Here is a 132535-nt window from a genome sequence, read left to right as displayed (position 1 = left end):
CAGAACAGCTCCAGCTCCGATCTCTGAGGCGTCTATCAGGTTGCTGCAGGACTGGCGCAGAAGTGAATCGCCTTTTAAGCTCCTGGAAGGCCACAATCGCCTCTGGGGTCCAATGCTCAGCATCAGCTCCCTTCTTGGTCAAATCTGTCAGAGGTTTGATAATGGCAGAAAAATTGGCTATAAATTTACGGTAAAATTAGCAAACCCCAAAAACTGCTGCAGGGATTGTAGAGAAGTCGGTTGCACCCAGTCGTAAATAGCCTGAACCTTAACCGGGTCCATTTCGATAGCGGAGGGAGACAAGATGAAGTCCAAAAAGGAAATCCTTTGCACCCCAAAGAGGCACTTTGACCCCTTAACGTACAATGCATGATCCTTAAGTATCTGAAAAACAGCCCGTACTTGCCCAACATGAGAGTCCCAATCATCAGAAAAAATCAAGATGTCATCCAAATACACAATCAAAAATTTACCAATAAGGTCCCGAAAAATGTCATTCATGAAGGCCTTGAAGACGGAGAGTGCATTAGTGAGCCCAAAAGGCATCACTAGGTACTCAAAATGCCCCTCAGGAGTATTAAAAGCAGTCTTCCATTCATCACCCTCCTTAATACGGATGAGATTATACGCACCCTTGAGATCCAGTTTCATAAACCATTTGGCGCTCTTCACTCTAGAGAAAAGATCAGACATCAGAGGCAAAGGGTACTGATATTTGACCGTAATGTTATTAAGAAGATGGTAATCAATACAAGGCCTCAACGACCCATCTTTCTTAGCAACAAAGAAAAAGCCAGCACCCAAAGGAGAAGAGGAGGGCCGAATGTGCCCCTTCTCCAATGATTCCCTGATGTATGACCGCATGGCATCATGTTCGGGCACAGACAAGTTGAAAATCCGCCCCTTGGGAAATATACAACCCGGCACCAGCTCAATGGCACAGTCACAGTCCCGGTGTGGGGGCAGAGAATCAGATTCCTGATCATTAAATACATCACGGAAATCAGACAAGAAGGCCGGAACATCAACCGCCTGAGCAGACGTGGATGACACGGAAAGGTCCTGATGCAAACCTTGACAACCCCAACTAGCCACCGACAAGGATCTCCAGTCAAGAACTGGATTATGGGTCTGCAACCACGGAAATCCCAGTACCAAGGTATCCTGTAGATTATGCAATACTAAAAATGTACAAGTTTCCTGATGCGCTGGTGCAACTCTCATAGGCACCTGGGTCCAAAATTGGGGTTTATTTTCTGCCAAAGGGGTAGCATCAATGCCCCTTAAAGGAATAGGAGTTTGCAAAGGAACCATGGGGAAACCACAATGCCTAGCAAACCCAAATCCATAAAATTGAGCGCTGCCCCTGAGTCCACAAAGGCCAATGCAGAAAAGGAAGACAATGAGCAAATCAATGTGACAGACAAAAGAAACTTTGATTGCAAAGAACCCACAGTACCAGAAGTAGCCAATCTCTTTTCACGTTTAGGGCAGACAGAGATGTTATGAGAAGCGTCTCCACAATAGAAGCACAGTCCGTTCTTCCGTCTGAACCCCTGCCGACTAGCATTAAAGAGGACCCTATCACACTCCATAGGCTCCAAAGGCTGTTCCACAGGCACAAAACCAGCAGGTATCTTCCTGCACTCACGTAACAGAATATCAATCTGAATGGCCAAGGTCATAGAGGCATCAAGACCAGAAGGGACGGGAAATCCTACCATTACATCCTTCACAGTATCAGCAATACCCTTCCGAAAAAGAGCCGCAAGCGCATCATCATTCCATTTGGTAAGGACCGCCCACTTTCAAAATTTCTAACAAAACGTTTCTGCAGAATCCAAACCCTGAGTTAAGGACAACAAGACCTTTTCTGCTTGGCCCACAATATTGGGTTCGTCATATAAACCCAAGGCCTGAAAAAAGGAGTCCACATCACTGAGAATCGGATCATCAGACGCTAAAGAGAAGGCCCAGTCCTGAGGGTCACCACGCAGAAGGGAGATGACAATCTTAACCTGCTGTACGAAAGTCCCTGAGGACTTAGGGCACAGGTCAAAAAATAATTTACAATTATTTTTGAAGCTCAAAAATCTCGACCTATCTCCCGAAAAAAATTCAGGATCGGGAATCTTAGGCTCTGCAAGGGGAGTCAGTGCAAGATAAGACTCTATACGACAAACCTTAGCATCAAGATGAGCAACACGCTCACCCAATTCATCCATGCTAGAAAAAAAGAAATCTTCCACGGAACCCAAAGAAGAAGGGGAAAAAAAACACCAAAAAAAAGAAAAAAATTTCAGCAGCCTTTTTTTTTCTCCCCCTCTTAAGAGTACCCTTTAAATTTGTTGTCTGGATGTACTGTTATGATCCGGAACCATGGAAGACCACCATAAATCATTGGTAAAAGGGAACAAGAGCATTGGCAACTAATCTGGCCGCCATCCCCTTACTAACCATCACAACTAGATGTAGCCGAGGGGTGAACTAACATCCTGTGCAGCGCGAACCCAGCCGGAGAACTAGCTATCCTAAAGGAAGGAAAGATGAATAACTCTCTGCCTCAGAAATAGATAAAGAATAGCAAGCCCCCCACATTCAAAGACTGCGGTGATATAGGAAAACACAATACACAGATAGATGATAGTATTAGCAAAAGGTGAGGCCCCCACTGACTAAAATAGGAAAGGACAGGATAGGGGCTGATGGTGGCCAGAGAAAAACCCTGCAAAATTCCAAATTCCTGATAGCACAAAAATTCCCTCAGATCGCACGATCTGCAGTCCGTCCTATACCAGGCACTCTTGTCATACCAATGAACAGAAAACAGGAATCATAACAAATTCAAAAAGCCACAAACACATGGACTTATAGGAGCAATACTCCAAACAAAACTGCAGGGAGTTTCCCAGCTAAGCAACTGAGAGGGAAGATCCCTGAATGCAAATAAACTGAAAACAACCACAGCAAATGACAAACTCAGATAAGAGTAAAAGAACCAAACAACAAATAAAGAGCAAAGCACTTATCTGGGGAAGATGTGGTGTGAAGCAGAGTGAAGCAGGCTGGGGAACAAAGAACAACTGACTTCCGGCATAGCCTGCTATCAGACCAGGATTTAAATAAACAGAGAGTTAGCAATGGAAATGCCTATAGCTCAACACACCTGGTCTATGTCCAAACCATTCCTGGCCACAAGAAGGAGCCTCCCAGCAGCCAAAGCATAACTGACATTCACAACACCTTGGTGTGATGGCAATCTGGTAATATAAGGTTTAATGACAGCTCACAGCTACCACTAAGCTCAGGATTAGTGATGGGAGTTGTCTATGAGACCCCCCATTACTAATCTATAAGTGAAAATAAATAAATCCAAACACTGAAAAAATATTTTATTTGAAATAAAATACAAAAAACCCTCACTCTCTCACCCCTTTATTAAACCATAAAACACCCAGGTCTGACATAATCCACATGAGGTTCCATGATGATCCCGGCTCTGCTACATCCTGCAGTCACAGTATGCAGGTACAAAACTGCCCAGTGTGGCTGCTGGCAGAGTCTGACTGAGCTGCAGCTGTGATCGGTGATGTCACTGAGTTTATGTGTGGTCACACCTTGAGGTTCCCACGATACCCCACCCCACCTGTGACTGCAGAAAAACTCACCTCAGGTGACCTGATTGAACTTAGTGACCTCACCACAGGTGAACTGAGTACAATTAGGCCTGCATCTCCTGGCAGAAAACTGTGTTTTATTTTGCCAAGAAAAAGACTTATGGCACACCTATCTTTTTGATGTGTACAGGTGGAAAATGAACATGAAATATAGTAACAAAAAAGATACAGTTGCACTCTGTAGTGCTAAGATATGTGAAGCAATGAATATATGAATAGAGACAAGCATTATTGCTATGAAAAACATGTAAAAATTGAGATACTTAGCATACAAAAATAGCCATTTTTATGCGGGCCCAACAGCCAATGGCAAGGCAACCTCTTTTTGTTGGATTCTTATCAAATTAATGCCTCTCTTTGGGTTAAAAGACCTACAATTTATGTGTGGACAGGAACCTGCAAATGAAAATTAAAATATCCTAAGCCTGAAGAGCAGGAGTGCTCAATCACAAGGTATGACCCTGTGATGTAACAAAAAGACTGATGGCACATCCTACCTTTCTAATGTGAAAAGTTTCAAATTGAACATGAACCATGGTAACAGAAAAGAGACAGTTGCACTCTGCAGTGCTAAGATTTTTGGAACAATGAATCTGGGAATGTAGACATGCATTGCTGTTATGAAAAACATGTTTGATGCTGTATTGATGTAATCTTTTTTTGCCAAGAGATGCAGATTTGGTGCAGGAATATAGTGAATAAATTTCAGCACCATATTTGCATCTCTTGGCAAAAAAATTCAGTTTTCTGCCAAGAGATGTATGTCTCATTGATCTGAATGAGTTTACCTGAGGTGAGGCCACTGAGTTCAATGAGGTCATCTGAGGTCAGTTTACCTGCGGTCACAGGTGGGATGCTATGGGAACCTCCAGCTGTGACTGCAGCTCTGTCAGTCTCTTTTTGAAGCCACAGCATTCAGTCATGTTCTTGCGGTCGCGCACTGTGACTTAAGTATGTAGCAGAGCCAGGATCATTGTGGGACCTCATGTGGATTAAGTTGGAACTGGGTGTTTAGGGTTGAGGAATTAGTGAAAGAGGGTGTTCTTTTTTTTATTTCAAATAAAGGATTATTTTGGTGTCTGTTTATTTTCACTTACAGTATTGGTAATGAGGGTGACTACCATTATTAATCTAAAGTTTAGTGGCAGCTTTGAGCTGTCTTTAGCCCCTTATATTACCCCGATTGCCACCACACCAGGGCAACTGGGATGAGCTGGGCAAAGTGCTGGGATTGTCACATCTGATGGATGCAACAATTCTGTGCGACTGTAGATCCTAGCGGCATAATAGTAGATCCCAGATTCAACATGAACCAACACTGCGGTGCTAATAGCTAAAAAGTCCAACAAAATTATGGAGTGTATCAAGACAAGCATTGAATCTATATCAAGAGAAGTCATTATTCCACTATACAATGCCCTGGTCATACCCCACCTGGAATACTGTGTACAGTTCTGGGCGCCTCAATTCAAGAAAGACATCAGTATAGACCAGAGAAGAGCAACCAAGATGGTAGATGAAACTATGTGATATAAAGACCGGCTAAAAGAACTAAGAATATTTAGTTTCCAAAAGAGAAGGCTGAGAGGAGACTTAATAACGGACTACAAATATCTGAAAGGTAGTCACAGTGCAGAGGGAATGACACTATTCTCATTAGCACAAGAAAGTACAAGAAACTAAATGAAGCCTACAAGAAACGGGATGATTCAACACAGGAGAACAAGATGTAATAGTACCAATGAAAATGAATAAAAAAAAACAAAAAAAAACAGATTTTAAGAAAATATGAAGAAAAAAAAATATTATTACAAATGGAGTGCACAGAAAATACATAGAATAAGTAAGAAATCATACTTCATTATTGTGGTATATTATTTTATGGTATATTCATTATTACACGTCCCAGATTAACCCCTAGTAGGTATCAGTGAAATTGTGCAGGGCCACCATCTTACATACTCTCTGGAGGCAGGGGTGGATGCACAGTTTCTGCTTAATCCTTGCTACGTAGTTACTATGTACTCCTACACTGTTGTACCTATCCTTTCCCTCCACTTTTTGTTTTGATGTATGATTTGTTATTTATTCTAGGCATTTTCTGTGTTCTCTATTGGTAATACATTTTTTTTTCATATTTTGTTAAAATCTCTTTTTTTTATTCATTTTCATTGGTACTATTACTTCTTGTTCTCCTATGTTGAATTATTACTTTGAAGTTTGTACCTGACCTGAGGAACATAATTTTATGTATCTCCGGCTCATAATACTATGTAATGGCCGATTTGAATTTTTCAACCTTTTCCTACATTTCAGGCTTCAAACGTAAAGATAAAAATGTTAATGTTATGGTGAAGAATCAACAACAAGTGGGACACAATTAAGAAGTTGAACAAAATGTATTGCTTATTTTAAACTTTTATAAAAAAAACCTCTGAAAAGTGGGGCATGCAATATTATTTGTCCCCTTTAAGTTAATACTTTATAGCTCCACCTTTTGCTGCGATTACAGCTGCAAGTCACTTGGGATATGTCTCTATCAGTTTTGCACATTGAGAGACTGAAATTCTTGCCCATTCTTTCTTTGCAAACAGCTGGAGCTGAGTGAGGTTGGATGGAGAGCGTTTGTGAACAGCAGTTTTCAGCTCTTTCCACAGATTCTTGATTGGATTCAGGTCTGGACTGTGACTTGGCCATTCTAACACCTGGATACGTTTATTTGTGAACCATTCCATTGTAGATTGTGCTTTATGTTTGGGATCATTGTCTTGTTGGAAGACAAATCTCTGTCCCAGTCTCAGGTCTTTTGCAGCTCCAACAGGTTTTCATCAAGAATGGTCCTGTATTTGGCTCCATCCATCTTCTCATCAATTTTAACCATCTTCCCTGTCCCTGCTGAAGAAAAGCAAGCCCAAACCATGATGCTGCCACCACCATGTTTGACAGTAGGGCTGGTGTGCTCAGGGTGATGAGATGTGTTGCTTTTACTCCAAACATATCGTTTGGCATTGTGCCCAAAAAGTTCAATTTGGTTTAATCTGACCAGAGCACTTTCTTCCACATGTTTGGTGTGTCTCCCAGGTGGCTTGTGGCAAACTTTAAACAACACTATTTATGGATATCTTTAAGAAATGGCTTTCTTCTTACCACTATTCCGTAAAGGCCAGATTTGTGCAGTGTACGACTGATTGTTGTCCTATGGACAGACTCTCCCACCTCTGCAGCTGTAGATCTCTGCAGTTCATCCAGAGTGATCATGGGTCTCTTGGCTGCATCTCTGATCAGTCTTCTCCTTGTTTGAGATGAAATTTTTGAGGGATGGCCGGGTCTTGGTAGATTTGCTGTGGTATAATACTCCTTCCATTTCAATATAATCACTTGCTCACTGCTTCTTGGGATGTTTAAAGTTGTGGATATCTTTTTGTAACCAAATCTGGCTTTAAACTTCTCCACAAGAGTATCAGGGATTTGCTTGTTGTGTTCCTTGGTCTTTATGATGCTCTCTGTGCTTTAAACAGAACACTGAGACTATCACAGAGCGGGTGCATTTATACGGAGACTTCATTACACACAGATGGGTTATATTTATCATCATCAGTCATTTAGGACAACATTGGATCATTCAGAGATCCTCAATGAACTTCTGGAGTGAGTTTGCTGCACTGAAAGTAAAGTGGCTGAATAATATTGCACGCCACAATTTTCAGTTTATTATTTTTTTATAAACGTTTAAAATAAGCAATACATTTCATTCAACTTCACAATTGTGTCCCACTTGTTGTTGATTCTTGACCATAACATTAAATTTTTTATCTTTATGTTTGAAGCCTGAAATATGGGAGAAGGTTGAAAAATACAAGGGGGCCGAATACTTTTGCAAGGCACTGTATCTTTTTTGTTCATAACAAATGGGATGAAGCTAAAAGTAAGGAGTTTCAGATTATACATTAGGAAAACTCTTTGACAGAGAGGGCAGTCAGAGAACAGACTACTATGGGAGGTAGTGAGTTCGCCATCAACGGCAATCTTCAAGCAGATGCAGGATAAATATAAAGCCGGGATGATTTAGGAAATTGCACTCGCAGGGGGTTGGACGTGTTGAGTCTTGAGGCCCCTTCCAATTCTACCATTCTATGATTCTATGGTTCTATGCTATTTTTATTAGGCTGGGGGGCCAAAAACCATGGCCCAGCTGTCATCTTTATCATGGCTGGGTATCAAAAGTGGGGGGGGGACTGCATGCCATTTTTTAAAATTATTTATTTAAATATTTTTTTAAAAAAAAAGCCTCATAGGGTCCGTCTTATCTTGATGCACAGCCAAGATAAACACATGGCTGGGGGCTGCAGCCTGTAGCCTTAGGCTTTATTTGCTCAGGGTATCATAATATGGGGAACCCTACGCTAATTTCTTTTATTTATTTTTAATTTTAGTTTCATTTTTAGGCACTCAGACAGCGTGTGTGATTCCAACCAAACACAGATGCTGTCACACAGGATGAGGGAGCAGTCTAACTGCAACCAATCATAGGTGTTGGGACTTCCGGTGGGCCTGGGAAACAGTAAATATGTATGAGGGTTAAAGAGCAGAAGAAGTGTTACAGCTCAGCAGAAAATGGTAATTATGTCCTGCATTAACCATGTTGCTTCCTTTTTTTTTTTTTACAGTGATTTCCATTGCCAATCACAGCCATGCCAATACTTGACATGGCTGTGATGGGGCTAGAAGTGGATGGTTTCTGTAGTAGTATAAAAGCGAACACTTACTAAAGAAAGCCGAACTTTGTCATTTTTTTGAGAAATGTGTTTGAGAATCCTATCCCTACCCAAAATTCAGGATGAGGAGTTTCTCTGTATGTTGCAGAGCAAGGAAAAGGTTGCATGGGTAGCATTCGCAATAGTGGTAACTAATTTTTGGGGAAACTCATGAGCAGATAACTATGAAGAGTTGTTGGAAAATCTCACCAAAGCATATAAGGATCCTGGCTGTAACATGTCCTTAAAGATTAATTTCTTACATTTGCATCTAGACTTATTTCTACCAAATAATGGAGCAGTGAGTGATGAGCACGGTAAGAGATTTCACCAAGTTATTGCAGCTATGGAGAAAAGATATCAAGGAAAATAAAATCCATCAATGCTTGCAAATTACTGTTGGACATTTCAAATTATCTCTCCAGGACAGGAGACAAACTCTAGCGCAGCACCACCTATTGGAAGTAGCGATCCTAAAAGTCAAATGTGGATTTTTAACAATCCTTTGCATATGACCTAGGATATATAAGCCAGATCAGAATCCCAATTTGCAGACACGGTGTTTCGGGGTGCTTGCCCCTCGTCAGTGCAAAGTATGGGGTATCTGATCTGGCTCATGAGAAGCTTTGTGGGGACCACGGGGGAACACTATTCTCCTTAAGGAGATTTTGCAAGCCAGTCTGGCTGCCAGTAAAGTAAGGGGACTTATAGCTGCCATGCCCCTCTGGGGAATATTCAAATTATCTCTCCAGGAATGGAGACAAACTCTAGCGCAGCGCCACCTATTGGAAGTAGCGATCCTGTTGGACATTTGTAAGAGATGATCCGATGCAGGAGGACAAGAGACAAGCAAAAAGAGTTGTCACTGAATAAGGACCACATTTTGTACAAGTTCTGTAACTGTTTAAAATTTGCAATAGCATTTACAGGTTTTAGTTATTTGAATTGTTGCTAAGTTTTCTCTAAATAAATATTAGAAAGTTGGCATAACAAAATATTCTGCATCTTTATATTTGCAAAAATAATAATGTTTCAAAGTACTGAAACTTTTATGCATATATTATATGTAGGTGTAAAAAGAAAACTCTTTGATATCATAAAAACAAGCATCATCTAAAAATGCTGTGTCAGATTTGAATTCATGAAGTCAAAATGATTAAGAAATGGCTCATTTCCTAACTGAACCTGAAAACTTTTGACATTATGTAGAACAGTGTAATCAACCTTGCATAATGGGTTCAGGTGCCATTAAACAATGAAATAGTCTAAGGTCCACTGTAAAAATTAATGATTCACCCAGATAAACATTTTTGGAACATATTCATTAAGGCTATTGCTCTATTCCTATTGTGTTTTACTGTAATGTAGAAACCAAATCTTACCAAAATACAAAACAGTGTGCCAAGTAAGAGTGTGACCTTTGCAGTCAGGTATCAAAGGTCGTTAAAGGGAACCTGCCCATTGAACAATCTGTCTAAACTACGTACATTATGAATCAGAGATCAACTTCTGTTTTACATATATAAACTTTTTAGGCTATGTGCACACGCTGAGTATTTGGTTGCAGAAATTTCTGCACCAAATCTGCATCTCTTGCCAAAAAAATGTGCATTTTTGCCGCGATATTGCCTAGTTTTTGCAACTGCAAAAAGTTGAAAGAATGGACATACTGCAGATTTATTTCTGCACCAAATCAGTAACTTCAGGATTCTCATTGACTTTGCTGGCATAAGGATTTCCATGCAGTTTTAGGACAAAACTGCACCAAAAACCCATCAAAAAACAACGGGCCAATTACATTGTAGCGTGAGCAGGGTTTTGTCCGCGGAATACCAGAATTTTATGCCCAGTGAGATCCATTAAGAGAATTTAGTGTCTTTCACTGGGGTGCCGACTCTCGTCGTTCACAGCAGGGAGCTGGCTCTTTGTGTCAATTCAGCCGACACATCACTAGTAGATAGTGAGTTCAGCAGACAAGAGAAGAAGTGTCTGATAAGTGAGTAAGGAAGCTAATTTGTTTGATAACATATATTACAAAGTTTCTTAGAATTACCTGAACTATTGAATTATACAAAATTTTATGACGTTGCAGTTCCATTTTTAACATCGGTGTCTTCCTTTTCTTTTTCAAACAACCATCAAACTAATCCTGAAGAAGCCATCCCTTGACACAAACTTTGTCCAACTATCAACCCATACCAATTCCCCATTTGACACAAAGCTCCTTTAACAGCATTTTCATACTGTATAATCTCATCTCTCATCCAACAAACTCTTTGATCACAATTTGGCTTCCATCCTCATCACTCCACTGAAACTGTCCTAAACACAGTGTCAAAAACCCTACTAACTGCCAAAGCCAACAGACCATACTCTATATTCCTGATCTTATACCCGTCCTCTCCCTTCGACACAGTTGACCACTATCTGCCCTTCCATTGTCATCAAGGACCTTGCCCTCTCCTAGAAACACTCATACCTCACAAGCCACACATTTACATCCCACATTCCCATAATACCTCCTCTTCCAACCCTCTCTCTTTTGGTGTCCCTCAAGGTTCTGCCCTGGGACCCCTATAATTTTTCATTTATAACTTAAACAAGAGAAATCAGTTCTTTGTGAGGAAAATAGGTGGATTGACAGAGGCCTCAGAGCTACATATACCAGAGATGAAACCCCCCAAAATTGGCCGGAGCATACGTTGGTTCATGTTCAATAGGAGCACAATCACACTGTGATCGTTACACTCCTATCGACAGCATTGGAGTTAGTAATGGAGCTCAGCAGCTTTAGGCCTAAGCCACACGGTATGAAAATTGGACCGAGTGGAATGTGATAAAACATCGCAATCCACTCGGCCAATATTAATATGTCCCAGCACCCATAGGTGATTATTTTCTCGGCCCCAATCGGACTGAGAAAACAATCGCAGCATGCTGCGATTGTAATGTGAGACTCTTTCTCTCGCACCCATTCAAGTCTATGGGGCAAGAGAAAGATCGCACTGCACTTGCGGTACACCGGCGAGTGCAGGGAGAGAATGGCAATAGCCGGCTACGAAGGAGAGAGGGAGATAAATCCCTCCCTCTCCTCCTCCATGCCAGCCCACCCCTCCTCAGCGCTGGCCTGTCCCCCGCAGCTAAGGTCCGATCACATGATCGGACCTCTGTCGCAGTGACACTCGCATGACACTTGGCTCCTGCTGTGCAGCCATCGTGAGCAGAGTGTCATGCGAGGATTGCATTAGTCCCTGTGTGGCCCCGGCTTTACCTGCATTGATGGCGCAAGTCCCTCAGAGCCACTGAGCTCAGTGACTTGCTGCAGCACTGTAGATGTGACATCACCACTTCAGACAATAGCAAGCCTCAGGAACGGCTACAAAGAAGCAACGCTAGTCACAAGAGGGTGAGTAAAAAACTTTTTTTTTTAAATCTAACTGCAGCTAGGGAGAAGGGTTTTCTGAAATTGGAAAACCTCTTTGATTGAAGGGGTATTCCCATCTCCAAGATATAATCCCAATATGTAGTAGGTGTAGTAATAATAATATAAGCAAATATCTCTAATTAGAAATGTAGTATGGTTCTCCTGCTTTAGCCATGTCTATTACCTCATGTGTAGGGCATTGCAGCTGAAGTATTCAAGGTTATGACCACGAGCAACTAACTGTCACTATATGAGCTATCGTAGCCATATCCACAACAGTTATAGTTTCTTATGTGGCCTCTTGGAAAAATGAAATGCCCACCCCTATGTTAATGTAAAGTTGACATTTGCTATACCTGTGTGTTTATAGATGACTATATAAAACATAATATACAGTATATGAATACAATACATAACACAATACCAAATCACTTTCTTTGTTAAAATGCCTTAATAAAGCAAACCATTTTCTTCTTCTGAATAGTTCTCATTAGTGATGAGCGAGCGTGCTCACCACTGCTTGATACTCAATGGAGCATCACCGGTGCTGGAATGCCATGCTAGATTCCCCACTTAGCAAGTTTTTCAACTGTTAGACAGCCAATCAACATGTTGGGATCTTATATGAGACTTGGGGGTGCGATGCTCGGCACGCCCTCCTCTGGAAACAGTTCAGGGAGAGTTGATCTAGGAGGGAGAGCTTAGATTACAGCAGGCATATAGGCAGTGTTTAATTGCTATTGCAGTATACTTTCCCTCTTTAGTGCCTTTTATGTAGCCTTTTTAAACCTAATAAATAAATTAATTTAAAAAAATGTCGTCAGATCTCCCCAATTTTTGATAATTAGCCAAGGAAAAGCAGACAGCTAGGGAGGCTGATATTATCATGCAGGAAAAACCCATGGTTATTTGCCCCTTCCCAGCCTAAAAATATCAGATGCGGAAATTCTTTTCCCAATTGACCTGGTGTAGCGGTAATTGGGAAAAAAGTGTTGGGAGTCTTAATTCAAATAAACTTTTTTCGTGTGTGTGTGTTTTTTTCCTGATTACTGGATTTGTAATTGAGGGGTGTCATAGACGCCAACCATTATTAACACCTGGGTTTGATACCAGCTGACTTTACATGGCTGACATCAACCCCCCAAAAATATTACCCCAATTACCGCTGCACAGGGGCAATTGGGAAGAGTCAGGCAAAGTGCCAGAACTGATGCATCTAATGTGATGCGGCAATTCTGGGGCAGCTGTGGGCTGATGTTTTTAGTCTGGGCAGGACCAAATAACCATGGGCCTTCCAAGCCTGATAACCCCAGCTCCCAGCTGTCTGTTTTAACTTGACTATTAGGGACCCTACATCATTTTTATAAATTATTTATGTATTTACTTCCCAGCAGCAACCTGGGAGCCAGTTATGTCATCAGGTGTCTTCACCTTGCTGTTCCCATTCTATTATTATTATTATTATTATTTATTTATAGAGCACCATTAATTCCATGGTGCTGTACATGAGAAGGGGGTTACATACAAAATACGTATACAAGTTACAGTAGACAGACTAGTACAGAGGGAAGAGGGCCCTACCCTTGCGGGCTTACATTCTATAGGATTATGGGGAGGAGACAATAGGTGGGGTGTAGGTCAGGCGGCAGCTCCGCACGGTGGTCGGGCGGCAGCTCCGCACGGTGGTCGGGCGGCAGCTGCGCACGGTGGTCGGGCGGCAGCTGCGCACGGTGGTCGGGCGGCAGCTGCGCACGGTGGTCGGGCGGCAGCGAGTTCATTGTAGATTGTAGGCATTTCTGAACAGGTGCGTTTTCAGGTTCCGTTTCAAGTTTGCAAGAGTAGGGGATAGTCTGACGTGTTGAGGCAGCGAGTTCCAGGAGACTGGGGATGCTCGGGAGAAGTCTTGGAGTCGGTTGTGTGAGGAGCGAATGAGAGAGGAGGAGAGGAGGAGATCTTGGGAGGACCGGAGGTGACGTGTTGGAGTGTAGTGGGAGAGTAGTTCGGAGATGTACGGAGGGGAAAGATTATGCACAGCTTTGTAGGTCAGTGTTAGAAGTTTGAATTGGATACGGTGGAAGATTGGAAGCCAGTGGAGGGACATGCAGAGAGGAGAAGCGGGGTGGTATTGAGGAGAGAGGTGGATAAGTCGGGCAGCAGAGTTAAGGATGGACTGGAGAGGGGCAAGCATGTTGGCAGGGAGGCCACAGAGGAGGATGTTACAGTAGTCGAGGCGGGAGATTATGAGGGCATGCACTAGCTATTCTATTTGAGGACTGTTTCCATCCATTTCAGTAATTTTCCTGCTCCCCACACAGCCCTCCTGTTAGGGTCTTTCAGAAAAATGCAACAGTTTCTCATTGACTTCCATTACACTTGGTACTTGAGTAAAGCCTGTCCAAGACTCTGACCAGCTCCATTCAAGTACCAAACACAAGAACATTTTAGTGCTCAATCATCACTAGCTCTATATGCTGATTAGTCTGAACTATTTTTCTCATCACTTACTATAACTAAACATTGACCAAGCTTTAGCAATGCCAACTGTTTGTGTGATCAATTTAATTCAAATCGCAGCCCATGCTAGTCTCATGTTGAAACAAGCTGCAGACTGAAGATATGAAGCTCCCTAGACCTCTGTATCAACTTACAAAAGCTGTATCACACGTACTTCAGTCAGGCAATCATATGTGATGACATAAACGTCTTTCTCTCTAAGCACAATGGATGATATCTCCATTATCATTAGCTTCATCCCCTGTAATGTTTGTTTTTCAGTTCAGCCTTGTCAGTCTCGGTTAATTGTTATAAAGCTGCCAGAATGACAGAGGAGGGGTATGAAGCTGAAGATCTCCTTTTCCAGCCAAAGATAGGTTAAAATATTTCTTCTCACATCACATTTAGCAACTGACTGTTACGGAGGGGACGATTAAAATAAAAAATAATATAATATCAATCGTCGCCCAGCATCCGCCGGGCAGGTGTTAATGCCACTAAGGACAGAAGGACAAAATACAGAAACTCAGAAAACCACAAACGAAACTAAGTGTGTCCCTGTGAACCTCACAGGTTCACATGCAGTGGTCACGTGTGTAAAGACACGTCGAAACCAAAGGAAACGCAACTGAAAATTGTCACGTGTGTGGAGACACGACAACCGAATGGTAACCCAGTTAGCGTCACTGGAAAACCTGGAACGTAACCACTGAGCCGGTCACGTGCGTACGGGGGCACATCAGATCATGAAGGCTACCCAGTTAGCATCACTGGCAACCTTGAACGTAACCACTGAGCCAGTCACGTGCGTACAGGGGCACGTCAGACCGTGAAGGCTACCCAGTTAGCGTCACTGCAACCTGGAATGTAACCACTGAGCCGGTCACGTGCGTACAGGGGCACGTCAGACCGTGAAGGCCACCCAGTTAGCATCACTGGGCACCCAAAGCTGGCACACACATACACACAAGTCTGCCACTGCAGACGGGGCGTGTGCATAAGTGGCACGTCTTGTCCAGAAGGACCTTAATCCCTCACCGTGCCGAGACACAGTTTGTACCTAGATACGAATACCTGGTACCGGCGCCTGCCCTAAATTCAGAATCACTAGCCACGTCGGTACATGTAACACACACACACACACACACACACACACACACACACACACACCCTTGTTGCTTCCCTCCAGGGTCTGATGTCCACACCAGGTGGGGCGGAGCCAGGCGGTTGGCCCCACCCACCGAGGAGTTCACAGGGCTGGAGGCAGGAAAAGTAGCAGTTGAGTTTAGGAGTTCGGTTCAGGAGGTGACAGAGAGGTCACGTACTGCAGGTGTCTGGGTCATAGCCCAGGCACTGACAGCAAGGCTGGCAGACGGTGGTGGCCGTCAGCAGGAGTTGGTGGAACTCCACAGAGCCATAAGGACCGGGGCTGGGTGGTGGCTCACTGGTACCGGACCGAGGAACGTAGTGAAGCCAAGCACACACAGGCAGGGCCATCGGACCCCGACCAGGTTTGGAGCCACCGTCAATAGTCAAATCCGAATGTGACAGGAACCCCCCGGGGTTCCCTAACAACCAAGTGCCGATTGAAGGCAAACGCTCACACCGTGAGGACATACAGCCACCGCCACCGGCTAGAGGTCCAAGGGCCAGTGCCTGTGGGCAAAACGGGCTCCTTCGGTATGTATACACCGGGGAGCAGACTACCGTTGGGAAGCCATTGGAGTCAACACAGTACACAAAGGTGCAGGGAGAGACAGCCACCATCACCTGTCCGGGGAGAGAGACACTGCAGCTGGCTGCGGGACCCGTCCATCCAGCCGTTTGGTTTACCAGAGACTTTGTGCATCTCTTGCTGAGTGAGTACACCCGTGCCATCTGGCACCGCGCCGCGCTGTCCCTGCAACCCTGCACCTCACCGACCCTGCCTCCCCGTCTCACCACCGGGCCCAGGGACCACCAACCCCTACCCACGGAGGGGGAAAACAACATCCCAGCTGCTCCCTACCATCGCTCCCGGGATCCCCGTCACCAGCAGCGGTGGTGCCCATCTTCACCACAACCCGTGGGTGGCGTCACGGACTAAATCCCCAACCAAATCACCACCTTTTCACTCACAGGCGAGGAGCACCGCTCGGGTCTCTGGATCCAGCCCACCACTCGAGCCACTGAGCAGCAGCAGCAGCGCCGGACCCGAGCGTTAGCGAGCACAGCGCCCCACCGCCCGCGACAACTTGGCGTCATGAACAGGATCTTACCCATCTACTTACCAGTAGAAGTGCGCCTTGTAGTCTCCGCCGGCGGTGTCCGGCCGAAAAATTTGAAGCGCCGCCACCTTTGGCGCGAAGATTTCCCATTCGAGCGTCTTACCCGAGCAGGGAAGGCGCGAAAGTGAAGTCCCGCCCCCAACAAGCGGAAGTGCTAGAAAGAACCAAGGGGGGACAGGAAAAAGATGTCTGAGCCCGACGGAGCAGTTGGAGGAGTGGCGGTCGCAGCCGCCGCACCCGTAGATGGAAACGGGATGGCCCATGCTCCGGTCGCAAGAGCGGGGGAGGTCGCGGGTCCAGCGGTCGCTCATGTGATGCCGTTCTCCCTGCCCTATGTGCCTGGTGCTACCTGGTTACCGCAGTATGATGGGAAGCCTGATGCTCTGCAGGTGTTCCTGAAAAAGATTTGCCCGGTCCTCGATTTATATCCCTCGACTGATAGGCAACGGGCAGCGGTAGTGCTAGGGCAGCTAACCGGCGCGGCTGAGCAGGAGACGAAGACCTGGACCGACGCGGACTGGGCCTCAGTGACTACAGTTTTTGAGAAACTTCAGATCGCCTTTGAGACCCGCACAGAAGCGGAATTGCGGATGCAGTTTTATCAGTGCTGATAACGGCCTGCAGACAATATAAGATTCTATGCCCTGCGCCTGCAAACAGCCCTCCGTACACTGAAGCGGGTGGACACTATTAATGATGCGGACAGTAATAAGATGCTAGTGGAACAATTCCTGCAAGGGCTGGGGTCCGCGGAAGACCGCAAGCAGCTAAGGCTGTGGGCCCTAAAACACATCAATCTGGACTTTGCAGTGTTGAAGGAGTGGGCTATCAAGGCCCTGCAGTATCCAACACCAGACGCTCCTGAGGCGGCCCAATGGCCGGTTGAAACCGCTCCCATCATGGTGGTGTGGCACCCTGGACAAGCCAGGTCATCAAAGGCACTACACCAACACACCCCCCACCCTGGTTAGGCACACCGAAACAAAACACAAAATCCTTGTTGCCTTCCTCCAGGGGCTGATGTCCACACAAGGGGGTGGGCCAGGCGGTTGGTCCCGCCCACCGAGGAGTTCACAGTCCTGGAGGCGGGAAAAGGAGTCAGATCAGTTTTAGCGTGTGGTAAAGGAGGAGACTGACTGTGTCCGGGTGTGTGGCCCAGGGACAAACAGCAAGGTTGGCAGACGGTGGTGACCGTCTGCAGGAGAGGCTAATTGGAGCAAACCGTAAGGACCGTGGACGGGCGGTGGCCCAGCGGTACCGGATCGGAGAGCAAAGAGAAGCCAGCACCATTTGGCAGGGCCTACGGACCCCGACCAGGCTTGGAGTCGCCGTAAAACCAGTCAAATCCGTTAGCAGAGGGAACCTCCGGGGTTTCCCAGCAGCCAAGACCCGGTTGAAGGCAACAGCTCAAACCGTAGAGGGAAACACAGTCACCGCTAAGGCTACAGTTCCCAGGGCCAGAGCCTGCGGGCAAAAGGGGCTCCTTCAGCACCCATCCAAGCTGGGGAGCGGGTTACCGGTGGGAAGCCATTGGAACCGTATACACTACACAGGTGAAGGGAAAGGCAGTCACCATCAACCTGCCGGGAGGAGAAACACCGCAGCCGTCTGTGGGACCCGTCCATCCAGCCGTTTGTTTTACCGGAGACTTTGTATTCATCATTGGCTGAGTGAGTACCACCGTGCCGTGTGGCACAGCACTGCCCCCACGACCCTGCACCTCGCCAGGCCCCGTAACCCGCCTGCCAACCATCCCAACCCCATCACAGGGCCCCGGGACAACCAACCCCCTACCCACGGAGGGGAGAACCAACATCCAAGCTGCTCCCTGTCACCGCTCCCGGGATCCCCGTCCAGAACAGCGGAGGTGTCACCAACCTCACCACAACCGTGGGTGGCGTCACGGACAATATCCCTAAACCAAACCACCCCCTTTCACTCACAGGCGAGGAATGCCGCTCGAGTCCCCGGGATCCGGCACACCGCTCGAGCCACCACCGAGCAGCAGCAGCAGCTGGACCAGAGCAGTGGGTGAGCGCAGCGTCCCCTTCTCCGCCCGCGACAGTGGCACCTCCTCTCCTGGCTCTACTGGCTCCTGCAGCGCCAGTCGGGATGATGGAGGAGCTAGCTGCCAAGGTCCGCCGCATGGATGGAGACCTAGCCAAGATCCTCGCCGCACTCCAGCTTCCGACGAGAGTCAAGCCCCCAGGGAGGATCCAGCTCGCCGACAGTCCGGAGGACGTCCCCTGGATGCAGTGGAGAAGGACCAATGACTCACGGTATGGGCCTCCTATTTGTTATTGGTGCAGCAAGCCTGGCCACTACTCTAGGCGGTGCCCGTTAAACGAGCAACCCCTGGGGCCAAGGGCCAATCCTCAGGAGTAGACACCAACAGCCCCCCCCGATTGGCGAGACCGGTACATCGGAGCTCGCCCCATCATCCCTCTGGCAGTGGATGGCATCCTGCTCATGGCCCTCTTGGACACAGGATAACAGGTAACCACTATACCATATACACTGTACCAGCAGTATTTGGGTACTGACGAACTTGCCCCCTCTGATGATAGCCTGACCCTTGTCGCAGCTAATGGACTCCCTCTAACCCAAGTGGAATACAAGCAAGTGACCCTGACCGTGGGACGTGCAGAGTTAAAGAGCCAAGGGATGATTGTGGTGATGAATGAACCCAGTGACCATTACCCAAAAGTAATCCTACTGACCAATGTGATGGAGCATTGTATGAGTGAGGTGCTGAGTCTGTTGCAGCAGTTGGCCGTCACAGCAGGAGGAGGCAGACAGAGGGCTGTGCAGCGTGAGATCCGGGCCCTTCTGTATTGGCAGCAAGTGAACTCAACTGGTGGAGAGATTGGTGGAGTAAGGGTGATGGATGTGGCCCCCTTGGTAGTGCCACCCCGAAGTGAGATGATGATTCGGTGCAGGGCAGCAGTAGGCCCCCAGGGGCGCGACTACCCGGCGATGGTGGAACCCACGCCTTCTGAACATTGGCCCACGGTGATGGCAGCCAGAGGGGTGGTTGACGTTAAAAAAGGGAGATGCCTGTAAGAGTGCTGAATTGTGGAGAGGAGGAAGTCAGGCTCCCCCGTTATGCTACCCTTGCCAAGTTGCTCACCCTAGACCCTCACACCATTCACGAAGCTGTCCCTCCTACCTCAGCATCCCCTGCCAGTAACCATACACCCCCTGAACAGTTAGAGGAGTGGTGCCAGGAACTACACGTAGGCACTGACGCCACACCCACGCGTCATAAAGAGGGGGTATACAGGGAGGTGCAGGAGTATGAACAGGTTTTCAGCAAACACCCATTAGATTTCGGGAGGATTAAGGGGGTTAAACACCATATCCCTACAGGCCTACACCCACCCATCAAAGAGAGGTACAGGCCCATTCCGCCAGCACACTATCAATGCGCCAAAGACATGTTGAGGAACATGGAGGCAGGGGTCATTCGGGATAGCTGTAGTCCCTGGGCAGCCCCACTGGTGTTGGTAAAGAAGAAGGACGGCACCATGAGAATGTGTGTGGATTACCGGAAGATCAACCAGATCACACATAAAGATGCCTACCCTCTTCCCCCGTATCGAAGAGTCGCTGGCTGCGCTGAGAACTGCTAACTTCTTCTCTACCCTTGACCTTACTAGCGGGACTGGCAGGTAGCGGTCGCACCAGAGGACCGTGAGAAGACTGCATTCGCCACTCCCATGGGACTCTGCAAGTTTAACAGCATGCCGTTTGGGCTGTCTAATGCCCCTGGAACCTTCCAACGGCTCATGGAGTGTTGCCTAGGACATCTCAATTTGAAATGGTTCTACTGTACCTGGACGATGTGATCGTATATTCCCAGACGTACGAGGCTCACCTGGAACATCTGGCTGAAGTGTTTGCGTCCCTAGCCAAATATGGGATGAAACTGAAGCCCTCTAAGTGCCACCTACTGAAGCCCCGGGTGCAGTACCTCGGACATGTGGTGGGCGCGGAAGGCGTCGCCTCGGATCCCGAAAAGATCACTGCCATTCAGGACTGGCCGAGGCCGACCACGGTGAGAGGTGAGACAGTTCCTGGGCCTGGTGGGCTACTATCGCCGCTTCATTAAGGGATACACGAAGATGGCTGCACCTATGCAAGACCTCCTCGTGGGACAGGCCAAGGGCGGCAGAGCCCCAGGACCCCCCATTGGTGTGGGAAGAGAAGCATGAAGAATCCTTCCACCAGCTGAAGACGGCCTTGACCGGGGAGGAAATCCGACTACAGTCTCCCATTCATCCTCTACACCGATGCCAGTAATGTGGGCTTGGGAGCAGTCCTGTCCCAGGTCCAGAATGGAAGCCAAAAAGTGATCGTCTATCCCAGCAGATAACTCCGGCCCACAGAAAGGAACCCTGAGAATTACAGCTCCGTCAAGCTTGAGTTCCTGGCGCTGGTGTGGGCCATTACTGAGCAGTTCCGCCATTACCTCGCAGCAGCAAAGTTCACCGCCTATACGGACAATAATCCGTTAACCCATCTGGACACGGCTAAGCTGGGCAAGTTGGAGCAACGGTGGGTGGCCAGGCTGTCTAACTATGACTTCACTATCAAGTACAGAGCCGGCTGCAAGAACACCAACGCGGATGCGCTATCCCGTATGCCCCACCTGCCGGATGCGGGATCAGAAGACGATGACCTTGAGGAAATCGAGTTGCCTGCATTCCACCGACCACCAGTCAAGAAGTTGCGATGTCACGCAGCAACAGGTGAACTTGGACCCGCTACCCAGTCAGGGATGGCGAGAAGCCCAGGACCAAGCGCCGGCCGTCCAATTGGTCAAGACCATGATTGAACCATGATTGAACAAGGCTCTGCTGGACTGGACCCTGCCGCTCCTCCTGAGGCCCAACGGCTGTGGAAGGAACGAGCCCGGCTGCACCTGTCCCAGGGGAAGCTGTATCGGGAACTGATCAACCCGAAGACTAGAGATGAGCGAACCAGTCCCGGTTCGGCTCGAGGTCCGTTCGCCGAACGGGGGTCCCGTTCGAGTTCGGTTCGTCGAACGTTCGACGAACCGAACTCGAACGTATAGGCTATAATGGGAGGCAATCACAAACACATAAAAATGCATTATAAATGTACACAAACAGTTAATAAACATTGCCATAACACTTACCGGTCCCCGCGATCCCTTCTGCACTCTGTCTCCTGCCGCTATTCCATCCGATGATCGCTGAATCCTCCCGGTGACCAGCACTGCCAACAGCGATGCAGGACCTATCGTGACGTCAAAATAGCCATGTGACCAGTCACATGGCTATTATCTCATTGGCTACAGACTGGTCACATGACTATGACACGTCATGTAGGACCTGCGAGTGCATCTCTCCGGTACACGGTGCACATATGTGTATCGCCGTGTACCGGCGACATGTTCTAGCACACGGTCGACTCCCCGTTCCGTTAGGGACCGGCTGACACAGCCGGTCATTAACGGAGATCACCGTTGCCATAGCAACGAAGTTAGCGGTGACGTCACCGCTAACCGCGGCTCCGAGAGCACCATTGCTATGGTAACGCGTCTGTCAGCGTTACCGCTGTTACCGCTAGCAGCACTGATCACTCACGGAGTGAAGGCTGCACGCTGCTTCCCGATTGTAGTGAGGATTGTAGTGAGGATGAGGTTCCCCAGCCCCAAGTGATGAGCTGGTGAACCTCATCCTCACTACAATCGTCACTACTACTACACTAGAAAGAAAGAAGACAGAAGAGCAGGATCGTGGAGGGCTGACAGGGGGTAATAAAGATGGAGTCTCTAATGTGTCTGTGTATTTATTTCTATTAAAGTATTTTTTCTCTGTGTGGTGTTTTTTTTTTAACCCTTTATTGGAGATTCTTAATGGCCGGGTCAAACGTGCCTGACATTAAGAATCTCTGGCTTAATACTGGCTAGTAAAACAAAGCCAGTATTAACTCATGATTACCCAACAAGCCACCCGGCTCCAGGGCTGTTGGAAGAGTTGGATACAGCGCCAGATGATGGCGCTTCTATGAGAGCGCCATTTTCTGGGACGGCTGCGGACTGAAATCCGCAGCAAAAGCGCCCAGAAACCTCGGGCTAACCTGTGCTGCGGATTCCAATCCCCAGCTGCCTAGTTGTACCCGGCTGGACACAAAAATGGGGCGAAGCCCACGTCATTTGTTTTTTAATTATTTCATGAAATAAGTGAAATAATTAAAAAAAACGGGCTTCCCTATATTTTTGGTTCCCAGCCGGGTACAAATAGGCAACTGGGGGTTGGAGGCAGCCCGTGGCTGCCTGCTGTACCTGGCTAGCATACAAAAATATGGCGAAGCCCACGTCATTTTTTTGGTGGGCAAAAAAATTCTGCATACAGTCCTGGATGGAGTATGCTGAGCCTTGTAGTTCTGCAGCTGCTGTCTGCTCTTCTCCATACAGACAGACAGCAGCTGCAGAACTACAAGGCTCAGCATACTCCATCCAGGACTGTATGCAGAAGTTTTTTGCCCCCTGAAAAAATTATGTGGGCTTCGCCATATTTTTGTATGCTAGCCAGGTACAGCAGGCAGGTACGGCTGCCCCCAACCCCCAGTTGCCTATTTGTACCCGGCTGGGAACCAAAAATAAAGGGAAGCCCTTTTTTTATTATTTCATGAATTTCATGAAATAATTAGAAAACAAATGACGTAGGCTTCGCCTCATTTTTGTGTCCAGCCAGGTACAACTAGGCAGCTGGGGATTGGAATCCGCAGCACAGGTTGGCCTGAGCTTTCTGGGCCCCACTGCTGCGAATTGCAGTCTGCAGCCGCCTCAGAAAATGGCATTTTCATAGAAGTGCCATATTCTGGCGCTGTATCCAACTCTTCCAGCACCTGCCTGCTATACCTGGCTAGCATACAAAAATATGGCGAAGCTCACGTCCTTTTTTTGCAGTTTTTTGGCAAAAAAAATAAAAAATGCTTCCCTGGATTTTCCATTGCCAGTGAAGGTAACACCAAGCAGTGGGGGTTAGCAGCCAGTAGCTGCTTGGATTACCCTTAGCTAGCAATACAAAAAATGCAGCGGGAGCCCATATATATTTTTTTTAATTATTTATTTAAATAACTAAAAATAAAATGGGCTTCCCTGTATTTTGATTGCTGGACATCACAGTGCTGTAAAAATAAATCTTTAAAAAAATGACGTAGCGCTCCGCGGTATTTTTGATTCTCAGCGCAGATAAAGCAGACAGCTATGGGTTGCCACCCCCATCTGCCTGCCGTTACCTTGGTTGGCAATCAAAATACAGGGAAGCCCATTAATTTTTTCTATTTAAAAAATAGTTAAAAAAAAAAATGACGTTGGGTCCCCCCATTTTTGATAGCCAGCTAGGGTAAAGCAGACGGCTGTAGCCTGAAAACCACAGCTGGCAGCTTTACCGTGGTTGGGGATCCAATGTGGAGGTCCCCTCAGGCTCTTTTTTATAATTATTTTATAAATATTAATAATTACACAATAAAAGTAGGGTCCCCCCCAAATTGGATCACCAGCCAAGGTAAAGCGGACAGCTGTGGTCTGGTATTCTCAGGGTGGGAAGGTCCATAGTTATTGGGCCTTCACATCCTAAAAATAGCAGGCCGCAGGCACCCCAGACGTGGCGCATCCACTAGATGAGCCAATCCTGGCGCTTCACCCCAGCTCATCCCGTGCCCTGGTGCAGTGGCAAACGGGGTAATAAATCGGGTTGATACTAGCTGTAAAGTAACCTGAGATCAAGCCCAGCAGTTTGTGATGTCATGGCGTCTATTAGATACTCAACATCATAAACTGTCAGTACTAACAAAAAAAAAAAAAAAAAAATCGACAAAAGAAATTTGAAAAAACAGTCCCCAAAACATTTCCTCTTTCACCAATTTATTGTAAGAAAAAAAATAAAGGGGTCCCACGACGACTCTGGACCATCTAGAATATGGGGGGGAGACACTCAGGGAACATATCCCCCATTTTCTAGGAGTGCGGACCCTTCATGTGAGGAGTGTGGGTGCAATGAATCTGCACTCACTCTCCCCGGGTCCACAGCAGCAGAGTCCATGTCGTAATGGTTGCTACCAAAGCTGCAATGCCCTGCTCATGAGGTAAGGGCATGCCTAATCAGGAGAACTACTGTAGAGGAAGCTCTGCTCACTGGTATATAGGTGCTCAGAGGTAATAATAGATAAAATTAGTGAGTAACCTCGGCACTCTAAATCTCCCAGACTAAGTTAGTAAGTCACAACGGATAGTAATGCAAAATCACTCTTTATTGGTCCGTATTAAGAAAATTTTTTTTTTCATAAGCATATATGTTTTTGTCCAAAACAAGTTACAAATGACGTTTCGGCCTGAGCCTTCGTCAGATTGGACTTATCTGCATGTAATCATGAAAAATGACAATAATCAGTATCACATAAGAGTGAGAGAACAATAACAAACTCGAACAATGTAGAGGTACAATTGGGATGCAGCAAAAAAATTGCAACACAGCAAGAAATGAAACACATGATACAAATGTCATAATATAGTACAAGGACAATATAGTAATGACAAATATGGGGTCAGAGTAGGCTTAGACAGCTCTGGTACGAAAGAGATGTCAATCATAAAGTAACATGTGCAGTAGGTGTAGAGCTACAGTATGCATGGCAGAGCTAATGGGTAGACCGACCATAGAAAAAGAACGGAGAAAAAGTGGAGAAAAAGTGGAGAAAAAGTGGAGAAAAAGTGGAGAAAAAGTGGAGAAAAAGTGGAGAAAAAATGGAGAAAAAATGGAGAAAAAATGGAGAAAAAATGGAGAAAAAAATGGAGAAAAAGTGGAGTACCCTTTGGTGCCTTTCATGTGGCACTAAGGGGTGCTTAGCTTTGTATTTAGCCAAAAAAATGAAAAAAAAATGACGTAGGGTTCCCCCTAGTTTTGTAGCCAGCTAGGGTAAAGCAGACGGCTGCAGCCTGCAGACCACAGCTGGCAACCTCACCTTGGCTGGTAATCCAAAACTGAGGGCACCCCACGCTGTTATTTTAAATTAAATAAATAATTTAAAAAAAAAAAACACGTAGGGGTCCCCCAAAATTGGATCACCAGCCAAGGTAATGCAGACAGCTGAGGCCTGATATTCTCAGACTAGGGAGCTCCATGGTTATTGGACTCTCCCCAGCCTAAAAATAGCAGGCCGCAGCCGCCCCAGAAGTGGCGCATCCATTAGATGCGCCAATCCTGGTGCTTCGCCCCAGCTCATCCCGCGCCCTGGTGCGGTGGCAAACGGGGTAATATATGGGGTTAATACCAGATGTGTAATGTCACCTGGCATCAAGCCCTGGGGTTGGTGAGGTCACGCGTCTATCAAATACACGACATCACCAACCCAGTCAGTAATAAAAAAAAATAAACGACAAACACATTTTTATTTGAAAAAACTCCCCAAAACATTCCCTCTTTAACCAATTTATTAGAATGAAAAACAAATCCAGGTCTGGTGTAATCCAAGGGGTTGCCATGACGATCCACACTGTCCCAGTCAATGAAGAGCAGGATGTTCCCCATTGGCTGGGAGAGCAGTGCAGTGACCTGAGCTAACATCAATGGGTCAGCCCAAGTCACTGCAGGGCATGACAAGTGCTGCTGTCAGCGAGGTACATTACCTGCGCTGATCTCCAGCACACTGACAGCCCCTGTCACTGAGTTCAATGACCGGCGCCTTCACACCAAGTATCGCGAGAGGTCCGTGATGTCACCGCTAGTCAGTCTCGGGTCGGAAGCGAGAGGTGATGTGACAAGCGGCGGCCATGGAGGACAGTGACAGCGCTGAGGTCGGGATGGCGGGACTTCATCACCGCAGGTAAGCCGAGCGGGACCATGTGTGTGTGTGTGTGTGTGTGTGTGTGTGTGTGTGTGTGTGTGTGTGTGTGTGTGTGTGTGTGTGTGTGTGTGTGTGTGTGTGTGTGTGTGTGTGTGTGTGTGTGTGTGCCGCGGGCAGGAGGGGGCGGAGCGAGCTGAGCGGGGAAGTGTGGGCTTCCTGCACGTAACTAAGATAAACATCGGGTTACTAACCAAAGCGCTGTGCTTGGATACCCGATGTTTATCTTGGTTACCAGCTTGTGGCAGGCTGCCAGCGATGGCTCCTGCACACTGTAGTTGTAAGAAGCCCTGCTTTTTGCTGCTAGAACCGTTCTCGAACGTTTCTAGAACTATCGAGCTTTTGCAAAAAGCTCGAGTTCTAGTTCGATCTCGAACAGCCCCCAAAATCACTCGAGCTTAGAACTGGAGAACCACGAACCGCGAACCGCGCTCAACTCTACCGAAGACTCATGAGAAGGTTCGCCAGCTGGTGGTTCCTCAGGCTAACGTGCCCACAGTTCTACAAGCTTACCATGACGGTGCCGGGCACTTTGGGTGGAAGAAGCTGGAGATGCTGTTGAGAGAGCGGTTCTATTGGAGTGGGATGCGGGAGTCTGTGGAGGCTTGGTGCCGAGAGTGTGGTCCCTGTGCACTGAGAAGACGGGACGAAGCCAGCCAGAAGGCCCCTCTACGACCAATCATTACCCACTGGAGTTGGTCGCTCTGGACCACGTCAAGCTCACCACTAGCCGAAGTGGGTACACCTACACCCTGACCATCGTGGACCACTATTGGAGATTCATGGTGGTTGTCCCAGTCAAAGATCTGACCGGACATACCGCAGCTAGAGCATTCCAGGCCTACTTTTGCCGACCGCACGGATACCCGGAGACTGCTTACGGACCAGGGTTCAGCCTTTGAAGCAGAGGTGTTTCAAGAATTCTGCCAATTGTATGGTTGTAAGAAGATCAGGACCACCCCATATCATGCCCAGACTAATGGGATGTGTGAGAAAACGGTTGGAAGAGCGGAACCTGTGGCCAGAAAAGCTGCCTGATCTCAGACATCTACAACAACATTCCCTGTAGCGCTACCAAATGCACACCCGCGTATCTGATGAGAGCCCGACCGGGCCGGCTGCCGGTGGACCTGGAAATGGACTTGGACGCTCCAGAGGCCCTTCCTTCGACTGCTGACTGGGACACCCGGCGGAGAGCGCAGTACCGACAGGTCCAGGAGTACGTGGAAAGAAACCTGTGTCGGAGCCGGGAACAGCAAAAACAGTGCTTCAACAGGCGGGCTCCAGCTGGTCCCTTTAAGCCTGGGGATGTAGTGCTAAAACGGAAAAGAAGAACCCATAAGCTTGATGACCAGTGGGAGAAAACCCCGTATGTCATACAACCCACTGAATGGGAGAATGAGAAGGCCTACCAGATTAGTTGTGGCCAGGGGAAGACTTCGGCCACAGTTTCCAGGGACCACCTGAAGAGGTGTCCACCTCCATTGAGGTTGGAAGCTGAAGTCCCGGCCCCCAGACCAACCGGGGAGAAAGAAAAAGAGGTGATTCACACAGTGATGGGTGATTTCCCAGCGGACTGGCCTACGCAGAACGGCGCGGTGATTATTCCGGTAATAATGTTCCCACAACACGTGGAAGAAACGGAGACAGAAACGCCCGCCAGTGAGTCACTCGAACAGGCACCCAGGGACGCACCTCTACCCCCTCCCCTTGGGTCTCCACTTGCCATACCTGCAATCAGGGAAGAGGAACTGACTGTCTCCTCTGTCCCCTTGCCCTCCACTGATAACATTGGGCCCAGAAGGTCCACACGCCCCAACCTAGGTCGACCCCTACTTAGGTACAGGGAAACTATCATTTAGGGGTGTCGTATGTTAATTGTGTAAATATGTGAGTGAATGAAAATGAATCAAACCGAAAAATCATCTGATTGCCATCCGAGAAGAGAACCGTCCCCGTTGGGACTGGAGTTGCCCTGTTATTAAGTTCACCCCCCCATACTTACATGAGAAACTCCTCATGAACATGGCCGAGAACTAGCAGGCCACCCACGAACTGGTGGGTTTGTAAATAGCGTTGTGGGGTGGATACCGTTGCCACCTCTGGAGAGGCTAATTTGGAGGATGGGCCTGGAGGAAAGAGATGGCCCAGGCCCGCCACTACCGTAACCGGTGGCAATCCTCCGGGGGTCAGGGGCCCCCCCTGGACGTGGGGTCCACTGAAGTGACAGTCGGGTGCGAGTTACCGTACCCGTTCGGGCAACTTGGACTGGGGTCAAGGGGTGCTGCCCACTTCTTAGGGGCAGCATCAGGGCTAGGTTGCTTGGGTGGGAGAGCGGAAGACATCCGTCCATCCGTCTGATTAAAAATGTTTATATGTGCAACGTTAAAGTGACCAAAAGAATGCTTATGTTTTAAACGTTTACCGTTACCATGTTATTTATATTTTACAGTTTTGAACAAAAATAAAACCGGTGATGGACGGGCAGCCCGTGGACGGTCTGCGTTTTACCAAGAGGGAATGTGGCACCCTGGACTAGCCAGGTCGTCACAGGTAACACACACACACACACACCCCACCCCCGGACAGTTACATTAGCCAGACACAAAAACCCTTGTTGCTTCCCTCCAGGGTCTGATGTCCACACCAGGTGGGGCGGAGCCAGGCAGTTGGCCCCACCCACCGAATAGTTCACAGGGCTGGAGGCAGGAAAAGTAGCAGTTGAGTTGAGGAGTTTGGTTCAGGATGTGACAGAGAGAGGTCACGTACTGCAGGTGTCTGGGTCATAGCCCAGGCACTGACAGCAAGGCTGGCAGACGGTGGTGGCCATCTGCAGAAGTTGGTGGAACTCCGCAGAGTCGTAAGGACCGGGGCTGGGCGGTGGCCCACCGGTACCGGACCGAGGAACGGAGTGAAGCCAAGCACACACAGGCAGGGCCATCGGACCCCGACAAGGCTTGGAGCCGCCGTCAATAGTCAAATCCGAATGTGACAGGAACCCCCGGGGTTCCCTAACAACCAAGTCCCGATTGAAGGCAACCGGTCACACCGTGAGGACATACAGCCACCGCCACCGGTTAGAGATCCAAGGGCCAGCGCCTGCGGGCAAAACGGGCTCCTCCGGTATGTATACACCGGGGAGCAGACTACCGTGGGGAAGCCATTGGAGTCAACACAGTACACAAAAGGTGCAGGGAGAGACAGCCACCATCACCTGTCCGGGGAGAGAGACACTGCAGCCAGCTGCGGGACCCGTCCATTGAGACATTTGGTTTACCGGAGACTTTGTGCATCTTTTGCTGAGTGATTACACCCATGGCATCTGCGCTGTCCCTGCAACCCTGCACCTCACCAACCCTGCCTCCCCGTCTCACCACCGGGCCCAGGGACCACCAACCCCTACCCATGGGAGGGGGAAAACAACATCCCAGCTGCTCCCTACCATCGCTCCCGGGATCCCCGTCACCCGCAGCGGTGGTGCCCATCTTCACCACAACCCATGGGTGGCGTCACGGACTAAATCCCCAACCAAATCACCCCCTTTTCACTCACGGGCGAGGAGCGCCGCTCGGGTCCCCGGATCCGGCCCACCGCTCGAGCCACCGAGCAGCAGCAGCAGCGCCCCGCCGCCCGCGACACACATATACACGGGTCTGCCACAAGCACTGCATACTTACAATGGTGTTGGAACCCACTCACTCCTGACAGCAGGGAAAGCAACCTTCGCTGTCAGCATACAAAATGATGCTCGTGCCCCTATGGGCGGAGCTACAGACCTTTTATAGCCGCCACCCTGGCCCAGGCCACATGGCATGTGGTAATGGTGTCGGCTGCAGCCATACAGGGGCTGCCACGTCATTGCTGAAGTCTTTATGACCAATCAGCGGCTGCCACTTCATCGTTGATGTCACTGATGACCAATCAGTGGCCACCGTGTTATCAATGATATCACGCACATGCTCAGTGTGGCTGCATGAGCACTTAGGCTCAGGATGGTACAAAACTCTAGCCACCTGATGCCTCAAGCGACGGCCAGGTGGCGCTGCAGAGTTAAATAACCCCAATGTGGGAATCAATGACGGGACTAGACCGGTTCGAGGCACAACAGAACCCCGAACTGTAACACTGACTGAGGTGTATGATACAGGTCTTGTGAGCTGAAACACAGATCTTGGGAGCTGTATATACTCAGTCTGCAGCCCCTACTGACACGTAACTAGGAAGAGCTGCAGTTTGTATTATATGCCATTTTATCTCATTCTCAGAGAACCTCTTTAATGTGAAGTTTCCTTTTATTGCAGCATTAATAGTTTAAATAAGAAACACAATGAAATAAAACTTTTACTTCTGAAGTATCAGTGGTTTGAATTTCACACAATAGAATCCTATGAAAATTGCTGTTGTCAATCCACACAGAATAAAAATGTGTTGAATAATTGTCCTAGAGTCCGTAGATTTCTGAACGACACGAGTCCTGGCTGGGTTTATGGTTCGGCTCCATTGAGTCAGGATTGCATTCCTAGCACCAGTCCATTTGCCCGGACCTGTTAGACGATACTGGTACGGTGTGCATGGACCAAAGAAAACCTGCAAAGCCAGTTTAGGGTCTGTAATTAACAGACGCATAATGTTGGGGCGAATGCCAATTTCCGCAGCTACTTCATCCATGCATTCTATAAAGTACATTTGTAAAGTCTGACTTCTGCTATCGCCAAAACTGTGGAAATAGAAATTGAATTACATTAGTTATACTGCTAGTGAAAAATTGTGGCCTCAACAGAATACAATAACTCACCAAAGGACATACTACAGAAAAAACACATACAAAAATCACTCACCAGATATAAAGCCACCAGCCAAAAAAATGGTCAAAAAATGGCAAATGCACACACAGGATGCAGACAGCCCCCATGATAAAGGTTGGAGTTACACAGGTGCAGAATACCGATGCAACAACCACCCACAGCCTAACATATCAGGAGGGGGCATTAAAACTTCACACTAATGAGATTTAACATAGGGCGCCAGTCACACAGGTATGTGCAATACACAGTGTCTAGGCCACAGCCTATTGATAACGCCCTTCTGTTAGATCAGACGGGTTGCCCAGCACCAAATGAGTGCACCAACACAAATGACAGACATCCCAAGGGGCCGGCTGCATTCTGCGGAAATTGTGCGATAAAATATGATAAAAAAATTATATCAAATGTGAGGTATTGGTCATATTTTGGCCAAAATACATAAGCTCATAACCCAAACGTCAAGGGTCCCCACGCTTACGAGTCCCTAACTGCATTAAAATTACTCACCAAAGAGCATACTTCGGAAAAACGTGTACAAAAATCATTCACCAGAAATAAAGCCACCAGCCAAAAAAATGGTCAAAATATGGCAAATGCACATGCAGGATGCATACGGCCTCCAATGATAAAGGTTGGAGTTAGGCTGTGGGTGGTTGTTTTTTTTGGTATTCTGCACCTGTGTAACTCCAACCTTTATCATGGGGGGCCGTCTACATCCTGCGTGTGCATTTGCCATTTTTTGACCATTTTTTTGGCTACTGGCTTTATTTCTGGTGATTTTTGCATACGCCACAACAGAATACAATTCATCATCTTTGGGGCCCTGGTCTTTTTATTAGGATGTAGAAGGTTTGGTAGGTGAGGTATACCTTTTTGGCATTTATAATATGAAATTATTGAGCTTGACTACTTAAAATGAGTGCAACTTTGAATGCCCAAATGGACAATCTTTACCATGGTTTTTCAAGTATTAGATCCTTCAGGAAACATTGTTTTTTTTCCTGAAATGTTTTTTTGTAAACTTTGCTTGACCATGTTTTGTATTACATAAACTATTGAGCGACATCTAAGTGGCAGCACCTGAAGAAGTGTCGGGTCACATCTTTTTACCGATTTGCCTCTTTGGAAACCTGAAGCGTTTAAAAGAAGCTCAAAGGATTAAATGTGGACATCGGGTCATTTTCCCATCGCTATACCTATGGTCTTTCTTTTTAATGTTTACTTAGCAATTTTTCATGCAGTACATGGACTGCACTCGCCTGAAAAGAGATATCATGTGCACAAATCCTAATGTGCCTCCTCTAGGACAATGAATGTGTAATTTTAAGTTAATTATTTTTATTAAAATTTGAATAATAAACCTAGTTAATACTATTGAAATAACTACTGTATTTAATAAAATCTTTGTATAGGAAACATATGTTGTATCTGGAGCTCATAAATAAACTCTATTTGTATAGAGTTGACTGCATAAATTTACAGAACATTCTTCCATGAGAAATAAACCATCTGTGCCAAAAAACTCTTTTCTCCCATTTCCTGTTTTCCTGCTAGACTCTAATTTGAAAAAAATGCCTTTTCGTTAATACAAACTTTACCTTTTCCCATAAAACAAGATAAATAACAAGTTTTATTTCTGTAAAGGGCAACGAAAAGGGGCTAACTAGATAAGCACTGCAGATTCCTCCCCAGCTTAAGGGGGGAGCAAATTATAGCACCACCAATTTTATTAAAGGGAACCTGTCAGCAAATTAGTACCACTTAAGCTGCGGCCACCACCAGTAAGCTCTTATATACAGCATTTCTAGAATATTGTATATAAGTGCCCAGGCCGATATGTATAATAGAAAAAACAACTTTTATTATACCTGTGTCGCCCCTGCAGCGGTCGAACGGCTTGGATCCGGATGTTACTGCACGTGGCTCGAGGGTCTTCGGACCCGGGAGCTAAGGGTCACACCCGAATGAAAAAGGGGGGTATTTACAGGGTAGATATATAGTTCATGACGCCACACGTGGTGTGCGGTAATAGGGAGTACCGACACTGCTGTTGAGAGTACCCAGGGTGATGGAGTGGGGCAGCTAGATGACGTTACCCTCCACGGGTAGGGAAAGGCCCCGGTACCCCGAATGGTTGTGTACTGTCCCCATGTCAGCTGCCGAGCCGCTCGGATCCGGAACTGTGGTGGCTTGAGGGGTCTCCGGACCCGGGGGTTCATGCGGACACTCGAATTTAAGAGGGTATGTACAGGGGATTTTGGAAGTTCGTGATGCCACCCACGGTGCGTGGTAAGGTAGAGTACCACCGCTGGTGTTGGGGAGCCCGGTGGCGGTGGTGCGGCAGCCAGGTGTTTAACCCCTCCGTGGATAGGGGGTTGCTGCCCCGGGGCCCGGTGATGCTGTTAAGGGGCTATTAGGAAAGGGAAGGTTTCTGCGTACTCACTCAGTCCAAGAATACTGACACCGACAACTCGCAAACCAGAATTCTGAGCACCGCTGCAGCATGGAGGGAGTACGCTTGGATCCGTGCCCTTGGTGTTGCTTGTTAGCCTGTGACCTTCTCCGTGGCACCTTCTTCTCTGTTTGGACCCTATGGTATGGAACTAACTGTATTGTGGGAAAGTCCTATCCCATCGTTGCGCTAGTACCCCGATTTTGGAGCGGGTGAGGGATGAATCTTGAAGACTTCACTCCCGTCGGGTAAATTACCAGGAAGCGTGAAGCTACTTCCCGGCCTAGGGTCCACGTATCCCGCTGTGCCCTGGCCCTTGACCGAAGATGGCTCAAGGCCGCCGGCTGCCCTCCTCAGCAGTCCGTGCCCCTTGACACGATCCAGGTTGACCGGGGTTCCAGCAACTAACAGGCCCAGACCAACGTCTGCCACCTAGTACACAAGGAGCCCTGCTCCTGACCTCCTCTCTCCTTCACCTCCAACACAACACTCCTTGACCTCTCCTCTCGAGAGTCACCACTCAACTCCTTTTCACTTTTTCACTTTCCCTACCAACCCCCCCAAGTGGGTGGCCCTATTCTCTTCAGGTCCCCCAATGGTGTGTCTGGTGGGTGTGGTGCAAAGTGTTCCTAGGGTTTTGATTAGCTTTGATCTTAGCAACACCAAAGAACAAGGATCCGTAACCAAGGAGGATTGGATACTGTGCAGAAGGGCAGATTGCACAATACCCTGTGACGACCTGATAGGCCAGGGCGTCACAGTGGTATGGGGTACAGGGGGAGTGCAGGCTCGCTGATTGCAGGGGTTAATCAGGTACTCACTCAGCAAGAAAGCAGACACTGACAACGTAGTAAACCAAGTCTCTGCGTGCCACTGCCCTCTTGGGGAGCTCGTCCGGGTCCCATTCCCTGCAGTACTGCCTGGTGGTCTGTGGCCTGCCTCCTGGCACCGTATTTTAGAGTGTTCAGTTGGCCCGTCAGCTTGGAGCTAAGAGTAGCAGAAGAGCTTTCTCTCAGGAGCTCACGCTTGGGATTTCAGTGGGCTGCTTTGCTTGGAAAGCCCTATCCCCCTCATTGCACTAGTGCCCCTAATCTCTCAGCTTCGTGGGAACAGTCCATATAGGCCCTGTCCTCCACAGGTTAATTGCCGGTTTGCTTGAAGCTTCTCCCCGACCTAGGGTCCATGTACCCCGACGTGCCTTCGGTCCCAGCCCGGCTATTGAACTGTGGCTGCTGGCTATCCTCCAAGAGTAGCCAAGCACCCAGTCCCAATCTCCCGCGACTGGGTCTCTAACTCCTCCGGGTCCAGAACATCGTCTGCGACCTAGTCTGCCTTTCCCCTGGGAGCTCCCAACTCCCAGCTTCCTCGAGCTCCTCACCGCTCAAGGGCTACCACTGAACTGACTTGTCACCTCCCACCTCCCTGCCTGACCCCTAGGTGGGCGGCCTTATTCCAGCTTAGCAGCCCACCGGTGTGCATGACTGCAAGGTGTAACTAGGATTTGTGGATGCCGGTGGAGGCAGTACAGCAAGGTGGGGACCCAGAACCATGGGGGGTTGAGTGCTGCACGGGGAGAGAAAGATTGTGCAGAACCCTGTGATGACCTGACTAGTCCAGGGCGTCACATACTCACTTGTGATCAGTCGGGTCTAATGGGCGTCGCTGATCTTGATCCGCCGCCTCCTATCTTCTTACGATCACAGTCCTCTTTCTCAACTCTGTGTGGATGATGTGTCCTATGTCATCCACATGGGAGGCCTCCATTACACTTCTGTGCACAGACACTTCTCTCTGCCTTTCTGAGGGCAGATGAAAGTATTGTAGTGCGCATGCACGGATGGTCTTTGACCTTTCCACACCTGCACATTACAGTACTTTGCTCTGCCCTCAGTAGAGAAGAGAGAAGTGTGCTTGCTCAGGAACACAATGGAGGACTACAGTGGAACCTCGCTTAACGAGTATCCCACTTAATGAGAATTTTGCTTAACAATCACAGCTTTCTGTAAATTTGTAACTCGATTTACGAGAAAGCTTTGCTGTACGAGCAAAATCCTCACCGCACACACTTCCGGTTCCGTACATCCACCGCGCTCTGACCCGCACTTGCAGTCCACACAAACACACACATGTAAGCACAAAACACACACAAACACACATGCACGCACGCACATACAATATTATGCTCACCGTACCTTTCGTTCCACCGCCGGTCTCATGGTTCTTGTACTTCCCAGGTACATCACGACGTCCTCGCGGCGAACTATAAGACCCAGGAGGCCGGCGATGGAACGGAAAGTAAGGTGAGCCTATAATATAGTGTACCTTTCGTTTCATCGCCGGCCTCCTGGGTCCTGTAGTTCGTCGCTCCGCTCCAGTCCAGGCTGTGCATTGACATCCATAGCGACGAGGCAGGAACTTCCTGTCACCGCTACTGAAAGGCAGCGCGCTGGCCAATCAGAGGCAAGTGGCTCTGCCTTTGACGTCAGCGCTCTGGCCGCCGAAGTTCCTCCCTCGTCGTTATGGTAACCCGATACACAGCCCGGCCCCGTACCAGAGAACAGCAAGTCCCAGGAGACCGGCGATGGAACGAAAGGTAAGGTGAGTATATATGTGCGTGTGCGTGCGTGCTTGTGTGCTTGTGTGTTTGTGTGTGTTTGTGTGAGTTTGTACGTGTTTGTGTGAATTTGTGCATGTGTGGAATGACAGAATAGGGGACCAGGATGGGACATTTAACAAGTTGTGGAACGAATTGTCTGAGCTTGCATTGTTTCCTATGGGAAACCTTGCTTTGCTGAACGAGTAACTTGGTTACAAAGCACACTCCCAGAACGGATTGTTCTCGTTAAGCAAGGTTCCACTGTACTCATCATCCACCCAAAGCAAAGGAGGAGGATGGCAATTGCAAGAAGATAAGAAGCGAGACCAAGATTAGCGACGCCCATCAGAACTGGATCACCCTGCAGGTAAGTCTAAGAAAAGTTGCTTTTTATTGTTACACAAATTGGTCTGGGCCTTTCCCTGTGCATGCGCACTACAATAATCTGATCTGTCCTCATCAGGGCAGAGAGAAGTGTGAATGCACAGGCGTGCAATGGAGGACACTGTGTGGATGACATAGGACGCATCATTTACATGAAGCAGAGAAGGAGGACAGCAATAAAAGGAAGACAGGAGATGCCGGACTGAGACCAGAGATGCCCATCATTTCAGACCGCCCCACAAGTGAGTAAAATAAAAGGTCTTTTTTATGTTATACAGATCGGCTTGGGCACTTATATACAGTATTCTGGAATGCTGTATATAACAGCGCACTGGTGTTGGCAGCAGCTTATAGGGGTCAAATCTGGTGACAGGTTCTGTTTAGCAATTCGACACTCAATCAGTTCTGCTGCTGGACATAAACCATCGGCACGGTGCATTAGTGACAGCATTCAATCTTAACTTCTTCATTGACTTGAGAAGTTCCGTGCACATAACCTACAGTTAGGTCCAGAAATATTTGGACAGTGACACAAGTTTTGTTATTTTAGCTGTTTACAAAAACATGTTCAGAAATACAATTATATATATAATATGGGCTGAAAGTGCACACTCCCAGCTGCAATATGAGAGTTTTCACATCCAAATCGGAGAAAGGATTTAGGAATCATAGCTCTGTAATGCATAGCCTCCTCTTTTTCAAGGGACCAAAAGTAATTGGACAAGTGACTCTAAGGGCTGCAATTAACTCTGAAGGCGTCTCCCTCGTTAACCTGTAATCAATGAAGTAGTTAAAAGGTCTGGTAGTTGAAAGGTCTGGGGTTGATTACAGGTGTGTGGTTTTGCATTTGGAAGCTGTTGCTGTGACCAGACAACATGCGGTCTAAGGAACTCTCATTTGAGGTGAAGCAGAACATCCTGAGGCTGAAAAAAAAGAAAAAATCCATCAGAGAGATAGCAGACATGCTTGGAGTAGCAAAATCAACAGTCGGGTACATTCTGAGAAAAAAGGAATTGACTGGTGAGCTTGGGAACTCAAAAAAGCCTGGGCGTCCACGAAAGGCCTGGGCGTCCACGGATGACAACAGTGGTGGATGATCGCCGCATACTTTCTTTGGTGAAGAAGAACCCGTTCACAACATCAACTGAAGTCCAGAACACTCTCAGTGAAGTAGGTGTATCTGTCTTTAAGTCAACAGTAAAGAGAAGACTCCATGAAAGTAAATACAAAGGGTTCACATCTAGATGCAAACCATTCATCAATTCCAAAAATAGACAGGCCAGAGTTAAATTTGCTGAAAAACACCTCATGAAGCCAGCTCAGTTCTGGAAAAGTATTCTATGGACAGATGAGACAAAGATCAACCTGTACCAGAATTATGGGAAGAAAAAAGTTTGGAGAAGAAAGGGAACGGCACATGATCCAAGGCACACCACATCCTCTGTAAAACATGGTGGAGGCAACGTGATGGCATGGCCATGCATGACTTTCAATGGCACTGGGTCACTTGTGTTTATTGATGACATAACAGCAGACAAGAGCAGCCGGATGAATTCTGAAGTGTACCGGGATATACTTTCAGCCCAGATTCAGCCAAATGCCGGAAAGTTGATCGGACGGCGCTTCATAGTACAGATGGACAATGACCCCAAGCATACAGCCAAAGCTACCCAGGAGTTCATGAGTGCAAAAAAGTAGAACATTCTGCAATGACCAAGTCAATCACCAGATCTTAACCCACTTGAGCATGCATTTCCCTTGCTCAAATCCAGACTTAAGACGGAAAGACCCACAAACAAGCAAGACCTGAAGGCTGTGGCTGTAAAGGCCTGGAAAAGCATTAAGAAGGAGGAAACCCAGCATTTGGTGATGTCCATGGATTCCAGACTTAAGGCAGTGATTGCCTCCAAAGGATTCGCAACAAAATATTGAAAATAAAAATATTTTGTTTGGGTTTGGTTTATTTGTCCAATTACTTTTGACCTCCTAAAATGTGGAGTGTTTGTAAAGAAATGTGTACAATTCCTACAATTTCTATCAGATATTTTTGTTCAAACCTTCAAATTAAACGTTACAATCTGCACTTGAATTCTGTTGTAGAGGTTTCATTTCAAATCCAATGTGGTGGCATGCAGAGCCCAACTCGCGAAAATTGTGTCACTGTCCAAATATTTCTGGACCTAACTGTATGTTGTTTTACATAATGACATAACAAGAAACTCACCGCTTCTTTCTGCTTTCTATCATTTTCTTGAAGTAGGCCTCCATTGTTTCTGCAGGGGGTAACCGTGCAGCTCCTGTAACAAAGAAGGATGCCACAAATTGAAGAGCACTTTTATTACATTTATTGATCTTTTTTTGTGTAATAATGTGTAGTTTTTCACTCTGCAATTGATGTGGATTTGTCATTTTTGTCATGTTCTTGATACAGCTTAATATATAAGCGGACATATGATTAGAATAGAAAAAAATTGTAATAAAATCAAACTTACTATGCTCCAAATACTCTACATATATTTTTATTTTAAGCAAATAACCATTGCATAAGTGAAAACATAGTAAACAATATTTCACAAAAAAAGACATGGGGATTCAAATCATTAAAGCCCCTTTTACACTGCGTTTTGCCTTACGTTCAGTGGCCCCATCGGAGCATCTGTCCGAACCGCCCCTCCCCCACCCTGCAAAACCTGTTTCGGACGCATGCACCGACAGGCCCATTGACTGTAATGGAGCACACTACGTTAGCCTGTGCTCTGTTTTGTACCATTTTTGCACATATACGTTTTCTGCTGATGGACACCCGAACGTACAGTAGTCGACTACATTCGGGTGTCCGCCTGCAGAAAACGTATATGTGCAAAAATGGTACAAAACAGAGCACACGCTAGCGTAGTGTGCTCCATTACAGTCAATGGGCCTGTCGGTGCATGCGTCCGAAACACGTTTTGCAGGGTAGGGGAGGGGATGTTCGTACGGATGCCCAAACGGGACCACTAACCGTAAGGCAAAACGCAGTGTGAAAGTAGCCCAAGACTGACATTTACACGCCAGTCTTAATGAAGTTAAAGAGTAAGCATCGTTTTAATTTTTATGTCATAAAGCAATAGTGCACATGAAAATAAGCAACTTTGTAATGCTTCTTATCAGAGAAATTTTCTTCTTTCTCTGCCAGAATTGATCAGTCATAAAAATTCTCAAGTCTGAGGTAAAATGTATGTATTGAGTGAAAACTTTCCCATTACTGGGATAGGAGATTGCTGCTGTTACTGATGAGATTCTATGATGACAAGAGGAGGGAGGAGCTGGAGGGAGGCACTGGAGGCAGAGGGAGGCACTAGAGGCAGAGGGAGGAGCTAGGGGTAGAGGGAGGACCTAGAGGTAGAGGGAGGAGCTAGAGGCAGAGGGAAGAGCTAGAGACAGAGGGAGGGACTAAAGGTAGAAGGAAGAGCTAGAGGCAGAGGGAGAAGCTAGGGGCAGAGGGAAGAGCTAGAGGCAGAGGGAGGGACTAGAGGGAGGAGCTAGAGGCAGAGGGAGGAGCCAAAGGCAGATGGAGGAGCTAGAGACAGAGGGAAGAGCTAGAGGCAGAGAGAGGAGCTAAAGGTAGAGGGAGTAGCTAGAGGCAGAAAGAGGGAGGAGCTAGAGGCAGAGGGAGAAGCTGGTGGCTGAAGATATAGACATAGGGAGGAGCTAGAGACAGAGGGAGGAGCTAGACAGAGGGAGAAGCTATAGGCAGAGGGAGCAATAGGAAGAGGGAGGGGCTTAGAGTCAGAGGGAGGAGCTAGAGGCAGAAACTATAGAGGGATGAGCTAGACGCAGAGGAAGAAGCTAGATGCAGAGGGAGGAGAAAAAGGCAGAGGGAGGAGCTAGAGGCAGAGGGAGGGGCTGGAGGCAGAGGGAAGAGCTGCCCCCTCCTCCCTTTTCTATCTATGTAGAATCTCATCAGTAATAGTGTCATCTCTTATCTCAGATTTTAAAGCAGTCACCAAGTTTCACAATACAAACTGCATGCACTATTACATTGTGTAGACCCAATGAGATCTGTGTACTTAGTTTAAAAATCTGCATCAAAATAGCTGTAAAATCCTATTTGAAAGAATCCTAGTTTCACTTCCTCAATTCTTCTAATGAGAACTCACCTTGCTCAGTACAAGCTGCAGTTGACAGTCAGGCTGGATAGGCAGAAATTAAATAGCTTTGGATTCCTGCTCCCTATCTTTTAGTTGGACTCATAAAATACTCATTTTAATATCAGGATCATGCAAAGTAAGTATATCAGCCTCATCAGATCTAAGAAACCAGTATTGTAAAATCTGGTAACAGACCTACTCTATGTACAGTTCTTTCATGGCTCCCTTTCACAAAATTGATACTAAGTTTGAATTTTTACTCAGTGTTTCAATCTACTAAGAAGGCTGTTACTGTGACATTCTGATTTTCATGAATATATAGCCGTATTAAGACTATTACAATTATATGGAATGAACAGTTATTAACCCCCCCACACACAAACCTTTAAATATTCTGGTGGCCCAGCGGACCTGAAGCTCAGATACTGGAAGGAGGGATCCAAGAGGTTGGACAAGCCCTATAAATGCCAGAGTAGGTTTTTCGTGGTGAGGAGGGAACACATTCTTGTACAGGGGAACATTATTATCATTCACTCTGACAATGGAGTCATCAAGAAATGGAAAGGAAATGTTATATCCTGTTGCAAATATGACTTCATCCAAACCATCCACTATAGATCCGTCCTCAAACACCGCAGATGATTGGGTGAACATTTTGATTTGTGGCTTTATCCTTATTGCTCCACATAGGATTAGGCTGGGGAAATGGTCATTGAACAGTGGTTCTTTTGACAATGATCTGTTAATTAAAAAAAATAAAAAATTGAAGCCCCCAAAAGACAACATGTATATGAGTCCAACTGAAAAAATACTTCTCCCCCATATAAGGTCTGATGGATGTTACATGAATCTTTATAACACAGAGATAATGCTGCAGCATCTACTTTCCATGCAAGCGTCTATACACCTGTGAGAATGCAAAACACTCGATTAGGACAGTAGGCTGAAGAGTGTGTAATGGCAGTCTGGGACCACAGACACAAAATGGTTAACCCGAATCGACTACGGCTATCCACCCACTAAGCAGGATCCAGAGGTACCTTGAAACCCTTTAAACCCCATACAGGGATCTGGATTTACAGCAAGGTCCAGAAGTTCACTCCTTATGGAAAGGCTGCAGTCCAAAGTCTGGGATAGTCACAAGACAGGGTTAAAACCAAGAAGTCAGCAAGGTACAAAATCAGAACGCAAGAGGAACGTCAGGAAACAGTCAGGGGTCAAAACCTAGAAGTCAGGCAAGGTGCAGAATCAGCAGGCAAGAGGAATGTCAGGAAAACAGGCCGAGGTCAAACAGGGGACAAAACAGTAAGGTGTGCATGGAATCAGGCAAGTGTGTAGCTCAAGCAAAAAAAACAAAAACAAGGCTATAACTGGCAAAGAACAGCAGACCACTGAAGGAATCAAAAGGGTGTGGTGCCTTCTAATTGGCTGGAGTGAAGTTGATAACTTCAGCTGGAAGGCACACATCACCACAGTCAGCCAGTGGTACTGCAAGTCCCAGCCATACCCACCTGAGCTACTGGCACTGACTCCTCCCCTATCACCAGCACGACCTACAGTGGCAGTGGTAATACAGAGGCTCCTGGTGACAGGAGCAGAAGTCACAGGAGCAGACTCTAATGGAGATGTGATAGAGAGTAGGTCTGGACTAGTGATGAGCGAGCACTATGATGCTCAGGTGCTCGGTACTTGTAACGAGCAGGTTGGATACTCGGATGGGCTTAACTAAAGTACCAAGTATTATGGGAAGTCAATGGGAGCATCTTCCAGAAAAATGCTCAAGTTTCCCATTGACTTCCATTATACTCAGTACTCGTCTTGAGTCCGAGCATCCAACCTGCTTTTTTTGAGTGCCGAGCCCCCAAGCATGGTAGTGCTCGTTCCTCTCTACTCTGGACTAGAAATAAGTGCATTGAGTTGCTCCTGTGTAGCCACATGTGTATAGAGCGCAGTATGTGCGTGCTGGGGAGAGGTGTGCAAATGAATGGCTCAAATGAGGCCTGTAAATAAAATCAGCAAGGGGATATTTACGGTATCGCTGAAGTCCTTGTGGAACAGTAGAGCAACTTTCAGAATTCATGACAACCTGGAAAGCCAGTTCTGGTAATGGAGAAACAAGAGCCACAGTTTATAGACCAAAAGGGCACAAAGAGGCTTAATACAGAGAGACGTAGTGGAGACACCCCCAGACATTATTGAAATCATAGTTATTTAATACCCTACATTTTGGGGGGAGTTGTGCTGTTTTTTTCTGACTTTGTTCTGAGAGCCGTAATGCCAGTCATATGATTTGTTGAAGAACTAGTTGTAGCTTTGATGGACAGTATTCATGTTACCATGCAATGTGCAGGAAAATATAAAAAGTGTGGTGTAATGGGAAAAAAAATGCAATTGTACCACAGGTTATTTTACAGCATTCATTATGTGGTAAAAATATATTTGTACATTTTACAGGTCAATATGATTATGGAAATACCAGACTTTACTAGTTTTTTATATATTTTAGTGGTGATAAAAAAGTTTGGAAATTTGCTAAAAAAATTGTGTTGCTAAATCCTGAGACCTATTCTTCTTGTCATTCATGGAGCCGTATGAAGGCTTGTTTTGAGATAACATTTTTATTGGTTCAGTTTTGGGTATGTGCCGCCCCTGCAGTGGATCGAACCGCTCGGATCCGGGGGTGGTGATTGCTCGTGGCTTGAGGGTCTCCGGACCCGGGGGCTAAGGGCCACACTCACATAAAAAAGAGGGACTATTTACAGGGGACAGATATAGTTCGTGACGCCACCCATGGTGTACGGTAATTGGGAGTACCGTCGCTGCCGTTGGGAGTACCGTTGCCATTGGGGTGATGGAGTGGGGCAGCAAGATGACGTTACCCTCAACGGATAGGGGTAGGCCCCGGGACTCTGGATGGTGATGCGGGGGTGCAGTGCAGGGGTCAGTCGGGTACTCACTCAGCAATGAGGCAGACGCTGACAACAGGGTAAACCAAGTCTCTGACTGCCGCTGTCTCCTGAGGGGAGCTCGTCCGGGTCCCGTCCCCTGCAGCACTGCTGGTGGTCTACAACCTGCCTCCTGGCACACAATTTAGATTGTCCGTTGTGGCCCAGTAGCTTGGAGGTTTCCGGGCCTCGCTCCCCACTGTGGCTAAGTGAAGGAGCCTGCTCTCAGACGCTCACGCTTGGGATTTCAGTGGGCCGCTTGTTAGGAAAGCCCTATCGCCCTCGTTGCGCTAGTGTCCCCGATCTCTGAGCTTCATGGGAACAGTCCATAAAGGCCCTGTCCTCCGCAGGTTAATTGCCGGGTCGCCTGAAGCTTCTCCCCGACCTAGGGTCCGTGTACCCCGACGTGCCTTCGGTCCCAGACCGGTGATAGGACCAGGCTGCTGACCGTCCTCCTTGACGAGTTCCAAGCACCTAGCCTCAATCCTCTGTGACACGGGGGTCCGACTCCTCTAGATCCAGACCACAGTCTGTGACCTAGTCTGCTTCTCCCCTGAGAGCTACAACTCCCAGCTTCCTCAGAGCTCCTCACAGCTCGAGGGTTCCTACTCAACTCTCCTAACACCTCCCACCTCCCTGTCTAACCCCTGGGTGGGCGGTCCTATTCCTGCTTAAGCAGCCCACTGGTGTGCCTGACAGGTGTGGTGCAAAGTGTATCTAAGATTTGTGAATGCTGGTGGAGGCTGTACTGCAGGTTAGGTTCCCAGAACCATGGGGGTTTGAGCCCTGCACAGGAAGGGCAGATTGTGCAGAACCCTGTGACGACCCAAATAGTCACATTCCCCATTGGTTAAACGTAGCTCGTTCTCGAGCTACAGGACATCCAGAGGTTTATTTTGTAACTGAAAGAGCAAAAAAAATAACATTTTTTTTAGCATTCTCTTTTTCATCCCTCACAGGGGAGGCATATTTACTTAATTGTTTCAACTATAGCAAACTCTTAGGCGGGCTTTGCACACTACGACATCGCAGGCCGATGCTGCGATGCCGAGTGCGATAGTGCCCGCCCCCGTCGCAGCAGCGATATGTGGTGATAGCTGGCGTAGCGAAAGTTATCGCTACGCCAGCTTCACACACACACTCACCTGCCGTGCGACGTCCCTGTGGCCGGCGACCCGCCTCCTTGTTAAGGGGGCGGGTCGTGCGGCGTCACTGCGACGTCACACGGCAGGCGGCCAATCAGAGTGGAGGGGCGGAGATGAGCAGGATGTAAACATCCTGCCCACCTCCTTCCTTCCGCATATCCTACGGAAGCCGCAGTGAGGCCGGTAGGAGACGTTCCTCGCTCCTGCGACTTCACACACAGCGATGTGTGCGGCCGCAGGAGCGAGGAACAACATCGGACCATTGCGTCAGCGTAATTATGAATTACGCCGACGCTGTACCGATGATACGATTACGACGCTTTTGCGCTCGTTAATCGTATCATCCAGCCTTTACACACTGCGATGTCGCATGCGATGCCGGAAGTGCGTCATTTTCAATTTGACCCCACCGACATCGCACCTGCGATGTCGCAGTGTGCAAAGTGCCCCTTAGAGTTCATCTTTTATAAAAACCTGTGGAACGCTACTGGTTCAGTAGCCAAAGTCTGGCAATTCTGGCAATTTGTTTTTATACCTTTATTTCCTTCTTTTATAAGGTTTTTAAACCTTGTATATTGTTTCTTTGGAGCTTTTCACACATGACAAATCTGATACCAAATATTTATTATTTTTAATTTCTTCATTGCTAAAAGAAAAAATGGGGTTATTTAAACTTTTATATATTTTTTTTTTATATTTTTAAACCACTTTTGTAATTGTCGTGCCCCTGAGGCTTCAGGCTCCACAGAATACTGCACCTCACTTAAGGTGCAGTATTCGTCTTGGATGCGGAGAAGGTCGTCCCCGGTAACAACCACAACCACAAACAACACATAACACGGGTGTTCTGTCACTGGGACCGGGCTAGGGTAGGAGCTAGGGTAACCATCACGAGGTATGGGACCTCATGCTCAGTAGTCAGTTACCCAGGAGGTTGGGCTTCCACAAGGATCCATCCGTGACACATCCGTGTGAGGTCGCACTTGGGAAGAGCAGCAGACAACAAACAGTTCAAGGCCCGTGGTCTGGAGCTGAAGGCTCAACCCAGGATCTTAGGAAAAGAATGGGAATCCCAGGGTTCGCGGGGAGTGCAGCAGGCACCCATAACCCATTCCACAACCCAGGAGCTGGGGTGGAGGGAGACCATTGAAAGGAGACTAACAGAAGGGACTGCCAGCCACGACCTCCGAAGTATCCGGGATCTGCTGGAGCCCATCACAGCGGAGATCAGCACTTTCCGATGGCTGCATGTGTGAGCAGTGAGTAAAGAAACCTTGAACTGCAGCGCTTGTGTCGACCTGTTATTGCTGGCACCCACGCCATCGTGCACCCAGCACTATCAGCGTCTGAGAGACTACCACCACCATCATGTTCCCTGGGGCCACAGCTCTGTCTGCGGAGAGCTGAACCATCTGAGCTGCATAGTCATCCGCCTCAGCAAAGAAGTCCCTGCAGCTGCGGTTGATATTAGCCATGCACCACAGGTGACATCACGAACAACTACCCCCTGCATTCCCATCCCCAACCTTTAGTTGACACTAAGGGTCACAAAACTGGGCCTGGTGACGAGCCACCCCCGACCCTGTGGGCGCATCATAATCATAGTTAACTGAAGTATCTTGTTGCCAGGTCATTTTAGTGGATGCTGAACACTGTAAAAACAACCCTCCCCCAAATATTGGGTAAAGTATTTTTTTTACCATTTCACATGGAATTTTGTTTCTCCATTTTTAAGTATATTGCATTGCAAAATGATTGATGTGATTTAAAACCTCACTCCATATAAAAATGTGCTGATATGACTGTCTGCAGAGAAAATAAAACAAAAGATGCGACTCTTGGGCCTCAGTCACGTATATATTCCATTCGATTTTCATCAGTGTTTAGTTAGTTTTTACCACCAGGGTTTCATCAGTGATTTTCACAGACGGAAAATAAATAAAAAAGGTAGAAGTCACGGGGCACTCAGCCTTCAGTCCAAGATTTATTGTTCAAAATTAAATAACATGAACAAATAACAGCAAGGGGGGGGGAGCGGTGAGGGAGAGCTCAATGGACAATAACAGCAAGGGAGGGGGAGCGGTGAGGGAGAACTCAATGGACAATAACAGCAAGGGAGGGGGAGCGGTGAGGGAGAGTTCAATGGACAATAACAGCAAGGGAGGGGGAGCGGTGAGGGAGAACTCAATGGACAATAACAGCAAGGGAGGGGGAGTGGTGAGGGAGAGTTCAATGGACAATAACAGCAAGGGAGGGGGAGCGGTGAGGGAGAGCTCAATGGACAATAACAGCAAGGGAGGGGGAGCGGTGAGGGAGAACTCAATGGACAATAACAGCAAGGGAGGGGGAGTGGTGAGGGAGAGTTCAATGGACAATAACAGCAAGGGAGGGGGAGCGGTGAGGGAGAGCTCAATGGACAATAACAGCAAGGGAGGGGGAGCGGTGAGGGAGAGCTCAATGGACAATAACAACAAGGGAGGGGGAGCGGTGAGGGAGAGCTCAATGGACAATAATAGAAAGGGAGGGGGAGTGGTGAGGGAGAGCTCAATGGACAATAATAGCAAGGGAGGGGGAGTGGTGAGGGAAAGCTCAATGGATAATAATAGCAAGGGAGGGGGAGCGGTCAGGGAGAGCTCAATGGACAATAACAGCAAGGGAGGGGGAGCGGTGAGGGAGAGCTCAATGGACAATAACAACAAGGGAGGGGGAGCGGTGAGGGAGAACTCAATGGACAATAACAGCAAGGGAGGGGGAGTGGTGAGGGAGAGTTCAATGGACAATAACAGGAAGGGAGGGGGAGCGGTGAGGGAGAGCTCAATGGACAATAACAGCAAGGGAGGGGGAGCGGTGAGGGAGAGCTCAATGGACAATAACAACAAGGGAGGGGGAGCGGTGAGGGAGAGCTCAATGGACAATAATAGCAAGGGAGAGGGAGTGGTGAGGGAGAGCTCAATGGATAATAATAGCAAGGGAGGGGGAGTGGTGAGGGAGAGCTCAATGGACAATAACAGCAAGGGAGGGGGAGCGGTGAGGGAGAACTCAATGGACAATAACAGCAAGGGAGGGGGAGCGGTGAGGGAGAGCTCAATGGACAATAACAGCAAGGGAGGGGGAGTGGTGAGGGAGAGTTCAATGGACAATAACAGCAAGGGAGGGGGAGCGGTGAGGGAGAGCTCAACAGACAAATAACAGCAAGGGAGGAGGAGCGGTGAGGGAGTGCTCAACAGGGCACATACCTGGTGACTGGAGTCCCTTTAAAGTGAACCTGTCAGGTGCAATATGCACCCAGAATCACAAGCAGTTCTGGGTGCATATTGCTAATCCCTGCCTAACTGTCCCTGTATCTAGTAGCATATGACTTGCTTACCCCAGGGCCTTAGGTGACTTGGTGTCAAGTCGGACTAGTCCAGGGTAGTCAGCGGTGGCGGGGCCCAATTCTGTGACTCTTGTGGAGTCAGTTAATGTGGCGGCGATATTGGGGAGACGATACTAAAGTTTATATATGATTCGTGACGCCACCTGTGGTAATTTGCAGCTATGGAGCCGCAGCTGCTGGAAGGGACCTCCGGGGCTGATGTTATGGCAGCTGAGGTGTTTCTTTCTCTCCACAGGTAGAGAGGGTACCCCGGGGCAACCTTTGGGTGCTTGATAAAGTCTATGGTGTTTGTGGACGAGGTGCAGGATAAACCAGACGACACAGGGCTTGCAGTTAAGATGTTTACTCACTGTTCAGTCTTAGTACTGCAGTTGACCGGTTACCCACGGAATGCCAGGATCCGCTGTCAGGGGCTGCCGCCGATCCCAGATAGGTCAAGGGTCAGTCCTGGTGTACCCCTTTTGTGTGTGTCCTTTTCTGACTGGCTTCCTAGCCTTCGACTGTTTTTTGCTGGTCTTGGCCTCCACCACAGGGCCTGTACAAAGGGGGCTGACCGCAGTCGTCTCTTGCCCTCTTCACCGGGGGTCTGTGGCGGGAAGTGGCCCTGGGCGCTTGCAATGATCTCCCAGGCCTTCAGTTTTACTTTTGAGGAATTGTCTTTCTTCCCTCTGTCTAGGGACCATCACTGAATGCAGCCAGATCCCTCCACCTGATGTTGTCAGTGGAACAGGTCACGGGACAATTGCCCTTCCGTGCCCCTGGAATCCCTTCTTTCTTTCTTTTGGTGTCACCTGGGCCTAGCAAGACCCCAGGATCTCCACCAGGAACTTCCTTCTGTTTCTGTCCTTTCTGCCGCTGTCCTCTCCTGACAGCCCACCTCCTCACTCCTCTACTCCTTCTGACAGACTGCCTCTACTCCTCAACTTGAACTTCCTAGTTTCCTTGTCTGTTCTCACTCTCTGACTCCTCCCACACACCCACTGACTAGGCCCCACCCACACCATTGGGACCAGTGATGGGACTTACGGCCCCATGAGCTAAACATCTATGGGGGTTGCTGCCACTATCCCTGACCCGGTGTATGTCTACCAATTGGTGTGTGCAAGTTTTGTCTGTACACCGACAGTTGACCCCATTCTTACCCAGGATGGGATACCACACCTCTGGCTGAGGTGCAATATTTCTGTGGCGACGGAAGCCTCAGGGGCGCCACACATACACAAAGAGATCTTTAGAAAAAGTATTTCTAAAGAGCTTTAATCATATGCTAATGAGGCCAGGGACTAGTCGCAAGGGCATTAGTTCCCTTGGCTAGTTGGCCCCTGTAGCATGTTTGTACACCCACAGGGGCATGCTAACATGCTAATGAATGCACAGCATCACACGCATAGTCACTTTCACCTCGATGAACGTTCGACGAACCGTTCGACGAACCACTCGAACCCCATTGAAAACAATGGGAGGCAAACACAAACACATAAAAAGACATTATACATGTACACTGTGAGGTATCAACCGGCTGTATTACAAAGGGCCGGTATGTTTTGCAGAAGCGTGGATGCTCTGCAATGTGAAGCTGGTTGGGACCTGTGGTTCCACAGGATTGCATTACATGCAGAGCCATGGAAGGGTGTGTAATGCTGATTACACACTCCTTACCACCTGTGGGTGTGGCTCCAGGGGTTAAAACAATCCTGTCTCTGAACCTGGGAGAAGTGTGTCTAGGGCAGTCTAGAGAGAGACTGGCTCTAGATGTCCAGTGTGTGGACTGGAAACAAGTGAGAGCAGAGCCGAGAGCTTTGGGTGTATCAGCCTGCATGGAGGCTGATCACAAGGCTCTGATATTGAGTCTGAGGTGAGTGCAGCCAGGCCAGGGCTGTAGGGCCGAATCTCTCCAGGAGGAGAGACAGACAGGGGTCTGCAGAGGGCCCTGGGTGCTGGAAGGAACCTTGGCTAGAGTTGTACGCTGGCAGGAGCCAGAGAGTGGGGAAGTTGCTAAACTTCCATTATGCACTTATTGTTTATGTTTGAGGGCAGTTTATGCTGAGTGTTTTTAATAAACTGCCAGAATTTCTATGAAGAGACTGTGTACGTGTGTTGCTGAAGCTACCTCACACCGCTGCAAGCGAGTGAAACCCCCACATTGCAGGGCGCAACGTTACAACACATACAGTTAATAAACATTGCTATAACACTTACAGGTCCCCGCGACGTGTCCTGCACTCTGTCTCCCGCCACTTTTCCTTCCGATAATCGCTGCATCCTTCCAGTAACCAGCACTGATGATAGGACCTATCGTGACGTCAAAATAGCATGTGACCAGTCACGTGTCTATTATCTCATTGGCTACAGACTGGTCACATGGCTAGACGTCATTGCTAGGTCCTGTCAGTGCATTTTTCCGGTACGCGGTGATCGTTCAAGTATCTCCGTGTACTGGCGAAATGCTCTGGCACATGATCGAATCCCCGTTCCTGCATGTGGGCGCTCTTTACAGAGTCAGCCCACATGCAGGGACTATCCATCACAGCCGGTAAATAGCGGCACCAAAAATCACGTCATCAAAGCACCGTTGCTATGGTAACCCGCCTGTCAGCGGTGACGTCACCGCTTACAGCCCGCAGCCTCTGGAGAAAGAAGACAGAAGACCAGGATCGTGGAGGGATGAGAGGGAGTAATAAACATGGAGTCTCTAAGTGTGTCTGTGTATTTATTTCTGTTAAAGTATTTTTTCTCTGTGTGGTGTCTTTTTTTAACCCTTTATTGGAGATTCTTAATAGCCGGGTCAAACTTGCCTGACATTAAGAATTTCTGGCTTAATACTAGCTAGAAAAACAAAGCTAGTATTAACTCATTATTACCCAGCAAGCCACCCGGCTTCAGGGCTGCTGAAGAGTTGGATACAGCGCCAGATGATGGCGCTTCTATGAAAGCGCCATTTTCTGGGGTAGCTGTGGACTGCAATTCACAGCAGAGGGGCCCAGAAACCTCGGGCTAACCTGATTCCAAGATTCCAATCCCCAGCTGCCTAGTTGTACCTGGCTGGACACAAAAATGGAGCGAAGCCCACGTCGTTTTTTTTATTTAATTATTTCAGGAAGTTCATTAAATAGTTAAAAAAAGGGCTTCCCTATATTTTTAGTTCCCAGACGGGTACAAATAGGCAGCTGGAGGTTGGGGGCAGCCGTACCTGCCTGCTGTACCTGGCTAGCATACAAAAATATGGCTAAGTTCATGTAATTTTGTTATTTTTTATTTTTTTTGGCAAAAAAAAATAAAAAATGCTTCCCTGGATTTTCCATTGCCAGTGAAGGTAACACCAAGCAGTTGGGGGTTAGCAGCCAGTAGCTGCTTGGATTACCCTTAGCTAGCAATACAAAAAATGCAGCGTAAGCCCATATATATATATATATATATATATATATATATATTTTAATTATTTATTTAAATAACTAAAAAAAAATGGGCTTCCCTGTATTTTGATTGCCTGACATCACAGTACTGTAAAAATAAATCATTAAAAAAAAATTTAGTATTGCTCTCCTGATCAACTATGTTCCTTACCTCATGAGCAGGGTATTGCAGTAGCTTACAGATGCATGGTTACCGCCACTCACTGTGTTTGAACACAGGAAGCTGAGCTGACAGCCGCTCTGAGCATAAATTTTTTTATTTAAAAAAAATAGTTTAAAAAAAAAAAATGACGTGGAGTCCCCCCCTTTTTGATAGCCAGCTAGGGTAAAGCAGAAAACCACAGCTGGCAGCTTTACCGTGGTTGGTGATTCAATGTGGAGGTCACGCCAGGCTCTTTTTATAATTATTTTATAAATAATAATAATTACAAAAAAAAAAAGTAGGGTCCTCCCCAAATTGGATCACCAGCCAAGGTAAAGCGGACAGCTGTGGTCTGGTATTCTCAGGGTGGGAAGGTCCATAGTTATTGGCCCTTCACAGCTTAAAAATAGCAGGCCGCAGGCGCCCCAGAAGTGGCGCATCCACTAGATGCGCCAATCCTGGTGCTTCACCCCAGCTCATCCCATTCCCTGGTGCAGTGGCAAACGGGGTAATAAATGGGGTTGATACTAGCTATAAGGTCACATGACATCAAGCCCAGCAGATGGTGATGTCATGGCGTCTATCAGATACCCGACATCACATACTGTCAGTACTAACAAAAAAAAGACAAAAAAAATGCATTTGAAAAAACAGCGGCAGTGTCTATTGTGAAGGATGGGGCCACGGGGGATCAATGCTACACAGGTACCGTAGGACACCGGGGAACACCAGTGGGGTTATAGAGGATGACCTGGCAGGGCCTGGGGAGGAGTTTTCTGCCACATGTGTCATGGCACATGCGACAGAAATCAGAAGAGTAGGGTGAATGCGGCCGGCACGCTGCTGTGCGCGCGGCCATCTTGGATTTCCGGGAGGTGGTCAGGGGGGGACACTTTGGCGACACCGGGGGACCGGAGGGGACCGGCGAGGAGATTTATCTCCCATCTGACATGTTTTTTCATGCCAGATGAGAGATAAATAATTTTTTACGGGCGCTGTCATTTACTGTAACGTGATCATCGGTATACTGGTGATCAAGTGAGCGGGGACCGGAAAAAACGGCCTGAATCATGATCTCCAGGGTCTCAGCTATCCCCTGAAACCACGGAGATTTTTTGACGCTGGAGGGCGCTATTCACTTATTATTCACCGTTTCTGCCTGCTGTTTATAAACAGCAGATCAGAATATGGCTACATTCACACGACCGATCCGTTTTTGCGGTTTGCAAAAAACGGTCTGTTTTTTTCACGGATGCATCCATGTGGCATCTGTTTCCGTTCCGTATACCGTATGTCATCCGTTTGTCATCCGTGTGCCATCCGTTTTTTTGCGTACTACAAAAAAACTGAAGGAGGGAAAATACATAAATTTACCCAGGATCCATAGCTTCAATCTACATGAGGCGGTCACATGTTCACTCCAGTGCCATTTTCTACTGCTTTTCACAGCGTAGCGCACTCTGATGATTTCCTTGTGCTTGTGCACTTTATATCAGCCTTTTCTGTCATTATAATGGCAGAAAGACACATAATGTCCCACTCTCCTGCATTTTGTAATTTTGCACCCTTTGGTGTCTTTCATGTGGTACTAAGGAGTGCTTAGCCTTGTATTTAGCCAAAAAAGTAAATACATTTAAAAAAAAAATGTTATTTTTGAAACCCAGCTAGGGTAAAGCAGACGGCTGCAGCCTGCAGAAAACAGCTGGCAGCTTCACCTTGGCTGGTAATCCAAAACTGAGGGCACCCCACGCTGTTATTTTAAATTAAATAAATAATTTAAAAAAAAAAAACACGTGGGGTTCCCCCCAAAATTGGATCACCAGCCAAGGTAAAGCGGACAGCTGGGGTCTGATATTCTCAGACTAGGGAGGTCCATGGTTATTGGACTCTCCTCAGCCTAAAGATAGCAGGCCGCAGCCGCCCCAGAAGTGGCGCATCCATTAGATGCGCCAATCCTGGTGCTTCACTTCAGCTCATCCCGTTGCCCTGGTGCGGTGACAAACGGGGTAATATATGGGGTTAATACCAGATGTGTAATGTCACCTGGCATCAAGCCCTGGGGTTCGTGATGTCAGGCGTCTATCAGATACCCGACATCACCAACCCAGTCAGTAATAAAAAAAAAATAGACGACAAACACATTTTTATTTGAAAAAACACTCCCCAAAACATTCCCTCTTTCGCGAATTTATTAGAAAGAACAACAAATCCAGGTCTGGTGTAATCCGAGAGGGTCCCATGATGATCCATACCATAGTCAATGTCCCAGTCAATGAAGAACAGAATGTTCCATATTGGCTGGAAGAGCAATGCAGTGACCTGAGCTAACATCAATAGGTCAGCCGAGGTCACTGCAGGGCATGACAAGTGCTGCTGTCAGGATGATAGCGAGGTAGAGTACCTGCGGTGATCGCTGCACTCCTGACAGCAGAGCTGTCACTGCAGGGAATGACAAGTGCTGCTGTCAGGAGGATAGCGAGGTACATTACCTGCGGTGATCGCTGCACTCCTGATAGCAGAGCTGTCACTGAGTTCAATGACTGCCGCCTTCACAACAAAGTATCGCGGGTGCCTGTGACGTCACCGCTAGTCACAGTCTCGGGTCGGCAGCGAGAGGAGATGTGACAAGCGGCGGCCATGGAGGACAGTGACAGCGATGACGTCGGGAGGGCAGGACTTCATCACCGCAGGTAAGGAACTTTACTAACCTCCTGACGGCAGCGCTTTTCATCCCCGTGGCTGCTGTCACTGCAGTGTTGGCAGCTGCGGACACCGTACAGTGCGGGCAGCTGCAGACACTGGAGAGTCGGCAGCTGCGGACACCGTACAGTGCGGGCATATGCTGACACTGCAGTGTGGGCAGCTACAGACACCGTACAGTGCGGACAGCTGCAGACACTGCTGAGCTGGCAGCCGCGGGACTGGAGCGGGACACAGACTGCAGCGGCATCTGACGGAAGTCACACGGAAGTGCTTCTGTGTGGCTCTCGGGGATTTTTGCACACACAGCTAGGATAAACATCGGGTTACTAAGAAAGCGCTTTGCTTGGATACTCGATATTTACCCTGGTTACCAGCTTACCGCAGGCTGCCAGCGACGGCTCCCTGCACACGTAGCTGTAAAAAGCCATGCTTTTAGTGATCGAACCGTTTTCGACTGTAACTCGAACTGCCCAACTTTTAGCAAATTGTTCGAGTTCGTCAAACGACTTGAACACCCCCCAAAATCACTCAAACATGAAATTGGCGAACCTCGAACCTCAAACATCGCTCATCTCTACTTACGTGTCTTTAGGTAGTAAACCATAATTTGCATGGTCAAACCAGCTGTTCATTTGCTTTCCAATCATATTGTTCAAAAGTCGAGCAGGCAAACAAGTACTGATCCAGTAATGCCAACGAGACGACTGGTGCATATCTACGGGCAGCCCATCGTGGGAAATGCGGCTTAGTACCCACGTCCCCTGTCTGGTGCTGACGTATACCTGAAACAAAATAAAATACAGAATCTAAAACTTATTTTAGCTTCAGCTTATATATGTTTCATCATTCCTCTACATTCAGAAGAAAACAAAAACTAAAATCTAAGACAAGTATGTACGTACATTGCTATCTAACACAATAAAATATTGTTTGTAATTCTGCATAAACTGGGTGTTTTATTTTTTGCCTTTTAAACAAGGTATAGGACTTTACAGAAACATTTCTCAATGGTATTACACCAAACTTGGTTATTCAATTATTTTTATTTACATTTGCGATTTAATTGGGCGCTTCGCAACAAAAATAATTTGCCGGTAGCATTTCCCAGACTGATGTAGCATTAGAGAGCTAACATCATTTTGCAACACCACACAGGACTCCCCATAATGCCTTGCAGCTATGGCGTCTAACAAATTATCATACCTTGTACAGTTATGGTCAGTACCTCGACCATTACAAATCAGTGATTCCCAATGGAGCAGTTCTTATGGTTCTAGGGGTATTCTCTCTCCTATATAGCCTAAGCTCTTATTGTCAGTGGGGTAAGCTCTTATGGTCAGCAAGGTCTTCTCTCTCCCGTAGAGTGTAAGTTCTTATGGTGTCACGCTAGGTATGGGGAAATACAGAGCAAACGACAAAAAGGGAGGGGAGGAGGACTGAGGGAAACCCTATGTCTAGAGGAGAGGGAGAAAGTGAATCTTGAGAAAACCTTCAGTTAGCCCCTTGATTCCCTGACATTCCTAGATAGGTTCCACACCTATGTGCCGAGCAGGATACCTGACCCTGGCTGACACTGAACTTGGCCCTAGGTAATGAACAAGCAGGATGAGTTCTAGTCAACCCCACTAAGGGTGCCTTCACACTTTAGCGATGCAGCAGCGATCCGACCAGCGATCTGACCTGGTCAGGATCGCTGCTGCATCGCTACATGGTCTTTAGAATGATAGAGTTGGAGTAATTACACATGTTTATATGATACAAAAAGATATATTTTATTGATACAAAATTACACTCATGATAAACCCAATTAAAAAACATTTAAAAATTGAAGTATTACAGCGTATGATGCACACAAAAATGGAGGAAAAACACCGCGGTTAAACCTCTGATTTCACCTGTGTTGATTACAATAGGGTACACATAGTTATCATGTCATGGATCTTTAATATAAAAAGAAGTCAATGTATGATCAGGACTGAAGTTCACACCCCAAAAAAATATCTTAAAGTATCTATAATGTTAATACATTAAAGCATATTAGCTATTTGTGAGCTGTCACTACACATATAAAATATTGGGGCAATGAAAAGAAGCCCAGTCTGTACGGCCATGCTGATACAACTTGCCCACAAACTAGTTTTTGAGTTATTGAAAATTATAACTGAGTAGCAGCAGAAAAATCACACACTCCTGTTTAAATCGTATTCAATGATTATGCTCTATAAACACATATTCAGCAGCCTTAATTATAACAGGGTGACATAAGGCAGCAACTCTAAATGCAAAAGAGGCAGTGATTCCATTACAATTGTGGCAGGCAAGGCTGAAATAACACTAGGTGTGTCAGTTTCCCAGAGACTGGATTTCACTGCAGTGTGAGGGACTCCGATCCTGAACAGTCAAATGCAGTCAAATGCAATACAAATGTGAAGAGGTCCCTAAAACACATAAGATCTACTTGATTGTATTCATGTGAAATCAAAAGGGTTATACCATACCCATGTTGGTGTATAGCAGGTGTCCCCTCCTATGCCCCGATGCGCATTTCACATCGAGCTTCCTCAGGGGGCTGCTGGTTAATCGGAACTCCTCATCTTATGTAGCCACCATATTCCTATCAGATCAGCTGTAGTTCATTAGCGGCGCGCGCATGCCGCCGTCCGCCCACCGCTCCAGACCCGCCGCTAGTCAGCGGTGAAGGCATGCACGCGCCGACCATGCTTGGCCAGCGCGCACACGCCGTCCCATAGACAGCAGCGCAGCTCCGGGCGGGAGGCGGAGTGCGGAAGGCACGCGCACAGAGCCACAGTGACTTTACAACCACCGTACCCCAGATCATGGCACGTGCCCACTAGTCCAGCGAATAGAGACCACAGGTAACGTTAACCCTGTGTATAAATATACAGGTAAGAGTCCATAATGGGCAAATTTACAAACACCAGGGTCAACAAAAGTATACTGGACACCACTGTATAGGCACTCACATGTGACAAACAGAAGTAAAGAGATATAAGGCTCATATTACATATTTGTACTATATTGGCCATGCATCCGGCATTACTAATCACTTGATTGGGTCGCATATCCCATCATGGCACAAATATATACGGTTCCTCAATAGGTACTCTGTTCACTGTATTCTTGAACGGCAGAAGTCACTAATTGACATAGGGAGTTATATCCAGTCCGCAGTGGGTAGTCAGCGGGGGTACGGAAAAATTGTGGGGGATGACAGAAAACTGCAATAAATATGAATAAAAAGGCGTGTTAAAAACCGATTAAAAACATGACAACAGAAAACAATAGAGAGATTACGCAGCGAATTCAGATACTAAACATGTTTAACCGCGGTGTTTTTCCTCCATTTTTGTGTGCATCATACGCTGTAATACTTCAATTTTTAAATGTTTTTTAATTGGGTTTATCATGAGTGTAATTTTGTATCAATAAAATATATCTTTTTGTATCATATAAACATGTGTAATTACTCCAACTCTATCATTCTAAGGTCTCTAAAGGAGTTAGCATAAAAAATATCTTTATTAAAAATGAAAAACTGGATTTTTTCATGTTTGTTTATCGCTACATGGTCGCTGGTGAGCTGTCAAACAGGCAGATCTCACCAGCGACCAGTGACCAGCCCCCAGCCAGCAGTGACGTGCAAGCGACGCTGCGCTTGCACGGAGCCGGCGTCTGGAAGCTGCGGACACTGGTAACTAAGGTAAACATCGGGTATGGTTACCCGATGTTTACATTAGTTACCAGTGCACACCGCTTAGCTTTGCTCTCCTAGCTACAGTACACATCGGGTTAATTAACCCGATGTGTAATGCAGCTACATGTGCAGAGAGCAGGGAGCCGTGCACACTGCTTAGCGCTGGCTCCTTGCTCTCCTAGCTACAGTACACATCGGGTTAATTAACCCGATGTGTACAGCAGCTACATGTGCAGAGAGCCGGAGCTGGCAGCACAGGCAGCGTGAGAGCTGCGGAGGCTGGTAACTAAGGTAAATATCGGGTAACCACCTTGGTTACCCGATGTTTATCTTGGTTACAGCTTACCGCAGCTGCCAGACGCCGGCTCCTGCTCCCTGCTCGCTTCATTTGTCGCTCTCTCGCTGTCACACACAGCGATCTGTGTGCCACAGTGGGAGAGCGCCTTTGAATAAAACGAACCAGGGCTGTGTGTAACGAGCAGCGATCTCGCAGCAGGGGCCAGATCGCTGCTCAGTGTCACACACAGCGAGATCGCTAATGAGGTCACTGCTGCGTCACAAAAAGTGTGACTCAGCAGCGATCTCGGCAGCGAGCTCGCTGTGTGTGAAGCACCCCCAAGTCCTAAAGAACACACAGGAAAAATAAACAGAGGAAAGCAAACAACTTATCTCCAAGATGACTTATGGTCATGTCACACACAACGACAGCGACGACGACGTCGCTGCTAAGTCGCCATTTTCTGTGACGTAGCAGTGACCTTGCTAGCAATGTCGCTGTGTGTGACATCTAGCAACGACCTAGCCCCTGCTGTGAGGTCGCCGGTTGTTGCTGAATGTCCTGGACCATTTTTTGGTCGTTGCTCTCCCGCTGTGAAGCACACATCGCTGTGTGTGACAGCGAGAGAGCAACGAACTGAATGTGCAGGGAGCAGGGAGCCGGCTTCTGCGGACGCTGGTAACCAAGGTAAATATCGGGTAACCAAGCAAAGGCTTTGCTTGGTTACCCGATATTTACCTTCGTTACCAGCGTCCGCAGCTTCTTGAAGCCGGCTCCCTGCACACATAACCATTTTACACATCGGGTAACTATAAGCAAGACGCTTTGCTTAGTAACCCTATGTGTACTATGATTATGAAGCACAGCGTCGTTACACGGGTCGCTGGTGGCTGGAGGCTGATCTCTGATCGCTGTGGAGATCTGCCTGTTTGACAGCTCACCAGTGACCTTGTAGCGACGCTCCAGCAATCTCTGCCAGGTCAGATCACTGGTGGGATGGCTGAAGCGTCGCTATGTGTGACGGTACCTTTAGGGAGAAGAACAGCAACATTCTACAATGTTTTTCTACAGGATTACAAGCAGACTGCTTGCAATCAGGACAATATAGAAAATTAACTATCACCAGCCGCAAACCAAGGGGAAATGCAGGTGTATAAAAGACACAGAGGGTGAGGGAAAATTATTAGCGGCTGAAAGGAAAAGATCTCAGCAGGTTTCTAAAGGGGAAGGAGTAAGCCTTAGCAGAGAAAATGCACAAAACTCCATTCACACCATAGAGAAAGGATGGAATATCAAGGAGCAGTTTATGCAGCCAAACGCAGTGACCTTCTGTAGCCGGACATCACAGGGTTGTTTGTCAACCAGGACACGCCTATGACATACGGTCAGTAGGGTCCTCTCTTCCTCTCTCCTATAGAGGATAAGCTCTTAGGGTCAGAGAGGTACTCTCTCTCTCTGTTTTGTACCCCATGTGTGCATATCTAGGTGTGAATGTAGCAGTACCTCATCCGCCTGAGCACAGATTACAGGAGAGAGGAGCCCAGTGCTCGCCCTACTGAAAAAGTGGGAGAAGAGTGTGAGACACTAGCCATAGACTAAAGACTATTGGACCAATGGACGTAGAGCAGACTTTTTACAGCACAGAGCACCGGTCACATCAATCTTATTGTTGTGTTTTATTAGAGATTGCTTGCTCATCAGTTTAAGATACTCAATTTGAAGGGGGAAGGAGTTGTAATAGGCTGTCTGACTAGTTGGCCTCCTTTGACTCTAATGTAATCAGGTATGCAGTAGGATTTATTATCCTTCATCTGTTGGGGGTTGTTATTCTTTTGTTCCTCTCTGCAGGGGGCTTGTCTAATACACAATCCTGCAGACAAGGCTTAAGACTGGGCTTATGGAACCTCAATACTTTGAGCTACATGAAGAAAATGTCTAAGGGGGTGGGTGTGATGACTACTTCTACACACCCAGGAGGATGATCCCAAGAGAGGTAGAGCAATAAGACACATGTTTGGTTAGTGAGAAAGTTAGTGCTGTGAGGTGATGGGGCAAGGACCTATTGCTACAGCCAAGTCCTGGTGTAGGAGGATGGCGAATAGCGCCCTCTCCTATGAAGACGGTGTAAATATGTATTGTATGTGTAATGACAAAGGTAGGATGTAGCAGAGCCGAACTGGCGCATTGTTCGGCTCCACTTAGTGGTTACCGCTAGTATAGATTAGATGGTGAGGAAATGTATACGTTTATATGTTCTAAATATTGTGTATAGTATGTACTGGTCCCTCGTGCTGTGTTCGGTAGGAGATGTAGTACAGGGCCAGGTATAGAACTAGGAACTAGGGACTAGGAACTAGGGTTAAAAGCAGCAGAAGGAGAGGAGAGGAGGAGAAGGTAGTTAGCATAAGAGTTAGAATAGGGAACACAGAAAGTACAGTAAAAGGGTTGCCAAGAAGACAGAGATAGGTGGGAGGAGTAAGCAGAGGGTTACAGCATGTGTGCAGAAATAATTTAGTAAGTTAAGTGGCAGGAATTGTGAGAGCTAGACAGGGCTCCGTGCTAGGGTCTGCCTGAGCTGGAGGGAATCCTCCTATATGTGTCAAGACCTCACCCAGCAAATGGGCATCAGATTGACCTTGGACCGGTGGGACCCTGGGACTCAGAGACCCCAGCGGGACCTCGTACTGGCCAGGAGAGGCTGCGCGTCCGGATGTGGGCAAAAGTGAGACACGGTGATTAATGCAACCCAAAAACTCAGATCCTTACAAGCACAATTGAATCAATGGTGACCGAAAAATAAATTATAATCTCTCTCATTAAAAGTGTTTCCATTGTGAAGACTTTTGCATTCTACAAATAATTGAGCTTATATTATTTGTATCAACTCTTCAAATATAGACACTCTTTGTCACCATTATTGCTTATGTAATAATATATGAAATCACATGATTGTTCTGTGTCTATTACCAAATGAGCACTAGACTTTACCAGATTGTTGGCCATAACCTACTCTGTCAACCATGAAAAAAGTCTTTTAGAAAATCTGAAATCACAAAAGTATTGCCTTCTTAAAAGATTTCTTGAACACATATCACCAGAACAAGTCTTTAAGGGGGTTTTCCAAAGAACTAAGTTAATTTTAAAGTTGATTTTAATCAATTGATCTAAAGCCTGCTTTACACGTTGCAATTTCGCATACGATATCGTATGCGATTTGCAACGCCCCCATCGTATGTATGGCACGTTCAATTTGTTGAACGTGCTGCATAAACGATTAACCCCCGTCACACATACCTACCTTCCATACGACCTCGATGTGGGCGGCGAACGTCCACTTCCTGGAGTGGGAGGGATGTTCTGCGTCACATCGACGTCACGCGGCAGCCGGCCAATAGAAGCGGAGGGGTGGAGCTGAGCGGGACGTAAACATCCCGCCCACCTCCTTCCTTCAGCATTACCGGCCGGGAACCGCAGGACGTAGGTAAGATCTGTTCATCGTTCCCGGGGTGTCACACACTGCAATGTGTGCTACCCCGGGTACGATGAACAATCTGACGTACAATTCATGAGGAATGTACGACGTGCGTACGATGAACGTTTTACCGTTCAATCACAATCGCACATAGCAGTTACACACTGCAATGTAACTTACAATGCCGGATGTGCGTCACTTACGACGTGACCCCGCCGACACATTGTAAGATACATTGCAGCGTGTAAAGCGGGCTTTAGAATGATAATTTATACAATTTGATGTGTTTGAAAAAAATGTTTCTGTTCTGAGATAATCTAATATATGTGTCCCTGCTTTGTACTGTGTAATGGCCGTGTCTGACCGTATAGGGACATTGTCTGATCATACCACATCTTGTGGGCAGGGTAGGACACAAAAGAGAGAACACAAACATTACAGTATGGGATCACAGCTGATTCTTTTTGTGAAGTAAAAAATTTCCCTACCTATTTAAAAAAATGTTAAACCTCAAAGAAAGAATAATTTGCGATCCCATGCTGTAATGTCTGTATATTTTGTTTTTTTTACTACTTCCCCGGCCAAAAGATATGGTATGATCAGACCATTTTCCTGTAGGGTCAGACACAGCCATTACACAGCACATACCAGGGACACATATAGAAGTTTAACACATCCAATTGTGAACATTATTATTATTCCAAGATCAATTGATTAAAATTAACTTTGTTCGTTTGACAACCCCTTTAAGTTAGCAAGGAATGATGTCCTTTTAAGACCCGATTCTTGCAGAATTGTGAATGCAGATCTTTATTAAAATGCAGACTAGAACACAGAATCAGATTAAGTAAATATATTTTCAGTAAATCAGAACAGAAATTGTAGAAAACATATTTTGAATTTTAATTGAAACAAGTTGCCATCAATTAAAAAGTGAATTCGTACAGCAATATTTGACCTTATTCAATAGTCAAAGACATTAAAAGTGGACTTTGCAATAATGGGATGATTCTGCATTTTTTTTTATTTCTTTTGTTGGACTTATTCCATGAATGTAGGCCTTATGGGAAAATTGCACAATATTCCAAGAACAAGCATTAGTAGGTCAGCGAAAACTTTTAAGTTTAACCCATTCCTTATTTTTTGACTAGGAGAGGACAAGTTCAGGGGCGGACATACTATTGGTGCAACCTGTGCGGTCATATAGGGGCCCAAGAGGTAAGGGGCTCAATTTCTACCTCTAAAACAGGTGAAATTGTGCCTTATGGTGAATATCATTGGACTGCAAGGGCCCAAATATTGTTCTTGCACTAGGGCCCCCTACTGTTTAGTGGACAATTTAGCATTTGTATAGGAGCAACAGTATCAGTGAAGTCATTCTCAGCCTTTTATATATATAAAAAAAATATTAAAAGTCAATAGCACATTTAAAAGTGCTGATTGCATGTATAGTTCATGGGACACAGATACTAATTTTACCTGCCCTTTGCAATTCAAAAATGGTTGCCAATTTTCCTGATGGAGGTCATCACAGAATTCAGGCTCACTGTTTTATTGGTTCTTGGATGTATAAAACAGGATCCATTTACGGAACGCAAACACTTTACCTGCTTGGCTACGGCACTAATTTCCACAGCAATGTCCCCAGCTGAATTTCCAATTCCCACCAACAATACAGTCTTCCCACGATATTCTTCACATTTCTTATAAAAGCGACTGTGGATGTAATGGCCTTTAAAATCATGAATACCTGAGAACAATAAAAGAAATTTCCATCAATGTAAAGAAGAAAAGCATTTCATATTATTAGTTCATTAGTAATATTATTAGTAATAATATTGACTTGATTAGCAGCATTCAATGTAGTAACATTCCAATAGGTAGGTCTTATATATATGATCAGTGGGGGTTTGTTCTTTGGGACCCCAACAATCCTGACAATAGAGAAGCTGTTGTCATCAATGTGAGGTCTTCAGAAGACTTCTGATCATGCGCAGTGCATCTCTCTGAAGTCGGGAAGTGTACACTCAGCTTCAGAAACTTAGTGATGTGAGGGATAAAAACTGTGCCCATGTGTAGGTAGGGGAGTGCAGCCCCTACTAAGGATGTTGGATGTTGCTCTACTGTGACTTTTAGGGGCACTTTGCACACTACGACATCGCAGGTGCGATGTCGGTGGGGTCAAATCGAAAGTGACGCACATCCGGCGTCGCTGTCGAAATAGTAGTGTGTAAAGCATTTTTGATATGATTAATGAGCACAAAAGCGTCGTAATCGTATCATCGGTGTAGCGTCGGTCATTTCCATGATTTGGGAAAGACCAATGTTACGATGTTGTTCCTCGTTCCTGCGGCAGCACACATCGCTGTGTGGGAAGCCGCAGGAGCGAGGAACATCTCCTACCTGCATCCCGGCCGGCTATGCGGAAGGAAGGAGGTGGGCGGAATGTTTACATCCCGCTCATCTCCGCCCCTCCGCTTCTATTGGCCGCCTGCCATGTGACGTCGCTATGACGCCGCATGACTCGCCCCCTTAGGAAGGAGGCGGGTCACCGGCCAGAGCAACGTCGCAGGGCAGGTGAGTGCATGTGAAGCTGCCGTAGCGATAATGTTCGCTACGGCAGCTATCACCATGATATCGCAGCTGCGACGGGGGCAGGGACTATCGCGCTCGGCATCGCAAGCATCGGCTTGCGATGTCGTAGTGTGCAAAGTGCCCCTAAAGCCCACTTTACACACTACAATGTATCTTACAATGTGTCGGCGGGGTCACGTCGTAAGTGACGCACATCCGGCATTGTAAGGTACATTGTAGTGTGTAACAGCTACGTGCGATTGCGAATGAACGGTAAAACGTTCATCGCACGCACGTCGTTCATTCCTCATGAATTGCACGTCAGATTGTTCATCGTTCCCAGGGTAGCGCACATCGCAGTGTGTGACACCCCGGGAACGATGAACAGATCTTACCTACGTCCTGCGGCTCCCGGCCAGCAATGCGGAAGGAAGGAGGTGGGCGGGATGTTTACGTCCCGCTCAGCTCCGCCCCTCCGCTTCTATTGGCCGGCTGCTGCATGACGTCGATGTGACGCCGAACGTTCCTCCCACTCCAGGAAGTGGACGTTCGTCGCCCACATCGAGGTCGTATGGGAGGTAAGTACGTGTGACGGGGGTTAATCGTTTGTGCGGCACATTGAACAAAATTGAATGTGCCACACATACGATGGGGGCGGTTACGATCGCATACGATATCGTATGCAGAATCGTAACATGTAAAGCAGGCTTAAGACTTTGTTGTGCTGTAGCTTTAAGAGACTGCTCACCTGCAGAGCGCAATGGAATGGTCCGCATCTTCCCTGCTGCTGTGTGTTTGTTTGGTCTGCCCTGAGAAAAGTGCAGGCAGAAAAGAAAGTGGCAGAAAGTGTGGGAGACTTCCAAGACGTGCAGAGGGACGCACACAGGAGAGTCGATATCCGGCCTGATAGAAGATGCCTCCTAATGAGCCCAGCTGCCTGGTGAATTGTGGGAAGAGAAGTCCTACATCGCTCTCCCGGAGTGAAGTGCGCACCACCGTACCGTCAAGCCTCAGAGCGGATCGGTCTTGCGGACAGTGTTGTGAGTATACGCCCGAGTGTAGCGGTTAGGGAACCATAGTAGGCTTCCGTAGTCAGAGTGCGGTATCCTCACGGTCCCTGTAGGGGAGACCAGTTAGGATAGAGGACAGAGCAGATTTGTTTAATGTTGAATATATGCATAACACTGTACTTCTGTGGAAACTATAGTGTATGTTGTCCTAGTTGTGGTGACCTGGGCAGTCGCTTCAGCTAGAGTATACTGTTGTACTGTGTAGTACTGTGTGGGTCCAGCATGCTTCCGTTTCCCTCCCCACATGCCTGTTTGTTAACACCCGAAAAAAGCAAAGAAAATTCACCAAGTGAGTGCCTCCAGCCTGCTGACATTGAGGATTACTGGACCCTTATACTTGGGCGAGCCACACGGGATTTCCTTACTCCTAGTAGCGGAGGAAGACCGAGTATATACAGACATCCAGAGTTCATGGAGGACACCGGTTTGGCTCACTAATAAGTAAGAGATCCATGTTTAGGCTGCAGGAGCTACCGCTTTTTTAGTGCCCAGTTGTTCACCCTTTATGGGATGCTATTGAAAGAGTATACTTTTGTACTGTGGGTTGTTTTCCCACCTTGACTCCTTTTTCCCCCTCCCACTGCTCGGCAGCTTGCCTTTGTTATTCCTTGTAAATAAGCATTCTACCTGGATTATCCGTCAATCCTTCTGATCCGGTGACCCTCGGTCAATCGCTACACATGGGCAAGCTTCGTATAACACTGGCAATGACGTTGGCTCTTGTAGGTCATGTTATCACCCCCACAAGGGTGTGATAACATGCTAAGTGGCCTGACTAGTTTGAGGAGCAAACTCCCCATCGACTAATCAAAGGGGTCATTTACAGATCATAAAAGGACTTTCGAAAAGCTTTTTCTAAAGATCTGTTTATGTGTGACAAGGAAATTTAGATAGATACACACAGTCAAGGCTGCTGGTGGTTCTGTGGGCATGGGGAAGGGGGGGGGGTGGGGATCTAACAGGCTCTCTAAGTTTTTAAGGAGTTTTAAGTTTTTGTGGAGTATTTGGAAGGTTTGCTCTCAGTTTCCACCCGAAAACCTCAGGTTGGCTTTAGGATAATCCGGCATTTTTATTCCAGATTTTTGGATTATACAGACATTCACTGCTGAGTGAAAGCCTTGGATATCTATGTGCATGTGAAGATTTTGGAGCAGAAACTTTCCGAATCCTCCTCAAAAATGCAAAACATTTCATAAACTCAGAAATTCTGCTGTTTTCTGAACACTATCTGTAAAAAGACTGTGTGTGTATGTGAAGCCCCACAGGTGTAGTGTCGGTGTCGGTGCATTACCTTCAGGGACTCCACGTTGCTGGATCTCCGTCACTGGTAGGAAATCTTCTTGTTTGATCGTGACGCCACTCTCAGTATTGCGGCCAGTAGGGACCGCCACTGCAGGTTAGGGGACGCCTGGGGCTGATGGTGGGTGCAGTTAGATGTAGGAGCCTCCTGAGAGTGAGGCAAGCCCCAGGGCCCTGTGTAGGTGCGTAGTACCACAAGTCGCAGAATGACCACACAGGCAGGATGTCTTTCAGGGTTTTTACTCACTTCAGGTGGCAGGGTGAGTAACCCGGGCGTAGCTGAGATGAACCAGGTAGGAACCAGGTATCCTTCAGGCTGACGTTATGAGGGTGACTACTGACTCGCCTTCCTTAGCCCTTGGTGGTTTGGGGTAACCCCGACTTTGAGTCCCTATGGGGGTCACCCAGGGAAGATGCTGCAGCCTCTCTCCCCTTGTTGTTTGCCGTGTGCTTGTTCCCCGGACCAGGCCACTCCAGCCTCTTGCCTCCTATGACCTATGGGCCCTAACTTGCGGTTACGTGGCTGCGGCTTTTGTAGTGTTGTGGTGTGGGCTTTAAGAGCCCCACACCGGCAGGTTTAGCAGAAGAAAGTTGAATCTATCCCCGCTTCGGGATCTGCCGCCCGGTTGGGCCTGGTGCTCTCTAGCAGTCTCCTTACTTCCCACTCCGTGCACTCTCTAGCTGAAGCTGGCTTTCAGGCAGCACTCCTAGTTGACCGTTCTCCCCCGTCTGTAGTCACTGCGCGGGCGCTGTTAGACAGCATCAGCCCCACAGGTCTGCTCCTCACTGAGCCCTATGGAGTTCTGCTCTAACCGACTCACTGGTGGGTTTTTCCATCTCTACTCTTTCTGCTGACATCTCCTCAGTCCGAGCTCCAAGCTCTAACTAACTCCTCCTATCTCTCTTTCCTTCCCCACTTGTGTCTGCCTACGCCACCTAGCAACCAGACTCTCTTACCACACCCCTTGAGAGGAGATGGAAGCTCTCACCCCCTCCACTATTCCAGTGAAGGCGTAGGCTCTGCCCCCTCCTGGGTTCCCCAGGGGTCCTCTCTTAGGTACATGTGTGAGGCCTGATCACTATGCGCCTGTGTTCCACACCCCAGTCAGCCATCTGGATTACCTGTATTGTACTGTCCCCAGCATGGGTGCAGTACTCAGTGGTGCCTGACCAGGTCAGGGGCGCCACATTCCCCCTTAGTTATCACCAGCACGTCCTCGGGCTGCAAGACAACATTTTAAAATGCATAAAACATTAAAACATGTAAAACATTTTTAAAAGCACCAGGTATCAGACATCACCACCCTCCACCCACAAGTCCGTTAACCCACCCAAAACCCTCTCACGTTGGCCGCGACTTCAGCCACTTCTGGCAGGATGTATAGGCGGCTCTCATGGGCTGATGGTTTCAGGGTATACCTGGCCTGGTGGATCCGCGCCGTCAGCCTCTTCTGGCAGGATGCAGAGGCGGACTCCACAGTTGGTGCTGACCAGGTACCCTCTTTGTGGTGGTGAGCCAAGGTCCCATAAACAGGCGTGCTCTCTGGTCGCAGGTGAGCCAAGGCCCTATATACGGACGGGCCCCCCTGGTTGCAGACGAGCCAAGCCCCTAAACAGGCTGGCCCTGGTGATGGTGCCACTGGTGTAACTATTTACACTGCGAGAGTTTGTGGCTATAGCAAGTTCATAGCCTTAAAGTTTAGTTCTCACAATAGTTTTTGTGGGCACATGCTTAAACGTTGCAAAACAAAACTTTCAAAACTTTAACTTCTGTACTTCTTTTCTGTACTTTCCTTTACTTTACTCCTCTTTTTCACTAGGGCGAGGGCACGTTGGGCACTGGCACCTGTGACTTTCCTGCTCTTTGTCTCTTTCTTCATCTGTGGTTGCCTCATCTATAGGTTCTGTGTCTTTCCTTTCTTGGTCTTCGTCTGTTTCTTTTTCTGTATCTGTTTCTTTATCTCTGTCTTTTCTTTCTTGTCTTTCTTGTCTTTCTTGTCTTTCTTGTCTTGGACATGGTGCTACATCGAGCGCATACAATCCCCTTTCACCTTCATGCAGAGTGAACTGTACTGCTTCTCCAATTTTCAAATTTCTGCCGGAATGTCCTCTGGGCAGGTGGGCTTGAACATCTCTCCTGTTAACAAATATGCCCTCTTTTATTCCTTTCACTACAATGAAGCCGTATCCACTTTTCAGGTTGAAGTCCTCTACTATTCCTCTGTAAAGGGGTCCTCTAGCCTGGGCTTTGGACCTTCTTAGGCACCTTTTCTCCTCCAGATCTCTGGCTGTAACCTCTTTCTGTTCTGGGGACTGTGGTGTCGGAGGACGCTTTGATCTGCTGCGCCGTGTCTTGCGGGCTGGGTTCATGCCTGCAGGCTCCCAGGTGAGGTCTTTGGGCTGATCTTCGTCTGCTGACGGTGTCAAGTCTTCCTCCTCCCAGCGGGAATAGGGCAGCATCTCCGGCTCTGGGTAGGGGTCTGCTGCGGCTGGCGTCGGAGTTAGCCCTTCTGCTTCCTGGCCTCCTCTCCCCCTTAGTTCTTCCTGGCACTCCTCTGGTGGCAGGACTGGGGATGGACTTTCTTCTGCTGGCCCGGGCGGGGGACTCTCCGGCGCGGCTGCAGGGGTTGCCTGAATCTCCTCAGGGGTGCATGGGGGGCGCAGGTACAGATCCACCAACCACTGGGGAAACTTGGCCTCCATGTCAGCCCTCATCTGCCAGTATTCTTCCTCCAGCGTGGGCTTCCTATCAGAGACCTCCGTGGATTGGGGAGCGGTATCAGCTCTGGCCTTGCAGGCCGGGGTAAATGGTATGTCTCTTTTATCTTGGCGGGCCGCGCCCTGTATGGCGGCGGCCTGGTCTGTGCGGGCCGGGCAGGGCATCGCTGCGGCGGCCTGGTCTGTGCGGGCCGGGCAGGGCATCGCTGCGGCGGCCTGGTCTGTGCGGGCCGGGCAGGGCATCGCTGCGGCGGCCTGGTCTGTGCGGGCCGGGCAGGGCATCGCTGCGGTGGTCGGAGCTTGGCGGGCCGCACCCGGCGGGGCTGCGGCCTGGTTCAGCATATCACCTGCGGCGCGGACGAGCGTCGCTGCTGCGTTGGAGTCTTGGCGGGCTGGGTTCAGCAGGGTGGCAGCCTGGGTCAGCGTCACACCTGCAGCACGGATGAGCACTGCCGTGGTGGTCGGAGCCCTGCGGGACAGGCGGGGCATCGCTGCAGCGGCCTGGGCTTGGCGGGCTGCTTCTAGCGTGGCTGCGGCCTGGTCCAGCATCGCCGCGCCGGGCGCCTCTTCGGGGACCGCGGGCGTGGCTGCAGGGGTCGGGGCACTCGCGCTGGCCGGGGCATCACTTGACTCACCCACCGGTGGCAGCATCGGGGTCTGCGTCGTCGCCGCTCGGTCTGACATGCGTCGCGCGGCTCCCTCCTCGTAGGTCCGCACCGCCGCAGCCATCCCCAGGAACTCCGCGTACTCTTCTCTGACCTGCTCTATGACCCGGGTCTCCAGTCGATCACAGAACTGGGCCAGCTCCCGATACCACCAGGCAGCGGAGCCTGGTTCTGGGTTCCTGCTGTCAGACGCCATTCCTTCTGCGCCGTCTTCCGCACGATCTCCCAGCGGTGGCCTCGTCGCTGCCTCCTGTAGCAAGCTGTCCAGCTTCTGTTCTGCCTCTTTCAGCAGCTCCTCTCCCAGCAGCAGGCTTGTGGCTTCCTTTCTGTTCCGCCGCTTCTCGACGCTTCCACTCTCATAGCTGGCAAGGTCAGAACTCTGCAGAGGATCTCTGGGTAGCCACACCTCTTCGTGGGCGGTAACTTCTCCCAGCGCGGGCTGCTGTTGTTTTTCAGCGCGCTTTTCATGGTGGCAATATGGCGGCGCTTCCAATTTTTCAAGCGGACCGCCCAGGCACATGGTCACCTGTCTGAACAGGTCTAGTCCTTATCCTGTTCGTGACGCCAGATGTGAAGCCCCACAGGTGTAGTGTCGGTGTCGGTGCATTACCTTCAGGGACTCCACGTTGCTGGATCTCCGTCACTGGTAGGAAATCTTCTTGTTTGATCGTGACGCCACTCTCAGTATTGCGGCCAGTAGGGACCGCCACTGCAGGTTAGGGGACGCCTGGGGCTGATGGTGGGTGCAGTTAGATGTAGGAGCCTCCTGAGAGTGAGGCAAGCCCCAGGGCCCTGTGTAGGTGCGTAGTACCACAAGTCGCAGAATGACCACACAGGCAGGATGTCTTTCAGGGTTTTTACTCACTTCAGGTGGCAGGGTGAGTAACCCGGGCGTAGCTGAGATGAACCAGGTAGGAACCAGGTATCCTTCAGGCTGACGTTATGAGGGTGACTACTGACTCGCCTTCCTTAGCCCTTGGTGGTTTGGGGTAACCCCGACTTTGAGTCCCTATGGGGGTCACCCAGGGAAGATGCTGCAGCCTCTCTCCCCTTGTTGTTTGCCGTGTGCTTGTTCCCCGGACCAGGCCACTCCAGCCTCTTGCCTCCTATGACCTATGGGCCCTAACTTGCGGTTACGTGGCTGCGGCTTTTGTAGTGTTGTGGTGTGGGCTTTAAGAGCCCCACACCGGCAGGTTTAGCAGAAGAAAGTTGAATCTATCCCCGCTTCGGGATCTGCCGCCCGGTTGGGCCTGGTGCTCTCTAGCAGTCTCCTTACTTCCCACTCCGTGCACTCTCTAGCTGAAGCTGGCTTTCAGGCAGCACTCCTAGTTGACCGTTCTCCCCCGTCTGTAGTCACTGCGCGGGCGCTGTTAGACAGCATCAGCCCCACAGGTCTGCTCCTCACTGAGCCCTATGGAGTTCTGCTCTAACCGACTCACTGGTGGGTTTTTCCATCTCTACTCTTTCTGCTGACATCTCCTCAGTCCGAGCTCCAAGCTCTAACTAACTCCTCCTATCTCTCTTTCCTTCCCCACTTGTGTCTGCCTACGCCACCTAGCAACCAGACTCTCTTACCACACCCCTTGAGAGGAGATGGAAGCTCTCACCCCCTCCACTATTCCAGTGAAGGCGTAGGCTCTGCCCCCTCCTGGGTTCCCCAGGGGTCCTCTCTTAGGTACATGTGTGAGGCCTGATCACTATGCGCCTGTGTTCCACACCCCAGTCAGCCATCTGGATTACCTGTATTGTACTGTCCCCAGCATGGGTGCAGTACTCAGTGGTGCCTGACCAGGTCAGGGGCGCCACATGTACATACCAATTACAGCAAATTAGTATGTAAAATGTCAGTCACCTTCACAATAGATTATTAAAAAATGTGAATAAATAAGAGAATATAAAGCAACAAACTGTACAGTATAAATAAGTCTACAGAAACATAGATGCCAACCTTCAGAGATAACTAATAGGGATGATTGAATATCACAAATATTCGACAATAGTCGGTTTCGCGAATATCTGACGAATAGTTCGCCGCTATGTGAATATTCGATGTGCAATGTAAGTCTATGATAAGCCCGAATAGTTGCTATTCGGCAACTATTCGTGTTTCCCATAGACTTACATTGCGAATATTTGCAAATCATCGAATAGTGGCGACCTATTCGGCGAATATGGGCGTTGCCGAATATTTGTGGTATTCGATCATTCCTAATAACTAACATGTACCCTCTGTCACTCAAATAAGTGAATGATAATAGTGTAATACAATGTGCCATAGTAAGTTACCAGGAAAAGAATGCAAAGGTAAGTATGGATCTACATGATGGCCATTGCAGACCAAAACAGCATCAAAACTCTCGCTCTTCTTTACACCGTTCTTCTCCGTCATGACCTCCCATTGGCCAGTTTTAGAAAAACTCGGGCTCTTTGTCACAAAGCAAACTTCAGACTTGGAGAAACGAGAAATGGCAGCATTACTTCTTAAAGAACTAAACTAACTAAAATATTTTACATGAGGTTCAATGTTTGTAGTTCATATGCGCATGTAAGTGAAAATTATATCAATGGAATCCATCTTACTCAATAGTATGGTGTCATTTCAAATATATATCAATAACAATTGCTCAATAGCAAAAAAAAATGCTATATTAAACCAGACTAAAAAAAATAAACATACGGTAACTTCTAATGAGAAAATAGATGAAATACAGTTAGGTCCAGAAATATTTGGACAGTGACACAAGTTTTGTTATTTTAGCTGTTTACAAAAACATGTTCAGAAATACAATTATATATATAATATGGGCTGAAAGTGCACACTCCCAGCTGCAATATGAGAGTTTTCACATCCAAATTGGAGAAAGGGTTTAGGAATCATAGCTCTGTAATGCATAGCCTCCTCTTTTTCAAGGGACCAAAAGTAATTGGACAAGGGACTCTAAAGGCCCCGTCACACTAAGCAACATCGCTAGCAACATCGCTGCTAACGAACAACTTTTGTGACGTTGCTAGCGATGTTGCTGTGTGTGACATCCAGCAACAACCTGGCCCCTGCTGTGACGTCGTTGGTTGTTGCTGAATGTCCTGGGCCATTTTTTAGTTGTTGCTGTCCCGCTGTAAAGCGCAGATCGCTGTGTGTGACAGCGAGACAGTAACAACTAAATGTGCAGGCAGCAGGAGCCGACTTCTGCGGAGGCTGGTAACCACAGTAAACATCGGGTAACCAAGAAGCCCTGTCCTTGGTTACCCGATATTTACCTTCGTTACCAGCCTCCACCGCTCTCACTGTCAGTGCCGGCTCCTGCTCTGTGCACATGTAGCTGCAGGACACATCGGGTTAATTAACCCGATGTGTGCTGTAGCTAGGAGAGCAAGGAGCCAGCGCTAAGCATTGTGCGCTGCTCCCTGCTCTGTGCACATGTAGCTGCACCACACATCGGGTAATTAACCCGATGTGTGCTGTAGCTAGGAGAGCAACAAGCCAGCGCTAAGCATTGTGCGCTGCTCCCTGCTCTGTGCACATGTAGCTGCAGCACACATCGGGTAATTAACCCGATGTGTGCTGTAACTTGGAGAGCAGGGAGCCAGCGCTCAGTGTGCGCTGCTCCCTGCTCTCTGCAAGTGTAGCTCCGTGCGCTGGTAACCAAGGTAAATATCGGGTTGGTTACCCGATATTTACCTTAGTTACCAAGCGCAGCATCTTCCACACGGCGCTGGGGGCTGGTCACTGGTTGCTGGTGAGCTCACCAGCAACTCGTGTAGCCACGCTCCAGCGATCCCTGCCAGGTCAGGTTGCTGGTGGGATCGCTGGAGCGTCGCAGTGTGACATCTCACCAGCAACCTCCTAGCAACTTACCAGCGATCCCTATCGTTGTTGGGATCGCTGGTAAGTTGCTTAGTGTGACTGGACCTTTAGGGCTGCAATTAACTCTGAAGGCGTCTCCCTCGTTAACCTGTAATCAATGAAGTAATTAAAAGGTCTGGGGTTGATTACAGGTGTGTGGTTTTGCATTTGGAAGCTGTTGCTGTGACAAGACAACATGCGGTCTAAGGAACTCTCAATTGAGGTGAAGCAGAACATCCTGAGGTTGAAAAAAAAGAAAAAATCCATCAGAGAGATAGCAGACATGCTTGGAGTAGCAAAATCAACAGTCGTGTACATTCTGAGAAAAAAGGAATTGAGCTTGGGTACTCAAAAAGGCCTGGGCGTCCACGGATGACAACAGTGGTGGATGATCGCCGCATACTTTCTTTGGTGAAGAAGAACCCGTTCACAACATCAACTGAAGTCCAGAACACTCTCAGTGAAGTAGGTGTATCTGTCTCTAAGTCAACAGTAAAGAGAAGACTCCATGAAAGTAAATACAAAGGGTTCACATCTAGATGGAAACCATTCATCAATTCCAAAAATAGACAGGCCAGAGTTAAATTTGCTGAAAAACACCTCATGAAGCCTGCTCAGTTCTGGAAAAGTATTCTATCGACAGATGAGACCAAGATCAACCTGTACCAGAATGATGGGAAGAAAAAAGTTTAGAGAAGAAAGGGAACGGCACATGATCCAAGGCACACCACATCCTCTGTAAAACATGGTGGAGGCAACGTGATGGCATGGGCATGCATGGCTTTCAATGGCACTGGGTCACTTGTGTTTATTGATGACATAACAGCAGACAAGAGTAGCCGGATGAATTCTGAAGTGTACCGGGATATACTTTCAGCCCAGATTCAGCCAAATGCCGCAAAGTTGATCGGACAGCGCTTCATAGTACAGATGGACAATGACCCCAAGCATACGCCAAAGCTATCCAGGAGTTCATGAGTGCAAAAAAGTGGAACATTCTGCAATGGCCAAGTCAATCACCAGATCTTAACCCAATTGAGCATGCATTTCACTTGCTCAAATCCAGACTTAAGACGGAAAGACCCACAAACAAGCAAGACCTGAAGGCTGCGGCTGTAAAGGCCTGGCAAAGCATTAAGAAGGAGGAAACCCAGCGTTTGGTGATGTCCATGGGTTCCAGACTTAAGGCAGAGATTGCCTCCAAAGGATTCGCAACAAAATATTGAAAATAAAAATTTTTTTTTGGGGTTTGGTTTATTTGTCCAATTACTTTTGACCTCCTAAAATGTGGAGTGTTTGTAAAGAAATGTGTACAATTCCTACAATTTCTATCAGATATTTTTGTTCAAACCTTCAAATTAAACGTTACAATCTGCACTTGAATTCTGTTGTAGAGGTTTCATATCAAATCCAATGTGGTGGCATGCAGAGCCCAACTCGCGAAAATTGTGTCACTGTCCAAATATTTCTGGACCTAACTGTATATAATTGCTCAGTTTCAAATACAAAGTGCATATATGACAGATAGTAGTGACTGCAAATGATGGGACTGCTCAATTATTAGAGGAGTATTATGCCTATTATTGTAGTAATATACTTCATTATTATTTTATACCGAGTTTAACCAGGCATAACTAATAAGAATATATTTGTGTATCTTTATTCCTTTGCTGTTATAGAAACTACCAGAACTACCTGTAACTACAGCAAATATACAGATAAGGTTTTAAGGGGGCTTTACACGCTACGATATCGTTAATGTTTTGTCGTCGGGGTCAAGTTGTTAGTGACGCACATCCGGCATCATTAACGATATCGCAGCGTGTGACACTGACCAGCGACCTTAAGCGACCTCAAAAATGGTGAAAATCGTTCACCATGGAGAGGTCGTCCCAAACTCAAAAATCGGTAAGGGTTGTTTATCCAGGTGGTTCATCGCTCATGCGGCAGCACACATCGCTATGTGTGACACAGCATAAGCGAGGAACGTCTCCTTACCTGCCGCCGGCCAAAATGCGGAAGGAAGGAGGTGGGGGGATGTTAGGTCCTGCTCATCTCCGCTCCTCCGCTTTGATTGGCCTGCCGCTTAGTGACGTTGCGGTGACGTCGCTGTGATGCCGAACGTCCCTCCCCCTTGAAGGAGGGATTGTTCGGCAGTCACAGCGACGTCGCCGACTAGGTAAGTATGTGTGACGCTGCCGTAGCGATAATGTTCGCTACGGCAGCGATCACAAACAATCGCATGCGCAACGGAGGCGGGTACTTACACGCTCGCTATCGCTACAAATTGCTAGCGATATCGCTACCGTGTAAAGCCCCCTTTACACTATAAATTACAGGGAATCTGTCAGCAGGATTTCCCATCCCATACTCTATGTGCATGTAGCTCTTTCAACAACAAATCCAGCAATATCTTTACTTGGCCAGTCAGTTCTGCCATTACTGAGAAATCAACTTTTGAATTGATATGGTAATGGTTATGGTAGATCTGAAGCCTCTGTCACTCCAGCTCTATTCCTCCCTCAGTGCTGCCTCCTCTTGCTTAATTGACAGACTCTGTTTTGTGTAACTTCAGGAGTAGACAGTCAAGCAGGAGGAGGCGGAGTTGGATATGGCATAGAGCTGGAGTGACTGAGTATTAGCCTCAGTCCCCTGATGACACCAGTGTGGCAAAACATGTCGGGGAGGCTACTGTCGATTTATATTTTAATAAGCAAACGCTGTGGTCATAAACTGTAGGGAAAACGTATAGGTTATGCCATAGACATTTGATCAACAAGTCTAAATAGGGAGACCCCTATGGCTAGGATGATTACCTATATGGTCTGAGATAGGTCACAGCGCTTTGCGTTTTTAAATTGTATGTCCTAAATATTTTAAAATAATTAATTGAAAGTTAAATATTAACAGATCAGTCTTTAGTTTAGGCTTCTAGTTGCCAATGGCAAATTGTAAATTGAGCTTTCTCCTCTACACATATTTATCTTCATCCTTTACCCTCATTGGCAAATCAGTTCAAACTCTGATTTTTCAGTAATGGAGGAACGGAGTGACAAGGTAAAGGTATTGCTGGACTTGTCTTTGAAAGACCTACATGGGCATATACATAGTTTTGGGTGTGACAGAAACTCTGTCAGCAGGTTTTAACAATACAGCAGCGGCAATACAGGTACAATGTATACACTGCCCCTCATCCGTAGCAATACAATACAGGGAACAGCTTCACATTGCTATATGTTCCCTGAAAACTGTTCTGTGGTTTTTGTGATAGTAATTGTGGTAATTTGACCTTAGATTTAACGTGCAATTTAATGCTTCATCATGGCAATACACCGTAACAAAGTGTCACTCTCAGCCTTATTACCCTGATGAAGCGTGTACTAGGGGTGCCTTCTGATCCAAGATTGTTTGCCACCACCTATGGGCCTGTCCTTATTCACATTCACCATATATGGTTAACAATGTTCTTTATTCATATACTTTTCGGGATGCATTCTTGACTTCTTCCATCTCTATCTGTTCAATCTATTTGTATCACTAACAATTATATGCAGTTGTCACGCACGTGACTAACAGGGTTTAACAAAGTACCCACAAACCCCCAGTAAGAGTATCTGCACACAGGGTACACAGGCATCACAATTAGTGATGAGTGGACCCAGACTTTAAAAGTCCGGATCTGTGCGGTTTCAAACGTTCGCGAGTGCCGGGCCCGGGATTTTCAGGGAATTCCTGGTATTGATTCTGATCTGGCAATTCGGGAAAAAAATAAAATAAAAATAAAGAAAATAAGAATGAAGCAAGTGCTTTATGCTTATGTGACGCCCTGGATTAGCCAGGTAGTCACAGACATAACAACATACACACCCCCCTTCCCTAGACAGTTACACCAGTCAGACAAAAACCCTTGTTGCCTCCCTCCAGAGTCTGATGTCCACACCAGGTGGGGCGGAGCCAGGCGGTTGGCCCCACCCACCAAGGAGTTCACAGGCCTTGAGGCGGGAAAAGAGACAGATGAGTTGAGGAGTTGAAAGTGAGAGGAGTGAAACGTCTGCGTGTGCCTGGGTAGGAGCCCAGGCACTGACAGCAAGGTTGGCAGACAGTGGTGGCCGTCTGCAGGAGTTAGCGGAACTCTGCAGAGCCGTAGGACCAGGGTCGGGCGTTGGCCCGCTGGTACCGAACCGGGGAGCGGAGTGAAGCTAAGCACACAGGCAGGGCCATCGGACCCCGACCAGGCTTGGAGCCACCGATAATAGTCAAATCCGAGTGTGACAGGAACCCCAGGGGTTTCCCAACAACCAAGACCCGACAGAAGGCAACAGTCCACACCGTGAGGATATACAGCCACCACCATAGGCTAGAGATCCAAGGGCCAGCGCCTGCGGGCAAAACGGGCTCCTACGGCACCTATACGTCGGGGAGCGGACTACCGGTGGGCAACCACAGGAGTCAGAACATTTTAACAGGTGCAGGGAAAGACAGCCACCATCAGCCGTCCGGGGAGAGCACAACAACACTGCAGCCAGCTGCGGGACCCGTCCATCCGGCCGTTTGGTTTACCAGAGACTCTGTCATTGACTGTCTGAGTGAGCACACCAGTGCCATCCGGCACCGCGCCGCGCTGCCCCTGCAACCTTGCACCCCAGCCATCCAGCCTCCCCGTTACCCCACCGGGCCCCGGGATCACCAACCCCTACCCACGGAGGGGACAACATCCTAGCTGCTCCCTACCATCTCTCCCAGGATCCCCGTCATCAGCAGCGGTGGTGCCATCATCACCATGTCTCGTGGGTGGCGTCACGAACTCTCTCCCCAAACAAACCATCCCTTTTCACTCACGGGTGAGGAGCGCTGCTCGAGTCCCCGGGTCCGGCCCACCGCTCGAGCCACCGAGCAGCAGCAGCAGAAGCCCTGGACCCGAGCGTGGCGAGCGCGTCCCCTCCGCCCGCGACACTTACTGAGGCTCCGGCACGGCCGTAACTGCTCCCGCGGCCACTCATTTACTTCTGGGGCTGCTCATTATCCTTAACTGCATATGCCCTGCTTTCGCCGCCCACCGGAGTCTGTGATTGGTTGTAGATAGATGTGCCCCCTTGCTGAGTTACAGCATGTCTAACACTTCCAATCACAGACACGGTCTGCGAGTCTATATCGCACAGTAAAAATAAATAAATAAATACATTTGAATAAGGTCTCCCAATATTAGGATACCCATCACAGATAAAGCATATGGCTACAGGCTACAGCCCCCAGCCAGCACTTATCTTGGCTGTGTATCAAAATAGGAGGAACCACATGCGGCTTTTTTTTAAAAATTTAAATAATTTTAAAAAAAATGGCATCTGGTCCATCCAATTTTGACACCCAGTCATGATAAAGCCCGACAACTGGGGGCTGGTATACTCAAGCTGGGGAGACCCATGGCTATTACCCCCCCCAGCCTAAAAATATTAGCCTGCAGCCGCCCAAAATTGCCGAATCCATTAGATGTGACAGTCCTGGAACATTACCAGGCTCTTCCCGATTGCCCTTGTGCGGTGGCAATCGTGGTAAAAAGAGGTTAATGTGAGTTCACAATTGCCACTATGCTCTACACTAGTGATGGTGAAGGTCTATGAGACCCCCCATTACTAATCTGTAAGTGAAAGTAAATAAACAGATTCACCGAAAAAATCCTTTATTTGAAATAAAATACAAAAAACACCCTCTTTCACCCCTTTATTAACCCCAAAATACCCATGCAGGTCTGATGATTCTAGCTCTGCTTCATCTGAAGCTTACAGTGAGCGCCATAGAACATGACCACCCGCTGTGAGCATAGACTGAGTGAGCCACGTTTAGTCCAGGACGTGGAAGTGAGAGGAGTAAACACTTGGGTGTCTGGGTTTGTGGCCCAGGCACTGACAGCAAGGTTGGCAGACGGTGGTGGCCGTCTGCAGGAGTGGTGAATCAACGCGGAACCGTAGGACTGGGGTCGGGCGTTAGCCCGCCGGTACCGACCGGGGAGCGAAGTGAAGCCAGCACACACAGGCAGGGCCATCAGACCCCGACGAGGCTTGGAGCCACCGACAATAGTCAAATCCGAATGTGACCGGAACCCCAGGGGTTTCCTAACAACCAAAGACCCGATAGAAGGCAACCGCCCACACCGTGAGGGTATACAGCTACCGCCTAAGGCTAGAGACCCAAGGGCCAGCGCCTGCGGGCAAACGGGCTCCTCCGGCATCCATACACCGGGGAGCGGACTACCGTTGGGGATCCATAGTAGTCAAACACGAACATCAAGGTGCAGGGAAAGACAGCCGCCATCACCTGTCCGGGAAGAGACACTGCAGCCGGCTGCGGGACCCGTCCATCCAGCCGTTTGGTTTACCGAGGACTTTGTGCATCTCTTACTGAGTGAGTACACCCGTGCCATCCGGCACCGCGCCGCGCTGTCCCTGCAACCCTGCACCTCACCAACCCTGCCTCCCCGTCACATCATCGGGCCCCGGGACCACCGACCCCTACCCACGGAGGGGTAAAACAACATCCCAGCTGCTCCCTACCATCCGGGGATCCCCGTCACCAGCAGCGGTGGTGCCCATCTTCACCACGACCCGTGGGTGGCGTCACGGACTAAACCCCCCAAACCAACCCCTTTCACTCACGGGCGAGGAGCGCCGCTCGAGTCCCCGGATCTGGCCTGCCGCTCGAGCCACCGAGCAGCAGCAGCCGCAGCAGCGCCGGACCCAAGCGATAGCGAGCGCGCAGTAGCGTCGGCGTCCTCCCCGCCCGCGACAATTTGGCGCTGTGAACAGTATTGAACCCATCTACTTACCAGTAGAAGTGCGCCTTGTGATCTCCGCCGGTGGTGTCCGGCCAAAAATTTTGAAGCGCCGCTATCTTGGCGCGAAAATCTCCCGTTCGAGCGTCTTTTTCGAGCAGGGAAGGCGCGAAAGCGAAGCTCCGCCCCCAACAAGCGGAATTGCTGAAGAGAACCAAGGGGGGACGGGAAAAAGATGTCTGCGCCCGACGGAGCTGTTGGAGGACTGGCGGTTGCAGCTGCCGCCGCACCCGTAGTTGGAAACGGGATAGCTCCTGCTCCGGTAGCCCAGGTGATGCCGTTCTCCCTGCCCTATGTGCCCGGTGCTACCAGGCTACCGCAGTACGATGGGAAGCCTGATGCTCTGCAGGTGTTCCGGAAAAAGATTAGCCCGGTCCTCGATTTATATCCCTTGGCTGAAAGGCAACAGGCAGTGGTAGTGCTAGGGCAGCTAACCGGCGCGGCTGAGCAGGAGACGGCGACCTGGACCGACGCGGACCGGGCCTCGGTGACTACCATTTTCGAGAAACTACAAATCACTTTTGAGACCCGCACAGAAGCGGGATGCAGTTTTATCAGTGCCGACAACGGCCTGCGGACAATGTAAGAGACTATGCCCTGCGCCTGCAAACAACCCTCCGTACGCTGAAGCGGGTGGACACTATTAATTATGCAGACAGCAATAAGATGCTAGTAGAACAATTCCTGCAAGGGCTAGGGTCCGCGGAAGACCGCAAGCAGATGCGGCTGTGGGTCCTAGAACACCCCAATCTGGACTTTGCCGTGCTGAAAGAACGGGCCATCAAGGCCCTACAGGCCCCAACGCCAGGCGCTCCAGAGGCGGCTTCATGGCCGGCTGAAACCGCTCCTATCACGGTGGCACCTCCACCCCCGGCTCTACTAACCCCGGCAGTGCCCGTCAGGATGATGGAGGAACTAGCAGCCCAGGTCCGCCGCATGGATGGAGACCTAGCCAAGATCCTCACCGCACTCCAGCTTCCGACGAGAGTCAAGCCCCCAGGAGGGATCCAGCTCGCCGACAGCCCGGAGGACGTCCCCTGGATGCAGCGGAGAAAGACCAATGACTCACGGTATGGGCCTCCTATCTGTTACAGGTGCAGCAAGCCTGGCCACTACTCTAGGCGGTGCCCGTTAAACGAGCAACCCCTGGGGCCAAGGGCCAATCCTCAGGAGTAGACACCAACGCCCCCCCGATTGGCGAGACCGGTACGTCGGAGCTCGCCCCATCATCCCCCTGGCAGTGGCCCTCTTGGACACAGGATCACAGATCACAGGTAACCACTATACCATATACACTGTACCAGCAGTTTTGGGGCACTGACAAACTTGCCCCCTCTGATGATAGCCTGACCCTGATCGCAGCCAATGGACTCCCGTAAACCCAGGTGGGCTACAAGGAAGTGACCCTGACTGTGGGACGTGCGGAGTTAAAGAATCAAGGGATGATTGTGGTAATGAATGAACCCAGTGATCACACCCCGAAAGTAATCTTGGGGACCAACGTGATGGAGTATTGTATGAGTGAGGTGCTGAATCTGTTGCACCAGTTGGCCGCCACAGCAGGAGGAGGCCGGCAGAGGGCCCGGGCCCTTCTGCAGCAAGTGAGCTCGACTGGCAGAGAGATTGGTGGAGTGAGGGTGATGGATGTGGCCCCCTTGGTAGTGTCACCCCGAAAAGAAATGATGATCTGGTGTAGGGCAGCAGTATTCCCCCAGGGGCGCGACTATCCAGCGATGGTGGAACCCATGCCTTCTGAACACTGGCCCACGGTGATGGCGGCCAGAGGGGTGGTTGACGTTAAAAAGGGGAGAGTGCCTGTAAGAGTTGTGGAGAGGAAGAAGTCAGGCTCCCCCGTTATGCTACCCTCACCAAGTTGCTCACCTTAGACCCTAACACCATTCACGAAGCTGTCCCTCCTACCTCGGCATCCCCTGCCAGTAACCATACACCCTCTGCACAGTTAGAGGGGTGGTGCCGGGAAATACACGTGTGGCGCCCTGGACAAGTCAGGGGCCACAGAGCACAACACCCACACACCCCACACTCCCAGCAGGCACACCGAAGTCAGACACAAAACCCTTGTTGCCTTCCTCCAGGGGCTGATGTCCACACCAGGGGGTGGGCCAGGCGGTTGGTCCCGCCCACCGAGGAGTTCACAGTCCTGGAGGCTGGAAAACCAGGCAGATTAGTTGTGGAGTTTGTAGTGGAAGGAGGAAAGTAGTAAGAGAGCAGCCTGAAGTTGGTCCGGGTGTGTGACCCGGACAGATCAGCAAGGTTGGCAGACGGTGGTGACCGTCTGCAGGAGTGGCCTATCCGAGTTACCGTAAGGACCGTGGACGGGCGGTGGCCCGGCGGTACCGGACCGGCACACAAAGAGAAGCCAGCACCATCTGGCAGGGGCTTTTCAGACCCCGGCAAGGCTAGGAGTCGCCGTGAATTTGCCGAATCCATTAGTGAAGGGGACCTCCTGGGTTTCCAAACAGTCAAGTCCCAACAGAAGGCAACAGTCCAACCAACAGAGGGAGACACCGCCACCGCCAAGGCAACCGTTTCTCAGGGCCAGCGCCTGCAGGCAAAGAGGGGCTCCTCCAGCCCATATCCAAGCTGGGGAGCGGGTTACTGGTGGGAACCCATCGGAACCATCAACCGTACTTAGGTGCAGGGAAAAGCAGTCACCATCAACCTGCCAGGAGAAACAACACCGCAGCCGTCTGTGGGACCCGTCCATCCAGCCGAGTGTTTTACCGAGAACTGTGTCTTCATCCTTGGGCTGAGTGAGTACCACCGTGCCGTGCGGCACAGCGCTGCCCCTGCGACCCTGCACTTCGCCAGGCCCCGTAACCCGCCTGCCATCCATTCCTACCCCATCACCGGGCCCCGGGACAACCAACCCCCTACCCACGGAGGGGAGAACTAACAACAAAGCTGCTGCCAGTCACCGCTCCCGGGATCCCCATCCAGAGCAGCGGTGGTGTCACCATTATCACCACAGCCGTGGGTGGCGTCACAGACAATAAATCCCCACAATCAATCCAAATCCCCTTTTCACTCACGGGCGAGGAGCGCCGTTCGAGTCCCCGGGATCCGGCCCACCGCTTGAGCCACCACCGAGCAGTAGCAGCACCAGCGGCCGGACCCAAACAGTGGGAGAGCGCAGCGTCCCCTCCTCCGCCCGCGACAACTTGGCGTCACGAACAGGATCCTACCATTCTACCGACTGGTGGAAGTGCGCCTTGTGTGACTGCCGGAGGTGTCCGGCTGAAAATTTGCTGAAGCCGCCATCTTGGGCCTGAAGAGTTCCCGCTCGAGCGTCTCCTCGAGTAGTAGAGGCGCGAAGGCCAAAACCCCACCCCAATAGAGGAGGAGCCGGAAAGAACTAAGGGGGACAAAATGGCGGCCGGTCGCATGTGAGCGCGGCTATAAAAGCAGGGACGCCAGGACCCTGCGGCCATCTTGTTCCTGGGAGAGGCCGCCAGCAAGATGTACATGCCGTCCCGAAGCACCGTAGCCCCCGCGCCTGGAACAGCGGCGTGGGTGGAGATCCGGACCACTCAGCTCTATCAGAGGCTGCAGGTCAAGATGCAGCTCCTCTTGGAGGAGTGGGAGACCGACATGACGGCGGTCATAGCGACCGTGCGGAGACGCGAGGAGGGAGTTGCGGAAGAGAGGGTGAGTGACCCACGCCCCGGTACCCCTAGTGGGCCGGTCATCGTGGCTGCGGGACCCGGTCTGAACCCCCTCGCCCTGCTGCCTTCCTCGCCACCCGTCCCGGCTGCCGTGACCCCGCCACTAGACCCGCTACCACCGCAACCGGTAGCGATACCCAGCATGTCCGCCCAGGCGGACCGACCTGTAGCTGGAGCCCATAGCCGACCGGAGGTGCTACCGTGGAAAGCCCTGAAGCCTGAACTGGAGGCACCCCCCGAGAGATTCCCCGAGCCAGAGCCGATAGACCGCTCCGTGAAAAAGGACCAGCAGAAGAAAGCCCCTGTGCCCATCCCCCATACCTCGGCTGAGGTTGCGCCGGGTTGTCGCTGCAAGGCGGCGTCCAAGGCCAAGTCACCGCGGGACCTTCTGCCCAGATCACCAGCAGTGGGCAGTGTCCAACAGGTCTCGCGGGGCCCGACCCGTGCGCCGGAGCTCGCAGCAGCGCCATACTGGGATAGGGAGCCGGTACCTTTGGGCCCAGAAATTGAGAAAAGGGAAAGGAAGAAGGCGGAATTGGTGGCCCGTGCAATCCGAGAGAAAGAGAACCTCCGTCAGGCAACCTTCCGTGTCCGGGGCCCGCTGTATGAGGGGCAGGTGAGGCGGTTTGATGTCCGCCAGGGCTATGGTTTCATCTATGAACCGGGCCTGGAGGCCGAAGTCTTTATAGCCCGGCGGGATGTTAATGCCCACCTGCCAGAAGAGCACCCAGGCCGTAACCTGATGCCAGGAGACCTGGTGCAATACACCCGGCACTGCGGGGAGAGGGGGTGGTTTGCGTTGGACGCCAAGCTGAGGGGCAGCAATGAGGCCCGAGTGTGTACCGCACCCCCTCCCCCAGCCGATACAGAGGACTCAGAGTAAGGGCAGCGGAATGCCGTTGTCAACGTCCCCGTTGGGACCACCACTGTTTAAAGTTTTGAAAGTTTTGCAAAAATGATAAGGATAATCTACTGATGAAGTCACCTGATTGCCATCTGATTTACTGCTGATTGAAACCGGTTGTTGCTGGCACCGTTGTCCCCGTGGGGACCGTTCAAAAAGTTGCATAAAGAACTCTTTATGAACAAGCCCGAGAACTTGCAGGGCAACCACAAACATAGTGGCATGTAAATAAAAATGTTTGTTTTGGCTTCCACCGTTGCCGCCTCCAGAGAGGCAGATTGGAGGAAGGGCCCGCAGTGGAGTAGGCTGGGGCCCAGCCACCACCGGAACCGCTGGCAATCCTCTGGGGGTTTCAGGGGTTCCCCATGGACGTGGGTCCCCTGAAAAGGACAGAACCCGCTCGGGCAACTTGTGCTGGACTGGGGTCAAGGGGTGCTGCCTGTTTGCTTAGGGGCAGCATCAGGTCCAGGTTGCTTGGGTGGGGGAGAGCGGAAGCCGTGACCGTTTACAACCGTAACGTTTTAAGTAAGAGTACCTCCCAATGTGGGAAGAAGTTATTATAATTGTATTGTGTGTTACCGTTTTTCTATTTTTCAGTTGGTGAAAATAAAACCGGTGATGGACGGGCAGCCCGTGGACGGTCTGCATTTAACTAAGGGGGAATGTGGCGCCCTGGACAAGCCAGGGGCCACAGAGCACAACACCCACACACCCCACACTCCCAGCAGGCACACCGAAGTCAGACACAAAACTCTTGTTGCCTTCCTCCAGGGGCTGATGTCCACACCAGGGGGTGGGCCAGGCGGTTGGTCCCGCCCACCGAGGAGTTCACAGTCCTGGAGGCGGGAAAACCAGGCATATTAGTTGTGGAGTTTGTAGTGGAAGGAGGAAAGTAGTAAGAGAGCAGCCTGAAGTTGGTCCGGGTGTGTGACCCGGACAGATCAGCAAGGTTGGCAGACGGTGGTGACCGTCTGCAGGAGTGGCCTATCTGAGTTACCGTAAGGACCGTGGACGGGCGGTGGCCCGGCGGTACCGGACCGGCACACAAAGAGAAGCCAGCACCATCTGGCAGGGGCTTTTCAGACCCCGGCAAGGCTAGGAGTCGCTGTGAATTTGCCGAATCCATTAGTGAAGGGGACCTCCTGGGTTTCCAAACAGTCAAGTCCCGACAGAAGGCAACAGTCCAACCAACAGAGGGAGACACCGCCACCGCCAAGGCAACCGTTTCTCAGGGCCAGCGCCTGCGGGCAAAGAGGGGCTCCTCCAGCCCATATCCAAGCTGGGGAGCGGGTTACCGGTGGGAACCCATTGGAATCATCAACCATACTTAGGTGCAGGGAAAGGCAGTCACCATCAACCTGCCGGGAGAAACAACACCGCAGCCGTCTGTGGGATCCGTCCATCCAGCCAAGTGTTTTACCGAGAACTGTGTCTTCATCCTTGGGCTGAGTGAGTACCACCGTGCCGTGCGGCACAGCACTGCCCCTGCGACCCTGCACCTCACCAGGCCCCGTAACCTGCCTGCCATCCATCCCTACCCCATCACCGGGCCCCGGGACAACCAATCCTCTACCCACGGAGGGGAGAACTAACAACAAAGCTGCTGCCAGTCACCGCTCCCGGGATCCCCGTCCAGAGCAGCGGTGGTGTCACCATTATCACCACAGCCGTGGGTGGCATCACGGACAATAAATCCCCACAATCAATCCAAATCCCCTTTTCACTCACGGACGAGGAGCGCCGCTCGAGTCCCCGGGATCCGGCCCACCGCTCGAGCCACCACCGAGCAGCAGCAGCACCAGCGGCCGGACCCGAGCAGTGGGAGAGCGCAGCGTCCCCCCCTCCGCCCGCGACACACGTAGGTACTGAATCCACACCCATGCATCACAAAGAGGGGGTATACCGGGTAGTGCAAGAGTATGAGCAGGTTTTCAGCAAGCACCCATTAGATTTTGGGAGGATTAAGGGGATTCAACACCATATTCCTACAGGCCTACACCCACCCATCAAAGAGAGGTATAGGCCCATTCCGCCAGCACACTATCAATGCGCTAAAGACATGTTGCGGAACATGAAGGAGGCGGGGGTCATTCGGGACAGTTGTAGTCCCTGGGCAGCCCCACTGGTGCTGGTAAAGAAGAAGGATGGCACCATGAGAATATGTGTGGATTACCGGAAGATCAACCAGATCACGCATAAAGATGCCTATCCTCTTCCCCGTATCGAAGATTCGCTAGCTGCACTGAGAACTGCTAACTTCTTCTCTACCCTCGACCTCACTAGCGGGTACTGGCAGGTGGCGGTCGCACCAGAGGACCGTGAGAAGACAGCATTCGCCACTCCAATGGGACTCTGTGAGTTTAACAGCATGCCGTTCGGGCTATGCAATGCCCCTGGAACCTTCCAACGGCTAATGGAGTGTTGCTTGGGACATCTCAACTTCGAAACGGTCCTACTGTACCTGGACGATGTGATCGTGTACTCCCAGACGTACGAGGCCCATCTGGAACATCTGGCTGAAGTGTTCGCATCCCTAGCCAAATATGGGATGAAATTGAAGCCCTCTAAGTGCCACCTACCGAAACCCAGGGTGCAGTACCTGGGACACGTGGTGGGCGTGGAAGGCGTCGCCCCAGATCCCGAGAAGATCACTGCCATTCAGGACTGGCCGAGACCGACCACGGTGAGAGAGGTGAGACAGTTCCTGGGCCTGGTGAGCTACTATCGTCGCTTCATTAAGGGGTTTACGAAGATGGCTGCCCCCATGCATGCAAGACCTCCTCGTGGGACAGACCAAGGGTGGCAGGCCCTCTGGAACCCCGTTGGCATGGGAAGCGAAGCACGAAGAGTCCTTCCGTCAGCTGAAGACGGCCTTGACAGGGGAAGAAATCCTGGTGTATCCCAACTATAATCTCCCATTCATTCTCTACACCGATGCCAGTAATGTAGGCTTGGGTGCCGTCCTGTCCCAAGTCCAGAACGGAAGGGAAAAAGTGATCGCCTACGCCAGCAGAAAACTCCGGCCCACGGAGAGGAACTCTGAAAATTACAGCTCCTTCAAGTGAGTTCCTAGCACTGGTGTGGGCCATTACTGAGCGATTCCGCCATTACCTCGCAGCTGCTAAGTTCACCGCCTATACGGACAATAATCCGCTAACCCATCTGGACACGGCCAAGCTGGGCGCGCTGGAGCAGCGGTGGGTGGCCAGGCTGTCTAATTATGACTTCACAATCAAGTACTGAGCTGGCCGCAAGAACACCAACGTGGACGCGCTATCCCGGATGCCCCACCTATCGGATGAGGGACCGGAAGGCGATGATTTTGAAGAAATCGAGCTGCCTGCATTTCGCCGGCCACTAGTCAAACTATTGCATGTCAAGCAGCAGCAGGCGAACCTGGACTCGCTGCCCAGTCAGGGATGGCAAGAAGCCCAAGACCAAGCACATGCCGTTCAAGTGGTCAAGACCATGATTGAACAAGGTTCCACTAGACTGGACCCTGCTGCTCCGCCTGAGGCCCAACGGCTGTGGAAAGAACGAGCTCGGCTGCATCTGGACCAGGGGAAACTGTATCGGGAACTGATCAACCCGAAGACCCATGAGAAGGTTTGCCAGCTGGTGGTTCCACAGGCTAGTGTGCCCACAGTTCTACGGGCTTACTATGACGGTGCCGGGCACTTTGGGTGGAAAAAGCTGGAGATGCTGTTGAGAGAGCGGTTCTATTGGAGTGGGATGCGGGAGTCTGTGGAGGCCTGGTGAAGAGAGTGTGGTCCCTGTGCACTGAGAAGAAGGGACGAGGCCAGCCAGAAGGCCCCTCTATGCCCAATCATCACTCATCAGCCACTGGAGTTGGTCGCCCTCGACCACGTTAAACTCACCCCCAGCCGAAGTGGGTACACCTACGCCCTGACCATTGTAGACCACTATTCGAGATTCATGGTGGTTGTCCCAGTTAAGGATATGACCGGCCTTCCCGCCGCTAGAGCATTCCAGGCCTATTTCTGCCGACCGCACGGGTACCCGTAGAGGGTGCTTACCGACCGGGCCCCGGCTTTTGAAGCGGAGGTGTTTCAAGAATTCTGCCAGTTGTACGGCTGCAAGAAGATTCGGACCACGCCTTACCATGCCCAGACTAATGGCATGTGTGAAAAGATGAACCATCTGGTCCTGGGTCTCCTCAAGACGTTACCGCTAGAAGAGCGGAACCTGTGGCCAGAAAAGCTGCCTGACCTGGTCGATATGTACAATAACATCCCTTCTAGCTCTACCAAATGTACACCAGCGTATTTGATGAGAGCTCAGCCAGGCCGGTTGCTGGTGGACCTAAAAATGGGCTTGGAAGCTCCAGAAGCCCTCCCTTCGACTGCTGGATGGGACACTCGGCGGAGAGTGCAGTACTGACAGGTCCAGGAGTACGTGGAAAGGAACCTGTGTCAGAGCTGGGAACAGCAGGAACAGTACTTCAACAAGCGGGCTCCAGCTGGCCCCTTTAAACCTGGAGATGTAGTGCTGAAACAAAAAAGAAGAACCCATAAGCTTGATGACCAGTGGGAAAAGACCCCGTATGTCATACAACCCACTGAATGGAAGAATGAGAAGGCTTACCAGAATAGTCGTGACCAGGGGAAGACTTCGGCCACGGTGTCCAGGGACCACCTGAAGAGGTGCCCATCGCCGTTGAAGGTGGCAGCTGAAGTTCCAACCCCCAGACCAACCGGAGAGAAAGAAAAAGAGGTGATCCACACAGTGATGGGTGATTTCCCAGCGGACTGGTCTACACAGAACGGCGCGGTGCTTATTCCGGTAATAATGTTCCCACAACCCGTGGAGGAAAAGGAGACGGAAGTAACCGCCAGTGAACCAGTGCCCAGGGCTGCACCTGTACCCAGTCCCCCTGAGTCTCCGCCGGCCTCACACAGTAGAGGGAGGAGGAACTGACTGTCTCTTCTGTCCCCTTGCCCTCCACTGATAGCATTGGGCCCAGAAAGTCCACACGCCCCAACCTAGGCCAACCCCCGCTTTGGTACCGGGAAACTACCATTTAGGGGTGTCATATGTTAAGTGTGTAAATATGTGAGTGAATGACAAAAATCAACCGAAGATCACCTGATTGTCGACAGTGATTATTCCGGCCGTTGCCGGCAAGTTGTCCCCGGAGGGAATTTATGTGTCTACCATCTGCATGAGAGACTATTCATGGACATGGCCGAGAACTGGCAGGCCACCCACGAACTGGTGGGCATGTAAATAGTTTTATGGGATGGAAACCGTTGCCAACTCCGGAGAGGCAGATTGGAGGAAAGGCCCGCAGCAGAGCAGGCTGGGGCCCGGCCACCACCAGGACCGATGGCCATCCTCTGGGGGTCAGGGGTCCCCCTAGACGTGGGGTCCCCTGAAGTGACAGCCAGGTGCGAGAAACCGTACCCGTTCCCGCTTGGGCAGCCTGAACCTGGACTGGGGTCAAGGGGTGCTGCCCACTTCTTAGGGGCAGCATCAGGGCTAGGTTGCTTGGGTAGGAGAGCGGAAGACATCCGTCCGTCCGTCCGTTGTTATTAAAAATGATTTTTTTATATGTGCAACGTTTAAGTGATCTAACAAAAATGCTTATATGTTTGAAATGTTTACATGTTAATTTATATTTTTACAGTTTTTGAAAAAAAATATAACCGGTGATGGACGGGCAGCCCGCAGGCGGTCTGCATTTCACCAAGAGGGAATGTGGCGCCCTGGACTAGCCAGGTCATCACAGATAACACACAAACACCCCCACCCCCCTTTAGACAGTGACACCAGCCAAACAAAAACCCTTGCTGCCTCCCTCCAGTGTCTGATGTCCACACCAGGTGGGGCGGAGCCAAGCGCTTGACCCCACCCACCGAGGAGTTTACAGGCCTGGATGTGGGAAAAAGTGGAGTTTGGTGCAGGACGTGGAAGTGAGAGGAGTAAACACTTGGGTGTTTGGGTTTGTGGCCCAGGCACTGACAGCAAGGTTGGCAGACGGTAGTGGCCGTCTGCTGGAGTGGTGAATCAACGCGGAACCGTAGGACCGGGGTCGGGCGTTGGCCCGCCGATACCGACCGGGGAGCGAAGTGAAGCCAGCACACACAGGCAGGGCCATCGGACCCCGACCAGGCTTGGAGCCGCCGACAATAGTCAAATCCAAATGTGACCGGAACCCCAGGGGTTTCCTAACAACCAAAGACCCGATAGAAGGCAACCGCCCACACCGTGAGGGTATACAGCTACCACCTAAGGCTAGAGACCCAAGGGCCAGCGCCTGCGGGCAAACGGGCTCCTCTGGCATCCATACACCGGGGAGCGGACTACCGTTGGGGATCCATAGTAGTCAAACACGAACATCAAGGTGCAGGGAAAGACAGCCGCCATCACCTGTCCAGGGAGAGACACTGCAGCCGGCTGCGGGATCCGTCCATCCAGCCGTTTGGTTTACCGAGGACTTTGTGCATCTCTTACTGAGTGAGTACACCCGTGCCATCCGGCACCGCGCCGCGCTGTCCCTGCAACCCTGCACCTCACCAACCCTGCCTCCCCGTCACATTATCGGGCCCCGGGACCACCGACCTCTACCCACGGAGGGGTAAAACAACATCCCAGCTGCTCCCTACCATCGCTCCCGGGATCCCCGTCACCAGCAGCGGTGGTGCCCATCTTCACCACGACCCGTGGGTGGCGTCACGGACTAAATCCCCCAAACCAACCACCCCTTTCACTCACGGAGGAGGAGCGCCACTCGAGTCCCCGGATCCGGCCCGCCGCTCGAGCCACCGAGCAGCAGCAGCCGCAGCAGCGCCAGCGGCGGCGTCCTCCCCGCCCGCGACAAATGAGCGGCCAGGAAGCAGTTACAGTGGCGACAGAGCATTGGAAAGTGTAGCACACTTGCTCCTATCCCCCATTACTTCTACTACCATTTTTAATAACCGGATTCTGGTCCTTATAACCTTATATGGAGACCGGCATTTGGCCAGATAACCGGGAGCAATTCGGGACTGAAACCAGTTTTTTTTAAAAATCTGGTTAAGTCCGCCAGTACTGCTTCTCTGCGAGCCCACCCATTACTAGTGACGATACAATGGAGGTCCCTGTTACTAGGGAGAGGGGAACGGGTCACCACTTGCACTCACCTGCAGCTAAACTCTGCACTCCCTGATGTCCCTATATGGGCTCTTTCAACCCATTGCTGGCTATGTTCCTAAGTCCTCACTTGCCCTAAACTCACCTTGGTTAGTGAGAAGTCCAACGAGATCGCTAGTCTCGCCAGTAAAATACAAAAACACAATGGTAGGAAAACTAACAGTGGAAATAGACATGAAAAGGGAAAACATTCTAGATAACTTCAGAGCAGCTGACACCACTGCTGCACACAACATGACAAACTTTTTCTAGAGCAGGCTTCTTACAAAATGGACCACATAGAAATGAGGATTCAGTTTCTATCACAGGCATCAACAGCTCAGGCACATGATTTTAAATAATAAAGGGAAGTGAGCTCAAAGAGCTGCACCTGAGATTGAAAACTACAGCCAGCAGCCAGGCAGGCAAAAGTGCTTAAGGGGCTTGCGATGCCGAGCGCGATAGTCCCCGCCCCCATCGCAGGTGCAATATCATGGTGATAGCTGCCGTAGCGAACATTATCGCTACGACAGCTTCACATGCACTCACCTGCCCTGCGACATCACTCTGGCTGGCGAACCGCCTCCTTATAAGGGGGCGGGTCGTGCGGCGTCATAGCGACGTCACATGGCAGGCGGCCAATAGAAGCGGAGGGGCGGAGCTGAGCGGGAAGTAAACATCCCGCCCACCTTCGTTCTTCCGCATAGCTGGCGTGAGCCGCAGGACACAGGTAAGGTGATGTTCCTCGCTCCTGCGGCTTCATACACAGCGGTGTGTGCAGCCGCAGGAACAAGGAACAACATCGTAACATTGGTCTTTCCGAAATTATGGAAATGACCGACGCTACACCGATGATACGATTTGGACGTTTTTGCGCTCCTTAATCGTATCAAAAAGGATTTACACACTACGATATCGACTGCGACGCCGGATGTGCGTCACTTTCGATTTGACCCCACAGACATCGCAGCTGTGATGTCGTAGTGTGCAAAGTGCCCCTAACTCTTAGGCTATGTGCGCACGTTGCGTACTAGCCCTGCAGAAATTTCTGCAGCGATCTGAAGAGCACACGTGTGCTTCAAATCGCTGCAGAAAATGTCCGTAGAGAAAAGAAAAAAAGCCGATTCCATGCGCTCTGCCTGCAGCCCCTCCCATAGACAGAGCAGGAGCTCCCGGCAAAGTGCACGGAAGAAGTGACATGCACTTCTTAGAACGCAGCGCTTCGGGCAGCAGCCGAAGCGCTGCGCTCTAAGACGCCACGTGCGCACGGCCCCTGCACAATCTCCATAGACTGTGCAGAGGACGCAGGACGCATGCAGTTACACTGCGCTACAAAGCGCAGCGTAACTGCATGAATTACGCACACGTGCGCACATAGCCTTACAGCACCATTAGCAAGAAGATGTTTTTCAACTGTGGATCCAGTCGTGGATCTGCCAGCAGCGATGCACTGTGTGCTTCCGATACCAAACTTGCCCAAGGTTCCCCCGAGTGGGTCACACTCATGACAGCAGTATCTTTAACCTTCCACAATATATTTGTGAGTTACAACTTTGCATTTTCTTCCTGTCAATTTATTCCACCTCTTTCTGCATCCTATTTTGTGTTTTCATAGCAATCTGTGCATTTTCTATCGTGTACAGATTTGCATCCACAGAACTTTCTAGGTTTTTTGTTGCTAATATCATCATCTTGTGGATCTTTTTGGTATTGCACATGTCATTGCTTTGCATTATTTAATTTTATAATATATTTTATGTGGACAATCCATGTGTTCATGGATCGTTGCATATACTTTATGTAATGTATTTGTGCATATACACATGTAGACCGTATGTGGACAAACAACCATTTGGATCTGATTTGAGTGGCCTCTCTTCTTTTACTCTTATATCTTGATTTCTAAATAAAGTTGTGTTTTATGCATTTATTATCTGTATTGCATTTGTTAGGCTCAATACTCTTTTTTGTATGACTTCATTAGGATGAAACATGTTGGGAGGCTAATACTGAACTTTTAAATTGTGCTTAAAAACCTATGGTCAAATCATCAGAACTACTATAAAATTTGTAAAAGTATAAAAAATATATACGGTATATTATAATTTTGAAGACCCCATTTTTTATTCATTAAAATTAAGAATAAACCAATAACAAAATAATAAATTAACAATGGTGAAAAAAATATACTGTATATGTGCTATCACTATAAACATAAAAGTCCATTAATTAACCAGGTCGGTAAAGAAAAAAGAGAAACCAAATGGAAATTCCAAAATTCGGTCACAATAACACTGTAAGAAAAATGCAGGAAAAAGAAAAAGAAATGTATCTACCCTGAGATGGTATAAAAAAAAAAGTGAGATTGCCCTGCAAACAACAAACTCTCACACAACTCAATTAATGTAAAAATTAGAATATTACAATTATTGCTGCCACACAGTGACTACTGGGGTTCCGCTAGATATAAGGGAAGTCCCGGCGAGTGCTGCAACACACTGGGAACATAATACCATGGTGAGCCCTGACGCTAGGGAAAAGGGGAGTGGGCTCACCTCCTGCAACTCTCCTGAAGCTGATCTCTGCACGTCCTAATGTCTCTATATGGGTCCTTCCTCCCATTGCAAATCACATATCTAAGGGGTACTTTGCACGCTGCGACATCGCAGGACGATGCTGCGATGCCGAGCGCGATAGTACCCGCCCCCGTCACAGCCGCGATTTCCTTGTGGTAGCTGCCGTAGCGAACATTATCGCTACGGCAGCTTCACGTGGACTCACCTGTCCTGCAACCGTCGCTCTGGCTGGTGACCCGTCTCCTTGTTAAGGGGGCGGGTCGTGCGGCGTCATAGCGACGTCACACGCCAGGCGGCCAATCGGAGCGGAGGGGCGGAGATGAGTGGGATGTAAACATCCCGCCCACTTCCTTCCTTCCGCATATCCTACGGAAGCCGCAGTGACGCCGGTAGGAGATGTTCCTCGCTCCTGCGGCTTCACACACAGCGATGTGTGCTACCGCAGGAGCGAGGAACAACATCGGACTGTCGCGTCAGCGTAATCATGGATTACGCCGACGCTGCACCGATGATACGATTACAACGCTTTTGCGCTCGTTAATCGTATCATCGAGCCTTTACACACTTTGATGTCGCATGCGATGCCGGATGTGCGTCATTTTCAATTTGACCCCACCGACATCGCACCTGCGATGTCGTAGTGTGCAAAGCCCGCCTAAGCCTTCGCTTGTCCTGAACTCACCCTGACTAGTAAGAAGCCGGCGAGAGCACTAATCCCATCACTGTAATAATACAATACAAGGGAAGTGAGGCAGATATGGGGAAAATACAGTGGGGAAAAACGTATTTATTCAGCCACCAATTGTGCAAGTTCTCCCACTTAAAAAGATGAGGTTTGCCTGTAATTGACATCATAGGTAGACCCCAACTATGAGAGACAAAGTGAGAAAACAAATCCAGAAAATCACCCTGTCTGATTTGGCAAGATTTTTTTTGCAAATTATGGTGGAAAATAAGTATTTAGTCACCTAAAAACATGCAAGATTTCTGGCTCTCACAGACCTGTAACTTCTTCTTTAAGAGGCTCCTCTGTCCTCCACTCATTACTCATTACTAATGTAGTAATGGCACCTGTTTGAACTTGTTATCAGTATAAAAGACACCTGTCCACAACCTCAAACAGTCACACTCCAAAGTCCACTATGGTGAAGACCAAAGAGCTGTCGAAGGACACCAGAAACAAAATTATAGCTCTGCACCATGCTGGGAAGACTGGATCTGCAATAGGCAAGCAGCTTGGTGTGATGAAATCAACTGTGGTAGCAATAATAAGAAAATGGAAGACATACAAAACCACTGATAATCTCCCTCGATCTGGAGCTCCATGCAAGATCTCACCTCGTGGGGTCAAAACGATCACAAGAACGGTGAGCAAAAATCCCAGCACCCCACAGGGGAAAACTAGTGAATATCCTGCATAGAGCTGGGACCACCGTAACAAAAGCTACCATCAGTAACACACTATGCCACCAGGGACTCAGATCCAGCAGTGCTAGACATGTTACCCTGCTTAAGCCAGTATATGTTCAGGCCCATGTGAAGTTTGCTAGAGAGCATTTGGATTATCCAGAAGAGTATTGGGAAAATGTCATATGGTCTGATGAAACCAAAGTAGAACTGTTTGGTAGAAATACAACTCATCGTGATTGGAGGAGACAGAATGCTGAGTTGCATCCAAAGAACACCATACCTACTGTGAAGCATGGGGATGGCAACATCATACTTTGGGGCTGTTTATGTGCAAAGGGACCAGGATGACTGATCCGTGTACATGAAAGAATGAATGGGGCCTTGTATTGTGAGATTTTGAGTGCATACTTCCTTCTATCAGCAAGAACATTGTAGATGAAACGTGGCTGGGTCTTTCAGCATGATAATTATCCCAAGCACACCACCAGGGCAACGAAGGAGTGGCTTCATAAGAAACATATGAATGTCCTGGAGTGGCCTAGCCAGTCTCCAGATCTCAACCCCATTGAAAACCTTTGGAGGGAGTTGAAAGTTCGTGTTGCCCAGCGAGAGGCCCAAAACATCACTGCTCTAGAGAAGCTCTGCATGGAGGAATGGGCTAACATATCACCAACAGTGTGTGCCAGCCTTATGAAGACTTCCAGAAAACGTTTGACCTCTGTCATTGCCAACAAAGGATATAGAACAAAATATTGAGATGAACTTTTGTTATTGACCAAATACTTATTTTCCACCATAATTTGCAAAACAAATCTTTCCAAATCAGACAAGATGATTTTCTGGATTTGTTTTTCTCATTTTGTCTCTCATAATTGTGGTCTACTTATGATATCAGTTACAGGCCTCTCTGATCTTGTTAAGTGGGAAAACTTGCACAATTGGTGGCTGACTAAATATTTTTTTCCCCACTGTAGATACAAAAGGAAAACACTCCAAGCTTCTCCAATGCAGCTAAACACCACAGCTGCAACTGTCACGAAACCTCAGGTTCTTCCAGAGACTAGCTCCTTCCAAAGTAGACAGCATAAGAATGAGGAGTCTATAACCAGCATCAGATGGTAAGACACTTGACTTTTTATAGCGAAGTTGTCACAAAAGAGCTGCACCTGGGATTAAGGCTACAAAGCACAGCCAGATAGGAAAGAGTCCATAACCCCTACAGCACTTAAAGCATGTAGATTTCTATGAAATGCAAGTATCTATGAGCAATAAGGCATTGTGACCTTTTGATTGCAGACTCGCCAGAGGTCTCCCCAGAGCAGCGCACACTCATGACCCTTGGAAATGACATCACAAGGCAAATTTAGGAAAGAGAGCAGCCATTACACATCACTCTGGTAACACCCCCTTCTACGTATAATAAGCTCTAGAGGATGATTCTCATGTAGATCAGTGTCCTGCAGATTTCAAGGTATCATTTTATTCAGCTTCCAATAATCTACATGCCCATATAGACTACTTAGGAAGGTTAATCCTACTGACACATTTCCTTTAAGCAATTACATTATGTTCCTTAGTGGGACTAAACAAAATTACAAGTTATGTGTCATAGCAAAAATAGTAAATTATAAAATATCATTTGATACTGCCACAATTGTGCTGACCCAAATGACAAAGACTAACTAGTATTTATCTATATGATAGTATATAGTATAGCACAGTGCATGTTATAAAGAGAGTTTTATTATTTTTTTCCTATTCTCAGAAATGTGAATTAATGTACCCAAAAATAGTGCTATTAAAAGCTACATCTAACCCCATCAGAAACAAGGCCTCATTTCACTACTACACAAACAGGAAAAATATGGCTTTTAGAATCAGTTGACATGGAAAAAAAAGTTTCCCCATAAACATGTTTTCATCAAACTATAGATTTGGTATTGCAATAAGAACTCAGGTGGTTTATGTTGGGCAATCAGGGTTGCCAACTCGACACCTTTTATTATGGACACATTAGATAAGTCATGTAAAGTTAGGCTCAGAAATATTTGGGCAGTGACTGAATCTTCATGATTTGGCCTCTGCAGATCACTATTTTTGTATTTACAATAAAACAACTGAGGTGCAATTGAAGTGGAGACTATATTGTAGATTTGATGGGATTGAACAAAAATATCCTGTGAAACGTTTAGGAATTGCACCCATTTTTCTGCAATGCTTCCTCATTTCAGGGGCTCAGAAGCAATTGGACAAATAAACTTCATCATAAATAATATATGTTAGTTTTTAGTACTTTGCAGAGAATCCTTTGCAGACAATGACTGCCTGAAGTCTGGAAGCCATTGAAATAACCAAACACTGGTTGGTTTCATCCTCTGTGATGCTTTGTTGGCCTTTAATGCAGCTGACTTCAATTGCTGCCTGTTTGTGGGTTTTTCTGCCTTACGTTTTGTTAAGTAGTGACCTAAACTTTAAAGTTTGGTGTTTGTACTGAATACAAACTTTACAAATAAATCAGAGTTCAAGTTCGGAGTTCAGGTGCTGTACTTTTGGTAATCACACTAAAGGCCCCGTTACACGCAATGACGTTTCTAACGATATATCGCAGGGGTCACGGATTCCGTGACGCACATCCGGCATCGTTAGCGACGTCGTTGCGTGTGACACGCACGAACGACCGTTAACGATGGAAAATACTTACCAAATCGTCCATCATTGACACGTCGTTCATTTTCATAAAATCATTGAATGTTGAGAGCGCAGGTTGTTCGTCGTTCATGAGGCAGCACACATCGCTATGTGTGACACCTCAGGAACGACAAACTACAGCTTACCTGCAGCCGTCGGGAATGAGGAAGGAAGAAGGTGGGCAAGATGTTACAGCCGCTCATCTCAGCCCCTCCGCTTCTATTGGATGGCCGCTTAGTGACACCACTGTGACGCCGCACAAACCGCCCCCTTAGAAAGGAGGCAGTTTGCCGGCCACAGCGACCTCGCAGTGATTTGCCCGTGACGCACAAATAACGGGGGCTGATACGCTCGCTAGTGATATCGCTGCTTGTAATACCTCCTTAACAAACATCGCTGTATGCTCGAAGCTTGGCCCAGTGCAAGCTGCTTGCAGTGTTTTAATGGCTTTCACTGGGGTTAAAATCAGCATTATCAGATATACTGTGTACAAAAAGAAAAACAATGACATAAAAAAAATCCCTGTGCTTCCCTGGAAGTGTTCTGTTTATGGCTGGCTGCATGTAGGCGGAGAGCCAAAGTGCCCAGTCAGTGACTTTCAATGATGTTCAGTTAAAGTTTGGGCCCAAAACTGAACTTTATCTAAAGTCCAGCTCAATCATAAGAACCTGAACTTCCACGGGTCTGCTCATCTCTAGTCTTAACTATGTGAAACGCAGCTCAATGGAATTGAGATCAGGTGATTGACTCGGTATTGCAGAATATTCCATTTCTTTATTTTAAAAAACTTCTAAGTTTCTTTCATAAGTTTTGGGTCATTTTCCATCTTACTGTGAGACGTTGTCCAATTAACCTTGCTGCATTTGGTTGAATCTGAGTAGAAAATATCTTCCTGTACACTTCAGAATTCATCCAGTTGCTTTTGTCTTCAGTCACATCATCAATACCCGCTAGTGATCCAGTGCCACTGGAAGCCATGCATGTCCGGCAATCACACTGTCTACACCATGTTTTACAGAGGATTTGTTGTACTTTGGATAATGAGCCGTTCCAAACATTCTCCATACTTTTTTCTCATCATCATTCTTGTACAGGTTCATTTTAACTTTATCTGTTCAAAGAATGTTTTTCCAGAACTGGGCAGCTTCTCTAAATGTTGTTTTGCAAAGTATAAGCTGCCCTTTCTATTTTTAAGGAAAATTATTGGTTTGTACTTGTAGTGATCCCTCTGTATTTGGTCTCATGAAGTCTTCTAATTATGGTAGACTTAAGGCCCCGTTACACAGGACGATATATTGTGCGATCGCATAAGCGATCTTACCCGCCCCCCTCGTTTGTGCGTCATGGGCAATTTGTTGCCCGTGGCGCACAAAGTAGTTTACCCTGTCACACGCACTTACCTCCCGAACAACCTGGCTGTGGGCAGCAAACAACCTCTTCCTGAAGGGGGAGGGACGTTCGGCATCACAGCCACGTCACACAGCGGCCGCCCAATCGAAGCGGAGGGGCGGAGATGAGCAGGATGTAACATCCCGCCCACCTCCTTCCTTGCGCATTGCGGCGGGACGCAGGTAAGCTGCGTTCGTCATTCCCAGGGTGTCACACGGAGCGATGTGTGCTGCCTCAGCAACGACGAACAACCTGCTTCCAGGAATGTGACCGACTTTATGAAAATGAACGACATGTCAACGAGCAAAGATAAGGTGAGTATTTTTGCTCATTCACAGTCGTTCGGAGGTGTCACACGGTACGACATCTCTAACAATGCCGGATGTGCGTCACGAATTCCGTGACCCCGACGACATATCGTTAGATATATCGTACCGTGTAACGCTGCCTTTAGATAATGAAACACCTACTTCCTGAAGAATGTTCTTCACTTGCATATATGTTTGAATGGGTTTTTCTTCATCATTGAATGGATCCTGATTCTTGAGATCATTCACCACTGTTGTGTTCTGTGGATGTCCAGGCCTTTTTGAGTTCCCCATCTCACCAGTGCACCCTTATTTTTGAAGAATGTAAAAAAAAGTTGATTTGGTCACTCCTAAAATTTCTGCTCTCTCTCTAATAGATTTCTTTTGTTCAGCATCCATGGAGAGATCCTTTGACCACATGTGGATTCACAGCAAAAGCTTCCAAATGCACATGCCACACCTGGAATCAGCTCCAGACCTTTTACCTGCTTAATTAATGAGGGGATAGCCCATGCAGCTCTTTAAAGAGCTTTTGAGAGTAATTGTCAAATTACTTTTGGTCTCTTAAAAAAGAGGCAGCTACATATTAAAGATATGTAATTCTTGCTTCAATTAGGATGTGAATACCCTCAAATTAAAGCTTAGAGGTAGGACTTTAAGCCCATATTGATTATATAACTGTATGTTGAATATGTTTTGGTACACAGCTAAAATGCTAAAACTTGTTTCATTGTCCAAATATGTCTGGATCTAATTATCTCTACAGACAATATATCCTATAGGAAGAAAATAGCTACATTAGCTGTGAACTGCAAAAGGGTGATACATACAGTATAAAAAATCTGTTCAAGTCTCTCCGCCTCAATTTTTTTTGCTACCAAGAAAAAAGTGCGGTATTTTTACGGCCTATACAAATATTTCTGGAAGATTGGCAACCCTTTGGACAATAATGTCAGTACTTTAATTGTAATGTCCAAACTGCGTCTGAACACTGTGCAATGTATTTTATATTGTCAGTTAAGCCTCATAGAATATTTCCCAATATGTGAAGGATAAAAGCCTCACCTTGAACTGAATATATCTTAGGAGTCCAAAATGTTCAGCATAAAGTCTTAAGTACGCCAAGACCTTTGAATTATGCAAATATGCTGGAAAATCTTCTGGCATTGGGAAGTCTGTATAACACATCTTCTCTTTGGAAGTGTTGGTAACCACACTGGCATATAAACTTGCTCTTCTGTCCTCCACCATTTCCTGTAAGTGGTAAGATAAGAATTACCAAAAAAATCATATCCTAACACATTTCTTAACCCCTTCACCTCCAGCCTGGTTTTCCCCTTCATGACCAGACCATTTTTTTCAATTCTGATGACTATCACTTTATGTGGTTACTAGAAGGTGGCCCGATTCTACGCATCGGGTATTCTAGAATTTACGTATTGTGTAGTTCATGTATGATTTTTGTTATATATATATATATATATATATATATATATATATATATATATATATAGATGTTGTTGTCTGTAGTTACCAAGTGTTTGTGTAGGGCGCTGTACATGTTCTGGGTGTTGTCTGGGTGTGACGGGGGGTGAGAGCGGTGTTGTATGTGTGTTGCGTGTGTTGCGTTGTTTGTGGAGCGCTGTGTGTCTGTAGCGTTGTGTGTGTGTTGCGCGGTTTGTGTGTGTGTGGTGTGTTTTGGGGGGAGGTATGTTTTGTGCAATGTGTGTGTTGTGCGGTATGTGCGTATATTTGTGTGTGCCGCGGTGTTTGGGTGTTGTGTGTGTCCAGCGTTGTCTGTGTGTGTGGGTGTCTGTGTAGGGCAGTTGTTTGTGGTTCCCAGTGTGTGTGTGTGTGGGTGGTGTGTTGTGCAGTGCGCGCGCGTGTGTGTGTGTGTGCATCAGCCTCTCTTCTCTCAGCCTACGTCTCCCAGCCTCCCTCCTCCCAGCCTCCCTCAGCATCAGCCTCCCTCTCCCAGCCTCCCCAAGCATCAGCCTCCACCAGCATCAGCCTCTCTCCTTCCAGCCTCCCCCAGCATCAGCCTCCGCCAGCATCAGCCTCTCTCCTTCCAGCCTCCTCCAGCATCAGCCTCCCTCTCCCAGCCTTCCCCAGCCTCTCTCCTCCCAGCCTCCGTCCTCCCAGCCTTCCCCAGCATCAGCTTTCCCCTCCCAGCCTCCCTCAGCATCAGCCTTCCCCAGCATCAGCCTCTCTCCTCCCAGCCTCAGCCTCTCTCCTTCCAGCCTCCCCCAGCATCAGCCTCTCTCCTTCCAGCCTCCCTCAGCATCAGCCTCCCTTTCCCAGCCTTCCCCAGGATCAGCCTCTCTCCTCCCAGCCTCCTTCTTCCCAGCCTCCCCCTCCCAGCCTCCCTCAGCATCAGCCTTCCGCTCCCAGTCTCCCCCAGCATCAGCCTCCCCAAGCATCAGCCTCCACCAGCATCAGCCTCTCTCCTTCCAGCCTCCCCCAGCATCAGCCTCTCTCCTTCCAGCCTCCCTCAGCAGCCTCCCGTTCCCAGCCTTCCCCAGATCAGCCTCTCTCCTCCCAGCCTCCTTCCTCCCAGCCTCCCTCAGCTTCAGCCTTCCCCTCCCAGTCTCCCCCAGCATCAGCCTCCCCAAGCATCAGCCTCCACCAGCATTAGCCTCTCTCCTTCCAGCCTCCCCCAGCATCAGCCTCCCCAAGCATCAGCCTCCACCAGCATCAGCCTCCCTCGTCCCAGCCTCCCCCAGCATCAGCCTCCCCCAGCATCAGCCTCTCTCCTCCCAGCCTTCCCCATGATCAGCCTCTCTGCTCCCAGCCTCCTCCAGCACGCCGTGCTCCTCTGCCGACACTCACACACCCGATCGCATCCACTCACACACACCCGATCGCATCCACTCACACACACCCGATCGCATCCACTCACACACACCCGATCGCATCCACTCACACACACCCGATCGCATCCACTCACACACACCCGATCGCATACACTCACACACACAGACACTGACGATATCGCACATACGCGCTGATACTCACAACATCCGGAGATATCACATGCCTCTGGCCATGTGATCCTCCGGCAGGTCCTGGAAGATCACAACAGCACAGTATCGAGGCCGAGAAGCAAGCGATATCGGCGGATGCTGTGAGTGTGTGGATGCGATGTGAGGTGTGTGTGAGGTGTGTGTGTGTCAGAGTGAGTGTGATCTGATGTGTGTGTATGTTTGTGTGTGTGCTGTTATGTGTGTGCGCGTGGATCTTCCGCCGCAGCAGGACCTTGATACGCTTGTAACCATGCGAGCATGGTTACCAACGTATCCACACCACTCCCGTGCGAGCGGGGGCCGGGGGGGAGGTGGAGGTGGGGGTGGGGGGGGGGGTACAGTACTCACCTCCGTGACAGCCGTGTCAGTTCGGGGAATGCGCGGGGGGGGGGGGGGGAGTACAGTACTCACCTCCGTGACAGCCGTGTCACTTCGGGGAATGCGCGGGGTGAGGGAGGGGGCGGGGCCAGAGCTAGCGTGCATTGCGTGAGGGGGGCAGGGCGTGGCGTGTCCGAATTGCCAATGCCTGCAGGGTGCCGGGGCGAGAGGCCAATCTGTGGGGGGGCGGAGCCTGGGCGAGCGGCTGGCCAATCCGTGTGGGGGCGCAGCCTGGGCGAGCGGCCAATCGGTGTGGGGGGGCGGGGCCATGGCAAGCCCAGCGGCCAATCACCTTTGTGTCACCGTAAGGACACAATTTTGGAGCATGACAGACAGACAGATAGACAGACAGACAGACAGACAGACAGACAGAATAAGGCAATTATATATATAGATAAAACTCTGTCTGGAACACTTCAGTGCATCCCAGTGATTTGGAGATTGCTTTTAGTGAAATATTGCACTTCATGTTTAGTGGTAAATTTAGGAGGATATTTTGTGCTTTTATTTGTGAAAATACCAGAAATTTGGTGAAAATTAATTTTTGCCATTTTTATGCCCTTAAACCAGAGTTTTGTCATACAACATAGCTGATAAATAACATTTCCCACATTTTTCAGGAAGTTAGAAGGGTTTAAGGTTTATCAGCAATTTCTCATTTCTCCAACATTTACAAAACCATTTTTTTAGGGACCATATCCCTTTTGAAGTAACTTTGACAGCCTAAGGCCCCTTTCACACGTCAGTGATTCTGGTACGTTTGTGCTTTTTTTAAAACGTACCAGAATCACTGACATACGCAGACCCATTATAATGAATGGGTCTGCTCACACGTCAGTGATTTTTCACTGCACGTGTCTCCGTGCGGCGTACCCGCGTGTGTGTGATTGCCGCACGGAGACATGTCCATTTTTTTCTGGCATCACTGATGTCCCACGGACCACGCAGTGGTGTGGTCCGTGAAACACGTGCCAGAAAAAAACGTGCTTTTAAAATAAAAAACATTTTAACTCACCCGGCGTCCAGCGATGTCCTCTGCAGCCCCTTCTCCCTGCTGCTTCTGAGCCGGCTCATTTATGTCGTGCATATTCATTATGCGCGACACAGCCGACCCGGAAGCAGCTGCTGCGGGGGTCACTGCCGGCCGGATGCTGCACAGCGGGAGCGATCAGCACCACGGAGAACGGAGCCCGGATTGCACTTAGACAACCCACGTGTGCCGTGAATCATGGCACACGCAGGGACATGTGCGTGTTTTACACGCCAGTGAAAAACGTCACTGTTTTTCACTGACGTGTGAAACGGGCCTTAGGCAACAGAAAATACCCAAATGTGACTCCATCCTAAAAACTGCACCCCGTAAACTGCTCGAAACCACATCCAAGATGTTTATTTACTCTTTTTGAGCTTCTCAAGAATTAAAGCAATGAAGAGGAAAAAAAATAAAATGTTATTTTTGCCCACAAAAATGTTACATTAGCTTCAAATTTTGCATTTTCACAAGGATAACAGGAGAAAATACAGCAGTTTGTTTTGCAATTTCTCCTAAGTACACCGATACTCCATATGTGGTAGTAAACTACTGTTTGGGCGCGTTGCAGGGCTCAGAAAGGATAGAGCACCATTTCATGTATGGAACACAAAACTGTCTGGAATTAATAGTGGACGCCATGTCATGTTTGCAGAACCCCTGATGTGTATAAACAGTGAAAACCCCCACAAGCGATCCCATTTTGAAAACTAGACCCCTTAAGAAATGTATCTATTTGTGAAGAGATCATCTTGAACCACCAGGTGCTTCACAGAATGTTATAACGTTCAGCCAAGAAAATAAAAAACATTTTTCCCACAAAAATGTTTTTTAGCCCCAAATTTCACATTTTCACAAGAGTAACAAGAGAAAATGCAGCATATAATTTGTTGCGCAAATTCTTCTGAGTATGGCAATACTTAATATGTGGTAGAGGAGTGCCATTTCACTTGGAATGGAAAACTGGCTGGAATCAATAGTGGATGCCATGTCGCATTTGCCGAGCCCCGGATGTGCCTAAATACTGCAAATCCCCAACAAGTGACCACATTTTTGAAATTCCACCCCTCGAGGAATTTATCTAGGGGTGTGGTGAGCATCTTGAACCATGGGTTCTTCACAGAATTATATAATATTGGGGGGTGAAAATTAAATATTACTTTTTTCAACTAAAATGATGCTGAAGGCACAACTTTTTAATATTCACAGGGGTAACAGGAGAAGATGGACCCAAAAGTTTGTTATGCAATTCCTAATGAGTATAGAAATACCCCATATGTGGTCGGAAACTACTTTTCAGGCACAGTGCATGGCTCAGAAAGGAATGAGTGCAGATTTGTCTTGAACAGTTTGAGAGTACCTTATCACATTAGCAGAGCCTCTGAGGTATCAGGACAACAGAACCCCCTGTAATTGACCCCATTTTACAAACTACACCTCTCAATGAAATCTTCTAGTGGTGCAGTGAGCATATTGACACCACATATGTTGCACAAAAATAGAAGCCCCCATGTAATCCATTCAATAATCAGGCAGCAGAGATACTCTGGACTCTGTGCGGCTTCTGTTCGGTGGTATCCAGCTTTTAAGATGTGCACAAAGGAGGTGATCTACCACACTTTTATCTAAGCTTAAAAAGACGGGCAAGACCTAATCATAGGCCAAAGAAAGTCCAAAGTGTTTCCATCTGTGTCATTATAGGGAATCTTCTGTTGGGGGGGTTCTATCTGAATCGCGTATTTCAACGATTTATACTGAAACCCCAATTTTCTAGCAGTGCAGACCCTCCATGTGATCTGCACCCACTCTCCCCGGGTCACAGCAGCAAAGTGCGTGCAGCCAGCTCAGCGTTTCTGAAAGCAGGAAGCTGAGCTGACAGCCGTTCTCTGCACATGTGACCAGCATGCATCATGAAGGAGGAGGGGGCCGCGGGGGATCAGTGCTGCACAAGGTACGGGGGTTACCGGGGAACACCGGGGGGGCATAGAGGTTGACCTGGCAGGGCCTGGAGAGCAGTTTTCTGTTGCATGTGTGCGCTAATGTGCACGCGGCCATCTTGGATTTTCAGGAGGGGGCTGGGGGGCACTTTTGCGACACTGGAGGACTGGGCAGGAGATTTATCTCCAATCTAACATGTTTGATCATGCCAGGTGGGAGATAAATCATTTATTACCTGCGCTGTCATTTACTATAACGTGGTCATCGGTATACAGTGTATACCGGTGATCACGTGACTGGAGACCGGAAACGCTGGGGGGTGCTATTTACCTTTTTCTGACCGCCGTATTAAAACGGCAGATCAGAATAAGTACCCTTTTTTGCTGCCATTGTAATACGTAAGGCGGTCGTAATGGGGTTAATTCCTGAAAAAAAGAGAAGCTTCTAAGATAAAGTCACTGATGCTGGCCGTTGGGCTGCATTAAGGAGAACTGATTGCCAAGTATATGCAGAAGCTAAAATGATACTTTGTTCATGTTGTACCTCAACTGACCTCTAACATAAGCCTTCTCTGCCTGTGATTCAGATGTGTCACAGCTAATGAACTGGAACCAATAATAAACTTTGCACTTGTGTTTTTTTTAACAAGTTCGCGATCCACACAGACTTAGATGGAATTTTCAGGACATAAAAAGGCCTTTTTAATTTCAATTGTTCAACTCCAAAAATATACTTAAAAGGGAACCTGTTGTCAAATTCCACACCCCAAACTACTTACATGGGCATGTCATTTTTAAAACAAAAGGTAATCTGTATCATTACTCATGCACTCATATTTATATATTTTGGTTGTTATTTTTTTTTTTGTTAGGGGGTGGTACAACCTCTTTATTAGTCATGGTGGTTAAAGAGAACCTGTCATATTGAAAAACACTATTAACCTGCAGATATGGGGCTAATCTGCAGGGTAATAGCATTCTAAGGCAACCTGGCTGCCTCACTGAGAGCTGTGCTACCTGGAGGAAATTAACTTTATTCCCCCCAGCAGCCTCCGCCTTACAATCATAGAGAGCAGCTGGAGCAGTTATAGTCATTGGTCAGTATAAAGTGATGCCATGGTAATGACTGACAGCCGGCTCTGTATTACATCAGTACAAAGCCGACGGTGAGCCTTTGCCAGGGCACAGTTGCAGCCACCGCTCACTGTGTAATGAGCTGAAGCTTCTCCGACTGCGACTCTTTAACTGAAAGCTGGAGGAATAATGTTCACTTCTTCCCAACAGCAGGGCTTTCAGTGCAGCGGCTGTGCAGCTTTAGAACTGTTAACCTGCAGGTTAATCCCATATCTGCAGGTTAGTAGTGTTCTAGGCTTAAATTGTGAAGAATAATACTGGTGAAAGGAGTAAGACCCGTTTTTATATCCCTCAGTTGTCATTTCAGGGTTTTGTAGCTAACAGAATTGGTGGGATATGGCTGTTGCCTCATTGATTACTAGTTCAATCCAACTCAATAAGTGCTCTTTGAATAATGTAGTCTACAGTGCCTGAGGCAATCCAGTCAGCAGGTGTTTCACAATTAGCAGACAAAAGGGGGCTCTGGACAGTCTAACATGAAACAATGCCTAAGGATTCTTGATTTACCCAACAAAGGAACAATACATGTGGCATAATTAAGAACAGTTCACCCCCGCACAAGTGGCCAGATTGAGGCTGAGTCGTCACAGGCGCATTCAGACGTCCGCGCAGATCGGACCAATTATTGACCACAATGCACCGACTGGCCATGCCTCTCCTGATTCTAGTGTCACAGCCTCACAGAGATAAATGAGGCAGAAAAGCTAAGGTCAGGACACCTGATGCCAGTCCTTGAATTGTGGTCTGTGCTCTGACCGATGTGCATGGATGTCATAAGGAGCCCTTAGTGTAAGATATCACATATGAATCTTTTGAGCATTCTCAGACCTTAACACCCAGCTACAAAACTCACCTAAGAGTGATTCCCTGCATAATGACCACTAAAAGCCAATGATTCCTTGCCCACTAGGGTATATGCCCCCCAAGGTATTTGCTGTATCTAATCAGTCACTTTGCTCAGTGACGTGATTGTAAACTAGTTTCATGTCTTCATTACATACATTCAGCAAAGGATTGTGTCAGATAAGTTGCTCTTATAAGGTTCACCTGATGAAAATAGGTAACTTTTTGTGTGTCCTTTACTCTGGTTACTTTTGCTGAAATTGTTATAATAGAGTTCCAGATTTTAATTCATCTTATATTAGAGTGGCAAGTTTCTTAGTGTTCTACTTACTGTGCACCTCCACAGGCCACCAATGTCATCACTTTTCTCAAAGCATGTGGGGCCCAGACCTTCTTCCAGACAACATTTTATGGCTGTGAGTCCACTGCAACCTGCACCAATTATAGCTACTTTCTTAGCCATTGTGTGCTGAAAACAAAAAGAGAAACAAAGCTCATCCTTAACTGAACGGAAAATTTGCACATTTACAAGTGGAGTTATGGTGAAATCAAATAAAGTTTATTAATAATAAATGTATGAGTAGGCATTGTGAGACACTGTTTGAAGCGGACAAACCAATGGCCCAGCCGCTGTGTTTCCTCTGTGACCAGTTTAGTAAAAACATGTATCCCATAGACACAACTGGAAACTTGCAAAAAGTGTTATTGTTATTGTCACAAGCTTCTCACACTCAACTGGAGTTTTGGACTCTTTTTGTTTTGTAAACCGCTCCAGGTCTCCATACACTGTATGCAGAATTATTAGGCAAATGAGTATTTTGAGCACATGATAATTTTTATACATATTGTCCTACTCCAAGCTGTATAGGCTTGAGAGCCAACTACCAATTAAGTAAATCAGGTGATGTGCATCTCTATAATGAGGAGGGGTGTGGTGTAATGACATCAACACCCTATATAAGTGTGGCGCCCTGGACTAGCCAGGTCGTCACAGGTAACACTCACACACCCCCACCCACACTAGATAGTAACATTAGCCAAACAAAAATCCTTGTTGCCTCCCTCCAGGGTCTGATGTCAACAACAGGTGGGGCGGAGCCAAGCAGTTGGCCCCACCCACCGAGGAGTTCACAGGCCTGGAGGCGGGAAGAGAGTCAGTTGGAAGTTAGAGTTGGAGTCTGGAGTTTGAAGTGTGAGGAGTAAGCACTTGGGTGTCTGGGTTTGTGGCCCAGGCACTGACAACAAGGTTGGCAGACGGTGGTGGCTGTCTGCAGGAGTGGTGAAGCAAAGCGGAACCGTAGGACCGGGGTCGGGTGTTGGCCCGCCGGTACCGACCGGAGAGCGAAGTGAAGCCAGCACACAAAGGCAGGGCCGTCAGACCCCGACCAGGCTTGGAGCCGCCGACAATAGTCAAATCCGAGCGTGACCGGAACCGGTTTCCTAACAGCCAAAGACCTGATAGAAGGCAACCGCCCACACCGTGAGGGTATGCAGCTACCGCCTAAGGCTAGAGACCCGAGGGCCAGCGCCTGCGGGCAAACGGGCTCCTCCGGCATCCATACACCGGGGAGCAGACTACCGTTGGGAATCCACCGTAGTCAAACAACTACACAAAGGTGCAGGGAAAGACAGCTGCCATCACCTATCCGGGGAGAGACACGGCAGCCGGCTGCGGGACCCGTCCATCCAGCTGTTTGGTTTACTGAGGACTTTGTGCATCTCCTACTGAGTGAGTACACCTGTGCCATCCGGCACCGCGCCGCGCTGTGCCTGCAACCCTGCACCTCACCAACCCTGCCTCCCCGTCACACCACCGGGACCCGGGACCACCGACCTCTACCCACGGAGGGGGAAAACAACATCCCAGCTGCTCCCTACCATCGCTCCCAGGATCCCCGTCAACAGCAGTGGTGGTGCCTACCTTCACCACAACCCGTGGGTGGCGTCACGGACTAAATCCCCCAAACCAACCACCCCTTTCACTCACGGGCGAGGAGCGCTGCTCGAGTCCCCGGATTCGGCCCACCGCTCGAGCCACTCGAGCAGCTGCAGCAGCGCCGGACCCGAGCGTTAGCGAGCGCGCAGTGGCGGCGTCCTCCCCGCCCGCGACATAAGGTGTGCTTAATTATTATGCAACTTCCTTGCCTTTGGCAAAATGGGTCAGAAGAGAGATTTGACGGGCTGATGCAGCAGTCTTGAAATTGCCAAACTTTTGAAGCGTGATCACCGAACATTCAAGCGTTTCATGGCAAATAGCCAAAAGGGTCGCAAGAAGTGTGTTGGGCAAAAAAGGCGCAAAATAACTGCCCATGAATTGAGGAAAATCAAGCGTGAAGTTGCCAAGAAGCCATTAGCCACCAGTTTGGCCATATTCCAGAGCTGCAGCGTTACTGGAGTATCAAAAAGCACAAGGTGTGCAATACTCAGGGACATGGCCAAGGTAAGGAAGGCTGAAAAACGACCACCTTTGAACAAGAAACATAAGATAAAATGTCAAGACTGGGCCAAGAAATATCTTAAGACTGATTTTTCAAAGATTTTATGGACTGATGAAATGAGAATGACTCTTGATGGGCCAGATGGATGGGCCAGTGGCTGGATCAGTAAAGGGCAGAGAGCTCCACTCCGTCTCAGACGCCAGCAAGGTGGAGGTGGGGCACTGGTATGGGTTGGTATTATCAAAGATGAACTTGTGGACCCTTTTTGGGTTGAGGATGGAGTGAAGCTCAACTCCCAGACCTACTGCCAGTTTCTGGAAGACAACTTCTTCAAGCAGTGGTACAGGAAGAAGTCGGTATCGTTCAAGAAAAACATGATGTTCATGCAGAACAATGCTCCATCACATGCATCCAACTACTGCACAGTGTGGCTGGCCAGTAAAGGTCTAAAAGATGAAAAAATAATGACATGGCCCCCTTGTTCAGCTGATCTGAACCCCATCAAGAACCTCTAGTCCTTCGTAAAATGTGAGATCTACAGGGAGGGAAAACAGTACACCTCTCGGAACAGTGTCTGGGAGGCTGTGGTGGCTGCTGCACGCAATGTTGATTGTAAACAGATCAAGCAATGACAGAATCTATGGATAGTAGGCTGTTGAGTGTCATCATAAAGAAAGGTGGCTATATTGGTCACTAATTTTCTGGGGTTTTGTTTTTGCATGTCAGAAATATTTATTTCTAAATTTTGTGCAGTTATATTGGTTTACCTGGTGAAAATAAACAAGTGAGATGGGAATATATTTGGTTTTTATTAAGTTGCCTAATAATTCTGCACAGTAATAGTTACCTGCACAAACAGATATCCTCCTAAGATAGCCAAATCTAAAAAAAACTCCACTCCAAGTACCTAAATATTAAGCTTTGATATTTATGAGTCTTTTGGGTTGATGAGAACATAGTTGTTGATCAATAATAAAAAAATCCTCTAAAATACAACTTGCCTAATAATTCTGCACACGGTGTATATGAAGGCACCTTCTTCCAACAGGAAATTTAAAATCTTTCTACGGGTGTTCAATGAAAATTTAGATCCAGACTCATTGCTGACACTTCTGAACTTTCTAGCGCTTTGTTTTCATCTGTTTCTAGGGGCTTCTTGACATATGTTTGTCATCGTTGTCCTACTAGACCCATGATCTAGGATACAAATCCAGCTTTCTGACTCTGGGCACTTCACTACGATCTAAAATCCTTTGGTAATTTTTTAATTTGATGGCTTTTTGCACACAGCCAAAGCTCTCAGTGCCAGAGGCAGTAATACAACCCCATAACATCTTTGCACCTCTACCGTATTTGACTGTAGGTACTGTGTTCTTTTCTTTGTAGGCCTCATTCCGTTTTCGATAAACAATAGAATTATGTGCTTTACCAAAAATCTTAGTCTCATCTGTCAACAAGACACTTTCCCAGAAGGATTTTGGCTTTCTCACATACATTTTGGCAAACTGCCATTTAGCTTTTTACGTCTCTGTGTCAGCAGTGGGGTCCACCTGGCAGGATCGTGTTTTATTTAATTCAAATGTTGATGGAATGTACACGTTGACACTGATGCACCCTGAGCCTGCAGAATAGCTTGAATTTCTTTGGAACTTGAATGGGGCTGCCTATCCACCATCCGGATTACCCTGTGCTGTCAACTTTCATCAATTTTTCTCTGCTATCTATGTCTAAGGAGATTAGCTACAGTTCCATGGGTTGTAAAATTCTTTATTATGTTGCACACCATAGACAAAGGAATATCAAGATCTCTGGAGATGGACTTCTAACCTTGAGAATGTTGACAATTTTGGTTCTCAAGTCCTCAGACAATTCTCTTCTCTTTCTGTTCTCCATGCTTAGTTTGGCACACACAGATACACAATGCAAAGATTGAGTCAACTTTTCCCCTTGTTATCTGGTCTCAGGTGTGATTTTCATATTGCCTGCACCTGTTACAGTAATATACAAACGTTTAGGCACCCCTGGTCAAAGGTACTGTTATTGTGAACAGTTAAGCAAATTGACGATGAAATCATGTCTAAAAGGCAGTACCGTATTTTTCACTTTATAAGACGCACTTTTGTTCCCCCAAATTTTGGGGGAAAGTAGGGTGCGTCTTATAATCCGAATATACGGGGGATGTATATATATACATATATATATATATATACACTACAGAGTCCAGGGGAGGTGGGGGCAGCTCTGTAGCTCTGCTGGGGGGCTTGTGAAAGCTGGGAGCGGCAGCGTTTGATCTCCTGCACCCGCTCATATAATATGCACAGCTGCTGTCCACCACCATGGTGCTGAAAGCGCACTGCGGCGATGGGCTGGGGCAGCAGTGTATATTATATCTGCCTGCGCCCTCCTTTGATCGCACATGCCCCCTCCCCCTGTGTTAGCTATGGCCCCCATGCTGCTGCCCATAGTAAAATAATAAACTCTTTACTCACCTCCTCCAGCGTGTCTGCCCGGTCTCCCTCCTGCTGCTGTGATCATGCACGCAGAGATATCACTCTGCCGTGCCAATCACATGACCGTCCGAGAACCAGGAAATGCAGGAGGCCGAAGCTCAACCCCGAGGAGGGGGACACGAGACAGGACAGTGCTGGAGAAGGTAAGGAAAGAGTTTATTTTACTAAAAGCAGCAGCATGGGGCGATATCTAACACAGGGTGCTGTGTGCCAGCAATAGTGGGCCGTGTGCAGCCACAGTGGGCCATGTGCAGCCACAGTGGGCCGTGTGCAGCCACATGGGGCTGTGTGAAGCCACAGTGGGCCGTGTGCAGCCACAGTGGGCCGTGTGCAGTCACAGGGGGCCGTGTGCATCCACAGGGGGCCGTGTGTATCCACAGGAGCCATGTGCAGCCACAGGGGGCCGTGTGCAGCTACAGGGGGCTGTGTGCCAGCCTCAGTGGGCCGTGTGCCAGCCATAGGGGCCGTGTGCCAGCCATAGAGGATGTGTGCCAGCCATAGGGGACATGTGGCATCACTGGGGGACGTGTGTCAGCAGAAAGTGGCTATATTCAATATAAGGTGGCCATATCCAGATTAAGAGGGCTAATTTTAGGATGGGGGGGCTATGAGGGACATATACCCTATGTGATTTGTTAGACGGACACTGGCATTATAAGACGGACCCCATTTATTAAAAAATTCTCTATTCCTTCACCAAATTTGGGGGTGCGTCTTATAATCAGGTGCGTCTTATAAAGCGAAAAATACGGTAAGTCAAGATGACACATTTTCTTTGTATTTTAGGCAAAAAAAGTTAAACTTTTAAAACAAAAAAGGAAAATTGGCAGATGAAAAAAGTTTAGGCACCCTGCATGGGCAGTATTTAGTAGCACCCCCTTTGGCAAGTATACCAGCCTGTAAACACTTTTTGTAGTCAGCCAAGAGTATTTCAATTCTTGTTTAAGGGATTTTCCTCCATTCTTCCTTGGAATAGTCTAGCTGCTCTGTGAGATTCCTGGCTCGTCTTGCATGCACTGCTCTTTTGAGGTCTAGCCATAGATTTCCAATGATGTTCAGATCAGGTGACAGTGAGGGCCATTGTAAAACCTTCATTTTGCATCTTTTGAGGTAGTCTATTGTGGATTTTGACCTGTGTTTAGGATTAGTGATTTCGAGCACAATCACTAATCCTAAACACAGGTCAAAATCTGCTTGTTACTCGATCGAGCATTGGGGTGCTTGCGCACTCGCTGAGGTCGGCCAAGTATTGCGGGTGCTTGGATATTTTGTCCATGAAACAACGACTACAACACACAAACTTGCTTTATTGCATGATGTGCGCAGGCACCTCAAGGAGAGCCATTCGCAGTCTGATGAAATAACAGTCAAAAAACCCCTGCCATTCTTCTCACAAAAAATGCTCTGTTTATGGCTGGCTGTATGTGGGCATAGACCCGAACAGGCCAATCATTGACTTTCCATAATGCTTGACTTGGTCGATCTCGTCTGAGCAACTCGAATCGAGTAACAAGCTTTCAAGCATTTTAGTGCTCGCCCATCACAATTTAAGGGTCATTATCCATTTGTAGAAACCATTCTCTTTTTAATTTCAGCTTTTTACACATGGTGTTATGTTTGCATCAACAATTTGTTGAAATTTAATTCAATCCATTGTTCCCTAGACCCATAAATCGTTCCCCATGCCATTGGCTGCAGCACAACCAGAAAACATGATTGAGCCACCCCCATGCTTAAGGGTTGGTGAGATGTTCTTTTCCTGAAATTCTGTGCCCTTTTTTCTCCACACAATCCTGATGATTGTGGCCAAAGAGCTCTATTTTGGCCTCACCGCTCCACAGAACTTGTTTCCAAAATGCATCTAGTTTGTTTAGATGTTCTTCTGCATACTTCTGATGCTGAATTTGATTGTGAGGATGAAGGAGAAGTTTTCTTCTGGTGATTCTTCTATGAAGGCTATACTGTATTTGTGCCGGTGTCTCTGAACAGTAGACCAATGTACCATGACTCCAGAGTCTGCTAAATCTTCCTGAAGGTAACAAAAATAGGATTAGTACTGTGTTGTCTCCTTCTCCCTTCTCTCCCTTTAAGAGAAAATTGTTAGAGATTTCCTTTTGGAAATTAATATCGCTACACTTAGATTAGCACTGCACTGTTTCTTGTTCCTTTCTCTCCCATTAGGAGAAAATTGTTATAAATCTTCCTGAAGGTCTTTTGCAGTCAACAGGGGTTTTGATTTGCCTCTCTAGCAATCCTACAAGCAGCTCTCACAGAAATTTAGCTTGATCTTCCAGACCTTATCTTAACCTCCACTGTTCCTGTTAGCTGCCATTTCTTAATTACATTTCAAACTGAGGAAAGGTCAATCTAATAACACTTTGTTATCTTTTTATAGCATTCTCCTGCTTTGTGGGCTTCCACCATTTTCAGAGTGCTAGGCAGCTGCTTAGAAGAACCCATTGCTGCTGTTTTCTGACACAAAGTTAGAGGAGGCAGGGTTTTTATAAAACTGTGAAATTTGCATCACTTGGTCTTTAGTAACAATGGTAGTGAACAAGCCATAACCCTAACAGGCTAATTACAGTCTGAAACCTTGCTCATAGTTACCTGAGTATACAAATTTCCAAGGGTGCCCAAACTTTTACATTGGCCCATTTTCCTTTTTGTGATTTATCAAATTTAAAAGATGTAAATGATTATTTTTTTGACTAAAATAATAAGGAAATGTGTCATCTTTAACTTTATGCCTTTTAGAGATCATTTCATCTTCAACTTGGTTAAAGCGAATCTGTCACCAGGTTTTTGCTCCCCCATCTGAGAGCAGCATAATGTAGAAACAGAGACCCTGATTCCAGCGATGTGTCACTTACTGAGCTGTTTGCTGTCATTTTGATAAAATCAATGTTTTCTCTGCTGCAGATCTAGCAGATATATAGAGCTCATGAATATGCTGGACTACCTGCAGCATGCCAAGCAGTCCTCTATTGATAATCTGCTGCTGATTAAACAGTGAGTTTATAAAAACTACACTAAACAGCCAGTAAGTGACACATCACTGGAGTCAGGATCTCTGCCGCTATGTTATGATGCTCTCAGATTAGGTGGCAAAAGCTTGGTGACAGATTCCCTTTAACTCTTCACATTAACAGTAATTTTGACCAAGGGTGCCCAAGTTCTTGCATGCTACGGTACTTGCCATAGGAGAGTTTGAATGACCATCACATGCTTGAAAGAAAGTTATTTAGCCTCAATTTTGAAAAGGTGCCAAAAATGTGATCACTCCCATTTTTGGGGTTTTGTGTGACATTATGTCCAATTTGCCTATTTTTCCAATGCACTGAAAGGAAATAAACATGTGTACTGTATAACAAAACATGTGCCATTGCAATAATTTTCTGGGAGCCAACAGCGGGAATACGGTCCGGAGGCCGTGCACAGACGGGGTGCCTGGACCCTAGGACGAGGAAGGTTGCATGCCCCTTGTTAATTAACCAGCAGAGGACGAGGTTTCAGGCCTGGTTCTCCAGAAGGCCAGAGAGCGAAACGGAAGCCCAATGCGGGGGATAGTGTGTCCGTCAGAACCAACAGAAATCCCAAGGGTCAGATTTCTTGGGCCACAGCTCCCAACATATACAGTACCGGGAGTGGACTTCCCCGTTCCATGCGGAGTTGTCCCAGTGAAGACACAAACATTGAGTGCAGGAGGAAGGGACCCCTGTTTGCTACACCCGGCTGTGGGACCCGAATACACCCGCCAAGGGCGACCAGTCACTGGCAACTTGGTTTACTACTGGACTTGTGTGCGATTCTGTGAGCAGTGAGTACATGTAAGGTTCTGGTGGTGAAACCACTGGGCCGTGCACCGGACTCCTCCAGCGAAGCAACCCGGAGCTAACCCCTATACAGGGACTGTCCGGTCACCCCATCAGAGGGCCTAGATGCACGGTAGCCGAAGCACTAGCTGTGAGGGCACAGTCCGTTCCCGAAGGAGGAAGACAGATGTCCCTGTGGTCACAAGGGTCCAGATGGTAGTCCCAACGACAAGGCTTTGGTTCCGGTGCCGGGTGATGACAAGTGGATCCGGATCCAACTGGACGAGAGGACGGAGGTCACCACGTGGCGTTGGGAATAGGAACCGGGTCCGGACTGAAGATGATGGTGGAGTTCTCAGCCGACAAACCCCCGACAGGAATTACGCTGCAGTCGTGGTTAGCACCGGATGGCGAGACAGGACGGGCTCTGCGAGACAAACAAGGGTTAATACCAGACAAAGCAAAGGGGGACCTGAACTCCTAGCTTACTAAACACGTAGAACAGGCCCCGCCCACCTGGAATAAGAATCCTCTTATACCCCGTACCTGTAGCCAATATCCTGTTTATGGACGCTGGCCCTTTAAGAAAGGGTCAATGACCGTGCGCGCGCCCTAACGCGCATGCGCGATGCCAAAGTGCTTGAGACCAGGGAAGGAAGCGGCGCCGAGGAAGCAGGAGTGCCGTGCAGAGTGTCCTGCGGTGCAGAGGGGCGCCTGGAGCAGGAATGCCTGGAGGATACCGGCGAGGGAGAGGGAGCAGAAGGACCGGGTGCAGGATTGGTAAGCGGAGCGCGCCGTCGGGAACCGGGGAGCGTGCCACGGGGACCGGAGGGCGCAGCACGGAGACCGGGGAGCGCAGCACGGGGACCGGGGAGCGCAGCACGGGGACCGGGGAGCGTGACAGTACACCCTCCCCCACGCCCCCCTCCCCGCAATCAGGACAGGAAGGCATGAATAAGAGGAGTGCCAACATTCTCCCGGGGTTCCCAGGACCAGTCCTCGGGGCCATAACCCGCCCAGTCCACCAGGAAGAACTGCCGGCCCCGCCCGGTCTTCATGGCCACGATATCCCTTACCGCATAGATGTCATCATCAGCAATAGGAGGAGGAGCAGAACTGGCATCAGCGGAGAGGGGACCAAGGACAACTGGCTTGAGCAGGGAGACGTGGAAGGAGTTGGGTATCCGCATCGTGGCCGGGAGCTGCAGTTTGTAGGAGACCTCATTGATCTTGCCGAGAATCTTGAACGGCCCGAAGTATCAAGGACCCAACTTGTACGAAGGCAGCTTCAATCAGATGTGTTTGGAAGCCAGCCAGACCAGATCGCCAGGAGAGAAGTTCGGTGGATCCAGGTGCCTCTTGTCGGCGTGTCTCTTCATCCGCAGGGAGGCGCGTTCAAGAGAGGCCTTAACAGTGTTCCATATGGCAGAGAAGTCTCGGGTCAAGGCGTCAGCAGCGGGGACATCAGAAGCCGCAGATACCGGTAAAGGAATGGAAGGCTGAAGTCCGTAAACAACATGGAAGGGAGAGCTGGAGGTAGACTCGCTGACATGATGGTTGTAGGAGAATTCAGCCCAGGGAAGAAGCGTGGACCAATCGTCATGATGGGCGTTGACGTAGTGGCGCAGGAATGAAGTCAGGATCTGATTGACTCGTTCCACTTGGCCATTTGACTGAGGATGGTAGGCTGAAGAAAAGTCCAGAGTCACTCCCAGATGCTTGCAGAGGGCCCTCCAGAAGCATGAGGTAAACTGAGTTCCCCTGTCAGACACAATGTGTGCGGGAAAGCCATGTAACCGGAAGACGTGCTGTATGAAGGCATCAGCGAGCTCCGGAGCGGAGGGCAATCCGACCACGGGAATGAAATGAGCCATTTTAGAGAAACGGTCCACCATGACCCATATGACCATATGCCCGGAGGATAAGGGCAAGTCCGTTATGAAGTCCATGGCTATGTGTCGCCACGGTACGGAAGGAACCGGCAAAGGCAAAAGACGGCCATAGGGAAGGTGCTTAGGCGTTTTGTTCCATGCACAGGATGGGCAGGCTGAGACGAAGGAGACGACTTCCTCGCGGAGAGATGGCCACCAATAGTGACGGGCAATGGTACTCCACGTCTTCTTCTGGCCAGCATGGCCGGCTGTTTTCGAGGCATGACCCCAGTGTAAAACTCTCTGCCTGTTGGTCTCCGAGACATAGGTCTTCCCAGGAGGTATCCGAGCCTGAGTGACAGGAGCCACCGGAATGATCTTGCTGGGACAAATGATGGGTTGGAATGCCTCCTCCTCCTGCTCTACTGGCACAAAGGACCTGGACAAGGCATCGGCTCGCACATTCTTATCCGCGGGCCGGAAATGGAGTTGGAAATCGAACCGGGCAAAGAACAAGGACCATCGGGCTTGTCGTGGGTTCAGTCTTTGAGCCGATCGCAGGTATTCCAAGTTCTTGTGATCCGTGTAAATGATCACGGGGTATACTGCACCCTCCAGGAGGTAACGCCACTCCTCCAATGCCAGTTTGACGGCCACTAGTTCTCGATCACCGATGGTGTAGTTGCGCTCAGGTGCTGAGAAGCTCTTGGAGAAGAATCCGCAAGTGACCATTCTCCCGGTGGCGGTCTTCTGCATGAGCACTGCCCCGGCCCCTGAGGAGGAGGCATCCACCTCCAAGGTGAACTGTCGGTTCAACTCTGGACGATGTAGAACCGGAGAGGAAGCAAAGGCCTGCTTTAGGGAGCGGAATGCAGCGTCTGCCGCCGGTGACCAGTCCTTCGGGTTAGCCCCCTTCTTGGTCAAGGCCGAGAGCGGTGCAGTCAGAGCGGAAAAGCGAGGAATAAACTGATGGTAGTAGTTGGCGAAACCGAGGAAACGTTGGATAGCCTTCAGCCCGGAAGGAGGAGGCCAGTTGAGGATGGAAGAAACCTTCTCTGGGTCCATCTGCAGACCGATGTTGGAGATCACGTAACCCAGGAAGGAAAGAGATGACTGCTCGAACACGCATTTCTCGTACTTGGCGTACAGGCGGTTCTCTCTCAGTCTTTGTAGGACCAGCTGCACATTTTCTCTGTGGGTCGGTAGGTCCGGAGAGAAGACCAGGATGTTGTCCAGATACACGACCACACAGATGTAGAGGAGATCCCTGAATATGTCGTTCACTAGTTCTTGGAAGACTGCCGGGGCGTTACACAGACCAAAGGGCATCACGCAATACTCGTAGTGTCCATCACGAGTATTGAACGCGGTCTTCCATTCGTCCCCAGAGCGAATGCGAACCAGGTTGTAGGCACCGCGGAGATCCAACTTGGTGAACACACGGGCTCCTCTAAGCCGATCGAACAATTCGGGAATGAGCGGTAGAGGATATTTATTTTTTACGGTAATCTGGTTAAGTCCACGGTAGTCAATACAGGGACGCAGGTCACCTTCTTTTTTCTTAACGAAGAAAAAGCCTGCACCAGCAGGAGACGAGGATCTCCGAATGAATCCCCTAGCCAGATTCCCGGTGATGTAGGTGGACATGGCCCGGGTTTCAGCAGGGGACAGGGGATATATCCGTCCCCTAGGGGCCGTGGTCCCTGGCAGCAGGTCGATGGCACAGTCGTAGGGACGATGAGGCGGAAGCACCTCCGACTCCTTTTTATCAAACACGTTCGCGAAGGACCAATAGGCGGAAGGCAGTCCAGGTAGAGACTCCGGAACCGGAGGACGTCGGATGGGCTGTATGGACTTCAGACACTTCTCGTGACAGCATGGGCCCCATCGGGTGATCTCTCCGGTACCCCAGCTGACCGAAGGTTCGTGTGCCCGTAACCAGGGGAGACCCAGCAGGATCTGATGGGACATGCGTGGAAGAACATAGAGAGTGATTCTCTTGGTGTGCAGGGCACCGATGCGGAGCTCCACAGGCTTGGTGCTAAACGAGATGGTGTCCGAAAGGGGTCTTCCATCCACCGAAGCAATCACTAGGGGTTTTTCTAGTGGAGTAACAGGCACTTGATATTTGTCCACCGTAGCCTGCTGGATGAAATTGCCTGCGGCCCCAGAGTCGAGATACGCTTCTGCCGTGAACTGGGACTCCTCCGTTGTCACCTGAACAGTCCATGGTAATAGGATCTGAGAGAGTCCCAGTACCTAGGGTGGCCTCTCCTACCAACCCTAGGCTTTGGAGTTTCCCGGCCTCTCTGGACAGGACCGTAGCAGGTGTGTGCCATCTCCGCAGTATAGGCAGAGGCCCTTGGCGAGCCGTTCTGCTCGGCGTTGCTCAGACTGCCTCAGACTTGCATAGGCTCGTGGACGGGAAAACCAGATGACACCACCTGGGGAGCGGCAGGTTTCAACGGAGGAGAGGAGTGCCGTACCGGACGTCTCTCACCGGACAGTTCTTTGGATCGCTTCTGAAAGCGGAGGTCCACTCGGGTTGCAAGAGCAATCACGGCATCCAAGGTGGAGGGCACGTCGCGGCCGGCCAGCTCGTCCTTGATACGACCCGATAGTCCTTCCCAGAAAGAGGCCGTTAAAGCCTCATTATTCCAACCTAATTCTGAGGCCAAGGTGCGGAAGCGGATGGCATACTGGCCCACCGTCAATGTCCCCTGACGTAACCTGAGGAGTGATGAGGCGGACGCGGCGGCGTGTCCAGGTTCGTCAAATGTAGAACGAAAAGCTTGCAGGAAGTCCTGGATGTTGGTGGTCATTGGATCTTCCTTTTCCCACAAGGGATTCATCCAGGCAAGTGCTTCACCCTCCAGATGGGACATTATAAACGCAACCTTGGCTTGGTCCGAGGCAAAAAGATGCGCAAGAAGCTTGAAATGGAGGGAGCACTGATTCACAAATCCCCTGCAAGCCTTAGGATCCCCAGCATACCGGGGCGGAGAGGCCAGGCGGAGTTTAGAGGTCTCCTATGAAGCTCCTGCAGAAGCTGCGGACGTGGACTGAGAAGCCAGGGACGTGGCTGTCGCTTGTAGCGTATTCAGGCGGGTGTCCACAGACGTCATAAAAGCCAGCATGCGGGATTGGGTTTTGCGTTGACATCCCAGTTCCTGCTGTAATACGGCCAGATGGGACGCCAGTGCTTCAGCGGGATCAATGGCCTGTTCTAGCTGTAAGGTTCTGGTGGTGGAACCGCTGGGCCGTGCACCGGACTCCTCCAGCGAAGCAACCCGGAGCTAACGCCTATACAGGGACTGTCCGGTCACCCCGTCAGAGGGCCTAGATGCACGGTAGCCGAAGCACTAGCTGTGAGGGCACAGTCCATTCCGGAAGGAGGAAGACAGATGTCCCTGTGGTCACAAGGGTCCAGATGGTAGTCCCAACGACAAGGCTTTGGTTTCGGTGCCGGGTGATGACAAGTGGATCCGGATCCAACTGGACGAGAGGACGGAGGTTACCACGTGGCGTTGGGAATCGGAACTGGGTCCGGACTGAAGATGATGGTGGAGTCCTCAGCCGACAAACCCCCGACAGGAATTACGCAGCAGTCGTGGTTAGGACCGGATGGCGAGACAGGACGGGCTCTGCGAGACAAACAAGGATTAATACCAGACAAAGCAAAGGGGGACCTGAACTCCTAGCTTACTAAACACGTAGAACAGGCCCCGCCCACCTGGAATAAGAATCCTCTTATACCCCGTATAAGGGACACTGGCCCTTTAAGAAAGGGTCAATAACCGAGCGCGCGCCCTAGCGCGCATGCGCGATGCCAAAGTGCCTGAGACCAGGGAAGGAAGCGGCGCCGAGGAAGCAGGAGTGCCGTGCAGGGTGTCCTGTGGTGCAGAGGGGCGCCTGGAGCGGGAGCGCCTGGAGGATACCGGAGAGGGAGCAGAAGGACTGGGAGCAGGATTGGTAAGCGGAGCGCGCCGTCGGGAACCGGGGAGTGTGCCACGGGGACCGGAGGGCGCAGCACGGAGACCGGGGAGCGCAGCACGGGGACCGGGGAGCGCAGCACGGGGACCGGAGGGCGCAGCACGGAGACCGGGGAGCGCAGCACGGGGACCGGGGAGCGCAGCACGGGGACCGGGGAGCGTGACAGTACAACACTGAACCCCGGTCCAAACCGGCACGCAGCCTCCAGCAGCCATTACTCATGTGTACCAAGGGCCCCGGGACTACACCTCCCCTACTCGTGGAGGGGATCCCATCTTGCTGTCCTGCTCCATCAGCCCGGGCGCCCCATCACCAGGCAGCGGTGGTATCACCATCCCTCACCGCAACCCACGGGTGGCGTCACCGACACATCAATCCTCTGTAAATATCCCCTTCCGATGGTTGTGAGGATGAACGGCCGTGCGAGCCCAGGTCCAGTCACCACTCGAGCCGCAGCAGCAAACCCGGATCTGAGCGGCCCCAGAAGCGGCAGCGGCCCCTACCTGCAACAATGGCATACATACGTGAAAATGGAAGTCTGAATGATGCCTTAGGTTAGGGACCACAGGAGCCCTGCGTGTATCACCGTCACTGCTTCATCAGGTTTGGCCTCGGTAAATAAAGTTATAAATAATAACCCACCGTTATTCCCACCTAGGACAGGTCGTTCTATGGTGTCATGCACATGGGATCAGCGATTACAAGCAAGTACAGAGCAAGCGCTAGATTCCATTGCAGAGAGCATATCAAATAACTACAGTGCAATGTGAAAATTCCGCTTTGCGTCAATTCCTTGTGATGATGTACGCTGTGGATTTCACCCTTTGCATTGGATAGAGTAAAATGTGCAGCCAAAACTGCATATAATACATGTGGTTATTTATAAGACGGATCAAAGTAGGATCTGTCTCAGGCCTAAAACACACTTCCGTATAATAAACATACATGTGACACAGTCCGTTTTTAGGGTCCGTGTTCCGTTTTTCATGGGTGTTTCTCCGGTACGTTTGTCATCCGTGTGCTGGCGTATGCTATCCGTGTGTGCGTGTAAAATGTCCGTGTATGCATGTAAAATGTGCGTGTATGTGTACGTGGAATGTCCGTGTGGAATGTCCGTGTGTGTGTGATGTAAAATGTCGTTTATACATGTCGGCTGACAGCAGACAGAGTTGCGCGATGAGAATGAACTTGGGTGAACTTCACCCGACTTCATTGTCATACCGCGGCTCTGTCTGTGTGCCGCAAACTGATTAGCGGTCACCCGTGAAGGACTCACCGGTGACCGCTAATCCCCTGAGTGACTGAAGTGAGCAGCCCTCTCTCATACTTACCGTTCCCCTATCTCCAGCGCGGCGCTGCATGGCTGTTATAAAAACTCCGGCGGCTTTTACTATTTTGAAAATGCCGGCCGCTCATTAATCATTATCGTATTCCCTGCTTTCCACGCCCACAGGCGCCTGTGATTGGTTGCAGTCAGACACGCCCCCACGCTGAGTGACAGCTGTCTCACTGCAACCAATCACAGCAGCTGGTGGGCGTGTCTATACTGTGCAGTAAAATAAATAAATAAATAATTAAAAAAAACGACATTCGGACCCCCCCATTTTAATACCAGCCAGATAAAACCATACGGCTGAAGGCTGGTATTCTCAGTATGGGGAGCCCCACGTTATGGGGAGCCCCCCAGCCTAACAATATCAGTCAGCAGCCGCCCAGAATTGCCGCATACATTATATGCGACTGTTCTGGGACTGTACCCGGCTCTTCCCGATTTGCCCTGGTGCGTTGGCAATCGGGGTAATAAGGAGTTAATGGCAGCCCATAGCTGCCACTAAATCCTAGATTAATCATGTCAGGCGTCTCCCCGAGATACCTTCCATGAGTAATCTGTAAGTTACAGTAAATAGACACACACACCTGAAAAAATCCTTTATTTGCAATAAAAAACACTAACAAATACCCTCATTCACCACTTTATTAAGCCCGAATAACCCCTCCATGTCCGGCGTAATCCACGGAGGTCCAGCATTGCATCCAGCTCTGCTACATGAAGGTGACAGGAGCTGCAGCAGACACCGCCGCTCCTGTCAGCTCCACAAAGCTACTGAAGAGAGCCGCGCGATCTGCTCAGCTGTCACTGAGGTAACTCGTGGCCACCGCTGGATCCTCCAACTGTGACAGCAACTCGCCCGAGTGACAGCGATGTAGTCACAGGCGAGATTAATGAGCGGCCGGCATTTTCAAAGTAATTATTGCCGCGTATTCTCTGCACAGCTGTTCCTCGCAGCGCTGGTGATCGGGGAGTGGTAAGTATGAGCCAGGGGAAGAAAAAGACCAAGCAAAAATGTAAGTGTGACTGAGAACAGCAGAAAAAAAGGTAAGTATACTGACTTTAATAAAAAAATAAAAAGAAATAGATCGCTTGTTTAAAAACGCGCACGGATGAAACGTGCTGAACACGGACATACTCCGTGTGCGGTCCGTGCAGGCACGGACCCATAGACTATAGCGGGTCTATAACAAAGAGCCAGCACCAGTGTGCACTAAGGCATCAAATATTCCAAACTGCATTATAAAAATTTTATAGCAATTTTGAAGCAGTCCTACAGTTCTGCTATTTATATGTGAGGCCGCATGGCACATTTTATAAAAATATTTTAGTGTAGGACTGCTTCAAATGAGATTTGCCGTGACGTGGCGAAGCAGCTCAAGAAATTGCAATTTTTTGCCAAAAATCTCAAAAAAAATTTTATAATGCAGTTTGGAATATTTGATGCCTTAGTGCACATTGGTGCTGGCTCTTTGTTGTTTCTTTGTTGAATTGGTCGGTGGTTGACCTCCACCTTGCTATGCACCCCAATTTGGGATGTATTCCATCTGTATAGATTTTGGCGTTTGGTGACTGTTCACATTGGGTCATCAGGCTTTGTCCACAGGCTATATATATACTTCATGCAGCATTTGCTTGGACCTGTCCCGCCCACAGCCATGACTCAGTCATGGGTACGGGACTGCAATAGACCAGGTGAGTGCTGCTGAGAGCAGTTCTGCTATCTATATGTGAGGCCGCATGGCACATTTTATAAAAATATTTTTGTGTAGGACTGCTTCAAATGAGATTTGCCGTGACGTGGCGAAGCAGCTCAAGAAATTGCAATTTTTTGCCAAAAATCTCAAAAAAAATTTTATAATGCAGTTTGGAATATTTGATGCCTTAGTGCACATTGGTGCTGGCTCTTTGTTGTTTCTTTGTTGAATTGGTCGGTGGTTGACCTCCACCTTGCTATGCACCCCAATTTGGGATGTATTCCATCTGTATAGATTTTGGCGTTTGGTGACTGTTCACATTGGGTCATCAGGCTTTGTCCACAGGCTATATATATACTTCATGCAGCATTTGCTTGGACCTGTCCCGCCCACAGCCATGACTCAGTCATGGGTACGGGACTGCAATAGACCAGGTGAGTGCTGCTGAGAGCAGTTCTGCTATCTATATGTGAGGCCGCATGGCACATTTTATAAAAATATTTTAGTGTAGGACTGCTTCAAATGAGATTTGCCGTGACGTGGCGAAGCAGCTCAAGAAATTGCAATTTTTTGCCAAAAATCTCAAAAAAAATTTTATAATGCAGTTTGGAATATTTGATGCCTTAGTGCACATTGGTGCTGGCTCTTTGTTGTTTCTTTGTTGAATTGGTCGGTGGTTGACCTCCACCTTGCTATGCACCCCAATTTGGGATGTATTCCATCTGTATAGATTTTGGCGTTTGGTGACTGTTCACATTGGGTCATCAGGCTTTGTCCACAGGCTATATATATACTTCATGCAGCATTTGCTTGGACCTGTCCCGCCCACAGCCATGACTCAGTCATGGGTACGGGACTGCAATAGACCAGGTGAGTGCTGCTGAGAGCAGTTCTGCTATCTATATGTGAGGCCGCATGGCACATTTTATAAAAATATTTTTGTGTAGGACTGCTTCAAATGAGATTTGCCGTGACGTGGCGAAGCAGCTCAAGAAATTGCAATTTTTTGCCAAAAATCTCAAAAAAAATTTTATAATGCAGTTTGGAATATTTGATGCCTTAGTGCACATTGGTGCTGGCTCTTTGTTGTTTCTTTATAGCGGGTCTATGCCTGCGTGCTGCCGGCCAAAAACGGACATCATCCGTGTAGAAAACCGCACACACGTACTTACCACACGGACACACGTTCCGTGTGATTTTACGTGTGTGTGCCATCACCCATTGAATTACATGGGTCTCCGTGTCTCCGGTAGGTGCAGAAATGTACCAAACACGTACCGGAAACACGGGTGTGTGTTGCAGGCCTCAGGGTTTTTTCCCAGCTGAAAAAAGGACAGGTGAAGAAGGATATGCACTGTTATAGGTCCGTGATCTATCTTCAAAAATGATGGATAGCATAAAATCTGATGTGTGAAAGAGCCATTCCTGTTCAAGATGGGGGTGGGAGATAGCTCTTAACCAGTTAAGGCTTTAGTAATATAGAAAGAGAACTTTCTCTAACTTTCCGCCTCTATAGACTTTTTTTGAATCAAAAGTCGTGTTTCTATATCACCTAAAGGTCATAATTGAAAGCCAATAGCTTAACCCCCACAGCTGTCAGTCTTTGTGAGTGTGTGTGTGTGTGTGTGTGTGTGTTTGTACATGTGTCTACAGGGTATGAATGTTTATACTCAAGTATAATGCGTACATGGTGGTCAAGGTGAGTGTGGGGGTCTTCATTAAGTAAAGGATGAAATGTGTGTTGAGGGATGATTGCCCTCAGTTACCTATAACTGACAGCTATGTACACATTATAGTGTGTAGAAGTATTCACACACAGTGTAAACAATAAACACACATACCCAATAAATTACTTACTTTATAGCTGAGTTAAGTGCACGACAAAAGGCTCCACTCAATGTAGCAGCAGCCGCAGACCCTGTCCCACTCTCTGCCCTTACAGCAAGTAAGACAAGTGTGAGTGTGTGGGGAGGAGGGGGTTTTAAGGTGGCACAGGGAGTTTTATTAAGGTAGAATTACAGAACTCAATGTAAATGCCAGTATTACATTCAATCATCCTCCAGATTTTAGCCAAAGTGTCTCTGCTCAAAAGGAAGGGGGAGGGCCCCCCCTGCTCAAAAGGAAGGGGGAGGGCCCCCCCAGAGGAGGAGGGCCCCCCCAGAGGATCCTCCGATGCTCTGCCGGACCCGTCCAACACTGCCTCCATAAATTACAGATTAGAAGTGTATGTATATGTTTCTAAAAAACAATCTTGAGAAAGGCTATGATATATTGAGCTGAAACCTCACTACATGTGCTGAACAAAGCTCATTACATTTGATTTCTGAATTTGGCGAAGTGCCTTTGTTTTGGAGAAGTGTACATGAAGAAGTTCTTGTTGTAATCTTGAAAGGCTTTGCGACAATTCACTGTTGGACACAAACAGAAAATAATAACAACATACCTCCCAACCGTCCCAGATTCTGCGGGACTGCCCCGATTTTAAAGGTCTGTCCCACAGTACCGCGGCTCACAGCTGATATCCTGACTCCTCCCCCTCAGTGCAGTGAATAAATTAAATTCTTATCAGCTCTGGATTATCAGGGGGCAGCCAGGACTGGAAACCATAAACCGTGAGCTCATTGTTCATAAGCAGCAGCTCTACCACTGAGCCACTGCTTGTATTGAAAGCATAGGAAGATTTGGTAATCTTGACCTCTGTATTGCAATTGAGAAGCAGATTATTCAGCTGCAAAGATGGAGGGATGGACCTATGGATGGAGGGAGAGAGGGAGGGAGGGATGTAGGAAGGTATGGAGGGATATATAGATATAGGATAAATAATAGATAGATAATAGATAGGTACATACATACATACATGATAGATAGACAGACAAATGATAGATAGATAGACAGACAAATGATAGATAGATAGACAGACAAATGATAGATAGACAGACAAATGATAGATAGATAGACAGACAAATGATAGATAGATAGATAGATACCGTGTTTCCCCGAAAGTAGGACCCCCCCGAAAGTAAGGCAGGGTGGGGGTTTCGGGGGGGTCCGCCAATGTAGGGCACCCCCCGATTGTAAGGCAGGGTAGCGGGGGTGCCCGGGGAATGTAAGGCCGCCTATGGGTGGTGGTCGCGGCGTAATGTATACCTCCTCCGGTGAATGGCCCCCGCAATCTCGCCGGCCTGCGGCGCGTCCCGGGTAACGCTCTTCCTGCTTGATGCTGATTGGCCGATCAGCCTGTTCGTCACAGGCTCCCTGCTGGCCATCAGCTCGAGCTGTGATTGGCCAGTCAGCCGGCTCGCAGCTGATTGGCCGAATCAGCCGCGACGTCACCGCCTGCAGGCTCGCTCCCATTGGTCCAGCGTCCCCGGCGTCCCCGGCAGAAGGAAAGTAACGGTAAGTTACTCTCTCTCTGTGTGTCAAAAAAGGAGAAAAAGGAGATAAGGCACGGGTAATATGCAAAATATAAGTTTTTTATTAAGACAATACAACATGGTATAAAAACACATACAAAAAGGATTGGGTCAGGGGGGCGTGGGTAAGGACTGTCAATCCTTATGTGAAATGTGGGGTAAGAGAAATGCCATACAGAACCAGGCCAGGTTGTATTAACAGGTACAGCGGCTCAATCTATGGGGGCGCACATGAGAAGACCTTGTGCATGGGAAAATGCATATGTGCCTATACAGGCATGTAATTAAACATGTGTCCCCCAAAGAACATAGTAAAAACAGGTAGCAAGGTGAATACAAAAACACCAGTCTCTCCAGTGGCTATGAAGCAGTGCTAGGGTTAATGAAAATAAAGCCACAGGGCAGAGAATGTGCATTAAAGTAGTGAGCACCCTGTACCTGTATATAAAGGAGCCGCTGTATTGCCTGGTGGTGATTAGGGCTGGCTCTGGAGGCAAGAAGTGAACCTCCAACAGCCGTTTCGCAGACGCTTTTTCTATAGTCTCTGTGTGTGTACGGTATGTGTATGGGGGCTGTATGTGTCAGAGTGTGTGTGTGTGTGTGTGTTTTACCGGTACGATATGTGTGTGTGTGCCGTGTGGGTCTGTACCGGTACCATATGTGTCAGTGTGTGTGGTGGCAGAGTGGGGGGCAGAACCACTGTATGGGGAGGCTGCAGGGGGGAGGATGGGGTGGGTGGATTCCGGACTCTCAAACAATGGGGAGGCTGCAGGGGGGAGGATGGGGTGCATGCCGGACTCTCAAACAATGGGGAGGCTGCAGGGGGGAGGATGGGGTGGGTGGATTCCGGACTCTCAAACAATGGGGAGGCTGCAGGGGGGAGGATGGGGTGGGTGGATTCCGGACTCTCAAACAATGGGGAGGCTGCAGGGGGGAGGATGGGGTGCATGCCGGACTCTCAAACAATGGGGAGGCTGCAGGGGGGAGGGGGGAGGGGGAAATTGTTATTTTTTTTTTCCAATGTAAGGCCTCCCCCGAAAGCAAGGCAGGGTGGGACTTTTGGGGGTAAAATTAATGTAAGACAGGGCCTTACTTTCGGGGAAACACGGTAGATAGACAGACAAATGATAGATAGATAGATAGATAGACAGACAAATGATAGATAGATAGATAGACAGACAAATGATAGACAGACAGACAGACAGACAGACAGATAAATACTGCATCTCTTTGTATGTGAAGGAAAGAGTCAGGTTCATTTGTTCCCATAAAACCCATAAAGAAATGAGGAAAAAAAATACAAGATTTTTTTTTTATTTTCACCACCTTGGATTCAAACCAACACCTTTCAAACATATGTCCAGCAGCCCTCTGAGCTTTTCTAGCTGTTGAGCCACTAGGAAAGACATTATCAGAGGGAGGATTTTATATACCATAAATAAACCTACAATGCAGCCTCTCACACAGGACACAGCTACATTGTACACAGCAGCATCCCTATCTACTCTATTCTAGAGGGAGAGGAAAATAGTTTTTTTTTCTTCCAATAAAATTACTAAAAAAATTAAACAAAATAGAATACTGTAATTTTATTACACTTTTTTATAAAATAATAAACATCACAAATCAGCAAATACCATGGACATATTTGGTGTCCCTGTAATCGTAATGACCCGAACAACACAGCGATCAGATTATTGATGGGGATCGGTAAATGGCGGAAAAAAAATGGTGCAATTTATTATTTTTCTTTATTAAAACCCATAAAAAATGTAATAAAAATGTATCACTGAGGCCGTGTTTACACGTATCAGAAATGCTGCGTTTTTTCTGCAGGTGTCCGGGCCATGAGCGGAATAACAATCTCCTCTAATTATTGCGTGTCTGCGGTATTTTTTATGCATTGTCCCTTATTTGATACATGTTTGATGCAGATGTGAATCCCGAAGCTTATAAAGAAAGAAACAACAAATCCGCACAGTTCAGCGGCAT

At 48.6% G+C, this 132535-nt stretch overlaps 1 protein-coding gene across 1 annotated transcript; it reads right to left on the bottom strand.

Moving 5' to 3' along the window:
* Positions 1-30832: 30832 nt before the first annotated feature.
* LOC142250067 (dimethylaniline monooxygenase [N-oxide-forming] 2-like) lies at positions 30833-109942 on the bottom strand. The gene is made up of 8 exons (XM_075322126.1): positions 109811-109942; positions 102200-102388; positions 72659-72821; positions 63654-63796; positions 55165-55364; positions 41242-41597; positions 38953-39025; positions 30833-31208 (listed from the first exon to the last, which is right to left on the bottom strand). Exons 1-8 carry the CDS (start codon positions 109940-109942, stop codon positions 30833-30835), a joined length of 1632 nt encoding a protein of 543 aa, XP_075178241.1.
* Between the last annotated feature and the right edge of the window lie 22593 nt (positions 109943-132535).

The sequence above is a fragment of the Anomaloglossus baeobatrachus genome, chromosome 8, assembly GCF_048569485.1.
Source record: "Anomaloglossus baeobatrachus isolate aAnoBae1 chromosome 8, aAnoBae1.hap1, whole genome shotgun sequence".
Classification (NCBI taxonomy): domain Eukaryota; kingdom Metazoa; phylum Chordata; class Amphibia; order Anura; family Aromobatidae; genus Anomaloglossus; species Anomaloglossus baeobatrachus.
This window is presented reverse-complemented; position numbering and strand designations above follow the sequence as displayed.

Bases quoted from the DNA above. Each gene is read 5' to 3' on its own strand.
- LOC142250067 (XM_075322126.1), bottom strand. From the start codon at position 109,942: ATGGCTAAGAAAGTAGCTATAATTGGTGCAGGTTGCAGTGGACTCACA. The intron at 72,822-102,199 runs GTGAGGCTTTTA...CGTTTCTCCAAG, and splicing joins TAAGATATATTCAGTTCAAG to TCTGAAGTTTGCTTTGTGAC. The intron at 39,026-41,241 runs GTTTGTGTGTGG...TCTTTGTTACAG, and splicing joins GGCCACCAGAATATTTAAAG to GAGCTGCACGGTTACCCCCT.